Genomic DNA, 144,179 nt, shown 5'->3' with positions numbered 1-144,179 from the left:
TATTGTACATTCCCTAATATATTTCTCTTTCATCATTCCTGTCCAGTCTCTCCTAGTTCCCCCCACTAAACCTTTAGTATTCACTGCATCCTTTGGCAGGCAGTGTCACTGACATATCACCTACTGCATGAAGAATAACCTACTTCTGCTTGTTTTGAAGCTTGTTCCTACTATCTGACTTTGATGATCCCTAGTACTTGTAGTGGAAGAGACAGTGAACCATCAACTCCCATCCATCCTCTCCACCACACTCCTGATTTTATGGCCTTCTAGTATGTCCCCTGTAATTTGTCTCTTTTCCAGAAAGAAAAATCTTAGCTTACTTAGCTATTCCTTGCACAGCACATGTCCCATATATTGATAGCCCTTGACAATCAAGGACAATTGAACCTTTTTCCAGTTCTACCTATATTCTTTCTGAGATGAAAAGATCAGAACAGTATAAAGACACAGACATGCCATGCATTTATATAAAGGCATAATGAACTCTGATTTGTTCTCTATTGCTTTACCAATAGTTCCTAACGTTTGTAGTTTGTTGTTGTTGTTGTTGTTGTTGTTCAGTGCTGAGCACTGGGCTGTCATTTTCATGGAATTATCAATTATTACTCCAAAGTCTCTCTCAAAACTGGCAAAGGCTAGGTCAGAACCCCTCATTTTACAAATGAAATTTGGGTGATGGCTTTCCTACATGCATCACTTTACTTTGACATGCATTTAATTTCACTGTCTATCCCAGCTGTGCAAAGTCACATTTTCATTCTGAGCTGTCTTTTCAGCGATGTTCCATTCTTAGCAATGTTTCAATAGCTGCCAGGAGCACAATGCACCAGAGCCTGCACATGGAAGCTGGAGTCTCCCATCCTCCATTCAACAGGACACCTCCAAATTGAGGTGTCTTACTGAAACAGCAGTGTGAGGAAAGGTGAGACATGGAATCCCAGAAAAAAAAAATTAGACAGAGAAATACAGGAATGAAGCTGAAAACTTTCTGTCTGTCAGTAATTATTAATGGGGCTTTAAGCTGGAACTTGTTCAGTTGTTTTATAAAGAAGGTGAAATTCAGCATGTGTGTGTGCATGTGGAAGTCTTGTCTAAGGTCTGGAAATCAAAAAGAGGGGAAAAAAGTAAAGGCTTACAGAGAAGTTTCCTCTGGACATATCTAGCACATGCCACTGCTTTCCTTGTAAAATTTGATAGTGTTTTTTATTGAGATTAGAGGAAGCGTTTATTACACAATTCTAAATTGAGGGTTTTTTTCAGCCACAATAAAGAAAGCCTAGAAGAGTGCTAAGGAATACACAGAACAGAGAACTTGGACTTGTTTAGTCAGATTTTAGTGAACAGACAATGTCACATGCAATTTTATAAGTTTGTGCAAACTCAAAGAAATTTTGATCACACAGACCTATTCTATCATCCAAACTATGTTTGAAAGCATAATCTGATTTCTGATCCTGATTTTATGTGTTGCATGGAAGGATATTACCACTTACCATTTTTTGGTTGTTTTTTTTTTCTTTTTTTGTTTGTAAACATTCGATGTCTCACCCAAAATACCTGGGAAGGATATGTTGGAGGTTTATTTCCCACTGTTGTGTACATACTTATTTTCCCTATATTTTGGCTCCAGATAAAGTACTTCCACTATAAAATTCCAGCAGCTTTGTGACAGACTTTAAATGTGACAGCACAGACAAAGAGAAATACTTTGCAACAACTGTTGCAAAACATTTTTTTTTTACCCAGCATGGCTATTTTAGCCAAATTCCACTGGGCCTTTCTAAACACCTTTTCCCCTCTGTCCCATCACCCACATAGTTCACAGGGCCACTTCACATTTCGTTTGTCTTGAGTTATTGTAGTGGCACTACCCACTGTCACAGTTATTGCATTTCATCTTTTTTTGCAGCTTTGCTGAAGTCTCTTTTATTAACACAAGTAGCAACATTTGCAAAGTGCTTAGGAATCCATTTGCTTAGGTAGGGTAGACATGCAGGATCACTACCACCATTAATAAATAACATTCTGATTCCTCCCAGAAGTAACTATATTTATTTTGCCTAGAGCCCATCTTCAGAAAATAAGATGGCACAACTTGCAAAGATACAAGCGTGCATTGTGTTCTTAGGTCAGTGAAAATGTGAAGGAGTCTGGGAAGTCATCCCAGGGGCTTCCTGTACACAAATGGTGGCAGGGCAGGGCTTTGCCAGCTGCAGTCCATCCCAGAGCCCCAGCAGGGACAGGGCAGCCGGAGTGGCCATGGGAAAGCCCAGCCCAGGAATCAGACACGTCCCTGGGGCAGGGTTGAGGGCTGGATGGGTTGCTTGGTTGAGGGCCAGTTGAACTGAAATGTGGTCCTGGGCCATGAGCAGGGTTGGAAACGCCCCAGGAGGTGCTGGCAGGAACAGTTCATCACATTAATGGCAGTGTGCCCTTGGGTGAACTCCAGCTACATTCATCCTCTGCTGTCTTCATCCTCCATCCCCCCCTCCACCCCCCATCTTTTAAAACTCTTGGGAACTGGTACCAACAGGTTGTAGCATATTAATATACCTCCTGGGGTGTGGGCAGGCCAAGCTTTAACTGGTGCATGACTGAGTGTTTCTGAGTCCTGGCTGCATGTTCTGATATTAACTGTGTTTGTCATGCTACGTAAGGGCCATGATCAGCAACTGGCCTCAGGCAAAGGGAAAGTAATCAGTCTTTTGGAGAACTTTTCCAGTGGCTGCCAAGAATTTTCTGCATGAAGAAGCCTATTAATGAGCATCATGTGAAAGAGTGTTTACAGAAAGTCAGAAAATGCTGACCCAGGATGAGGAAAATGTCTCCTCTGTGTAGTTTCACAGCTGAATAACTCTCTGATATTTCATTGAAGGGATTTCTAGATAAGATTTACAAAATAACTGTACAAAAATACTTTTAAAACATGTTTATACCAACTACAGCCTGGCCCTGTATGGTAATTTGAGCAGAGATTACATTGCAAGGGACAAAAGAATGTTCCTGGAGTTAATATCTGTGCAAAGTAGAGTCTCAAAGGTCACGTTCAGCATCTGACCCCCAAAGCTCCTTACTCACCACCTCACCTTGTGACTGAGCCAGTACAATGACAAGCTTGCAAAAGTCTTGTGCACAAGTTAACTTAATATGCTCCTAAAGGAAACTCAAAACCTCCAGTCATGTAATGAAAATAAACTACACCATTATGAATGGTAGATATTATTTATTACGCAGAAGGAAAAGGTAATTTTGAAGTTCCTTTCCAGCAGCTTTGTCAGAAAAGCAAATATTCCCATAAACGATGTCTTTTAATTCTGTTGCAATTTTGGGAGGTTTTTTTGCTATAAATCAATGTTCAGAGCTGAAACATGGGATGTAAGTACATAGGCTGACAAAGTCCTTTCCCTGACAAAAATATATATCAGAGAATTTTTCTCAAACCAAAAAGTCACTAATGACATCAGTTCTATTTTCTTGTGCTGGCCTCTGGACTTTCAAATGACTGAAGCACTGCAGCTTCTCAGGTGATTGCGAGTTGGCTGCCCTCAGCCTGTCACCAGGGATTTACAAAACCCATGGTGGAGCAGTGAGGATGATCTGTCATATTGTACTGCAGCGTTTCTGTCACCTGTGTGATCCCTCTCTTGTCACTGAGCTAGGGCAGGCACAGGCTTCCTGCCCCATCTGCTGCTACTTGTGCCCAACTCCTGAGAATTTTTAAATTCATTTTATTTAAACACAAAATAAATTTTAAAAAGGAGGAACTGTACCCACTGTGATAGAAGAGATTAGTCCAACTTGTTGCCAGATGACATGCCTGAAGTTAATACTCAGCGTTGCTGCTTTGAAATAGTGACATTTCCATTAAAAAAGCTAGTAATCAAATCATCCTGAACCAAACTGTCTGTCTTTGTAACTGAGATTCTATCTACAGTGGCATTTAACATAAACTGTAAACACAGAAAATTAATTTTTCTTTTATGTATTACCTTGTGCTCTAAGCAGATAAATTTCAAAAGGTTGTATATTTAATCTCTCTTTCAAACTTCTTCACCTTGTGCCTGTCTGTGCCTATGGAGACTTACACATATATGCTTGGGTAAGTACGTGCTCTATGTACCCATAGAGTGGTGATATTGTAAAAGAAGTTTCAAAGCAATTTAATCTGCAGTCTTTACCATTGCAGGTGAGCTCTGCCAGCTAGTTGTGCCTGCATGATCTCCTAATATACCCAGTTTTCATTCCAAAATATCAGAAAAAAAGGAAAATGCCTGACAAATGTTCCTGCTTCTCTCAAAAATGATGAATCTGAAATTTTATGCAAAAATTATACCAGACTGAATTTTTCTTCAGTTTTGTTCTTTGATTTAGATAAAAAAAAGATATCAAATTAAATATTTTATGGAAAGAGGAATAAACTAAATAATAAAACTACACAGATGTGTGTTTTCATGACCTTTCTTATGCATCTACTGATGGAAAACAGTATAGATTACTTATACCCCACACTGGCCATGCAGACAGTGAGTAGTGTTTTGGTAGGGAAGCAGCCACAAGCTCCCCCAACTCCTCCCAGAGTTGTGAGAGCAGAGATGACAGAGTCAATGGCTCATGGGAACAGGTCCCATGGAAGATTAATCCTTTACCAGCTCCTGAAGAAAGGTGTCCACCAAGCACCAGGCTGTGTCCCTGCTCTCCTGGTGGCTGCACACCCCAGGGTTGTTCTGCTTAGAGTCAGGCAAAGCTGAACTCAGAATTACAGTGTTGGCTGTGGATTGACCCACCTGGATCTCAAATATCTATAGTGGAGACTGCAGAGCTTCTCTGTCCCACTGCTTGCTTGTACACATGGAGAAAAAGAGTCTAAAGCACAGAGGCTTGTGGCAATGGTTTCCCCTCAGAAGCACCTTTATAAATGTTGTCAGAAGCTGAGCTCCCTTTTCCATCCGAAAGTCACATTCTAAAAGTCCTCAAAAGTCACATTCTAACCAACCCATTTGGCATGTTATGGACTGAGCCCCCAGCCCTGGTACCCCTGTGTGGCAGCTTTTGGAGATCTGTGGCCAACAGCTGAGCTGTGACAAAAGCTCTGCACACCCTGCATGGTGGTTCTGCTACCTGAAACCCAAACATGTCCATTTTAGAACACAAAACTTTCTGTGTCTTCTGCTGTCACCATTTCTCTTCCTTGCTAAGAGAACAGTGTCAGTGGTCATCATATCTGAAAAAAACTCTGAGATTTTGGTGTTGAAGCAGTTAAATGAGCAAGGCCAAGATCCTTCCCAGGTGAAGTTCGGTTGGTTAGAGCATGGTGCCAACACTGCCAAGGTCGTGGGTTTGTTCCCAGTATGGGCCATTCACTCAAGAGACGAATTCAATGATCCTTGTGGGTCCCTACCAGCTCAGAATATTCTGTGATTCTGTGAGCCTTGGCCAAATTCTGAGCAGCTAATGAGATTTTTAAAGGTGTTAAAGTTCTGCTGAAAACGCACATCTAGCACAGAGGTGATATTTAAGGACATAGGCTATGAGAGTGATAGAAACTTGCAGGCTACAAGGCTCAGTGCAGTAGGTGTATTTTCTTTGCTTTGGAACAATAGCTGAGCACTGTAAGACAGACTCCCTACAATTATTTGTTACAATCTTGGCAAGACACAACTGAAGGAGATGCACAAGAATCTGTCTGACCTTTTGCAGCTAAGACAACACAAATGCATGCAATGCAATTACCTTGTGTTATAGTGACAAAAAAAATTCCATTTCAGCTCTGGATGCAGATGGCAAGTGTTCCAATACTTAATTTTTTTTGCAGTAGTGATGTCTGAGGAACACTCTGAGTCATCCAGACAGAAAAGAGATTAATAATATCCTTGAACTCTGGACAGAGATGCAAGCTTTCCAACCTGATGTTGGGAAGCAAAAGTCTGTTTGCTTCCTGTTAAAGTAGGGTGGTATTTTGCAGGAAAAACTGGAATGTGGTGTACAGAAGCCATCCCCAACCCACTTCACTTCTCAGTGCACAGCTGTATCTTCCAGAGCAACTAGTTTCAATCATTGTCAGAATATCAGAATAGTAAATCTTCAGCTTGATTCAGTGTGGCATCTCCCTTACATTTGAGACACACTGCAGGGCAGGCAGATCCATGTGAATGTTGCTAACAGCAATCTTTTGCTCTGTACACACTCTGTCACAGGGGCTTGAAAGAGAACCACAAAGCAGAACCCTGATGGATCTGTTGGCCAATATGAGAGTGATTCTGCAGGCAGCTTTGCTCCTACTGATCAAGAGAACTGCTATCAGGCACGCATGGTGCAGCATGTATGGGTTTGAGATGAGCACTTGCATAGGCCTTTTTGCTATTTGGTTTCCTTCTGATTCTTAAAATTAAGATAAAATTCAGAACGGTGATTGACATAGTTGTTAGAGCACAGAGCAAACCAAGTTTTCCCAAGGTCAGTTCCCACAACCTGTGCCTTCCAGTGAATGCCAGACAGTCACCAGTGAAACAGTTGAATGTGTTCCATTTTTTAAAGGATTGAGGACAGGTTTTTCAGCATAGAGAGATTGATTTGCCAGTGAGAACAACCCTTGCAGCATCCCACATTAACTGGTGCTCTTGTATGCGTGCAGAAGATATGAGAATGTACAGCAATCATTTTCTGGAAGGCTTGGATTTCCAAATGCAGAAGTAGCAAGTCTGAGAATAGCACAGGTCCAACAAACTATTGACCTAAAAGTCTGAGATGTTTGTGGTATTCAAAAGGAAAAGAAAAGCAAAGAAGCTTGAATTAGAATTCCTAGACTACTTCTGTAAGTCATGTCCAACTGAGTGCTGAATCAGAAATGCCAAATGGTCTCATGGTTCTCATGATTCTCTCATTTCAGGTTTAGAAAATCAAACTCAACCTGTGGAAGAGAGTCTAGCGAGCCTCCCAGGGTGAAAGGGATACCCAGCACTGGGGCTGAGCCTGAGCTTTGTGGCTATCATACTCCTTTCACATCCCAAGAAAAGGAAGGATTGTAGCAAAAAAGAGAAGTTACCAGAAAACCTGCATCTGGAAGCTCTCACTCTGTTAACCAGCCTAATCCCTGCAGGATCAGCGAGAACAGTTAAATAGTCTTCAGGACATGCTCAAGGCCTGATCTGGGGCTGTCTGTAATTCCTGCCCATTAGCACTCACAAACTCCACTGAGGTATGATCTGTCTCATTTGGGTAAGTGCTAACTGCTGCCCCTGGGTCACATCATCTGTTACTCCAATGCACACTGCAATCTCGAGCCTTATTTGAGATATTTAGGGGTGGCTGCAATCCATATATGACTCACTGATTATGTGAAAGCATCAGTCTACCCTGTATGGTCTCTGGGTTAAACTGATCCAATCCAAATTACATTTAAACAGATTCAAATGCACAGCTCTTGGCTCCAGTACAAATGAATAAAATTGAAATAGTGCCTACCATAAAGAAACTGCTCTTGCCAGATTCTTTAAAAAGGCCATGCTTGATGCTGATTTTACCTCAAATGTCACACTAAGAAGCATCTAAAGGGAATCCAATTTTAAAAAATGCTCTGAGTTTTGAATGTATTGAAATACATTGCACTTATACCACCACAGTCCAGAAACAAGGAATGACCCAAACCATCTTGAAGAGTTTGAAATCTTCATGAATTCAGCAAGCTGGACTAGGAGCATTTTAGACTAGAAATGCCTCCAAGAGAGGCAGTACTGGAGTCTGCATGGCCAGGAAAGCAGAAAACTGGAGCTGCATGACCAAGATGGGCAGTGCTAGAGCAGAGAGGAAAAATTACTCCCTCCTTCCACCCCAACTGCTCCTTGCTCCTTGTAGAGACCAAGTCATGGTATTTGCCATACTAAGAGTTATTACTCTGCCTGTGGACAGACAAGCTAGACACAGTCAAAATTCGATAACTCTATTCATTTTGTCTTTGTCTTTGTAAACCTTTTCCTTGAAAAACAATTCAATAGAATTTACCCCTTGGCAGACATAAAACAAAACCATTTCCAAATCATAGGAAGGCTGCAAAACTTTTCTACAGGCTTTGTAGAGCAAAAGTAGAAAACCAAGGGGTGGAAAAGGTTTGCATATTGCTGAACACAGGGCAGAATTAAACTGAATGAAGAAAATTCCTGGAAGAGTCAATACACTCTCTCTGAATTGTCTAATATTTTGGTTCACTTAAGCTGTATGTTTATGTTACTATTATTTCCTAAGTTCACCTTGGTAAAAACTAACTGACTCTGTCTTGATACAATGAGAAACAATTGAGCAGGATAAAGTGAAAGAGAATGAACAATGACCTTTCCTTCTGCAGAGCCCGTTGCTGAGAGAGGCAGGAAGAGATCTATCTGGTAATGTTTATCTGACTAAGGCAATTTACTGGATGATAGCTTTCCCCATAAGATCTAAGGACAAAAATGGCATAATATCAACTCACAAGGGACACACTAATATGAGCCCTAAAATGAAGCCCTCTGTGCTGAACCAACTGTATATTTCACATGTAAGCCATGCCATTGAGATGTTTAATGTTCCTCCGGAGAGCAATAGACCAGTGACAAGAAAAATAAACAAGAGCTAAAGATGAAGATGTCCTTGAACCGAAAGTGCTTCACTTTAGGAAACACAGTAAAGTGAGCAAGAAACTGTGAAGCATAGTTGCATTAACACTGGCAATATTTTTTGTGTCTTCAGTGGGATGACTTGAGTATTTTATACCATGCAATTATGAAGATAGTAGTTTTAGCTCAGTCTATCCTACTGAAAGGTAGAACTCCATCTCCTGATGAGAAAAAATCCTTTTGGTGGGAGTGGAGGTTTAACCTGTGACCTTGTGTATCTGTTCAGATATCCTCACCACTGGGCTGCAGTGCCCCTCTCTCCTTTCCCCCTCATGCATTTGTTCCCTGACATTTCAACATGCCAATAAAAGTGTTGAATCTTTTTCCTTTAGAACATTTGATTTTTAACCAACAATTGCTTTGTGAGAAAAGTCCCTGCAAGCATCACATGAAATGTACTAACAATCAGGTTAATCTAATAAATACTTTTATTCTCATGCAGTTCATGGTCACAAAATCCCAAGCCAAACAATCTAAAAATACGCCCAAAGGTTTGTTGACTTTGTCTTCAAATCACTGCCTAAATGCATCAAGCCACTGGATCTGGAGTAAATATAATTAAGTGAGCAGAAGTGCAAGGGTATGGCTGGTTTCATAAGCATGTGCACAAATAAACACATATAATGGCATCTAACCTCTAACTGAGGTGAAATGGGAAGCACAAAGTGTCCAGAGGCATAAAATGATACAGTTTATGTAACAGCAAGGTCTTCAGTGAAACTAGTTTCTTTGAAGTTGTGGAGTGAAAATGCATTTCTAAATATTAAAAATTAGCTAGGAAAGTAACTTCTAGGAAAGTAAATTTTGAGATTTCCATAAGTATTTCAGCATAGCTGATCCAAATTTATTAGAGCTTCCCATTCTGTGAGGTAAAATATATCGCCATTTCTCCTCTATACTTAGAAGTTAAACAGAAGTCAAAGTGTCAAGAGTAGCTTGAGTAGTAGAAAATTCATTTTTTTTCCTGCTCTGATTTTAAACTTGGAACTTGTGGCTATTCTTAAAATTAAGATATTGATCATTATTTCCAATCAGTCATGCTATAGTCCTTATTTTCTTGCCAAGGTCTTTTTTTAAGTGTGTCGAAAGGTAGTCTGCACTATTACTTTCAATTACAGTTTAATAATTTATGAAATTACTTAGTATCATACCTGCAATATGTCAGACAGGCTTCATTACATTGCAATGAGGTCTGATTTAACACAGTCATTATCGTTGCTGTTAAGGGTTTGTGGAAGAAAGATTTCTGCAAGTGTATTACTTTTAGCCATTTTAGACTAAAATAAGCAGCTACAGATAAATACAATATACAGGGAAGTATTTAAGTATACCTAAGACTATGCTGTCTCCTAATTGCAAATACTTTCCTCTTGGAATAGCTCCATGTTTTGCACTCAGTTAGGGAAATATTCCCCTAATTTTTTACAGCAAATTGCTTTACAAGCAAGGATGAGCTGTGAAAACTCATGAGGCAGGTAAGGACTTGCATAACATTCCCTGGCAGCCAGGATGTGGGCAGCTTAACTAGCACAGAAACTCCTTGGAAGTGTTGATAAGGACAGGTCTAGCCCGTGTTGTGGTTACACTGACATGTGAGTTTATGCCCCTGATGTATGAGACTATCAGTGGCACAAGGTGAAGCAACGTGCCAAGTAACAAGGAAAAAAAATTATTCAGCTCAATTAAAGTTTGAACAAGACAGCATTTGGGAAGAAAGTACATAAGATCTTTTCTTTGGCACTAGTTCTCAAGCTTGCCTTTAGGTAGCCATTACTGAGGGTTTGCCAACTTTGGGATCAGGAGTTATCGCAGATTTTGAAATTAACTCAATAGAACAGGTACCTGGGTTTCTCAGGGCATGTCCTATTTTGTAATGAAGCATGAAAACCTGCAAACACGTAGTTCAACCTAAACATTACATAAGGTTTATAAATTTGCATTTGGTTTTCACTGCTGATATGAAAAGCTACTTTTTCAGGTCTCAGTCTGCCCACAAAAATCCATCTATTTTTCTTAATCCTGTGTGTAATGCTAGGCCAAGGAAAGGACCACTTTCTTTCCTGCAAGTATTTTGGGCAGAGATAAAGTAACAGAAACAAAGCAAAACAAAACTTTACTTCATTTACCTGAGATTTCACAGGAACAGAATTAAACCAAAATTTAACCCTCCCAAACAATTGAAAACAGTCTTTACTCCAAGGTTAATACTTCTGACTGCAAGACCATGGGGTCTTCTTTTTAGTTTGTATTTGATACAGCTCCAATTGCAACACATTGAAGAAATAATCAGTATAATTTTTTGTTGTTGCTTTCAGCTCATTAGGAGTTTTTTCCTGACTCAAATGCCTGTGGCTGAAGATGATTTGAGGCTTCAGTCCAAAAGGCCATTCAGATGCTGTGCTCTTCAGGAGCCACAACAGCCTGCAAGAAGGGAAAGGTTAACTGAGGCTTCTGCTGGGGAGGGAGATGAGAGACTGGTGTGTAGAATTAGAGTAGGAGCAAATGTAAGGGGAAAAATGAATCACAGTATTGATGTCTGGAAAGAACAATATTATGACTATATGGATTTAATGACTGCTGATATCTAGTTCAGTGACAGGTAGTCTCATCTACAGGGACAAAAGTACACAGCATGCTTCGAGGAGACCTGGAGGCAATCCTTCAATTCAAATCCCATGATAGGATAATATGCTATGGCTTCTTTTATGCTGGAGGTGGCATCCTTTCTAGGTCCCTTCTGAGTATGTCAGTCGATGATAACAGCATAATTTGCCTTAGAAATTTTAATTCCCCACACACACACCCTTTTCCTTACAAAGAAGAAAAGCGTGAACAATTCCTTTGAGCTGTCCTGAATAAATACTGTAAGAATATTAAAAATGAGAAGTGGATTAAAGCTTTCGGAGTGAATTCCAAACCATGTAGGGTACATTGCTAATTTTAAAAGGAGGGATGTTATAACCTTCACTGTTCACAGTGTGTGATAGACATGCATCACCACTATTAAAAACAGGCAGAGTATATCTTTGGCTGAAGCCAAATGTGTAATCTCTTCTGGAACAACATCTGCCTGTCCTTCCTTTTTCATAGAGAAAATTTAGTGAGGAGCAGGTAAGGCAGTTCTGTGACATCACAGTTGTTCTACAGGAACTCCTGGATGTCATTAGCTGTTGCACTTTGTTTCCCTGTATTTTATATTCAGCGTGCATTAGCACTTGCTTGTTTTGAAGTTCTCCAGGGTATTCTACATCGAAGTTGCCTGGTAGCAGAACAATCTGTGTTCCTCAGATATGCAAGTGACTAATTTTCCATCAATCAGAGATGAGACTTAAATAAATAAAGGTACTTCATGGGGCTGCTGTGCCTAATGATAAGCAATTATATAAAGTCAAATTAAGGCAGTTCTTTGTGAAGGTCCTGTGAAATTGGTTAAGCAAAAAGAATAACTGCACCATTTCAGTGATTCATCCTATTGCTCATTTCAGTGGGAGCATTATCTCAGTTAACTGATGCAATTAATATGAAAATGAGGAAATCATTGTTTAAGGAGATGAGGAGAAAGAGGGGGTCTTAATGCAGCAGCGGTGGAAAAAAGAGTCACAGAGATGGAAATTTGCATAGGTCAATGGTAATGTAATGCATTTAGCACATATTCAAAGCTTAACTTGCATAGTAATACAGATCCATTAAATTCTCATTATGATGACCTGTGTCCAACACAATTCAATTTTTCTGAATCCTAATGATAAAAAGTTAATTATATAAGGTGAAAACCTTTTGTACTTGGTCTTAAAATAAAGAATGGAAAGGGCATTGAGACTATCTTTTAGATATGGCAGGTAGTTCCACTTCTGCTTAATTCAATATTTTATTAACCATGACAAAATCTGAAGTTTGGCTTCCCTGTGCACCACAAATATTTTATGTAGTCAGTGCAATAAATAAGCCTTTGTCTGTAAAACCACAATTTAGTGCTAGCCATTCTCTACTTACAAGCTCCAGTTACAGATTGCATTTCCAGTTTATCCTGGTTTTCCTATTTTTAGTAACCAAAAAGCCTATCCAAATTTGGGAAAGAGAGAAAAGACATCCTTTCCCTCTCAGCACTGTATACACATTCCACCTTTTGTTTGCTGGACATGTCTGAGCCAATGATGTGGTAGAGTGTGAGATCTCCAGCAGCTGTTTCTTCTCATTACCTGATTTGGCTTCCCACCACAGCTACAGGTGGAAGATAAGAGTCTGAGTGCTGCTCAGCCTCACACCATTTCCTTGCACTTACACCACATTCACAGATAATGGTCATCCTTTGACTTACTCACCCGAGACAGGGAGCAAATGTGCCAGCCTCTTGGTGCACTGAATCACACTTTGTATTAAGTGGAAGGTGTGGAGATATGCTAAAATCAGATCCAACAAGGCAGGCTGCCATGTGAACAGACTGTTCTTCTGAAAAAACAAGCATGCCAGAGTGGCTCCTTCCTGACTCCTTCTTATTAAAGCCACCATATATCACTCAGGCCATGTCAGATTGTTTTAAATTGTGATTAATTTGCATTTAATAGATGTGTAAGGCACCTTTATTAACATCTGTGCAATGTAAGTCAGGCTAAGTGCAAATCAAAGCCAAGTCCTGTGCATATTATTCTCCTTGTCAGGTTCTTTTATCCTGAAATTTGCATTATACTTAAGTACATGACTGGTGTTTGTGGAGGTGATCCAAATCATGACTTTAGCTGCCTAACACCAAGCCAGAACTCAGGATTCATTTGACAAAATGCAGACACCTGCAAAGCAGATGCCTGTACCTGAGCTAGTCACACAGGGCTCTCCCTGCAGGCAGTGAAGACACCCAGACTCAACACTTCACAGAGCAGATGGCTGCATGTGGTCCTGGGCATGAGCCTGGCCCCAGAGATACAAAGCTACATGAAAAAACCAATAACCCTAATTCTCTAAACCCAAGCCAAGATCCAACCTTCATAGTCTAAATTCACAGTAGTTTAAATTGTCATACACAGTCTCCTTGAGCATGCCTAAGTTCTATTTTTTTTATCTCCTTTAGTGCTTGTCTGCATCCCTGTGGAGGTATGGACCTTCCAGGGAACTAGTTAAGCTCTCCCAGACAGCACAAGACTAATTCAGCCCCTGCTCCTGCATATACAAATGTTTGACAATGGATTTTCTCTACACACAGAATGGGCATCTGTCAGAGTAGGACCAGTGCTGGAGCAAGGCAGGGCTCAGGCTCATCTTTCCCAAGATTTGGCTATCATATACCATGATTCAATTTCATGCAGGAGCTGCACTTCTAAAGCTATTTGAATGCCTTTAAATGCAGATAACAAGGGAAAGTGCCAGATTCTGCACCTGGAACAGGGCAACCCTGGATGTATGGACAGAATGGGAATGAGATGCTGGAAAGCAGCACTGCAGAAAGGGACCTGGGGGTCCTGGTTGATGACAAGTTGGACATGAATCATCAGTGCCCTGGCAGCCAGGAGGGCCAACCCTGTCCTGGAGGGCATCAGGCACAGCATGGCCAGCCAGGCCAGGGGGGGATTGACCTGTTCTGCTCTGCACTGGGGCAGCCTCACCTTGAGTGCTGGGGGCAGTTTTGGGCACTACAGTATAAAAAGATGGTGAAAGACCTTGAGGAGAAGACATACCAGGAGCAGCTGGCGTCACTTGGTCTGTTCAGCCTGGAGCAGAGACTGACAGGAGACCTCAACCCAGTCTACAACTTCCTTGTGTGAGGAAGAGGAGAGGCAGGCATTGCTCTCTTCTCTCTGACCAGGAGATTTAAGGGATTGGCCTGGAATTGTGTCAGGGGAGGTTTAGGCTGGATATCAGGAAAAAGTTCTTCACCTGGAGGGTGGCTGGGCACTGGAACAGGCTCCCCAGGGAAAGGTCACAGCTCAAATCCTGACCGAGTATTTGGACAACGCTCTCAGGCACACGGTGTGACTCCAGGGGATGGTGCTGTGCAGTTCTGGGAGATGCACTTGATGATCCTTGTGGGTGTCTTCCAACTCAGGATATTCTGTGATCTAAAAGTAAGCAAGAATTAGGTGGCTAAATGTTCTGTTGGGCCAGAATCCTATTAGACAATAATTGATCTCAGTAAAATATCTATTGCAGTCCAGTCTTAGGCGTCTAAATACTTTTGCAGATTTAAGCATCTGTGTTTCAAAGGTCTAAATCTTTATGGACATTTTTCATTTTACAGTGTTATGTTTTACAAGAGGTAAAAGATAGATATGGTAGAAAAGCTCAAAGGTCATTCTTCTGGCTGCTCTGGCTGTTTCCATCAGTCTCCTTTCTGGTAAGACATTCACTTGCTGATCCTCATGAGGGTGCTTCATGTGTTGCTGGTGAGCAAACAAAATCTAGTTGAAAAATAATTCAGAAAAAAGAAAACAACATTCATTAATACCTTGGGTTTAATCTTTTCTGGGTTGGCATTTCCCAGCATGAGAAAATTTAGAAGTTCTGGGTGAAACCATGTGATCAGCCTATGAATGTGTAGAGAATTATAAGAAATGGTTATATATAATTAATTGTGATTAAACCTAGTAGAAAAATAACTTGTAGATCACACTAATCTTGCTTAAGGGCAGCTACTTCACAAGTACCACTCTAATTAATAAGCTTCAGTTGAAGAAGAATCAATAAATACAGCTATCCATAGAAAATGGATATTATGTGAGGAGAAAGATTGGATTTTAAAATAGGTTGATTTCCTCCAAGCACAAATTAAGATTCTTTTAGGGAAAAGAGAAATACCAGGTAATGACAAATTGAGGAATAATCCAATTAAAATTTTATTGGTTTCATTGTTTATGAAGATCTGACAAAAGCATTTTATCTCAAGCACTGATATTTACCAAAAGAGGAATTCTGCTTCTAGAAATAGAGGAAATCTACTTTTCAACACAAACACTAATATGTACTGCTAAAAGAACCTCTAATATGCCGTATGAACAAAGCAACAAGCAAAAACAATGCTAGGAAACCCTGGTGACTAAATCTGGCTAGCAAGGAATTCACAAAATCTCTGTGATTAGATTAATTTTCTTTATTGTCACTACCTAACATTAAAAATCCAAGATATTTCCGAATCAGAACAGACCATAGTAGAGATTTCCCTTTCTTTGCAACAAACACAGCAATATTTTGCCAACAAAAGAGAATACTTGAAACCTGTTCTGGGATTCCCTGCAAAAAGCTGTCCAAATGAGATATTTTTAATAAACCATCAAAATGCTTTTTCTTGTATCATGCTCCTGGGAGCTGCTGGTGTTGTGTGACAGCATTGTGACACATTGATGTCCAATTTCACTTGCAACCTTGTTGGAGAGGGAGAGTCTGAAGCCAAATGCTTTGTTGGTATAGGTGACCCACCAGCCATAAGAATCTATAAGAATATGGGAAGAGTCTTACAGCTGGAAAGGGAAAGCTCAGCTGTTTCAATATCCTGATTGTAATCACAGACTGTGGTCAGGGCAGGCAGTTTGAAAAGAAAAATAATTCAATTCACTTTACAGATTTAGAGGTTTCAGGGCCTTTTTGAGCTGAATCTGGGCACTGGCCTTCCAGAACACTCAGTTCTGTGCATGAGTTGCTTGAATCTCCAGGAATTGGTCTAAGCTCTCGCTGAAACACTTCTAGCCCTTGGAAGACCTGGTAGCAAGGAGTTCCTCAGCTTGTGTGTTTCAGGCTCTGTGAAGATGTCTCTTTCCACCATTGTTTTCCAGTTTCTTCTGCATCAAAAAGCTAGCCAGGTATCCTTTCTCTAATCACTTTATGATATACAGGCCAGTCAAGGACAATAGACTATTCCAACATGCCAAAGCCTTGAGGAAGCTTTTCATAGTGTGCCCACAGCACATTGGTTCTTTAGTACTCACCACCTTGCACTGCAATCTGCAGTTTTTCTTTCACAGAATAACATTCAGGTGCATCTTTATTTTCCACATGTGTTAAACATTTGTCTCCCCTAATTTAATGGGTCTGAAATTATTTTTCTATACTCTTTATCTGTGCTCTTTTGTCAGCTAGATTCCTCCTCTAGAGTGGTATTCAGATCACTTATCTCAGGCCCCCAATTTAGAATAATTGCTGCCTGTGAATGCCCTTCCTCTTCATTGATGAGGTGACTGGCTTAGACCAGATACACAGATTTTAATAGCTAAACTAGGTGACATGACTCACATGCTGTGTGCCTTACAAAAGGCAACGACAACAGCAAAATCCAAAAACCAACCTTACCTTGCACTTCCATATTGCTATGCATTTCTAAAATATTAGAAAATTATGTAAAACCTTGGCATGAGCCCACCTTCCCATGTTTCCGTAGCTCCTGATTCTGCTGTAATGAAACCCATGCAGGCTCCATGCAGAATTTTCTAGTGCAAAAGAGGAAATCTTATTATTTATATTTCAGGACCAATAGGACAGACAGACCCCTAGTGTCTAAGCAAATCCTGTGGAACTGCTCTTCTGCCAGTTCCTTCAACCTGTAGCCCTAACCCCAGACAGTTTGCCCTGCCTGTAGACACAAAGAGTTGGATTAAGCTATTACAACCACAACTGGACTTCAAACCTCCTCAGAGGTGAGGTGACAGGTGCACAGACTTAGATCAGACCCCCTTCTGTTTCTAATGCCATCAGTGAAATGGAGCTGAAAGATGCTGTCTCCCAGTCACTGCCTCTTGGGCAGCTCTGCAACCTCTCCCTGCTACCTGCCAATACTCACCCTAGGAAATCAAAGCCCTTGCAACCAATGATTTTCAGGGCAGCATCTTGTATGTCGTAAACAGGGTATCAAGGTTGCTAAAAAATATCCCAGGTTGCCTCACTGGTGGAGTCCTAGAAAATCAGGGAAGACAAAAATGGCATCTTGCCAGACTGTCAGTTCCCTTCTCTGTTTGTTCCCAAGCTTTTGCTGTTGGCAAGAACACATCCCTCTGCTGCAGTGCTCCCTGCATAAAATTTAAGTAATCATCCTGATAGTTTGCTAGACTAAATTTTCCTGGACATTCATACAAGAATGTGAAAAGCTATTTTTGTGCAACAATCTTGATCAGTTCTAACTCAACAGAGATGAGGCTAGAGAAATGGAGGAAAAGTTGCTGCTGTGGGAGAGGCAGGAGGTCTTAATATTTCCCTTACACCAGTACAATGCAGCTGCTTCTTTTGATAGCTTTAATGCAGCTCTTTCTAATTTACATTGGTGTAAGTGAAATCAAATAAAACCCATTACGTCTCTGAACCCAGTAGACGATCAATGTAATGCAGACTTTTACAACCCCAATTTCTTTCTGTAATAGCAAAGAAACAACATGGGTTTACAGAAGGGCCAGGCTAAAGATAAACCTCCCCTGCCTTCTCTTTCTCAGGCTGCAATCATAAGAATCTAAATAGCCATTTGATTGTGAAGACTGAGGTCAAGAAGGACAACAAAAGATCAAGTGAGAGCCTGGGAGCTCAACCTGGAGATAATCTTGAAATTGAAAAATGCTCAGTGCACAGAAGATCATCTACCAATTATCCAAAGATATAGAAAATCCGAACATTAATTAAGATTATTTTATTACTTTATTAATAATGAAGTCAAATTGAATTATAATAAGTTAGAATGTGAAGACGATTTCTTTGTATTGTTAAATGACTTGTTTCAATTTTACTGCTTCAGAATTGCAGTAAAAATGTATTTCAAAAAGAATAGATACATTTGTATTAATTATATGATAGGGGCACACTCAAAGAACTGCACTCTAGACTTGCTTCAGACTCTTCCCTCTTGTTTCAGACTCTTCTCCCTGCTCTTTTTTCTTTACTTCTCCTTTCCTGTCACTGTCATCTTCCTTGTGAGTTGGCAAAACCCTCACCATTTCTGGTGCCAAAACATCATCTGCAGCTCTGCAAGTTAAAACAGTCTGTCTGTAATTCCCTATTTCAGCACTTTTCTGATCTTCTCTGAAAATAATTAGGATGGATTCTTGTCTGGAGAATCTGCAGCAGAACTCAGGGTACCTCCACTGGATTCAGTGCAACTGTTAATTTACCCCAGATGAAAATTGCCATTACCCGTTCTCTTTGTTTAAATTCTTTGGTAATTTTTCACTCTGCCGCTCTATTTAAGGCAAGAAGCATTGTAGGGACACTGCTTGTATAAAATATGTGATGTGAAACAAACTATATCCTAAACAGTCAAGATAGTGATGATCCTTCCTTCGACACATATACCCCTGAGTCAGAGGAAGTGGTTGTGGTAGAGACAGAGAGAAGTCAGCTTTCTGATGAAATAGCTGTTCACTTGTGTTTACAGAGATCCAGTTTTCTGGGGCTGCCAGTGATTTGTCTTAGAGTATGAATTGGCATGAGATGAAGGCATCTTAAAAGCTGTGACTTTCACAGATGGCTTGGAGTGTCCTTTTTGACTATGCAGCACAGGAGCATCCTAGATGAAGGGGTTTTCCCTAACACTACAGCCTGGAAGACAAGTAAGAGAAGAAGGTACCTCAGAGAGGGAGGTAGCATTGTGCATGGTCCCCTCAGGCCACAATTTTACCTGTGCAAATGGAGAGAGAGGAAAATTCAGCTCCCCAGTGATGAGACCCAAGCACTCTGAGGAAAGAGATTTCCTGATTCCCAGACTTGAATTTCTTCTGAAATTAAATGCTGTCTACACTCACAGACTCCTGCTTCTACCTCTGCATTTCACTGCACATGTTGAAATCACCATTCTGTTTTCACACTCAAAGGTGCTCTAATCAATATCACTGGAAATGTCATTCAGCCTTTCATTTGGGTGAAAGGTGATGCTGACATTCTACTTTTCCTGAGTTTCCCAAGAGAACATTTAATCTCTATGACCTTGCAGATATTTAAGGAACCCTTCACAAGATAACACTGTATTGTGACAGACAGCAGGGACTTTCTCACAGACAGCATTTTGCCAACAGGGACCACAGAAAACATCTGGATTCAGACAGGAAATAGTAATTTAAAAGGAACACGTTGTTCATCAGTATCACTCAGTGATATATTATTATTTCTGCCTATTGGAAACAACATTGTTGTATTTCTTAAGCAAAAAGACCATGACCTATGAATCTGACAGTGGGAAACTGGGGTGGTAAAAGCATCTAAAATTTACATATTGCTGAGTGAAGACCAGACCCTGCCATCCATCATTACTATTTTCCTCTTCATAGTTCTTGTCCTTCTGGAAGGAATATGAGTGCACTTTATGGATGTGCTATCACGTTCAGGGATCAACAAGGATGGCAGTCACTGAAGCTGTATCTAAAGATCTGTGGCACACATCTCCAAGGAAAGCTGCTTTGCAAAGCAAGAAGAAGAGATACGGGGGTTAAATAGTAGAGATCAGAGGGACCCTCCTGAAGCTGCTTTGGTCGGTCAGGTGTGGGCACAGCAGAAAGCAAAATAAATTAAACTCCTCCAGCTGGAAAATAAATATGAAACAGCAAGTGAATTTGTGCACTTCATGACTGAGTGAGCAAAGCTTAATTTTCTAATTATTACCTCTATTCTACCCACTGAGATAAAGAGCAAGTTAGGAGAGATAATCAGGTTCTAAAACACTGTGCCCTCTTGAATCCAGCCCAAATGTAACAGTTAGCAATCATTCCAATACTGATGCACTCTCTTGAAAGATCTATAATAATGCAATATTTGCTATTTTGCAATTTTATATGTCCATATCAGGTGAAGAGATGCTTCATTCTTAGTTATTTTTTAACTCACTTTTCTTTGCTTATTCAAATGGTTCAACTGCAGAAACATGTATCTATTGCACAAAAGTTTGGTTAAGTATTCTACATTATATTATTCTAAATATTCATATTGTTTAAATTAAATATAAATTCTGCTAATACAACCCAGATGTCAACTTGAATTCACAGTCTTAGTTACATCAATGGCAGATCACATTAAGATTGATCATAAAATTCCCTGGTTCCACAAAAGCACTCTGTACTTGTAGCTACTCTACAACACAAAGGAAGGGGGGCAGGGAGGTCCTTTTTAGTTTTTTCAATATGAAATGAATAAAAAATGTCAATACAATAACTCTAAATGCGACTTGCAGTCAGATTATGCGTTAATTATCCCATGACCCCTAAGAGTGCCTGATAACTAAATAACATTCTAATCGTTTGTTTCAGCACTTCAAGATTAAATTTTATTCATTCAATACCTCCACTAGATAAAAGCAAAAAAAAAAAAAAAGGAAGATATTTGATTTGGGTTCATACAATTAAGAAGGATATCAAGGAAGCTGATCTATTCCTCCTTCTTATCTTGTGCCTTTTTTCATTAAAAAGAAAAGAGCAGCTAAGAAATGAAAGTCTGACTGAAGAGCATCCAAACACAAAGAGGAAAATTGTCAAGTTCACACAGGAGGTTGTCAGCCAGCAGTGTGGTACTGCAGCAGCCGGGCAGCAAGTCAGCTGGCACAGCTGAATTTTTGGAGAGGTGATGCAATTCTGGGCATGAACAAACTTGTTGCCACAGCAGACATACTTCCAAAAAATTGTTGTTACAGTGTGCTGTGTGCAAGGAAGGGGAAGAAGGGAGGAAAGCATCTCACCTCAATTGGCATAAGTGACTGAAGAATGATCAGCACTTCCAGGAAATGGCCATACAAAGGGTCAGGGTCCCCCTGCCAATTAATGGTGCTCAGAGCAGCTTCTTGGTGAGCTGGCTATAGCAGGAACGAGTCTGAAATGGCTTTATGAGCACACCAGAAATGGATCTGGAGATCAGTGCTGCACAACGCACATCCCAGTGCTCCCCAAGCTTTCCCCACTTGTTGCCTAGGGCCTCCAGCTGTGGAGATACAGACTTTTTTAGAGCAATCCACAACACAAGGAGTCAGGAGTAGAATAGAGCTAAAACCAACACAGTGCTGACCATCAGCTCACCCAGTCATAGTGAGGGTTGTGAAGGTTTCTCCTGCTGTCTGGGATTACAGCCCACAAGCTTGGAATTTCTACCCCATTTGGAAAGAGATAAAAGCAAGGGAGGTTCCACCTCACAGGATCTAATAATCCAATTAGAGTATCCCTGCAATGTCAAAGAGCCAAGTTCAAACCACTCTTCTGGATGATTTCATTTTTGCCTCTTCTATGCTGGGGATTCCTCTTGTGGGAGCTATTCTTTGTGCACACAGCATTAAACATTTAGCAGGGACTGAGACCTCAGCTTCCCAGATCTCTGCTGAGTACGCTTACCAGGGGGGTATAGACTCAGCTGGACCAATTATTATTTAACTTAGAATTAACCTGAATCAAAGCTAGCTGAGCAGCTCCAACAGGAGGGATACCCATGGAGAATGGCTGATAGCCATTTTCCTGGCAAGTGAGACATCAAAGCCTGCTTAGAAAATAGAAATTTGGGTCAGGACTTCCCTATTCTCAGAAAGCATTGTGTCATTTTGGGAGGCAAGGACTGCAAGCCACAGGTCACAGGTGATTTTGTATCCCTAATGCCTCAGGAAACATTGTCTAAAAGTGTGTGGGAATGGCTGTTCTGAGAAAAGAGCTGTGGGCCTCCATGTACAAAGGATGTGTTCCAGGTTATGGAGTGTCTGTGCCCAGGTGCACTCTCCCACATTTTGGGTGAATCTAGACTCCAATCCAGACTAGTCTGCTGCTCAGCAAATAAACAGAGCAAACAAATTCGACAGAAATCAAATCCTTGCCTCAGTAATGATACAATTCCCCAAGGTTTCTGGGTTTCTGGTGCTGTCAGTCATTTCGAGATTACAGCTTTTCAGGACAAAGCAGGTGGACAAAAATGACATCAGTGTAAAACCATCAGTACCTGCTCCCTGCTGTATTGTTGCAGTGACAGATATGCATTTCTGTCATAAGAAGAGTTGCAGAAACAGACAGGTCATGCTGACAGGACAATATGTATATTTTGTGGGAGAACATAACAGTGCCAAAAGCATGGTCCTGCTATTTCTTTACATTTGAGTGATTACAGAGATAATCTGATGTCTTTTTGAATCACAGTTTACAGATCCTCACATCATTAGATGATAGCAAGCACTGTGTAGTTCTAGCATCCTGGTAGGCATTTTTTCACTGGCATATGTTGAAATTCAGATTCAGTCCCTGCCCTGTGCAAAAAAAAAAAAAATCTATATTATGAACCAGAGCTATTTATTTGCCATTATCAGCTGACATTGAAGACAAGTTAGGAATTTTCAATGCATGGAACATAACTAATGTACTCCCATGTCAGCTCTGCAGTGAAGACAAAACCATTCTGAAAAAGTGCAAGCTCTCCAATGACTTCCTGTTTAATTTATACTTTGTTACTTAAAAATTTTTATGTATTTCCATTTCACTTCTAATTTTCAACAGAAAATTATGAGATCCCAGAAGGCTGCTGCTTCAGAAATCAGGAAATCTCAGCAGCTGAAATAAAGAGCTTTGCTGTGTGATGTATTCAGCTTCACTTTCAGACCCAGAAGTCTGAAACAGCATGGGATGTCTTTGGACTTCTTAGTGCTGCTCATTAATACTCAAAATAAACTTTATCTCATTTTGAGATTCTTCTGTATTTTGGCTGACTGAGCTATTAGGCAGCTATAAAATCTGCCGTATAAAATATCAAGTAATATAAACTACTAGCATATAAAAACTTGCATTAATGTAACCAAGGTTACAAATGATAATGCTTAAAAATCAGGAAATAGCAAACTTATAGCAAACTCAGACATTAATTCTCTTCAATTTGCTCATTATATGGATTAGAGCACAGGATTTTTCAGCTTGTTATTCCATCTTTATTCCCAATGATTGCTATAAATTAAGAGCATTACAGCAAATTATCTGTAATCATAAGACTACCTATTTTTCCCCTCAAATAAAATAGTATAATCCCATAAATACAGCTGGGCATGCAGGCATGCACTTGATTTCTCTTGTACAGAAAACTCTTTAATTAAAAAAATCCTAATCCAAGAGAGAATGAAAACCAAAATGATAAGGGAAATTAAATTCTGAAAGAAAATCAAATTGCATGAGTCTTTTAGCATTAAAATTAAACCATTTTATCTGGAGTTTGACTTCCTGCAGGATGTTGCAGTTGCTAGAAGTTAGTGAACAATGCATTTCAATACACTTAAAGAAGAATCTGTTGAGATGCATTCAACACAAAGATACCTGCTATGTCTGATGAAGTTTCTGAGTGGAAAACTGTGAAAGGCTGCTAAAATGTTCTGTGAAAGCACACCAAAGCGTTTCCTGTAAGTAAACAGTTAAATTTCCCCCCAGATATGTGATGTCACAATTGCCAGAGACAAGGCAGAAAGCTCCAGTATCCCTGGGTGGCCTTGGTGTGCTGTTCTCATGGAACCAGGAATGCTGGTCTACCATAACTTTCTGGTACTTGACATTTCATTAAATTAAAGCAATTAGGGGCAAAAAGCAATCAAAACACCAGAGTTGTTCTGTGCTGAGAAGACCGGAACACTCCCTTCTCAATTAGCTTTCCACAGCAGAATGGCAAAGCACTTTCCAAAGTTAAAGTGTTACACCAGGAAGCATCTTATATCCAATTCTCTCAATCAATCAGCTTTGGTTCATAAACCCAGCAATTAGCAATACAAAAACTCTTGGAGTGAGACAAAAATTAACAACATTTTTGTTTGTATAGGACTGGATTTCCTTTGATCAACGTTTGTAAATGACTGGAAATGACATAAAGAGGAGAGCAAGCTGTAAAACTTCACAAATAAATTTTACATGCTAAGGCCAAAATTAAAAGTAATCTTATGTGTTTACGATATAAACAAGAGTACCCATATTTAAAACTGCTTTCATATTCTCTCAAAGACAAGGGCTGGATTTGCTAAGGGTCTGTAGCTGCCTTTCATCTGCACATCCATTCTGAAAGATGAAACTACAGACTATGGATAGATGGCAATGTGCATGCACTAAATTGTGCTGATTTTGCAGTAGTTGTTTCAACTGCAGTTACTGTATATTAGGACAAAAAAATGTGCTCAACACGTTAAAAGAAATGGAGACGAGACTTAACCTAAACTTCTTAGAGTCTCAAAACTAGGATGAACTATGTATTCTAAATGGAGAAGCAGTTTGGAATGTTTTCATTTAATTCTTACTACTTTTGGTCTTGTGGGCTCTGTAGAAGATGTGAATGTTTAGGGATGTCTAGCTTTGGTCATTATTGATGAGTGTTTACAATTCTCCAGGTAGAAATAAAATGGTAGACAACAGTCAGTGTCACATCACTGGATAAGGTACTTTCCATCTCCAAAATTCAAGTGTTACAAATGGATAACAGCCCAATTTTCCATAGGCAAAGATTTAAGAACTTGCAAAATATATAGGATTCTCTTATTGAACAGTAATAGCATCACAGCTAGTGGAGAATCACAGTGTTCTGTTAGAGCCATTGAGAAAATGATTCCAGCAATAAATGTTGAAGGGAGAGAACATGAACTAATGAATGTAAAACTTTCCAGGCAACTATAGAGTTGTACCTCATAGTGCTATTGCACCAGTAAATGCCATCTTCAAGAGAAATTTATACTCAGTTGCCTAAATATTTTTCTCCAGCAGATGATGATGATGATGATGAAATAATTAAAATGTATCAAGTTGCAGTGAAAATATTACTCAGATGCCCACCTTAAAGGGTGCACAATAAAAGAACAAAAGCAAGAAGCAAAATGAAGTGGTTTTTCACTTCAACCCTAGCTGCCAGACTGATTCTGAGCTTGTTCTACCCACTGCTTCAGATGAAACGTGTTTTTAAAAGCCTTTGAAAGAGGAACAAGTATACAGCTTTCTTTGGCTTGGAGACCAGTGGCATTCCTCAGGTCTGGTTTGGGGTCTGGCACTGTTTATTTGATGGTGACATGGACAGTGGGACTGAGTGCACCCTCAGCAAGTTTACCAATGACAGTTGTGAAGACAATGCTTTTTCAGGCTTAAAAAAAACAAATGATACTCTAAAGAGGGGGCAAAATCCTTCATTAATGCAGCCAAATCTTACACATCAAGAAAATAAATAAGCAGTTGACATTTTACACTTTTCTGGGTGAATCCCCATGTATAAAGTACCCACAAATAAATTTTTCACATCCATTTTACCTTCACTTTTTTAGGTTCTGAAACTTACTGAAGCAAAAATAAAGCAATGAACTAAAGTAGAAGTAAGCAGACTGAAGTTGTTAACAGCTAACAGCATGGGTGTTGCCTAAGGCCAGAAATAGCTGATGGATGATACAACAACAGTCAGCAGACAAATCCTCATTACAATTGTAAATTTTGTGTCCCAAACAATTTACTCTCTTCACTGTCATCCCTACACTCACTTTTTGCAGCAGCTGCACTATAACTTTCCAGTGCTGGCATGGCTCTCTTACTCTGTATCCCTGGCACAGAGAATAATCTCTGAGATTGCCACTGTCAAAGTAAAATGATGGGTTTGGAGGAACATTGTGGCAGAGGGACCAGAGGTAGTGTCCAGGTGTGTACTGGCCAACCTACAGCACGCTGGCAAGGAAGGCTGCCCAGTGCAGGATTTCCTGGGGAAAATAAAAAGGGGCAGGGAGCACCTGCCCGTGGGCAGATGCAGCACACATTCCATATTGCATGGAAGAGAGAGGATGCACAACCACATAGTATCTGGCTGAACTTCACTCTCTTGTCCTTAGTTCAGAGAAAAAAGTCCCAATAGTGCTTGAGCAGAAAACATGAAAATATCTGGCACTCAGAAAAAGTCACAAATAAGTTTGACCCAAAAACCATCCTCTTGACTGTCGATGCATATAAATAAATATCATGTGCACGTGCTCTTCTCCATCCAGCACATTTTTACATTTAATCACATAATTATAAACTATATCATAAAGGATAGAAGCAAAGATGCCTGAGCAACATTTACTTCTCCTTTCCTAAGAATCTGGTGTGTTTATTTGCAGCTTAAAAAATGTTTTTTATATGTAGGATTGGTGTTGCTCACATTACAAATAGGTGAAACACAATGCAACATGAAGAGCCAACTTCCAGCCCGCTGTAAACTCACTGGAGCCACTAGACTAACACAAGTTGCAAACGTGGTCTGCATATAAACAAAGAATGTTTTTTTCTTGACTCATGTATATTCTGGCCGGGCACTGAGACAGAAGCAGCTCTACAGGAGAAACTTAACTGCCCTTCCTTTAAAAGTAAAATAGTGAGGGTAACTATCTAGCTGCTTGATTAATGGAAATAGTCTTCAGCATGAAACCTATGACTAACATGTTCAATAGGTCTCTCTTTATTGATAAATTACCATATATCTCCAAGCATGCTATAATTAGGTAATAGGGCAGAGTTGTAAATCTAATTCAATTTTTATTGATGTATATCAGCTTTGTATCCCATCCTGTGGGACCAAACCAGTGGGCTGGTTTTATTCCTTTCTAATTTTAGAGAAATACATCCACTGCACTCAGAAATCTTCTGTCTACAAGCTATTGCTGAGTGCATTAAACAGGGAGCTCATTACTCTTCTACCTTTTTTTGTTACTTTTTCACTTCTTTCTGTTTGTTCCTGTCTTCTAAGCTTACATGAAACAGAAACAAAATAGGAAGGTACTTTCCCACTGCTTAGATGTTGCTGTCTGAACTTCTATTTCCCATTTTATTTGAGCTTGGATTCAGCTACCTATGAATATGTTGAATCTATCTGACACACAGAGAACTGCCTCTGAAAGAATGGGCCTCTCACCTTATTAAGGTCCTAAACAAAAATGTATCAACCTCACTGCTCCAGCTGGGAGGATTGAGTCTCCTTTGTTGTTTTGGGTTATTAACCTTTGATTTATATGAAGTGCTACCATTTTATCATGTGCTCAGCAAGGTAACTCAAAAAGAATTAAAATTCACTAGTGGGATCTAATTATCTCATCCTGCATGTTATTTTGCACAGTTCAGGGGGAGAAAAAAAAAATAAAATAAAATAAAATAAAATAAAATAAAATAAAATAAAATAAAATAAAATAAAATAAAATAAAATAAAATAAAATATAAAATTTGCACATTTGAATAGAAAAGTTACTGATCCACATATCCCTCAATTTATTTCATAGGAAAGAAGTAATGACCTGAATAACTTTAAAGGTGAAATTCAAAGCTGAAGCTAACTTTGGTTTATGGGTTGGGGCAATCTGTAAACAAGGATTAGACAAAAGTGTATTTCTCACTCTGGTTCCTTCTCCCCATGGTTCAGCTAACAAACATTTTCTTCATTACTATCCATGGTTCTTTTGCCTTTTTCTGTGCTTGTCTCTGCCCACAGCCTAATTATCTCCCGAAGTTGCTCTGTGGTTAATTAGGGTCAGACACTTTGGCAGTGTAAAGTGATTTATTCTGTGGACTTGAAAGAAGCCAAGGCAATGTCATACACACCTACCAGCTGAGAACCAAGAACTCTGTCTGTCTCTATTTCTCAAGCACTGGGCTCCCATAGAACACAAGGATTCTTGCGCCTTAATTTTCAAGAGAAACATCAAAAAGGCAGCTGGACTGAATTAGCTTCTCAAACGTTACAATATATTGATATTTCCTTACAAAGGCAGATTCCAAAATTTAATTTCAGAATGTCTAAGTTCCCTCTGAGAACTGGATGGAAATTATTTTCATCTCTTGCATGAGTGTAAAGAGGTCATTTCAGCAAAGTTTGTAATACTGAATATTTAACTATTTTATCATATAACAATGAGCAAGATGGAGACTAGTCAATAAAACTGGATTTCTTCAGAAATCTATAGATATTCTGGTACTATTTCACTTCAAATATTTATTTATTTGTTTGTTTGTTTCTCTGAGTTGCCCGTTGCCTTTCCATTATTCCTTGCTACTTCTCTTTGGGAGTCTTGTGTCTTTTTCCACCAATCAGTTAAGTTTAAGGGTTGATTCACAGATAAGTCAGACTTTTCAAAAGCTGGGGCTATTAGCCATCAAATTGTCAGAGCCACTAAAACTGTGTTTCCTTTTGCTACTGTGTCTAACTGCTTGTGCACAGAAATGTACACTCCTTAAGTTATGAGATGTCTGAACGCATTGAAGAAAAGGATTATAGCTATTAATGAGAAGCTGCTGACAAGATGGCCATTGGCAGAAAACAAAAATCACCCTTTCACATATAAGACACAGGCAGCTGGGATTTTACTTGCCAGATAGAAAGATATATTAAAGATAAGAAATAATTTTTATATGCCATTTTATGATCCAGAGTCTATTTTTTCAAGACTTGTACACTGATAAACAATAGTAATACTAGAGGACTGGGCATTTAGAATATTACTGCATGGCTTATGTGATTACTTTCTTAGTTTGCAGGAGTGTATGTTATGCTTTCATGGTGAGGTAAATCTCAGCCTTTGCCTAATTTATGGAAAGATAAAAACATCACTGGTTAGAACTAGCAAGCTTTTTCAGAGGACAACACTATAAATCCACAAAACTGCATACTTTTCAACTGACAATGCTAGATCATGTGAAAAAAAAAATGGCTGTTTCCATCTGGTCAGCATCTGTTAAACTCCATGTCACTATAGGGTGCATAAGATTTTTTTGCTCTAGCTTTTGCTAAGTTTGACCCAATTTAATTTCAAAAAGCAAGCAGATGCACAAATTAGAGAGATGAGAGTAAGAGAGGACAATCTTCTTTTTACCTAACCTCAGAGATACCTGTATATCTCTTGTATGAAATACAGATTTACTTGGCCCTTCTGCATGCTGATCCCAATTCTCTTTCTTTCACTTCTCGAGAATCCTGTCCTTTGATGAAAACCACTATGGAATAGAAGACATTTTGTAGCCTTTACTTATTATTAGCTGATTTCATTGGCCAATGACTATGTAAAATGCTTTAAAATTCCTTTAGTCAAGGACAGCTTTCTCAGCTTGTGAGACAAACAAGAGATGACATGAGAAAACTGTCATGCCCAGGATCCCATGCTAGGTGAGGAGCAGTCCATATGTCCCAGCTCAGTCCCCTGTCCCCTCACCCAGGATTTCTGTTCATGGTGACATACAACCAAGTGGCCAGTTTAGAAGCCCCTGTTACTGATCTTGTAACTGTTTCAACAACCACAAAATAATTACAGCAGTAAGCAATGCCAGTTCTACTTGCTAGCATCATCTGATTTCCATTGTTACACATCCAACTTTAGTTTTGTCACTTCAAATATTGTAAAATTTACTCTTAAATAAAATACAGGTGACAGAAATAGATGTGAAATACGTCTGCTGTATTAGCAAAGGTATCAGTGGGCTCTCATCATGGCAAAGCACTAAATCCTTTGCTTGTATGAAATGCATTTTTATCCAAAATGCCTCATTATCCTGTTTATTGGGTCACTTTCACCTATTTCATACCATTGTTACTCTGCTTTCTCTGGGGAATCACTACTGATTTGAAGCAGTATTAGATAAAGATGAGGCCATACCATATCTCAGAATGACTTGAAGTTTCCTTTATTTTGTGAAAGGTTGATTTAACATTAGATCAAGCATTTCTTGAAATCTTTTCATAAAATGGAAGTTCCACTGAAATATCACGTTTAGAGATAATCGCATGCCTTAGAAGTCACGGATTATGTGTATCATGTAAGATATTAAACCTGTCAAGATGTTGTTTTTAATACGTCTTTTAGTTAAGACCATGTCTTGACATGAATTATTCCTAGCATAGTTTCTCACACACTGGTTCAGCAAGCAATCATCCACTACATCCATCATTTCTGTTGCTGTCTCACCATATGTCTCAGAGGGGGTAGGGGGGAAGTTTCCAGTTAATCATTTTTTTTGCATTTGGTATGCAAATCACTTAAAATTGAATGATGTGGCAATTTCAAGAAGTATTGTCTTAAGAAACACTGGAGTTTCAGTACTGAGCTAAGTTTGATAGGTTTAGTGGATAGTTTGTTTTCCTTTTTGCTTGCATCTTAACAAAATTTTACAGCTAGAAAAAAATTCTCATTATAATCTCCAGCCTATTTCCTCCTCAGAGATATGCTTGCAAAAATTGGCTTTATATTATCTTAGGGAAAGGCTTCTGCTTGTAATATTTCAAACCTTCATCTGTCCTTGGCTGACATGACATTCATCCATCTGACAAAATGAGGGGGTAAAAAAAATGCCAGCCTCTGAGTGAATGCTCCTTTAAGTGAATTTGTTAGGCAGGCATAAAGGATGCTGTGCTCACTGAGGATAGCTGGGGGCTGCAGCCACACAGGGCAGTGAGGCTGGGGCTGCCTTCCATCCATCCACAGCACTTCTGCTCCAAACAGCAACCTGGGAATTAAAACACACAGCAGTGGCACTGTGAAGGCTGCTCTTGGCTCTCTGAAGATGCACATAATGAGATAAACAATGGTTTGTTAAGTTTCAGATTCATTTCCTAACCTCACAAAAAGCTCTGCATAATGCTGCTCAATACTGGGAATTGTCCAGCCGTAGATGCATGCCAGTAAAGCACAGAAAGCTCAAATCTAGGAAATGAAGGAGAGCTTGAAGAAAACCTTTGCACAAAATCAGCAAGGCACTGAGACCTGAATTTCTCAGCGGTATAAGCAGTCAGGCCAAAGCTGGACAAAGAACAAGACAGAGATGGGAAGAAGGAACATTATTAATTTCTATCTGAAGTTTTTTTCTGAAAGGGTTGTGCTGTGTATAGACTACCAGGAAGTCTCTCAGGCTGCCTGCACTTTGTTTCTCTGTAGGGAATACCAGGGATGTGCAGACGTTATTGCCACCAACAACTAGTTTTGATTTCATACTTTGCAATTGTGACATATTTTAAAAGCAGCTCTTTGTTTTGTAGGTTCAAAGGTCGACTTGGAGCTTAGCTTATGAGACATGAGCACCTTATTGAGCATCTTTCCATTCAGCAGGAAAAGCTTCACACTTCTGACAAGGGTTTCTCCTATGCAAAGCACTTACATACAATCCAATTAAATAAAAAGTGGATCCAATTAAATAAAAAGTGGAAAGAAAGATCAGAGGGTCATATTTTTTTATATGCTTTCCAGTAATTTTTTCACATAAAGTCATGCAGAAAGAGCCTGATGGAGGGGTGCTATGTAGATTTCCTTCTGCCAGGTGGCTGTTCAAATTGCTAGATAATACAGTCATATATTTCTCTTGGTGCCTGATTGATCTTTTTACTTGTGAAGGTGTTTCTGCACAGTGGAACAGCTTCAGTCAGAGAAACAAGAGATGCTTTCTTCCCCCTCACACCCCACTCCAGCTCTTGTACCAGCATTGTAGCTGTTGGGCCTCTCCCTTGGGGGAAAGGTGTGGAATTTAGGATTGAACCTTTCTGGCCAGGAAGGTGAGATGGAGTCTTCTAAGAGTCTTCACAAGTGATCCAATTTTCACTGTAAATAAATAGATTAATTAATTAATTAAAGGAGAAAAAAACCCACATCCTTACACTGTGTCCTGGAAAGCAGTCCCATTCATTCCTGAACAGAAGAGCTTCAAATGCTACATTCCCTGCTATTCACAGAGAAGTGGCTGTTTCTCAAGCTGCCAGGATACTCTCCGTGACCAAATTTCTCAGCTGAGAATATTTCTGTTATTCAGAAACAGGAAGTCTTGTGATTGAGTGCCTGTGAGAGCCATTTTGCCCAGCATAAAGTAGTTCTTTGGAGCTAAGCTGTGCCACTTCATCCAGCAATTATTAAGGTATTTCCCTTGCACACTGATATTTTGAAGCTAGGCCTGAATGCTCCTGAATTACAGTATGGAAATCCAAACCTCGGTGTCTTCATTAAAACATTACCTTCTCTTTCACACAAAAAATATTTGATTCTTGAACAGCCACTCTCCACATGCACCTGCTTGGGCTCCCCCTCCCACTGTGGTCACTGGGCCACTGATATTCCTGTTAGGGAATTGTAGCCCAAAAACTGCTGACTCCAACCCCTGTGGGCCATGCTGGTATTTAGGTCTCTAAGTATTTGCCTTGCTGATGTAAGACAGGCAGGTACAGAGCAGCCTGAGGCAGTGGTGTTCTCTCCCATGGCACCCCATGCTAGATGCAGGAGAAGGTTGTACCATAGAGTCAGAGAATCACAGATTTGTTTAGGTTGGAAAAGTTCTTTAAGATCAACAGGTCCAACCACTAACCTATTACTGCCATTTTCACCACTAAACCACAGTCTCACAGAATCACAGAATTGTTGAGGTTGGAAAAGACCTCTGAGATCATCAAGTGCAACCATTAACTCACCACTGCCAAGTCCATCACTTACCCATGTCCCCAAATGTGGGAGTGTGCTGGCCTTTGCACCACTAATTAGTGGTTTGTCATCAATCTCCTCTGTTTCTGTTCACAGCCAGGATTATCAGAAAGGCAATCGAGACAGATTCTCATGTTCAGACTTGGATGTTTATTATATCTTATCAAAAATTACAGAAAGCTCCTCTAGCTCCTTGCTAGAAGTAGGAAAAATGGCTACAGCTGAGATTGCTTCAAGGCCTTTTGAAGCTAAACAAACCAATAAAAGTTTTACACTTTATTATTTATACTTTAGACCCAATAATAGATTCCCATGACCCTTAGAGTGACTTTAGATTGACCAATCCAGAGGTTACTGCGTAAGTTCCATGAAGAAGAAGGAAGAGAAGAAGATGAACAAGAAGAAAAGACACCACCCAAAATTCTCCATCTTGTCTCATAACTACCACTATACTGTAAAAACCTCAGATTTAAAACCCATCACCCAGTGAAAACACACACATCTAACCCACCACACATTTGTGATTTCTAACTTATTAGTTATATTTACAAACCTTCTCCAAGGTTTCAGGTCCAGTGCAGTGTTTTCCAGGGTGTCTGTGCCTGGAAGCACAGAAAGCTCAAAAACTCCAGATTCCTGAGATTCAACACCCAAACTCCACATACATACCTTTTTTGAACACTTTTAGGGATGGTGATTCCATCACTGCCCTGGGCAGCCTGTTTCATTGCTTGGCCACCCTTTAAGTGAAGAAATGTTTTCTAATATCCAGTCTAAACCTGACACAATTCCAGGCCATTTCCTCTTGTCCTATTGCTTGTTACATGGGAGAAAATACCAACCCCCACCTGTCTACAATATTCTTTCAGGTAGTGGTGGAGAGCAACAAGTCCCTCCTGAGTCTCCATTTCTCCAGGCTAAACAACCCCCATCTTGGTCTTGGATCAGTTGGAAAATTACTTTCTCCCATAAAAAAATATGGTTCTTTTTATTTTACTGTTATAATAGGGCCTGCAGATGTGACCCAAACCTTGATTCACCTCTTTCAAAAGGAACAAAGAACCAGATGTGCATGGAAAAGGTAGAATAGTCTTTGGCCAGGAATCTAGCTGAGGAAGACCTACAGAGGGCTCCATTTCACACTGCTCCCAAGGGGAAAGGACATTTCTTATTTAGCTGAAAAATAATGACCACTCTCTGGAAACCATATATTTTATTTTCTCTGGGTAACTCACAGACATTTTACAATGGCAATAAAGTTTTAATTTAAAGCATCAATGATGCAATCTTTCAAGAGGTAATGGTTGGTTTAGTCTCTGGCAGCTCTTTGGTCCAAATATCTTGGTCTTCACTTTTCATGGGCCATTAATGAGGAGATGAACTGCAGAAGAGAAACTTGATCCATTAAATCCATGCCATTAGTTCTTTTGTCTTCTTTGCCAATTGTATCCAGATCCAGGTAGTGACTGGAATTTTCCACAAACATCTATTGTTTGTTCCATTTTCCTCTGCTCTTTGGATAGTTTTTATTTTGGTCTAAGTATAACTTTTGCCTACAACATCTCTTGCAAGGAAAGAAAACTTGCTATGAATACTGATATTTTATTGAATCATTTTATTCCTCAAAAAGTGCTATGTCTTTGCATAACTCTTGATCTGGAATGTATTGTTTTGTTGCCTAAAGAAACACTAATCATAAATTCAAGAAAGACAGGGGAACAGAAATAACAGAGATAAAACTGAAACAAGAAATGAATAAAACATTGGAAAAATGTAAATAAATTCACCAAATATGCCTGTTAAATCCTAAGAATATGAATGATTTTATAGAAATAATGGCTTACATGCTGAAGCAAAATGTTTCTGATCATGACTGGTGTAGTCTGTTTTGATAGCCCAAGATATTCCACTGTCTGACACATCTGCATCAATGACGTAATTTTCCTTTCAAAGTAAAAAGAAGTATCAGATACCTAAATAGAACAAAAAATAAAGTTTTTCTACACAAAACTCAGCTCAAATTGTGAGTAATTGTTCTTAAATAAAGATAATGAAACCAGATTTTCTTTCATTCTAAAAATGCTATGAACATATTCAGCATAAACAGATATAATTTTTCAATCTCTTTGCTTGGCAAGTTGTTTTTTTCTTTGAAATATGAATGCAGAAAATTCTCAACCATTTAAGTATCTGAGAGCCTAAAAGGCAATAACTGGCAATAACTTTTGCTTGGTGCCAATTATTCTGTGATAGATACTGCATCATGTATAATATTATGTGTGTTCCTTATGCTTACTTATCACCTTAGAATTGTAAAGTTAATTAAAAATATTTAGAAAAGTTAAAAATTGTCCTCCAAATACAATGGGAAGCACTAAAAGAGGCAGACATGGCCAAACCAAAGATGCAGAAAGTCTACTGTAAGGCAGGGAAGGGACAACAGCACGCATTTTCTCTTCTGGTGCCTCTTCTGTATTTACACATGGGGGAGAGTTTTGGCATCAGATCCTTAAGTCTGTCAGGTTTGTCACTTAAATCTAAGAGATCTAGCACTGTTACTCAGCATGGAGGAGTTCAGAAAATGTCCACCAGAAAAAATATGCTTCCAAAGTTAAGAAAAAGAAAGAGAAGGGAGCTACAAAAGCAGTGAAAATGGGATACAAAGGATTTACCTACTCATTACCTGTGTCACTTGTAGAGGATTTGGATGGATTTTAGCTACAGGGAGTCAACTCTTCTGGCTTTGTATACAGCAAGGACTGCACAAACAGGCACAATCTCTGTTCAGATAACACAATGAACCTCTTATTTTCTTACATTACACGGCAGCACCAGAGGCACAGGATGTCTCAGTTTGCTGCACAGCCTGCCTGCTTCCATGCTACATCCAGCACTCTTCCTCTGCAGGAAACTGAGCCCTCAGTCTTCTTCAGCATATGAGCTTCTCCTTAGGGGCTGTTAACATATCCTCGGTTAAGGCAGGGTGCCACCCAAAAAAGCAATACATATTTTTTGAAACTAAAAGAAAAAAAAAAAAAACAGCTTAAATAAATCCTAAATCATGCATTTTTCCTGTCTATTAGGTGCTAAATTTCATGTAAAGAGCTTCTAGTGTTCATTGCTCTCTGTCTTTTCTTTCTTCTGTGCAAAGACATGAGTAACTCACATCCTTTGTAATGTGGCACTGACCTGTAAAAAACACAAAGAGAACGTCTTTAACAGAAAGGAGAGAAACACTAAATAAATGTATAATTATTTTGTTTGTCTCTCAGAATATGCACATACACAAATAAACACCCACACAGCTTTCCATGCTGTTTTACTAAAACAAATCTTCAGACCCCCAGCAACAAACAGCCAGTCACTTATTAGTAAGAATCCAAATAGATATTACAGAGCCTGACTACTTGTGCTTTTCAGATGTAAATATCAAAATTGCTTTTTGAAGAAGTAAAATGCAAAAGCAGTTAAAGTTCAGGATTCAATTTTTTCCTCTTCTTTTGATAAATGCATTTACATTTTAATTTTCTGTGTTTTCAATTTTCATCAGTGAAAAGCTGTATCCCTGGATGAAAAGCACAATAATAAAATGTTCTCTACTCCATAATTTTCTTGTAATTCACAGAAATGATCTGAGGGCATATAGCTCATGACAATATATATTATAGCATTCAGTGCAGAGAACTCAATTGTTAGGGCTGCAATTTCAAACATATGTATATTAATGAACTGGCTATGGCTTCATTTTAAATTCCTAAAGACTTTTTTGCTGACATAGAATCATCATGGCTGTAATCTTAGAAATCTGCAAAGATTGTCAGAACTGTGCATGTTATTTCATTTATTCAATCAATACAAGTGTCAATGCCAATTATGCTGCAGAAATCCATATAATAGTCCTATTTTTTTAGGTCCATATGGCACCATAGATCATGAGAGGAACAGAACAATGTGACATGCCACATCTTACATAATTTGGCAGAGCAGTGTGCCTGTGATTTATAAGAACATGCTATAAATCTTGTTCTGCTTTTATTGCAATCAGTTCCCTTTCTACCCTCAAAATGATAAAGCAGATTTTGCTAATCTAAAACAAAACAAATCAAAAGTCCAAACAAACATTGGAAACATTGTTGGCCTTCATTTATAGCTTGGGGCAGTTTTTAGTTACACATCTTAACCACTCTGGCTATTAGAAAATGCAGAAAAAATTGTAACTTGCTGAACAGACAACAGCATCTACAGTTAACAACTGCTCACTGCAGTACCCATTATAAAATGCAAGATTGGTGTGCAGAGCTATAAAAAACATACAGACTTTATTCTCAAAAAAAACCCTGGTACATCAATAATAACATCAGTTGAGAAACCAGAGGATAACGCGAAATATGTAGGAGGTCAGCAAAAGCCTGGGAGATAAAGCTCAGAAGCGAGGCTGAAAAGCAGCACAGAACAGAGACTGCATTCAGCCCAGTGCCAGAGAATAGAGATGGGCTGAAATCTATGACTGGGGAGCCTGTGATTCCATCTCTGCAGGGACAGATTGCTGCCACAGGGAAGTGTCCCTCTGCCCAAGCTAAGGGAGCCCAGGGAGCTGTCTGGAGGCTTGTTCTTTGGGGAAACTGCACTCTCCTTCACTGCTGATACTGAAACAGGTTTTCTTCTGCTTGCAGCAGACACCTTCTCTCTGGTCACATTCAGTTCTTTTTCCCTTCTAAAGCTTTATTTCTCTCTGTCTAGGTTTGTGGAAGCTCCCACCAGCTCTCCTTGCACCTAATTTATTTATGCTTTCTGATCAAGTTTAATCTCTCAGGTTTGGTTAGCATTGTCTCCACATGGCTGTCAGGTTTTTATCCTCCTCCAGTGCCGACTAAGACTGACCCATAGCCCTCCCTCTTTCAGCTCTGGTACTGCTGAAGGCACTTCCCATAGGCATCCTCCACAGCTCCCCATCATCCCATCTGGGCAGCAGAGTCTCTTTTAGAGTAGGAGGTGAACAAGCCTGGCCTAAGCAAGCCGGTGACTGGGAGCTAGCTGCTTTCTGGAAACACTGCTAAGGATAAGCATCAGGAAGATCTATTTAAGCTATAAGTTAGAATTGGTATTAATGTCATGGTTGTAAGGGAGGCACAAACCACATCATACTAACACAATAAAAACCTAAAAAGGTTTAGGAATCTAACTTCTTTTAAGAGAAATGTCAATAAACATGAGAATAATATTATGTAACATAATGCTTGCTTGCTCAAATCTGGAGTATCTCCTGATACAACAGTTATAATTTCAAACATGAAAAATACATAAAGTACTTTAAAAATAGGAGGGGGCATATTCATTTTCACCATAATTATTCCTCATTATGTTGACATAATTATATGCATTATTCTCATTATATGTGAATTTATTGGCATAGTGATGTTGTCAATAAATTTTTCTTGTGAAAGGGTCTAATGAACCAGTTCAAATCTGGGTATTTTAGTGCAATTGAATACACTACACTTGTTCGACTCACAAGATCATGTCCTTCACATTTTAGAAACTTAGTCAAGACTGTTGTGTTCACTCATCCTAAATTTATTTGACCTTAATCCATGCTTGATGATGCAGTGAGAAAGCCGAAAGGGACATAGGAGACATAATAAGAGATGTGCCTCACGGCAGGGAGCATTTTATTCTAATGATTATTTATAAACCCCTTTAGTTCCCCAAGACGTGCTTTAGCAGTTGATTATAGTTTTCTTCAGCATTTTAGCTGCTGTTCTTAATAATGTGGCAGATTTTTCTAGCTATTAAAATTGTGCTTCTGATTAATTTTGCATCATTTGTGATATTAAAAGGAATTACTTGCCCTTAGTCACAGCCTCTATAGCTAAAGAAAGGGACCTTTGCTGCTGAAACCTACCCTAGAACAAACAAGTAGTAGAGTGGCTTTCTAAGTTAAAACTTCCTTTGATTTCTCCAGATAATTTTTTTCCCCAAGTTAAGGCCGCAGGGCTTGGCTGTGAGTTTGCAAGTGCCAAGGAGCTGAACTGAGTTTTACTACTCCATTACTCATGTGTCTCTATTTTTCCCAAAACTCTTTATATAGCTGCCACAGTTCCTCTGCACCTTGCAAGAGATGGATGAGCCAAGAAACACCTTTTTAGCGGTATCTGTAGCACTTGCCAAGTGCCAAGTCATCTATTTTACCTAGGATATAAGCAGGAGCTCTGTGTGCTAGACTGCAGGCCAACTGTCCTGTAAATAAATCCTGGTCTTTCCAAGTTGACCCTCTGTGCACATTTAAACACTTCATCCTTCAGAACTTGAGGCTGCTCTGGGATGCACAGCAGCTACTGAAGGAGTCTGTAGCCACAGAGAGTCCTGCAGTAATCTGGGGACATCAGCACAGACGGCTTCCCAAAAGAATTTCTTACCAAAGTAAAGGTTAGAATCTGACCACTTCAGCCTGTGACCTGCTGCTCTCTCCTCCTGCCCAGGTTTGACTCTGGGATTACAGAATTTGAAGTTTCCCTCAGCATCCTTCTCAGCAGGTATCCACAGTGGACAAGGAGCTCAGAGTAAAGTAGAGAGAACAAGACAAATAAAGACTGAGATAAATCAGGGCTTGCTGTTATCTGTATATTGCATTCCCCACTACAAATACTTGGCAGAGATGTTTGTTTCTTAGGAACCACTAAAGTTATTTGCAAGCTGCTTCCACCATAAAATGGCTGATTATTCCTATACATAGGAAGGGCTAATGTATCTTTCTGCTGAAGCAACTGGAAAACAGAGTTTTAGACAAGTGAAAAAATACCTTCTTTACAGAAAGAAACAACCAACAGTAGCCTCCCTAACTCTAGTGAAGAACTGTAGATTTTAGGCAGGAGCCTAAAAAAATCTGTGGGTAAGGAGAGGGAAATAACTGCATCATTTCAGGATTACTTTTTGCTGTTGCAGCACCTACTTCTCCAATGGGCTGGATCCTGCAGGATGACAGAGGCAGCTGTGGATTCTGTCCATCCAGCAAGGTGACATAAACTGTGTCATGCTGAAAAGTGATCCCACACGAGTGCTGTAACCACTACACACACAAAGAGACTCCAACTTGAAAAATCCTAAAAAAACAATGGGGCATTTTATAGTATTGTTTCATTGGTGGCCATACAGTGTCAGGGGGATTAAGCCCACTCCTTCTTCTGCAGCTATCCCTGTATCCCCTCTCTCAGCTAAAGGCAGGCTCCTCAGCCCACAGCCTGCACAGGACACCCCAGCACACCCAAGCTGTGAGTGCCTGCCCTCCCCATGAATTTCTGCAGCTGGAAATACCATGCCCTGGCTTACCTCAGGTACAAAGTACAAAATAAAATACTTAGAGTGTGCTTTAGTTTTCTTAGTCTGTAGCTTCTGGATTTGGTGGGCTTTTCTGCTTGCAGCTGAGCTGACTTCCACAGCAAATAGCATAGATTAAGTTCTGTGCTCTGAGCAGGGATTTCTCATTTCATACATCATTTATAACTTTCTGCAGTGATTCTACAAAGTCAGTTTTTCTCCACAACACAAAGATGAGAAGGATGGAAAATACGGCTAAAAAAGTGACAAACCTGCAAATTGCATTTATGTAGAATTCTGTTGCCACAAAGCTTCTACAGCAATTTTATGGAAACCTAGCAAATTCAGTATAACTAAATTTGCCATTCAGGAAAGTTATGCATTTATAGATTTCTGCATAGTGTCATATTACAGCTTAGCAGAGATGCTAAATATGTCTCACACAAAATGGAAATTAAATCTGCTCTTCTATTTTGTCAGATCAGGTCTTTGCCTATGGTACATTGGGCATAGATTTCACTGCTCCCTCCTCACAGAAGTGAAAAATCACACAAACAAAACCCACTTTTGCAAAGGTTGCAAACAGTAATTACATCAGGTTGCCCTATAACTGGCAAGATGTCTTTTTTCATTTTTTATTTCACTGGGGTATTTCATCCATCATTCATAACCAGAATATGAACAGAGGCGACTACAGAAGATCACATTTTGGTGACATCCAGATTTCAGTGAGGTAAACGGCAAAAATCCCACAGGTTTTATTAGAGCCACAAACTGCTCCTTTGTACTGAGTTCTTGTTTTTATAGTCAGAGCCATTTGCCAAAATGCTGGTCCTGATCCCACTTTCATAGCTGGATAATCAGGATTTACTACGACCTAAATCAGTGAAGTCAGAATGGTGCAAATGAGAGAACTGGGGCCATCTGCTGTGAATTTCCAGATACCAAAAAGGAGCTGAAGAAGGGAGAGATTTTCTTACCAGCCCTCAATTCCTAATGGGCAAAGGTTTACAAAGAAAGTCCTATCGTGCCTGTAACCCATATTTAACTGTATCTTAAGTCAATAGGAAATAACGTCAGTAGGATACACACACTCACAAACACATACGTATGAAAACACAAAATTGAATTCAGGTTGAAATGCTTTTCATTTCGGTACAGCATATTGCCATCAGATAAAGAAAAAATACATATTATTCTCTGTCTAGTTCTTCCAAAGGAAATAATACCAAAGGTTTAAGAACATGCATTGGCTTCCTTCCTGATAGGATTTAAAATGTTCTTTTCCAATGTAAGTGCAAAACCAAACATTAAGGCTGAAAATCAAGCACACTAGACACGCACATTCAAAACTGCTGTGAAAAGACTGGACCTGCTGCAGCCAGTGGCACAACTCCCACTGACTTCCATGGGGCCAAAATTCCACCCAGTTCCTAGGAGAACATTGAATTGGCCACACTATGCATCACATTTAATGGACTACATTAGCAGGCATGATTTATAAAGATTCACATTCAAGAAAGAAATCAACTGCATTGTGGAAAGTATTTAAATTAATGTATCTGTTACAGCATACGTCTAAATTAAGGTAGAGTTCAAAATCCTACTTTTGGTACTGCCTGACTTCTTGCTTTCCAGAGAAGTATTGCAGTAAGGGAATTTTGAACTCCATTTCCCATTTTTCCCACTGCAGAACAAGGGTGTCACCTACCATATGAGCTTTATCAAAACATCTTTAAAAAAGAAGAAAAAAAACCTTTAAATCAGACTATGTTATGGCACAAAATGTACATAGGCATGAGTAAATGATTTATTTCTTTTTTCTTTTTTTTTTTTTTCCAAACTAATTCCCTGCTTATTTTTAACCCAATTACAAGTCTGTTGGCTGCCAGTAAAATTTGGATCCAAATATTTCTGCTAACCAAGTGAAATTGTTTGGATAGTACAGTCAAAATTTCTAACATCTTAATCTGGTTGTTTTCTGACTTTTTCAATAACAAAATTAATTGGGTACATTAAAACTGCAATTCTTGAAAGTCCAAGACAAACATCATAATAAAATACCAATTTCTTTAGGGAAAATTCTAGTATAATAAAGAAACCAAGAGGATTTTATTGAAATTACTTCCAAAGCCTATAAAAGTTAACAGATTTATCTTCTTTCCATAAGTTTTGCTGCATCTTGGGTAGATTTATAGGAGAACCAGAATTACATATTCTGTTATGCCACCATGACACCTTTTAAAATGTTATGAATATCTTGTCACTTCATTGTGGCCAGAACAGACAAACATAATTCCCTTATTTTGCTTTGTCCAGTTCCTTCATTTGGCCTCAAGGACCCCAGTGACTGAGGCCACGTCCTGCAGGTCAGTGCTCTGTGACCCTGCAGGGGCAGAGAATGGACTGGATGATACCAGCAGCCCTTGTGCTACCAACACTGGGAGAACACAGGTGAAGCAGAGCACCAGGGCAACACTTCAGGTGCATTCAGGGGCTCTCACAGGACATGCACAGCACAGGACTTGAGCACAAGGCACCCTCTCTGCCCCAAAAATGGCAAACCCTGGGCAAGTGGAAAGCATGCACAGAACAACCATAAAGAATTATACTAACTTTCAAGAGCAAATAATTGCCACCCCCAAACAGTCCCAAACTAAATATTTCCAGGAAAATCTGTACTGAAAGTGAATAAAGCCTGACCACTGCAGGCAACTGTCAGAAACTCTAAATAATGAGATTTTGTTATAGGCATTTCTTAATGCAGAACAGCAGTAGCAATGAATATGCTGGGACAATGCAGGGGTTTTTATTCTCTTTCTGTGAAAGAAAATAAATGGGGAACTTCATATAGTCATTGGCTCCGAAACCAAAGAAAAATAATCACAACCACACAACAAAACCCGTTGCACAAGCAAGTTGTATAACTTATTTTGAGTGCTTGACTAAATATTCTCCTAAAAGATGTATTTTACTTTTGCCATAAACACATCAAGACATGCCAAATTTACCACATTCCTTGATAAATTATTCGTTTTCTCCCTGCTAAAACACCACATCTTCTTTCAGGATTCATTTTATGTAACGTCAGTTAGCAGCCATCTTGCTATGCCTTTGTCAGCAAGGCTGGAAAAACCTCAGCAAGAGCCTTGGTGAAGACTCGTGTGGCATCTTTGTTGTGCCTTAAGCATCAGAACTGAACATATTTGCAGTCCTTCTCTGCTTCCCAGCCCTTGTGGTCCTGCCCTTTACATCATATTCCTCTCGTATATATCCCCTCTTATTTGTGCTGCAAACTTCATGAACCAGGAGCCTCCCAAACACACCATCAGTATCCTTTGTCTTGGTGTCTGCTCTTCCTCTCACATGCTCTCTCTCCTCTTTTCTCTGGCTGCAATTACTTCTGCAGAATAACTGTATTTTCTTCTTAAAATGTTATCCCAGAGGGGCTATCCCCATCTTTGACTGGCTTGGCCTCGGGCAGTGGTGGGTCCATCTTAGAGCCAGCTGGCATCAGCTCTGTTGGACATGGGGAAATCTTACAGCAGCTTCACATCCCCCCCCTTCCATTACCAGAAACTTGCCCCACAAACCCAATATATGCATGTATATTAGTGAAGGTTATAGGATATATGCAATTTTTTACAAAACCACACAATTTATTTTTTTATTTGTTGCTTAACAAATGGGGACTATGATAACTGTCATTCTTCTTACTTCTAACATAAACAAAACCAGTAATATTAAAATACAAAAAGCATTAAAACTGGTTTTGTGTGCCAAAGAAGTGACTGCTCATTTTTAATAAGCCATCTGTTTCATTTAGAAATTGGCTGTTTATAAATTTCCTTTAGTCAGCAAAATATTGGCTTCTCCCAGTAATATTGAGAAAGCCCCACAGGATCCAACTAATAAACTGTATTCTCTTTTCACTGTGAAAAAAAGAACAAAACAACATAGATTTTAAAAGAAGTTATAGTGTGAGGCACAGTATTTGTGGCCAGATGAAGCTGTTGGGAATTGGAGGGAGGTGGGAGAGGAAGGGCAGTACCTGTCCAGCCTCATGGAAAAACCTCACTGGCACCAAGCTGGTGAGAAGCATGGCTGGGAAAAGGAAAGGAGGAGGGAATCTAACTAGTTACAGTGATGGTTTGTATCTCCCAGGATACTTCAAGGGGAGTTCCAGGATCCCAAGAGCTCACAGAATGAGGTTTAAAACAATACAATACCCAGTACTGAAATTGCTGCAGAAGATTCTTGTTCCCATACCATTTTGGAGGGCAGGGAAGACACAGCAGAAGATGGTATTTCAGTGGTTAACAGCTGAGTTTCCATGAGAGTGCAAGAGGAGAGGCAGGAGGTGCTCCAGGTGCCAGAGCAAAGGTTCCCCTGCAGCCCCTGGTGCAGCCCATGGGGAGCAGCTGTGCCCCCGCAGCCCAGGGAGGTGATGGTGATTGGTGAATGATCTCTCCCTGCCCTTATCTCAACTTCTGAACCTTTCACTATATATTCTCTCCCCTGTCCACTTGAGGAGGGCAGTGGTAGAGTGGCTTTGGTGGGCATCCAGCATCCAGCCAGGGTCAAATCACCACAATGTAACAGAACTAAGTACTAGCTGGTACTCAATTTAAGATCAACTGGGTTTATTTATTGTCAAACATCCCCAAACTTGATTCAGACCTGCAAGACAAAATTCACTGTCGTGGACTTCTGAATTGTCTGTTCATGCAACGGTGCTGCTTCTTCATCTAGTTCAGGGTTCAATCTCTCACACACATTGTGGATAATCTAAGTTAGATTTTTTTCTTCTTAGAAAGTGAAAAAAAATCACATATGACACAGTCCTAACTTTTCAAGTACAAAAGTAAATAAAGACACATTTTCTTGAAGTGCTGGACAAAAATCTGGAGGAATTTCTTGTACTCTTGCATCAAAACTCTCCAAGAAAAGCTTCATACAAACTTCATCATATCTACATGGGCATATGTTATCTTATTAGAAGACTGGAAAAGTCACACCAGTCTGAGTCACATGCCCAATGTTTCCTATAGAGATGAAAACAAATTAAAAGAAGACAAGCTTTCCTACTCTTCCTGCAAAGACTGTGGCTGTTCATGTGAACCGAACTTCTCAGCTAAATCCTGAAACTAGTGATATTTCCTTTTCCAATCAGTGTGCTGTATGAAACAAGCAGCTTTGAATATATTTGTTTGAACCTGAAGAATATTACTCTCTGAGGATACTAATAAACCTAAAGAATATTAATACATTTATATCTAGATGAAAGCTATAATAATTCATCATTTGAAATCACTATTTGGGTTTTCTTCACAGATACAAAGTAATTAAGCTCTAGAATTACGTTCAGCAGAAAAAGAGGCTCACTGCAAAACCTGCGTACACACCATTTTTTATGGCCAAGGATTTGCATGTTTGTTGATTATCTAGTCTGCACAGCTTCCAGAAACTTTAATCAAGAACTAACCATGGCAAAGGAAAGTTATTAGCTTAGTCACAAATACACACCCATAATAGTTAGTATCTCAACCTTCCCAAGTTAGCCCACACTGTACTCTGCTAAAACAAAGTTGCTGACACTATCATGAAATATTGGTATATATAAGCTAAGTCTGAGGCTTTCAAAAGATTTTCAAAGAAAGTAATCTCCTGACTTTCTACAACTGGGTCTCTGTGCCTTGATTCTATGAATAATGAACTTGCAGTAATTTCATTCAGAAAGAAGCAGAGGAAAAGGTCACTTCAAACATGGGAAATTAGGCAATGTGATTCTATCAGAAATCATACTGAAAGGATTTGTTTCTTTAAAAAACAAATACGAAGAGCAGCTAAATATATTAATCTTGTTCAACAAATGTTTGATAGAAAAAAATGCAGGAAAGAAGCCCCCAGCCCCTACCAGAAGCACTGCTCCATCCAGGCTGTGACTCAGTTGGATAAACATAACACACGTACATAGGCTGCACTCTTCTTCTGTGTTGCCCCCCTTCCATTGGATATATTACACGTTGGAAGCAGAGCAGCTGCTCAGTGCCACACTGAGAGATGCAGCATGGGCTCTCACTGCTGCAGGATGTGGTCCAGAATAGCTGAAGACATCACGGCTTTTTCTTGCCACCTTTCCCAAGCATTAGCAAAACAGCACAAGGAAACAGAGTACCAGAAGTCCTGACACATCACAAGTACAGTGATTAGGTTTTTGAAATGCCTTTACCCAGCAGGACAGGAACTGAGGGCATTTTTAATATCCATGTTTTATCAGATCATCCTCTGTAACCAACAGTAGTTTTAGACACTGATGTGTGTCTGCACATCCTTTAGTAGCTGGCCTCTCCTGTGATAAAACATACTATTTTCTGTCTTGTAGCTTCTCTCCAGCCTAAAAGGTTGTCATTCGTGCATTGGTCATACTGGGTAACATTTATCTGCAGTAACAGTGATTGATATTATAAGTCTTAAATTATTGGCAGTGCAGCAAGCATCTAATTGCTGTACTTGGTCTAAAACCAGAAATAATATCCAGCCTGAGCTGAATTAAAAGCCAGACAGTGACAAAACCAAGAGGATTTGTGTGTGTGACAGTGTACTTGATTTATTGCTTCAGATTGCAAGCAGTGAAAGGCAGTGTCAGTACTCATTTTCAGGTGACAAAAAGATATAAAGAGGTTATTATAAGGACTCCAACAAGTTTCTGCAGGTCTGATCTGGGAGAAGATAATAATGCCAGGTACTACACAGGGATGGAGCAGGAACACAAGAGACTGAGAATAACTGCCCTTGCAGAAGCTTCCCAGAAAGCACCTGAGGGCTTCAGCCCCTGAGAACTGTACACATCCAAAATACAGATTTTCAAAGCTTTTATCTAGTCCTGAGGCATTTCAGCTGCAAACAAATAGTAAAGTCTCCAGGGCATACTATATTTTGCTACTAGGTGAAAAGCTATGCTCAGAAATGAAGAGCTCAGCACTGAGCTCATGCCTAATTCCCAGCAGGACTGGCACAGTGAGGTCCCTTGCATGTCTCTGTGGTTCAGCCCCACAAGACCACACATCCTGGCAATGTGTATCCCAAACACAGCAGACAGCACACCCCTTGGATCATTCACCGCGGCTGTCAAGAGAAATGCACTCAAATCCCTGACACTTCCACAGCCCATTTCTCAGAGCAGGACCATCCAGCCCCTGGATACCCAGAGGTGGGTCACTGGCAATAAAAATAAAACCGTAGCAGAGTCACATATTTCACACTTGTTTCTTTCATGCTTTCAGTGGGCCACTGAACAAACACAGTTAGTCAGTCAGGGTGGGCTTCACCTTCTCTAATTTCAACTGCCTGAAAGTTAAATGCCTATTCCAGGAGATGTTGCTAACACAAGGAGAGACACTTGCAAGGAACAATTTATCCCATGCTTCTCAGACACACACCTTAGGTCAGACAGGTCACTGTCTGGAGGAGTCTCTCCTAGGGATTTGGGATATGTCTGTTCAGCAGCACAGTGCATTCCATGGTGTCCTCTACTGCAGGTCACTCTGTCATCAGCCCAGAGAAATCCTGGGGCTCTCCCTTCCTGAACGTGGGCTGAGAATTTCCTGCAGAAACAGCCAGGGCATGCAGGGCAGGGAGAGCTCTGGGTTTCCCTCAGATGCAGCTGGATTGCAGCTGGAGTCGACATCTGAGGATGAGCAACATGGAGTGTATTGCAGTACTACATATTGTAATATAAACACAGCCTGTACATGCATAGCTTAGGTGAAGACCCTTTTAGCCAGACAATTAGGAGGCATAAATCCAGCATTTAATGATACATACATTCATGATACTTTTAATGGCCCTTATGAAACAATAACACCAGAATGAAACATGAATACATTCTCTCTCACTGTCTTTCAGACTGGATACCAATGTCAAATATATTTTAATGCTGATTACATCTTTCTTTAATATATTACAGTAGATTTTGTACAAATATGGGGCTGGGTTTGAAATAACTGTGTCAAAAATAAATATTCATTGAAATTTCACTTAGATGAAATAAATAAATAAATAAAATCTGGTCATATTCGGTCAAACTTTTCTCTTTTTTCTTCAACTAAAATTGGCCAGGTCACCAATTAAAAGAAGCTTCCTTCTCATTCTGTTTTACTCTCTTCTAAGATAAGGTCTTAACTGGGGTTACTTTTCAGAACAGTGACATGAAATTATGCTCAAACTAAAAGCATAAGATGCCTTTGACTACATACCATGGTAAAACGTTAGCATTTAATATTACAGTGTTGAGATGCCTTTTAACAGCACTTAGCCATGATTAAGTCTTCAACACTGGACTACACTGATGCTTTGGGGAGCCTGCACAAAAGGAATAGTATTTTGCATATTATATTTTTACTGAGCATATAGGTGGACTAGATGAAGACTAGGTTGTTAATCAAGGGCACTTACTCTCTGGTTGTCACAGGTCTTTTTTGAATAGTCTCAAGTTTCTGAGGGGTTTATGAGCTTAGGCGTGGAGCTACCTGCATAACACAGAGTAGATGAGAGAGGAGACATGCACTACCAAAAAGCATTATTTTCACTTAGAAATTCTTGCTAAAGAAAATGCTACTGGAATAGATATATCGTTGCTGGTATTTAACTAACCTGCTTTGTTTTATAAGCATGTAAGATGAAACTAAGGGATGTCTGACATAAAAGAAACATTGAAATATAGGCTGAAAAACAGTCTATAGCAAGCAAATTTTAAAAAAATCTCCTGCAACTGTCTTCTGTGATCCAAATTAATCTTAGTAAAACAAGTTAGGACTTTCATGGCCTCTTAGAGAGCTGAAGTATTTGTGGAACTCTGTAATTCAGCCAATTTCATAAGTACAGTGAATTCATCTCAGATAACCTCCACGTCAGTGTCAACCAAAACACTTTCCTAGCAGACTTTTACCTAACAGAACCAATAGGAATTTCATACCAGGTTAGTCAAGAGAATGAGTTTCTTAGTTACTACCAATGTTTGCCTTTTGAGGAAAATTAGGCACCAGTGGGGGTCTCTCTCCCTTATTTCTGCTCTTTTCTTGATTATTTGGGGAGGCTGGTGACACCTTTGGGCTGGATGGTCTCCTCCAGAGGTGCCTAGCCATTAGTGAATAGAAGTGCCACTCGACTTTAGGGAAAAAAAAAAAAAAAGAAAAATAATCATTTTGACAAAGTGCCTAGGAAATTCAGCCCGAAGTGGTAGTTGTAGCTAAGTGGAAATCCTGGATGAATGCAAATTTCTGCTGCATGGATTGACTCTGCAGTGTCTGCACATCTGCACAGAGAGCTCAACACTTTTTGGCTTTGTTGCTTATATCCACTGTCTTTGCTGGACATTCTGCACACAGAGCTGGATCATCACCTGTTACTGTGCTCAACATGGAGGTGTAAAACCTCTCTTATTAGCAATAATCATTGTGTGCCTGATACATGGCACATACACACACAGCCTTGCCCAGGAGAAAGAGAGAATCCCAGCTGCTATGGAAGTGAGCCCCTTAGAAAATACTGACTTTGAAACAATCAGATAGGAATACAATTGGTTCTAAGGCTTAAGAAAATAAACAAAATAGGTTTATCTGCTGCCATTGTATTTTTAAGATAACATTTTCTCTTCTGGGGAGGCAACCAGGAAAGAGTGCTGTAGGCCAGCACCTGACTGGCCCCGATATCAGTTCATCTCTTGGAACCTTTGTCTGGCAGATGCTGCATGAAAAAATATAGTTTTGTACCATCTACCTGCAGCATAAGCTGGTGTGGGTTCAGTGGAGTGGTTCTGATTTACTGTGTCTGGCCAGTGAACAGTACACTGAGCTGGGCAAGTCTCTGCAGCCAGGCGAGAAGCAGGACAGACAGGAACCTGGTGAGGCAGATCATCCTCAACAATAGTCTCTAATGCAGAATGAAGTGGCAGAAACAGTACATTATGGACATTATCATCATTATCTCTTGCTACCTTTAATAGGTTCTTATATCATTTTGCTCATTTTTATAGCTTGCTGGCTCAGAACTGACATTTTTCCTAATTCACTGGAAGAAATGCTGGATTTCAGCTCCTCTTGTTCTAACCATACACCAAATGGATGAAATAGGGATGTGACTGCTGGAGTAGATCAACCCTTTCTTGTATAATTCAAACTAAGAAATTTCTAAAGTATGGTATTTTTTACACAAAAAGGGATAAAAGAATATTCCTTTTACATTTATTTTGGGCTAAACTTTTTTTTTTTTTAAACTTCTTTCTTTTGATTAAAAAAACAACAGAAAGGAGAAAACTAGGCAAAGCATGGTCCTCATGAAGCTGCAAGGCAGGATTCAGCAGAAAAAAATCTCAGAAGACTTTGTAAAATGGTTACACAAATTCCTGAACTATTATCTGTAGGATTTTCCCAGAAGATAACTGATAGTCTGCATTTTTCAAACTGCCTTAGGACGTGAAACAGAACGATACCTCATTATAGAAATGTCATCAATTGTTCCAGCATTTTTATCATCTGAATATGAAAGCTTTTCTGTGAGATGGCTAACAACAGGTTAGCCAACTGTGTTATGATAGAAACTCCTTTGGAAGTACAAAATAATTTAAAATAACCACTATCCCGTGGTTGTGCCAAGACCTGCATGGGGTAGCTCTGGAGAGCAGGGGTAATATGTGCTACTTTCTACCTCCTTCTTCTGCAGTTTATAGTTTTTCCCATGTACCTGCTGACACAAGCAGTGCCCTGGGTTTCTGCATGATCTGCATGGCTGCACACCCCATGAAGGAGGCTCAGGGAAAGCAGGGAAAGCTTGGGGATAGAGGGAATGAGGGGGAAAGGGGGATTGTAGAGCATTGGGTGAGGAAAAGCAGAAGCACTGGGGTTGCAGAGTGGGAGCCAGGCTGGAAAGTGCATGAGAGCAGAGAGGGATGTGTGTGTGGTCTTGAGCGACAAAAGCCAAGTCTGGAAACCTGGAGCAAACACAGGAGCTCAGTGGGAAAACAGGATTGTGCATGAAGAGTCTGAGAGGTAGGAGGTCTGAGATGAAAGAGAAGGAATCTGCTATTCATACAGGAGAAAGCAGGGATACTGCCACCAGCAACACTCTGCCATGCAAAATAAAACAAAATTTACCTACTGAGTGTCATTACTGAAAGAGGCAGTTTCGGGTGTCACATCCACTGATATCTCACACTGTTCAGTCTTTATTAGCTTGCCCACACTTATTTCTTTTTATACCCCAGTCATACTGGTACTTCTGAGCGTTCTGTTGGACCTATCTTTATTATACTCAATAAGTATTCTTCAAAAGGATTGTTTGCTCTGCTGTGGGACAAGAAACAACTAGCTGAGGAATGGAGCTGAGTTTTCTGCCTCGTTTGCTCTATATTCCTTTCTAGGCTGCATCACTCTCTTATTTTCTTTTTTTAGGTAAAGCAAATTCCTTACAGTCTCTCTTCCTTAGCAATTTTTCTTATGCTGTGTACTACTGACAGTGCTCTTTGCTATGTCCCTCTAGTCATGCTTTACAGGTGGGCTGAGCCAGTGTTGTTCCAGCTGTTCTAGCTGAGGTCCTGAGTGACATGACACTAAGTCACATCCCCTGAAATACACACATACAGGTATATGTGCTCAGTGTTCAGTTTTGGTAGGCATTTTTACATCATCTGCACATTTAATTATGCCTCTTAGACAAGTACAAAGACTTGCACTTGGGAAGGAAGATAGTAGATTCAGGATTATCCTCATCTTCTGTGGGTGCTTGATCTAATCTTAGACAGGCTGCCAAGAAACCTCTATTCTCAACACAGTCAACATGACCTTTATCTGTAGGAAGTTCTGTTTTGCTGGAGGCATAGAAACCTTGTGTGCAGTCCTTATCACAAAGCTTTTGTTAGCACTGTGTGTAAACTGAACCCCAGCCATCAGAGGTCAAAAGCATGAGGTCCAAAGCCTTGAATTTTATTTGGACTTCTGCAGGTTTGGGGAAGAGAAAAGATATTATGCTGTGCAGGCTCATGTTGTTTTCTGGAATGTGCTGGAATGGTCAGAGTGCCAACCTTCTCCCTGCTTCCTATATATTTATCAGAGATAACATCCTGCTATACAGTGCTTCTTTTATTCTGGTGTTCCTGTATGCAATGAAACAAACAGCAGCAAGGAAGCACAGATATATCTGCCAAATACTCTTTTCTCCTTCAAGTTCTGGAAAAGTTGTATTTGATGAACAAATATAGATGTGATTATTACTTTAAGATCTTTTATTCAATTTAAGAGCTGTAAGTTTATGTAAGAATGTATTTAAGACCTGTAGTTGACTCTTTTTTTTCTGCATGTTCTGCAAAAAGAGGCAGTCAAAACCTCATCTTTTCCTTTTCAGTTCTCCCTGTTAAAGTGGATGTTGAAAGTTTGGTTTTATGTCTTGTTATTGACAATACGTTAAGGCCACACACCATTGGTAGTTTGCTCATGAATACCCAAAACCAGTAGAAGGACATTTTTAAACTGGTGGCCTCTCACACCACTGAATTTCTCTTCTAACACTGGAACGAACTCCTGATGAAAGGGAGGCACTTATGTAGCTGCTAGCCAAGAGCTTGCACCAGTACAAAGCAATGGAGCTGTGTCCATAGATTTCTTCCAGATGCAAGTAAATGCACCAGTCCCTGAGTATTTTTCTTGGAGTTACTGGTATACTGTTTTTCATAAATGAAAATATCTATGAATCCTGTCTGTAAATCAATCAGCTATAATTTTAAGCTTCAATAGCAGTACAATGTGATAGATAAAATCCCTTGCCAATCCAATTTCTTGATCACAGCTGACTGTCTTGGACAATGCTGTGAGGAGTAAGAAAACAAAACATTCCTATTTCATAGTAATGCCATGGTTCTTTAATGACAGTGAAGATTGTTGCTGAGAATCTTCTTTATAACACTGACTTCATACAGCTCTATCTTAGGAGATATTTTTGAAGTAATGATTGAAAATCATGCATTCATTCAACATGAACTTTGTCTTCACATGAAAAGATATAATATTATAGTTTTAAATAAAACGTGGAACTGCAACCATGTATTTTGCTTGCAATGCCAGAATTCACAGTCATGCTAGCATTTCAGAGGAAGCACAGATTAAAAATGCATATTATGAAATGCACTTCATGTGAACAAATGTCAAAATGGCACACAGTTTCACCACATGACTAATATAAATAATTAAGTTAATATATTAAAATGAAAGTACATAAATTACAACAGAGAAAATATTGGCAGAGTAGCAAATTCAGATTATTATTACCTGCTGTCCTACAGAGATTGCCTAAAAATGAAGGATTCTATATTCTTGCTTTTCTACTTCAACTCACCATCCACCCCACTCATGGCTAGAAATCACTTTTAGTTTAAGAAAGATATACTGGGGTGGCAGATAAAGTTCACACAAGCCTATGGGTGAGCTGTAATGCAGAGTTGTTAAATCTTAGGAGCAACACTGCGCATTAAAACCTCTGCACCACACAGCCCAGCACCGAGACTGCAGGGATGCTGCAGGGTGAGAGCACGCCAAAGGTACAGCCCTGTTTAAAAGCCCTTCACAGTACTTCACTAGTACAGATTACAGTGAGACAGGAAAGAAAAGATAACATAAATTACCCTGTGCCACATTAACAAAATTTCCTACAGCCGTGTTTTTTTTTAAAAGAGTAAGCAGAATCTGAAATGTTGTGCTTTTAAAAGATGACAAAGGGCTAAGGCATCTGCACACATACAGCAGGTAGCTAATTTCAGTCCTTTTCCCTCCATATATTTGGGAAAATATAACATAAGTATTAGTAGCAGAATCCCCATTTTGGAAGCCTTTCCCACCACAGTGAAGTGTGCAATAACACTGTCTCATGGCCACTAAATGCACATGAACATGTGAAGAAACTAGAGAAAATAGTTCAAGTAGGAAAGCACACTGAGTTTAGCAGTTGTTTTCCTGACCCTGGATCCCATTCAATTCATTAAGTAAGGGCATAAATAGTTTAATAATAGCCCCTTCTGAAGCCTCAGGGGCTCAGCTTGCTCCGAGGTGACCCAGCACAAGCTATCTAGTCAATAGCCATTTCCACCTTCCTCCTGATCTGTTTACTGAAATCTTTTTCCCCACTGATAAAGGCAGTTAAACATGATTTTCCATGCACCTGCTTTAGGGACTTGCACCTCTCTATAACCAGTTCAGCTACATAGGGGGAGGGCTATAAGAAACTTGGATTTCATAGTTCAAATTTTTTAAGCATTCATTGGGGTCAGGTGAGATCAGATCTCATCCTGAGAGAGAACGAGAGTGAACAATGGTAAGACTGAACAAGATATGAGTATTTAGGAAGAATAGATTTCATACTTACAAAGAGGAAATTATAGAGACAGAAATTGCTTTCTGCTGGAAAAAAAAATGCACTGCATATGCAAAACTGGAAGATGCCTAGGGGAAAAGACAAAGTTGATATCAATGTGAGTGGCATCTTGGGGAAAACCCCAGCTGACAGAAGGAGGCTGCATAGAGGGAAGAGTGCTGGGAACTACTAGACGACCGACTGGCACATATGTGCTTTCTGGTGATTAAAATAAGCCATTTAAAAACAGACCTGCCTGAAAAGCAAAAAAGTAAATTACATTATACTGGATGGAACAGCTACCAGATGGTCCAGTTACCAGCAGCTACTAGATTTTGTTTTTGTTTTTTTAAATACACACATGCACTCACACGAGCAAACGCTCATGGGCCAAACTGGACTGTAAAAGCCATCTGGCACTGCCTGTGTAAGTTTACTACACTGTGAAACCTCATTCTCTCTGACATTATTTGTGGTTAGAAGACTAATTCCAGTTTCAGCCAGGCAACTAGACTGCAATCTGGAGCATGAGAATCAGAGGGCAACAGAAACAAAGAGGAAGCCATAGGGTGGATTTTCAGCTGTGAAGAAGCAACTTCCAAAAGGAAAATGAACTTCATTTCCTCAGTTCCTAAAATGAGTAATAGATGGTTAAGATTTCCTCCATTCTTTGCAATAAATCAAATAGTGTAAAACACACATGTACCCCTCTACACATAGCAGAGCCCCACAGTTCTTTTCTAAATAGGACTTGTATTTTTTTACAGTCACATACTGCTTTATTCTGTCTTCTCCAACTCCTGTCCATTAGGACATCACAGTACTAGATGAGTTTCTATTTCTGTTCATTCATCTATACTTCCAGTTCAATTCCCATTCCCTGCTCTGGCATATTAAGGGGTCTTTGATCAACTCCAGGTATATCCTAGAAATAAAGAAGTATCTGCCATCACGTACAGATGACATTTGATATGTCATCAAAAATCATTTCTAAAATATGCTCATATCACTCATCATGTTAACATTTCCTATGCACCTTTTTCCTAACTTTCAAAGAAGATGTTTTATAATGAGTATTCTTAAAGAATTTCATTCTGGTAGTAACTAGGAATTATTTTATAAAACAATCAAGGCAATAAGAAAAAGTTGAACATGTACCTATCATTGCACAGAGACAATATCCTTGCCCTGAGATCTAATCTGGCAAATTACTCAACACAGTCAGAATTCAGCTTAGTTTCATTCAATACTGTCCTTTGCTATAATTGTTTTTTGTTGCAAAGAAGGAAGAAGAAACAAAATGCAAACAAAAATTTTCAGATCTACAAATATGCACCAACAATCAGTACAGAGCTAGTTTTCTACCATATTAAAAGCTACATCTGCATCATATGTGTTATAGGTACCTGCTCCCTCCCAGCTGAGGAGGCAATACCAGTGCTTCAATACTGGTGCTAGACCAAGTCCAGAGCCCAAACTGAGGTTCAACATACAGTACAAACACAGCCCAAAGTAAATGCTTAGCCCATGTTTACCTTCCAGTCCCCCAAATTCACTCCCAAAGCTGTGAATTGTGTGAACAGGAACTATCTCTGATCTTCAGAGCATCCTAACAAAGCTTAAAGCTCTGCAACCAGTGGCCAAGCTACTCCCATTGCCATATGGCCAACCTGTGAGGGCAGAGAGGCTCAGGTTTATTGAATTCATCTATGAATTCAGACTTGCCTTTGCTGTACTTCACAAAGAAAATTCAAATAACCTAAATTGTGGCTGAGCACATTTACACAGGCAGTGGACGTGGTTCAGTTTGTTTCCAGTATTCTGAGATGGTAGTTTAGAACTCGGAATTAGGGGGTTATAAAATTTATGAGGCTTCAATAGAACAAGAAAAATGCTTGTGAAGGAGATATGGAAGCTTCAAGCTCCCCCTTGTAAGGCTACTAACTCTTTGCAACCAATTCAGCCCAAAATGTTCCTAGGAGAGTAGCAAGTCAGATAAAATGTTATAAAAGGCCAATTATCACTATATAACTCGTTCTTAAATGAATTCAAGTTACAGATAATGCTCTGGTCACAAAAGATCACACCTGCAATGCTTCTTAGCCATTTTCTCCTCAGAAACACTCTAGAAAAGTAAAGCAAATAACTAATGTGAAAGCTAGGATAGCTCACTGGTATTTCCATAATTCCCCTTCCTCTCCTTCCCATCTTAAAAGCATTGTTTTCATGCATGAAAACATCTTGAGGAGCCTGATCCACAGAGCTTTAACCCAGTTCTCTCCAGAGGTAAGGGTGGGCTCGGTCCGACTTCATATTATTGTCTATATTTTAGAACTGAGATATCAGCTATATATAATAGACTAACTTAAAAAGCAGAAATATCAATATTTTGATTACAGTGATTTGATTATAATCAGGCTGTAGGTATTTCATTTTACAGCAGTGGAAATACTAAGCTTTCATTATGATAATTCTGTGAAATTTAGAAAGATCCATTCCCCAAGGACCTGTGAATCTCTTCAACAAATGTTAGAGCAGGCCTCTGAACTCTAAAACCTGAAACCCAGCAAGTCTTCACATGTACTTATGATGCCTTTAATGGAATTTCACTGATGGAGAATAGCTCTTCAAAACTTCTTGTTGTAGGACCAGAAGATGACAAAGGTATTTTTTTGTTTGAACTCCTGGGAAGCTGTATGCAAAAATGTTCATGACTCAGACTGGAATTTCTCAGCCCTTTCCCAGTCCTGTCAACAAAGAAGAAGTGGGCTGGAGGTCTCACTTCTTCAACTTGTAATAACCTCTCTCATTTAGAAAATACACTTTGCAGCAGATTTTGTGTATTTTAATGATTTCTGGTTTGTCTGTGCTCTATTTTCCTATCACACAAACTAAGAGATATTCCTTTGGATTTTTAAGTTTTTGACAAAACTAAACCTTGGGGTGCACTGACAGACACATACAACTGATAAGTCCTGAAAGATGAAACCTGAGCACATTTTCTCAAGGAGGACATCATCAGATGCACAGAATGCTCTGTTCCCATGGTCCTGGAATCCCAGTTACTCGATACACGACCCCCTATTTAAAAGCAAGTGTTCCCAGTAAAAGAAAATACATACATCCAGTTAACCTACCCTTCTGCAGGCATCTGCCTCGTCTTTTCTACTTGCAGATACATGCGTTTTCTGGAGGTAAAAGAAAGAGTTAAAAGAAAAACAGCCTAATCTCCACTCACACATTTGTCAACTTCCCCAAAATAGCTGCAGAATTTAAGCATAGTATGCCATTTTCCTCCCTGACAGGTTAATCCGTTTATTATTCATCCGTTTAATGAAAATACCATGTCTCCATGCTAAGAACAAAACAAAACCTCCAACAACACTGGTTCTCTTTAAATCATATTAATAATCTTGCAAGATTTGATTTGTCTTTGAATTCAGCTGCATTTTTAATCCAAGTTAGAAGCAGGAAACCTATTTCTTCAGCTTTCATATTGCTGCCTCTAGCCACATTTATGGAATGTTTTCTGCAAAATTATCAGCATTTCATTACCTGCTTCTGCAACAGCCATGTATCTACTGTGAAAAGGTCACGCAAAAGTTAATGAACCTCATGCTTAGCCAAGCTGCTCTTCTCCGGTGGGACAGAAATTTTCATGAAACTCTGCAAGGCTCATCTTGCAAAGTTTCCTAAATATGCTCTAAAAAAAAGAATTGTTACTAAGTCATGGAGCAAATCTCTCTCCTTTTCACAGCAAATCCATTAAGCTTTCTGCAAAAACATGGGGGTTGAATTCTCAATGGCATTACTTCTAAAGAGAAGCTACAGCAGTGTTTTGAACCAGTCATAGAACTATTATGACCATGTAGCTATACAGAACAATCATGCTCCTTTTCGGGATTTAATTCTTCTGCAGGATTACCTGTCTTGCCTGGAAGCACCACTTTTAATACAAAACAGGTGGGTTTTTTTACAGATTAACCATATTAGAAAACTGGATTCATGATCCATTCAGGTAGTATGCCTAGATCTTTCTCTCCCTCAGGCATTTCCTCATGATAACTGCTTCAGGTACAGTAGAATTTAATAATATTTCATTTTGAACTAATGAATGCCATCTCCTTTTACTCCAGTCATCATTTCCATTCTGTATCTCAGCCTTTTCCTGTATGAACAGTGTTGCCCAACTCCAGCCACCCAGCATGGGTCCCTGTTTCAAAGAAAGCATTAATGAAGGGAAGAAATAGGAATGGCCCCATGAACAATATTTTATTATCTCTCTGGTACCTCTTTCTCCTGCACTGATAACTGTTGCCATGGTCTCTGCCTTCCAGTTCCTTCAGGTAGCCTTTACTCCAGCAGCTTTCATTTCAAGACCATACCAAAAGTTTGCTTTTGTCAATGGGTGATATTAGAATCTATTCTTTATGAGCCTCTTTTATTATACCTTTCTAAACTTTCTGAGGTCCCAATACCAGAGAAAAACCTGTGGCCATTTATTGCACATTTAGTTGGAGATCACAACACTCTGAAACATCTTTGTGGAGCCTGACACTGTCTCAAAAATGAAACACTGCTGTGACTTAGATTTTGAATCCGATCTACTGCTTGGACAGAATATGTGCTTGAAAAAATTGCTGGGAAAAACAGACAATGACAGGATGATGAGGATGAGGATGAGGATTATTAAATTTTTGAAGACAATTTCTTGTACCAAGGGTGACATTTAAAAGGAAAATACAGAATTAAGAAGAAAAAATAAAGCATAGAAGTCAAAGACAGTTGTTTTGGGATAGTTCTGCTTTGCATTACAGGCAAATTGCTCCAATAAGAAGAAGGATGTTTTGTCTTTTACTCTCAGAGGAAATGATTACAGCACTAAATGTCTGTAAGCAACTACAAATAGAACAAGACTTGAGTTTAAGGACTGTTAACTCAACTGAATGCAAATTCAGCTACACTCTGCAGAGTCTGGATTTCATTCACTAATAACCAGAGCTCCTAGTTCAAGTCAACTGTGATTTCCACCTGCATCAGCCACTGAGTTCAAACAATGTCATCTGCAAAAGAGACTATGCTGTCTAATGCTTTCAGCTCATAATTAGGAGCTGGTGTTTCCCAGCTCTAGATGAGGTTATGGAATTGAACAAAAGATATGTTTGATAAAAAGCCAGATTAGCAGCAAGGGAAAATGTAATAGGACTAGATAGATAGATAGATAGATATTTTTTTAAAGAGGGAGGATGGAGAAAGCCAAGTTAAGTTTGTAGAAGTTGTAAAAGCTTCTGGTGACCACTAGAAAAAGAGTAGGCAAATCCAGAATATCTATAGGTCAAAAAAATCCATGGTGTTTCTCACTGGCCCAGAGATGGTACCCTTGTCTATTATATGTCCTGTCAGTGCACCTCTCAGTTATTGGTTATTTTGGATCGTAATAAAAAAAAAAAAAAAAAGCCTTTCTCTATCTTTTTGAAATGTCCAGATTTCAGCCTAATACAAAACAAGAAATTAATTTTTAGTGGAAAAATGGTTCCTTCTCCAGCTGCATTACCAAATCCCAATCTCAGCTCTCATGGAGGCCTCCCTGGGGCTTCAGTCAGGGTCACCTATTTCATGGTTTTCCCAACAGCAGTATAAGATAACAGCTCACAGAGCGACTGAAGGTTGTGTTGTCTGAAGCACAGTTTGGAAATGGCTAGCACTTGCTGACATGTTAGGGCCAGGACTCATAGAGGCACAATAGGGCTTGGCCAGGGTCAAGGCTTGAGGTATTGCAGAGGTCTGTGTGCATGACCATAACAACTCAGGCTGGAAGGGACCTCCAGCAGGCTCCAGACCAACCTCCTTATCAAAGCTGGGTCAGCTGTGAGATCAGACTAGGTTGCTCAGGGATTCAGCTGCTTGGGTCTTGAAAAACCTCCAAGGACAGAGACTGTAGAATCTCTCTAGCCAAAATGAGTATTTAAAACATCTGTTGTTGAAGTGCTGCCTCAGAACAGCAGTTATGCCAGGGCTGAATATCCCACTGGTTTTAAGTCAGCAACCCTTCCTACTTATCTGTCTTGACAGGAGTCGTCACCATGGCATCCAAGCACCTGAAACAACTACCTAAGGAACAATACTGAAATTGCAAGGCAGCTCCCAGCCCAGCTATGAGAATTCAAGGACAACACAATACCCAGTGCATTTGCAGGCTGCCAAGGGCTAACAGGATGCTCTTACTTCTCTCTAAACATGGGTGACCCCTCTCCTGCATGAAACCTCCAGCTGCCTGTCTGTGGTGAAAGCCAGCAGTGCTTCCCAGGCTGCCAGCAGATGCTCATTCATGGTCACAAGCAGCACAGAGATACACCCAAGTGTAGGTGGAACAGTCAGCCAGGTCATAAACAAAGCAGGTGAGGTTTTAAAAAAAGCAACTTTCTTTGAGAAGTTACTCTAGAAAATGTCATGATCTGCACTTTTTCCTTATCTGCTGCTGTAACTACAAACTGCATAAAGCTCTCACCATATGTCTTTAACTGAACAAAAATAATGTTTCATATTCTGCTTTTGACCACCAGACAGAACAAATCTGTGCAGGTTCATTTGTTCGGGTGGACTGCATGCCCTCAGTAATTATTTAACTTAACTGTAACTTAATTTCCTAATAATCCTCATCAAATTTCCTCAAGCTGCCAGAACACAGACTGTATTTAAATAGCAAATTCTAGGTATTAATAGTCCAGAGCAAATGGCAGTTAAACAATGAAAAACCTATTTTTTCTTGACACTGCCAATAGACAAGCAATTGTGCTATTTTAGCTTGCTTATGTGTCTCAAAAAGAAAGGCTAAGACCAAAATACCTGTTGTGAAAAGACTTATACATATATCTCTCTCAATTTTAAAGAGAAATTCAAATATTCCACAAATCTATGGCAAAAAAAAATCGTATTCATGCATTTTCATATGAAACTATGACTGCTGTAACATTTTGGTATGCAAAAGAGTCTCAGAATGGGGCAGGGAGAGGGAATGTCAGTATTGAAAGAACCTTAGAGCTGCTTTGCAGCACTGCACTTACACAGCAGAGAGCTCAAGGACTTGCTGACCTTGGGTACAGTTACTGGCCAATTGTTCCTCAAGGAAAGGACATTACATTGCTTGGACCTAATAAGTGAAGCAAACACTTAACAACAGGCATGGAAAATACCTGCTTCTTTTTTTCTCGTTCCATTACCTGTTTACAAGATTAATTTAAAATATTAATAAGTACCATTAAGTCTGGATGTTTGAACGTGAAGTTTATGAGGTCTGAGTGCTGGCATATTAATTAATGTCTGTGGTTTACAGCAAAAGACACGACATACACAACTTGATTTATACGGCTGAGTTTTGAATTGTGGGAGTTTCTTTCTGTAATTGAGAGTTGGGAATGGGAAAGGAACAACTATGACTTATAAAGCAACAGGCTTTCTAAGTTCTGCTTTTAGAAATACTTTGATGACTAAGTAAGCGTTCAAATGTTAAGAGAGATTTGGAAAGAGATGTCGCCCGGCTGCCAGTCAGAAGGCGAGGCGCAGAGCAGAGGCAGCTCTTTGAACACAGGGCTGATGCTGTGGGGGCACAACTTCCCCAAAGTTCGCACAGAAAGTAGAGATTGCCACCTCCTGGCCGAAGCCAGGGCAGCGCCGGGGACTCCCAGAAACAGCCAGGCTCGGTCGAAATTATGTATGGGGATCTTATAAATGCTTCAATCACAAGCTTCAAACCAGAGCACCTAAATACCAAAGCTAATCAGTGATGGATAATCTGGAGGAAATCAGAGCAGTGTCTCATACTTCAACAGGGAGACCAGGCAGCATTATATTGTGCTGCTAATTCCTTTCCATACTGTCAAGAGAGAATAAATACTCAAGGAAATACTTGCTTTGTTTTCTTTCTGAAACAACACCGTCCATTCCAACAAGACATGCATTGTGCACACTACTAGAAACGTAAAAATAAAAAACCTGAAATATAAATTTTGGTATTCTCTTTTCTATTTTCCTTTTTTTTTTTTTTTTTAATCCCCAGTTTTGGATTTTTTCATTCGGAGTTGAATTGAAAGCAAAATGTCACATTTTTCCAAGCTGAAAATGCAGCCTAATGTGCTCAGGAGCAATCGCAAGAGGCCACTGGACACTGGACCTGGCCTCATTTGGCTGTGAGAACACAGTCAAACCACATAAAGAAAGTTAAAGCACATCTGGAGAGAGATTACTTTCGTATTGCCCCACAAGACCTTGTGTGGACTAGCACGATGTCATCAGCACCCAATCTCTCAGTGCAGGAACCATGCTGCATTCCCAGCTGTCCTAAGGAGTCCTTCCCTTTCTCCCACAACTCAGGAGCAGCTGGAGACCAGCCCTGCAGGAAGGGTCTGGGGGTGCTGTGTGGCCACAGCATCTCAGTGTGAGCCAGCAGGGTGCCCTGGCAGCCCCGAGGGCAAACCCCAGCCTGGGGCAGATCAAACACAGCACAGCCAGCCGGGCAGAGCAGGTGACTGCCCTGCTGTGCTCAGGGCTGGGGTGGCCTCACCTGCAGTGCTGCCTGCTGAGCAATGTGAGAAGGGTGTGCAGGTCTCTGAATGCATCCCGAGGAGGGTAACAGAGCTGGTGGAAGGGCTGGAAGGAATGTCCTGTGAGGAGTGGCTGAGGACTCAGGGCTTGTCTGGTTTGAAGAAAAGGACACTGAGGGGTGACCTCATTGCTCTCTGCAGCTTCCTGGGGAGGGGAGATGGAGAGGGAGTTGCTGATCTATTCTCCCTGGGATCCAGTGACAGGACATGTGGAATGGCTCAAAGCTGAGCCAGGGGAGGTTCAGACTGGACATTTGCCAGCATTTCTTTACCAAGAGGGTGACCAAACACTGGAACAGGCTTCCCAGAGTGCTAGTCAATGCCAGAAGCCTGTCAGGGTTTAAATGGCCTTTGGACTGTGCCCTAAACAACATGTTTAAAAACTTTTGTTCAGCCCTGAACTGGTAAGACAGTTGGAGAACAGGTTTTTTGTTGGTCCCTTCTAACTGCAATATTCTAGTCTAGTCTAGTCTGTTTTATTCAAAACTGTACATTAAGCAAAACCAGGAGTTCCCAAATTGTCAGAAAATAATTTATATTGTGAAAAATAGGTTGCTGCAATAATGCTCAAAGTGAAAAGAACTTTTCTGTGCCGGAGGCACAAGCATACATACTGAACCTGCTGGTCTCTCACTGCTAACTTGTATTCATGATTTCTAAGCAAGTTGCTTATTTTGTAAGTACATTATTTCCTACAGGTACGTACTGGCCATTCACTCAACTACTCTCTTGCACCCTCCTGCCCTATTTCCTAGCCAGCAGACTTATCACTCACTAAAGAAGCTGTTGATGTTTGTCTCAGAGTTGCCATTTTGGAGCAAGTGACACACAAATCCCAGACTGGTTCTTATATGTGTTGGTGATGAGGGCACAAGAATTCTGCCTGCTTTAGATTCTTGCCAAAATGTGTAAGTCACACACCAAAACAAAAAGTGATGTGTTTTAACTGTTAATATAGGGCTGAGGAAAGTTAGATGAGCTCAGTGGGTTACTGCCTATCTCTTCTTACAGAGAATGTGGGAACACTTTCCTCAACAACAAATTTAAGTTGTCTGGATATTGGAGGGAAAGTGTCCCTTTGTATAAATGTTGGAGAGTTTCTTTCACTTAAGACGAAGTTCAAATATATGCAGCTCTTGAGTTACACAGGTGTCCTCAATGGAAGACTTTGACACAGCATCTTGGAGAAAACTCAAGGAGAAAAATCTAACAGAACTGTCATCCTGCAAAAACAACCAAAAAGTGGAGACCATTGTTACAGACTGGAAGAAATGGAATTATATGGTCCTTGTTTAGGAAATAAAGACACTAGATTGAAAAAAAAATCAACAGAACTAAGCCTATACATCAGCAAAATAAATAAATATTGGCAATAAATAGACCTGCTTTTGGTAGAGAAAGTAGTATGCCTGAACTGTTAAAAGTTTGTTACTTTATGTCAAACTGCAGGAAATGTGAAAAGAGGGTTAAATGAGAAAGCACAAGGAAATAAACAATTGGAAAATTTTAATGAGTTTTGCAGTCCTTTAAAAAACATGAAAGACTGCTGGAGATTTACAAATGAACAAAGGCAAGATAGAAAAGGAAATCAGGTGCATGTTAGCGGAGATAAGAGCAGCATGCAGCCAAATAGCAAATACTTAACGAAAATTTTCACCTCATTATGTTGAAACCTCGAAGAGAAACTTTGCTCTTTTACACTATCACAATATGAAGGCTAAAAGTAAATTGTGCTTTGAGACTTTAAATAGATCATGACTCCCTAGCAATTTTAATTAGGATGCTTCTGTTTATACAAATGTGTCTTTGGGGAGCTCATATGAAGAATAGAATAAGCCTAGCTGAATATATGGAATAATTTTGGTATCCATAACTTAACTTTCCTTTGCCCAGGAGCAAAAGGACCCAAAAATGAATAAAATTAATATTTTAAAATTACCAAAATTCCTGTTAATTTAATACACTATTTGCATTTTCCTAGCTTGCTCATATGCTAGTGCAAATAGCCATCTTAAATAGCACATCGAGCAGTATCTCAGCAGAATGTAATTGTGAGAAGCAAATTCCAGCTGCACTTAAACTGGAGTTTAAAAAGATAGGGGGGGTGGAGAGAGAAAAATGGAGAAGGAAGGAAGGAAGGAAGGAAGGAAGGAAGGAAGGAAGGAAGGAAGGAAGGAAGGAAGGAAGGAAGGAAGGAAGGAAGGAAGGAAGGAAGGAAGGAAGGAAGGAAGGAAGGAAGGAAGGAAGGAAGGAAGGAAGGAAGGAAGGAAGGAAGGAAGGAAGGAAGGAAGGAAGGAAGGAAGGAAGGAAGGAAGGAAGGAAGGAAGGAAGGAAGGAAGGAAGGAAGGAAGGAAGGAAGGAAGGAAGGAAGGAAGGAAGGAAGGAAGGAAGGAAGGAAGGAAGGAAGGAAGGAAGGAAGGAAGGTTGGTTTAATGAAATTCTTAGCAGGCTCTCTGCAATTTTGTGACAGGATGAGAATCTGAGATTAGCTTTATAGAGGAAACAGATATTGCAGGCCCCCCCTTCCCTATTCACTCTGCCTGGTTTAATAGAAGAGTAATTGTAATATACAATCTCAGGAGAATCTAGAAATACCTTCACCTGTCCCAGAGTTTTGGATTACTTGTCTAATAAATTATTTTAATCCTTCCCTCAGGCAAAGCAAGAAATTTGGCATATGGCAACTCTGTCTTTCCCTCCTCTACTACATTAAGGTAAAATCTCACTCTGATTTACATGCAGTACTCTACCACCACAACTAATGAAACTGTGTCAGGAAAAGTCAAGGCATAATGTAGTGCTACAGATGTTTTTCAGGAATGGTAGATTTCACAAACTTTCACTATTACCAGCTTTTATTGAGTTCTGAAAGTTCATGTATCTTTCTCCTGACTCCCCTTCTCTCTCGAGATACTTTATTGCAAGCTTGTAAAGAAAGTTCTGTTATGCTGCATAGGATTTTAGTTTATGGGGAGTGATCATATTTTTTTATAGTCTTGTCTCTTCAGACTCTTCAACAAGAGGTAAATCACAAATTTGGCTAAAACAAGCAAGTACAGAAGGACATTTTAAATAGCAAAAAGAAAAAAAATCCAAATTTTGCAAGGGAGATCTTTTTATCAGTTCTTCTATAAAACTGATATTAACAATCACTCAGTTGAAAAAAATACCTCCCAAGCTCATTCCAGGAGAGGCACAAAACCAGGATATAAAGAGTTGTTCTATTCATATGATTAGGCTAATTTTGGGGCAATCTAACAGACTGATTTGGAGGCAGTCCTGAGAAGCTCCTTTCCTCTTTAGCTTTCTCACTGGCTACACAGCTTCATGTTCTTGCTCCTTTCTACTTTAGAAACCAAGATAGGAAGACTATCCTTGTCTAATGTAGGCAATTGCTCATTCTGTCTCTGTGGAGGAAGAATTGGGAGCTAGTGCTTTTTTCATTAATGGACAAAAGTAAATACAATCAAAACTCTGGAAAATTTCAGACTGTTTTCTCACAAGAGAAATCAAACAGTCCTGGGAAAGGAATTCAGACTTATGGAGAGTCAAAGAAACAATTTTTCATCTATTCTCAACACCCAGAATGAGAAAACTGTCACCACTTTAGATCATTTCCTTTGATGCCAGCAGCCCTGGCAGGACAAGATTATTTTGTTATCAGTGATAAACACTGCAAAACACCCCACTGTGTGTATCACCTGAGGGTAGCAGAGCAGTCTGAGGTCCAATGAGAGTTGTCCTCTTTTCTCAGGTTGGACACCTCAGCTACCAGCCTCTGAACCAGACACATGTTTTCAGCAAGCCAAAAAACACCTTGTCCCCCTGCAGCAGCAGAATGCAGAAGCATTCCCTTCCCTCTACCTACATTTTTAACTGCAAAATAAATCCACTGAACTGCAATGCTGCTCTCTTTAAGAATGCCTTTTACTAAACAAGCTCTGTGACACTAACAAAGCCAGTCAGGTGATGACCACTAACACACAGCAACAAAGACGATGGCACAAAATATATAAAGGATTGTTTGTGATACCCAAGGCACAGAAGAGGCTGCACACAGAGCAGTCCTGCCCTCTCCTCTCAGAAGGGGCTACAGCCAAGCCAGCTGGATCCAGCAGCGCTGTTTCAGCCACCCATCTTCCCTCCAGCCAGCATATCCTTAAAACAGGGAAAAAAGGCTCTTGCAAAGTTATCTTCTTCCTGTAAAGCCTCACTAGCTCCTTTTTACTGAGCACAAATGCGTTTTTACTAATTCCGTTGCTGAAACTAACATGACAGTTCTCCATTTCAGGAAGGTTTAAAACCTTGCTAAGAGCAAATAAAAGCTAACTAAAACCTCAAGACATTCATGAGAATGAATTTTAAAAATGCTCTCTTCCTACTGTAGGATCAAAATTGGGAAGCGTGAATGTTGGGGCTTAGCATTGGTAATGCTGTTAATACTTTTTCTTGACTTTCTATTCTCCTCTGGTTAAACAAATTAAATAGAAAACCTTGCATTTCTCACACTCCCCAGCGTGAGTCTGGGATTGTTTCCCCTTGCCTGACTCCTATATCAGTTCCTATTCAGAAAGCAGCCAGTCTCTGAATAGATTCAGAGCTGGTTATCTCCACACACAATATATCATAGTCGATCCAGGCTTCAATTATTTTTTTTCCCCAGGAAACAATTATTTCACTATTTGTCAGTCTTTCTCCAACCTCTGCCCCATAACTTTTGAAACGGTTGGCCAATTTTAATGAAATCTGGCAAAAAAGCACAAATCTTAAAGACATTAAATTCATATCATCTTTGTGCAAATCAATAGGTGAGGAGGAAAGATTTTGAGCAAGCATTATTATTTCTGCTGCTTCACTGAAGATTTTTTTTCCTCACATTTCCACATTCTTCAGAACAAGTCCCAGGGGCTGTCCTTGAAGTGCAATAGCTTGGGGATACTCCCCTAGGTAGGGAGTAAATCTCAACTCCCATTCAGATACTCCAGCTGAATTTACAGTGGTTCCAGCCTCAGGTGGGCAGCACACTCCTTCCTCTCTGCCCCTTTGACAGAGACAGGCAGGGATGCCAGGCATGCTGCTGAGGTATCCAGTGGGATCTGCAAATGACTGGCAATGGGTGCACCTTGACTGCACCTGAGCCACTGCCTCAATTTGCAGCCAGACCCAGGAGGGTGGGGTTTCACCAACAACACCTTCACACAGCCCCTTCTACACAGCCCCACTTTAGCAGTGACCTCAGACTGTGTTCTCTTAATGCCCAGCAGTGCCAGGAACCAAGCAGAGAAGGTAGGTCAACAGCAATAAAATGACCCGACTCCTTCCCTCCCTCCACCCCACCTTTCCTAAAAGAATGCTGTGGAAATGGGACTCACCATTGCTATTCCTCCAGACCTTCGGCACCCCCAACACAAGAGAACAAGACAAAAGCCCAAATTATCATTTTTTATTTTTGTTGTTTTCCTAAATAACACTTTAAAAATTTTCCACAGAAAATACTACTTTTGCACTAGATACAATAACTCTCATTTTTACTTCAGAACTATAACCAAGGTTGCAGAAATGATGGTATGAGCAATTTTGAGCACCCTATTATTTAGTAGCAAAGTCCTGCTTTGATCCATCTCCCTGCTGACTTCAATGGAACTACACTAGGTATAAATTAAAGCAAAATTCAGTCCATCAGCTGTACTTTAAGCTTCATGCATTCCATTTAAGCAATGCCTCCACCTTGATTTCACCTTGCTGTAGTCAGCAAAGAGTGCTGATATAAAATGTGTTATGCTTTTGTGTACCCACTCACTCTGCTTTCATGTTTAAGCTGTACCATTTTACCTTACCATTAAAATTACATTTAGGCAAAAGTGAAAGAGTGTAGAAAGAATGTATAATCTCTTGTGCTCTCTCTGGAGAACAAGCTTCCATTAAGTTTTTCTGTCTACCTGTACACAAATAGTAAAAACATATATTTTCACGTCAAAAACAAACACCAAAGTAAAAACCCTATTAAAAGGAGCACAGTAACTCATTCTAACATTTTTCACCAGAATGAAGAAGTAAAATGGTGTTTCTCCAGCATGCAGGAACCTACATTCCAAAAAAAAAGGAAGAAAAAAAAAAGGCAAGGAAAAAAGAAAGATATGCTGAGATCATCAATCACATTAGCAGGAATTAGATGTCCAACTCCCTAGATGCCAATAACAATCCCAACAATATTACATTCATTAGTCATTGTTTGCTTGTGAAGAGGTGAAGAGGTAAGAAAGCTGTAGTGTGCCTGTCCCCTCTCTCGTTGCCATGAAAGGGAACAGCACAAATGTTGCATCAGCAGGCACAGCCACGGCCACACAGATGGGTTTTCCTCTCACGGGCAGGTTAGGGCTCCATCTGCCCTTGAAGATTCCTTTCGTGGTTACAACAAAAAAAAAAGCCCCAACAAAACCGTGTATTAAAGTTATTTGTGACAGTAATCTTTTTTTGCTCTCAAATGTCACCCTCTAAACAGGCTCTATTCATCTCACAAAACTTGGGCATCCAGAAACTCAATTTCTTGGCCTTGACAGAGACATAAAATTTTAAAAAAAGGGAGAAGAGGCATAGTTGTACCTTCAAATTAATGTACTTTTACAAGCATTATGTGCGAGTTTGGTGGCACACTGAAGTTCTGAAATTGGAATAAATAATCCTAACCTTTCAGATAAAGTTATACTCAGATCTGTAAGTTTAAATGCTTAAGATACATGAAATAAAATGATTTAATGTCTCTGCATATCAATAAAAAAGTATTAAAAATGCAGGTTGGTGAAATGTGACTTAGAAGACTTCACAACTTTTTCTCAAACTTTAATCAGACAATCTTCCCAAATACAGCAAATACAACTAGCGATATTAGCTACTGAACATGAAAACTTTAGTATTTTTACAAAGCACTTCAGTCTATCTATTTAAATGGCTAACTTGAGGATCCACCAAATGTCCATCTCTACTGAAGTTAAGCATCATTGACAATTATCCTGCTCAGTTCCAGTGGGAGAACCAGGGTCTTATGGTAGTTTTAGTTTTGCTCAAGGAATGTCTTCAGAAGTGACCAAAAAGTTTTAGAGGTGTCAGTGCAAGGTCACGACAGCCTACTCCAAATAAAAGCTTTCCTTTCATCACTTTAAACTGTGTTGTCTGTTCTCTATTTTTATTTCTGCACTTGCCAAAGGCTTGCCTGTAGAAAAGACTTAGGACAGGCAGCCTCCCATTGATGCAAAATACATTAGCTGTTCTACAGATAATTCACTTAAGCCACCAAGCTTCACATTTTACATAGGGCCTACCTGCCAGCCAGGTAAAAAATATAAATACATGTACATACCTGTTTGAACAAATAAAAACACGACCAACACCTGAAAGGAAACATGGTTACAAAGCCAGAAAGAGCACTTCAAGCATGCACTATTAAACAACAGTTTATCCAAATGCTCTTATTTACATACCAAAATAAAGGATGACAGAATCATATCCTCCATTTATGCCAGTCCAATAACATTTTATCTACTGCAACTATTCCCATGTAAGGATATGGACATCACTCCAATCACATCACAGCTGAAGGTACAGTCCGTGCCTTGGCTACATTTTGGTCTTGCAACTACAGCATTTCATGTTGCAGCTTAGCTGAAGCCACATGTGCTGTTACTGATGAAGCATAAAACCTCAGCAGTGCTGGCACCATTTCTCTGCTGCTCCGAAAGAGAGTGGACTAGATTGTGATTACTAGTGCTGCTCCTAGGCATAATAATTTTGCCTTTTTTAGAAAAATCCCATAATGGTAAGCACCAGAAAATCTGAGGCTTTCTCCAGCTAGAGACAATAAAAATATACTGTTTATGCACAGGGAGAAACAAAAATGAAATATGCATCAGGCAATGCACATTCATACAACAAATCAATTCAGCATCCACAGTTCTGGGCTTTATTGTGCCATAATAAACAACATACCAATAAGCTACACACTAAAAGATAATAAACCTCAGAGAATGAAGCCACAGCAGTAACACAGATGGTGCAAGGCACAGACATGTTAACACATATGTAGAGGAACAAGTAAGCAATTCATCCAGGACAAATCTCTTGTTGGTGTTGGGCAGCTTTAGAGCTTTACTATCCAAGAATCTGCTCAGGCATTTCAGTTATTCCTGTTATAAAGTCTTTATTTTTACTAGAAAACTCAAAATGTAACTAAAGAGCTCCCCTTTCTGTGTACCCTTGTCTGTAAAAGACTACAGAGGTTAAAAAGGAATGTCACCTTTGTAAGCTCAAATCTTTGAGAGCACAGAATTTTGCAACAGAGTTCAACACAAAGGAAGGGCATCTCCTATCACTACCAAACTTGTTCAGATTAATCCTAGACTCCCATGCAAAGGACTTTTACCTTCTTTTTCACTTTCTTAATCCAGCTGTCACCTGGATTTCAGATACTTCATAAATTCAGATTCATTATCAGCATACATAGCATGAACAAAGTTTTTGAGGAAAAAACTACACAGAGTTTCACTGAAAAAGAAAAGCCAGAAAACATCAACTAACCTGTCAAGTTCAGTTACCATTTTTATCAATTATGGTATGAACTGACCTCAAGAGAGTTTAAGTCTATGAACACTCATAGAATCAGTCGGGCATGTTGGCCATTCTGAATTTGATGTCTGTGCTAGGCATCCATAGAATAAGATTTCTGAAACACTGTCTAAAAAAGAAAGAGTAAGCTATTGCCAGTGCTTTATTTTTAATTATGTTACTACTAGTAACAGAATTTCCAAATACATCATAGTATTTTATTCCTATTAAGGAACAGAATTTCTGCTTCAGGTGTGGCATAATCATGCCATTTATGGCCCCAGTTAGTCAAAAATGAGACAAAACCTGAGACAAAAGTACGTTAATCTGAAATCACAAGTTGCATAGCTTGCTGATGTGACGGCAATGGCTGAAATGGGTCTGCAAAGCCTTAAGTCGTTCTCATATTCAGGGACAAAAAGCAAGTCTAGAGCTAGAAAAAAAATACCTTCCCAGTTCCCAGTAGCCCACAGAGCACCCACATTCTGGGCCTCAAGCACCTTTCCTGAATTCTGTGACTTGTACTTTCATGTATTTGTGCAGCCTGCAGCCATGTAACAATTTGTTCTCACAATATCATATACATCTCATTTGTGTTTGTCTCATACCTTAGTATTTCCTCAGCAATTTAAATACTGCTGGAAGTTTAGGAACTGCAGCTGAAACGACATCCGTTATCTATTTTATTTAGAAGATACTAGGAAACTTGTTGAGACTTCTTGTATTAAATATGTGTCAAAAATATTTAAAAGTTAGACTATCCTAAAAGAGAATGCAAAAGCAACTGTAGTCATAACCAGTTTGCAAACACATACAGCGGTGGCTGCAGCTTAAATTGTTATCACACCGCACCAGGTCCAGACACGTCAAACAGCTACAGGGAGGGTGACTCCACCACTTTGCTGGGCAATGCCTGACCACTCAAACAGTGAAAAATATATTTTCTAACAGCTAATCTGAATCGTCCTTGCCTCAGCACGTTGGACAGTTGTGATCGCCAACACTGACACAGGAAAAAAAACCGGCTCACAAGGTAACCAGGAAACAAGATATGAGTTGAAAACATTCCTTTTACAAGAGCACGTGAGAATGCACTGATATGTAAAGCTGGCAAGCTGAAATTCAAGTAATTTAATTATCATCTGCCAGCCGCCTCCTCCAGGAGTGCGGCGGCAGCGGCCTCTGAGGCCGGACAGGGCGGGAGGGGAGGCAGTGCTCGTTATCAGCCAGGGACAGTGCACGGCTGTCCCGAGCAGCGCCCTCCCCCTCCCCCTCCCGATCCCGATCCCGATCCCGATCCCGATCCCGATCCCGATCCCGATCCCGATCCCGATCCCGATCCCGATCCCGATCCCGGTGACCCCGCGCGGCCCCGCCCCGCGCTGGCCCCGCCCCGCCCCGCGCCTGAAGGAGGAAGCGCGCGGCGCCGCCCGCGCCGTGATGGCGGCGGGCGCAGGAAGGGGCGGGCCGCAGGGCGGGGCCGCGGGTCGCCGCCGGGAGCGCAGCAGCGGCGCGGGGCGGCCGGGGACAGGGGCGCGCCCGCGGTGCCCGCAGCGCCCAGCGGCGGCCGCGCCGCGCGAGGGGACGTGGGCGCGGCGGGCGGGGGCCGAGCGCCGCCGTGGCCGCTCCTTTCACCCCTCGGCCCAGCGGATCGGGGCCGCACCGGCCCGGGGGCCGCGAGCGGCTCCGCCCCCTCCGCCCCTGTGCAGGGCCCGCGGCGGCTGCGCGCGGTCCCGCCAGTGCTCGTCCCGCGCCGATGGCGCCGCTCTCGGCGGCGGCGCCTCCGCCTCCCCCCGCGCCGCGCGCCGCTTCCTCCCGCCGTCCCCTTCCGCTTCCGGGGTCAGCGCCGCCGCTGCTCGCTGAGCAGCCCCGTCCCGGGGCCCGGCCGGCACCGCCGGCAGCAGCCGCCGCCCCGCCGCCCCCATGGCCACCAACCCCCAGCCCCCGCCTCCCCCGCCGCCGCCCCCTCAGCAGCCGCCGCCGCTGCCGGGGGCCGGAGCCGGCGTGGGGGGCGGCGCGGCCGAGCCCGAGCTGGTCTCCATGATCGTTAACCACCTCAAGAGCCAGGGGCTCTTCGACCAGTTCCGCCGCGACTGCCTGGCCGACGTGGACACCAAGGTGCGGGCGGGCGGGACCGGCGGCTCGGGGGGGTCCCAGCGCCCCGGACTGTGGCGGGTCGAGGACGGGCCCGGCCCGGGGCAGCGCGCTCAGCGGAGAGGAGCGGCCGCTGGGCCCGCGCGGGGCTCGGCTCCGCTCGCAGCCGCGGGGGCGAAGCCGGAGCCCCGTGCTCGGCGGGGAGCGCGGGCTGGCGGGCCGAGCACGCACCGTCATAACACCCGGTTCGCGCAGGGTCTGGCGGGGCAGCGTTTATCGCGCTGCCATCGGCGCAGGACAGCGGCTGCGGGGCACCGGGGGGTCCGACGGGGCTGTACGAGCCTGGCCTCTGGGAGGAGAACCAACCACTTACACCCTCCTTCCAGTCCAACCTCTCTGCTGTTGCTTTCTAGCCTGCCTACCAGAACTTGAGACAGCGCGTTGACAACTTTGTTTCCAATCATTTGGCCACTCATACCTGGAGTCCTCATCTCAACAAGAACCAGCTGAGAAATAACATTAGACAGCAGGTTCTCAAGTAAGTGATAGCTCTGGGTTTTCTCTGAACATGCTTGTGTGCTGATAGGTGACAAAGGCTCTGGGTCAATGTAAAGTGGGCTGCTTTCTTCAAAGAAACCTCTGAAGAAGCTGGGTTGTTTTCTCCTGTCATTATTTAAAATGTGCTATTACTTGAAGTAGTAACTCGCCATCAGTATTAGTCAAAATTAGACTGCAGATGTTCTTTGTTCTGATCCAGGTTTATGCAGGGGTGGAAACCTTGACTTTTGACTTAAAATGTAACCCCCTAGCTAAAGGCTACCTTTACCTTTTCTTTTAAGGGAGGTATTAATAAAGTTGCAATTATCATTTTTAGAGCTAAGAAGAAGCATTTTGCAAACTAAACTCTGCAGAGTATAAAGCTAAAGTCACTAAATAGAGAAATGGATTTAAATCTAGTTGGACAGAAAAAGAGGTTTTTAAGAACTACTGTTATGTTAAAATTACGTCAGAAACTTTAACCTAATATTACATTATTTCATGAAGGTTCCTTCAGTCTTTCTTCTCAAATCTTAGGCTCATAAGAAACATTAAGAAATTTCTTCGAAGTACCATGAGTTTGGCCATTAAATTGGGTCAAACCATGGATTTGGGAACAAACTTAAGCAGTTGTGCTATGGTGGTACCATTGATAGTTTGTACTGAGGACTGTTTGGTTTGTAGGGAGGGGTGCAGTTCTTTCTTGTTAAAGAAGCAATGAGGACAAGAGATAGAATATGTCCAGCAAAAGACTACACGGGTCTAAAGAGATAAGCTTTATAGCTGTGGGTTTTCTCTTTTACTTTACTGAAGATTAAGAGTGTTCTATAAAGCTGCACCTTATACGGGGCAGAAGGTAACTTAGGGTAGTGATAAGTGGTTTAGTAGTTATTCATTCCTCATGCCTTCTATAATTTATCTCTTTTTTTCTATAGTAATTGACAGTACTAGCTTTCTTCTAAATTTTTTCCAAATATGGTTTTTGCAGGTAGATAACACTTGTAAGTGTAAACACTAACAATGTAACAACAGGTTGGTTGTATTAATTCCATGTGCTTGGATTGTTTTGTTTCTCTAGCACATTTTTTCTTAAGCGTGAGGCACAGGGTAAATGCATCGCTGTGGGAAACGCTCAGAAAACACTGGTGCTTCCTTGGAGTGCATCTAAGTGATCATATTTCATTAATGCGTTCTTGAAAACTGATTTTTCATACTAATTCGTGTAACTTTGTTCCAGGTCTGGAATGTTGGAATCGGGAATTGATAGAATTATTTCTCAGGTTGTGGACCCAAAGATCAACCACACATTCAGACCTCAGGTGGAAAAAGCTGTCCATGAGTTTTTAGCCACATTGAATCACAAAGAGGAGGCAGGCCCCAGTACATCTCCAAGTGAGGAGAAAGCAGATGCTTCTGTTACAGTACAAGGTATTCTACCATTTCTCTGAGCATTCTTTTAACAAAAGAATGGGGTTTGAAAGAGCAGAATCATTGACTAGGTCTTCTGCTACCATAACACTGTTAATATCAAAATTAGCAAGCTCCAGGCAGCATGCTAGAACACTTGTCTCTTATTCTAGATATAAAGGTAGAAAGCAAAAGAGATGTCATGCGGTTATGACCATGTCACTCTTTCACTTCTGCTTGTGATTATGAGGGATCAGTTTACTGTTGGGAGAAAAGCTGGTTTCAGTATTATGGAATCAGATAAGCTATAGCTGTAAGGGAAGAATGATGCAACTTTTTTGTCCATCACTAGAGACGAAAAAATTGCTTAAGAGACAGTTCTCTGTGCAGTTGCTGTGTGCCATAAAATTTGGATGGCCAAGGTCCTGATATTGCCTGTATTAACTTCTAAACACTCCTGCAGGTAATTGTCCATTCTTTCCTGTTCTAAGATCTCCACAGCCATCCATCTGTTTGTAACCTTTATTTAAATCCAGGCCTTTTTCCTATGAGGCCCAGTTCCTTAAAGATGGGTTAACAAGCCAGCTGCAGTTCTTAGTGCTAGTCCAGTTAACTCTTAGTCGTTCATCTTCAGAGCTGGTTCTAAAATGATGGAAAAGTGACAAGGTATTTCTGATACTCCTGTTATATAGTCAATATGCTGAGTCGATTTTCCATGCCATTTATGGAGATACTAGAGGTGTGAGCTACAAACTTTCTCCTGCAGTTGGTCGGTTTGTCTGTCCATATATCAAAAATATATGTGTACATGTTTTATCCAGAGTTGTCACTCTACTTATGGTGTTGGTAAAGTTGAACAAGGACTGTGTTCAGATATCCTTCCCATTGGCAATCCTCAGTTTCTCTAGGCAGATCTTAGGAACAGTGGTATGTCACAGACCAAAATGAATCTCTTCATTTGCTTGCTGCAGGAAGGCAATGTCTTACAGATTTTTGTTCAGATTTTTTTTTAATCAAAATCTCATAAGGCAAAGTTAGTCAAATATTTTAATTAACTATACATATTTTGAAGAGAGTGCTTATTCTGTTTCTTTGCACTTGTTTAACCTTCTGTCTGAACAGAATTATAGAACTAGGGTGAAGTAAAACTCTGTTCTTTCTTACTCTTCAAGGTGTCTCTGCTACAACTCCAAGTGCTAATGTAGCTAGTGATGCAATGTCCATTTTGGAAACAATAACTTCTCTTAACCAAGAAGCAAGTGCTGCCAGGGCTTCAACGGAGACCTCAAATCCCAGGAACAATGACAAAGTTGGGAAAAAACTCTCATCTCAGCAGAGTGTGGATGGTAGCACTGATAAAGAGAGAAATGCAGAGGACTTGCCAGATAGAGAGAAAGCAGTTTGTGACCTTTCTGGAGAAGGGGCTGAAACACTTGCAAAGTGTGAAGATTTAAATGAGCTTCCCTGCCAGACTGAAGAAATGAAAAATTCAGCAAGGGATACTAATACTTTGACTTTTACAAGTAAAGATAGTCAACAGGAAAGTGAAGATGTAAAGAGTAAATTATTGGATAAATCTGACAAGAAACCAGAGAGCAGTGAAAAAAGTGAAAGAAGAAAAGAAAAGAAGGAAAAACTTGACAAGAAGTCTGATCATTCAAAGAAAAGTGAAGATACTACAAAGTCAAAAGAAGAAAAGCAAGCAAAAGAGTCGGAACCAACGAAACAGTCAGTTCCAGAAAAAAATAGCAATAAACATAAAACAGCAGAAAGCACTAAAGAAGGTATGGTGTGGGCAATGCTTTTCCTCAAAACACGCATAAGGAGTGAGGTTTTAAAATTTATTTAGGAGTTGAATCACTATATTTGGAATGTAAGTTTTCTGTTAGTTTGGGCAGACTGGTCTGCTAGTGACAATTTGACTTGATCCATCTCTCTTAATTGAGGTACCTGAATTAGGAGTCAGAAGACCTTTTGGTTCCTCAAGTGTGTGATGGGTCATCTTAATCTGGCAAGTTCTCTCAACAATTTCAGTCCTCATTTAATGTTTATAGCTCTACCTCAGAGTGACTTTTCTTTTGAATAAACCAGAGTTAGCCTGGTTATTTAATTATGGTATTATAATTTTGTTTTCTTACTTCTAATTCTTAACATAATTTTGTTCTCTGTGACAAAATTGATGTATTGGTAGGAAAAGTTTCACAAACTCAGTGTGCTGCCTTACAGCTCATTGTTTTTACTTTTTCCTTTGCAAGAAAATATGTTCATAGATTCCGATATGGATGTGCTCAGTGACATCACAGTCAGCTCTGTCCATACCAGTGACCTTTCTTCCTTTGAAGAGGAAAGTGAAGAGGAGCCTGTAATTTCTGACAGTACTGAAGAGGGGGAGATCACATCAGGTGGTAAAATAATTACATTGTTAATTGGCAATAAGGAGTATGTAATGCTTTTGTTGAGTGTAGCGTGTCATAAATTTGAGGGATTGCAATACTGTACCTACCTATGAGAGAAACTTTGAATGTGAACTGGATAGTATTTGTCCAGTTGCAAAAGATGAGTATATATGTATATGATGGATATACTTTTTGAATATTTTTATTCATATGATATAGTTTGTTATGTTCTAAACATTGTAAATCTTTTTTACACTGTGGTATTACATAGATGACAAAAGCACTTAATGGTGAATGTCACTGTCCTGCAGGGTTTCTTCCTCTCCTATCTGCCATGAACTTGGTATAACACTGGAGTGTTTGTGCTTCCAGGGTAGTGGTTGCAGCTGACTTTTTAGATCAGATTGGGTTTAGAGTTTTAGGATTCAGGAATTTGTCCACAGTAGAAAGAATAGCAATGGATCTAGCTTTAAAAGTTCAGGAACACCAAGTCTTTTCATTTTGTGTTGCCTTTTTGTGTTCTCCCTGTCTAGTACAGACTTCTGCAGTTAGTAAAACTTTCCACTTTATAATGCAGAATGCCTTAGTACCTGAATGAGTTCTCTCTAGTATGCTCACAGCTTACCTTTTCTGTTCTAAAAATATAATTTAGAAGCACTGAATCACTTGTGTATTCTCTGACTTTCATCTTAACTTTGAAACATGACAGATTGTGTTCAGTTATGACTAAGTATTTATGAAATGAAAGCAGGCCTTCAGTATGTTTCAGTAATATAAATAATTTCTACAGTATTGCACTATTTTTCGTAATCCTGATAAAACTGAAATAGCTTTATTTATTTTATATTATTTAAATATGTGTAACTAAGAGTGTGTTTTGTGTATATATTTCAGTAAGCCAACTAGTTTTTATGTACTCAAATACTGTGTCTATCTTTGGTATGCGGAGAATTATAATTTAATACATAGCAGAAATTATATTGACTTCTCATGCATGGCTAACTACTAAATACTCTATGTAAAGGGGAAATGGGATTACAGGCAAGAGGGGTAAGCCCAGTTGTTGTGTCCTGGTTTATTACCTGGTTTTGTGTCATGCAAGTTCTTGGCTCAGTGATGTACACAGACACGTCAATGCACTTACGATTTTTTTCATAATCTAGCGATATTTTGATGCTAAAAGGGTGTAATTTTTTTAACTGTTTACGGTTTTAGAGTGGATACATTCATAATACATAATTGTTGATACGTTTTTAGTAGCTTTGTCTTCTCAAGAGTTATGATGAAAGCGCTGCCCTAGTTTATCACTATCTCTCTACACTCACCAACCTTTGTGTAGATGAAGAGGAGAGAAGCAGTCAGAGTAAGACGAAGCCCCATGCGAGCGAGCTGAGCGATGGCAGAGCCAAGCCCGTTCGCCATGCTTACGTCCGCAAGCCTTTCCTGTACTCCAAATACTTCAGCGATTCTGACGACGAGCGAACCGTAGAGCAGCGCCGTCAGTCCATTGTAAGTGCGGGTTTTGCTACTGCTCACCTTCTGGCCCCAAAACTTTCTAGAGCAGAAATTCCACTTCTGATTTGGTGGTGGTTTGGCAAGGGAGAGTCTTCAGTTTCTGCTCCCTTCAGAGCTTTTTTCCCCTTGTACTACAGCTGCCCTTTCTGCAGGTTTTCATCAGTATCAGCATTTCACACAGCGGTCTGCTCTGCTGGTTATAGTTTGAGGGCTTCTGTGAGTGAAAGCAATGACAGAGTTTTCTATCTCGTTCCCCTCCCCCTAAAATACAGTGACAATTTGGATGAAAAAAGCAGCCAATGTCTACCTGCAGCTTGACTGCAGTGGGGTTTTCTAGTAGATCAGCCTTGTGTTCAGTACCACAGGCTACTTCATTACCCCAACTCTTTACAAATGTAGTCCTTGCTGACCATGAGATCAGCAGTTTGTAGCAAGTTTGCAGCCACTGAGAATGGAAACAGAGATTTAAACATGTACACTGTTCTGTGGCAGAAGGGCCAGCACAGAGAAGAGGGGGCAGCAGTTCTTCTAGATTTTCTCTGTTGGCCAGATATAAATATTTATAGTGATGCATATAATAAATATGTATATATTGTATATACATACAAATAAAACTTACATTCTTTGAGGAGGTTGCATAGCTTCTATCTGCAGTGTTGAGCAGCAAGGACATTCTGGAACTCAGCTAATTTAACTTCACAAAAATATTAGAGGATTCCATTAACTTTTATGATTTCTAAGGTGTATTTATATTTTAGTTTGCCTTAAGCTACAGTGTTCTGTTTTTTAGGGGGTTTAGACTTATAGTCAAAGAATGCTCTTTGACCTAATGATAAATTGTTTTCCTTGGTTTTGTATCTCTAGGCCAAAGAAAAAGAAGAGAGACTCCTTAGAAGACGAATTAACAGAGAGAGACTTGAAGAAAAACGTAAACAGAAGGCTGCAGAAAAGACAAAATCTCTAAAAACTGGAAATCAGAATGCTAAAGGTATGAGAAGAAAAGCTGAGTAGCCCACACCACCCTGCTCTCATTTACTCTCCATAGAATAACGTATTCAGCTTTGAATAATGGTTTTATAGGTCTGTAGTTGTTTCCTTCCCTAAATAACCCAACATCTCAACAGTGATGTAACAGAAAAAAATATAATGCAATGTATTAGAGAATTTCTTCTTCACTTTTTTCTATATCCATTACACTATTTAAGCTCAATTAATACCTAACTGCTGTTCTCTGCTACATCTTAGTATTCTCTGTACTGCTTTCTGTCATGTTTATAGCAGAAACACTTATGTAATAATGTGTATGTGTTTCACCATTTGTGTATTATTTTAGGAAAAAGTGGCTTGCAATTAGAAGAATCTTCATCAAAAAGTCTAGAGTCAAAAACTACTGGTACTAGCATTAAGGATGTGCTTAAAGAACAGAAATTTTTGGAAAAAAAAGTGGCCCTGAGCAGAAAAAGAAAAAGAGATTCAAGGTATTTATGTATTTGCTCAAAAGGACTTAATGTTTTGAATATTCATTTTTGCAGATTGGAGAGGTTCTTTCCAACTTTGTACGTAGCCTTATCCATTTAAACAGTTTTTGTCTTAAAATATTTGCAGAATATTATTACTAAAATATGAAATTCAGGCAGAAAAATCACAGCTGATTAGATTAAATGTTGCAGCTCAGACTGCAGTAGCAGTATTCGTGTTTTTTTTACAGAATGGTAATAAAGGCATAAGAATGGAGAGCTTTTACATGTTTGTGCATCTAATAGGCAAGTCAAGTTGGCTTCATCTTTAAATAGATGTTTCATGTAGATATATACCTGTGGACGTAACTGTCTACATGTAAGTAAAAATGGGGGAAAGAAAACTCTTACCCATTTTACAGGGAAAACAACAGTACTAATGTCATACTAATACTGCTTAAAAGCACTGGTATTCACAGTATTTTTGAAGCTGATGTATATAATTTTACAAGAGAAAAAGCTAGGGTGAATTGGTTAGTCGGAAGTTTGGTGATCATGTTCTCATTCTGTATTTTTAGTGGGCATTTCTTTCTTGCATTCAGCTTTGAAAGCAGAAAGTTTACAAAGTAATGTTAGGCTGGTACTGAGTGTTCTTTGTTAAATTGTCCAAATACCTGTTTCAGGCATGCTGAAGATAGTGGCAGAAAGAAAAATGATCCATCTGAAGAAGATTCTAAAGAAATGCAAAAGACAAATGAGGTAGGTGTCTCAAGTATAACTCTTAGGATCTTTTTAATTCTGATAGTACTCTCTCATATGTCCACACCAAACTGCATATAATTGAATTCGTTCTCACTCATAAGCTTTTCCTTGCCTGTTCTTTCAGTTGTATTAGTGATCAGACATCACTGTAGTAATGTTTTCTGAATTCTAATGCCCACTGAAATGTGGTCTGTGTATTCAGTGCTGATGCATGTTGTAGTAGAACCCGAGATGCAGTTTGAGCAGTAATCTGCGAAGCATGCTGGGTTTTTAAAAAGAGCATTTTCTTGTATATGTAAAGACTTGAGCTTGATCTGTTTAAACTTCTTACTGGAAAGTTAAAGGAAAACTGACTGTGCTCCAAACAAAAAAGTAAAGAAAATTTTTATGGTGAGAATTTTATGAATAACACTGTTTAAATTTTTAAATTTAAGTGGGAGTGGAAGTTTAAGTAGATGTCTAGATGTATCTTTTTTAGGTTTTGGTGTGTTGTTTAGTTTTGGATTTTTAGTTACAGTTTTGTTTTACCAGACAGTATAATAGCTATTTAAAGTAGCTTACAGAGTACTTGAAATTGTGATTGTCTATTCAAAAACCTTTTAAAATCATTTTAGAAAAACTGGCTTATGAAGGAAAGATAATGAAGTTCAGACAGCTTAAGGATAACGTCTGCTTTAGATTTTTCCACTACAGCAGATGGCTGAAATGAAAATGGCAATTTTAATTTCCTGACTGACTGTATTTTAGATGAATTTTTATTACAATGTTAAGTGTATTCCCTAGTGTATTGGTGGTCCTTTTTAAAGAATTTGTGCTTGCCGGTTCTATTCAGACACATAAGTGAAGGAACTGTGTAATAATGTACTTACATGTATTAAAAAAATCTCTTTTGTAGACTTCTGACAAAAATTCTTCCAAAGAATTGAAGCACAATCATGGAAAAAATGAAATCTCTAAACACCTTAAAAGACTTTCAGAATGGGGACATTCAGCTGAGGAAAGCAAAAGTGATTCTAAAGCAGAAAAAGAACATAAAAGAAAAACCTCAACTTCTCTTCAGGCTGAAGGAGCTCAGCAGGACAGTGAAACAAGGGATCCAAAAAAACAACTAGATAAAGGAGAAGTCAATGCTGAAGAAGCACAGAAGCAGAAATCCATATCTAGGAACGAAAAACACCTGAAAAAAGATACTGACACAGAAATTCAACATATGAGAAATTCTGCCAAAAAAGAAGCCAAGTCTTACAGGGATAAAAATGAAAAGGAAAGAACTGCTTTAGAAGATAAAATTTCATTAAAGCACAAATATAAAGGAGATAGTATTCACAAGTCAGGTGAAGATACTGAACTTCATTCATTTGAGCGAAGTTTGAAAGGAGAGGATGGTGGCCAGAAACATAATCAACAAATAAAGGTTTCCTCAGATGACAAATGTGAAAGAAAAAGTAAACACCGAAGTGAACGGAAAGTATCAGTAACAGGAAAAGATGGGAAAAACCCTTCTGAGTCAACCTTAAAAGCTGAAGAATTGCTGCGGAAAGAAAACAAAAAAGAGAGACATCTCTCAACAGACAAACCAAGAGCAGAATGTAAGACCAAAAGGTCCTTGAGTGATTCTAAGCCACAGAAGGATTCCCTAAGTGCCTCAAAGCAGCCTGGTTCAGCATCACACAGGAGGAGTGAAAGCTACTCAGAAGATAAACATGAAATAGAATCAACTAATTCTGATAGTAATGTGAAACTTGAAGATGGTGTTCATAAAGATAGACGAAGATCTAAGAGCCTTGCAGAGGACAAGATTTCGTTAAAGTCCAAGTCAAAGAGTCATAGTAAGCAGTTCAAAGCATCTGAAGCAGAATTACAGGAATTAACAAAACAAGACACTGGACAGAAACTAGACAAAGATAAGAGCCTGGAAGAGAATGATTCGGATAAACAACACAAATCCAGGAACGAAGATAAAGGTTTGGAGGAAAGTGGTGCTGAGTTTCAGCTTGCAAGTGGCCCACAGTCAGCTCAGGGATCACAAAAAGACTTCAGTCACAGAGTTAAGCTACATTCTGGAGAAAAAGGGACTGTAAAAGAGAAACACAAAGGTGATAAAGATTTAAATAATTCCAAACTAGAAAGAAGGTTCTCTGCTGAAGGTCATAAAAGCAGAAACTTAAAGCACAGCAACAAGGAAATGAAGAAGAAGGAGGAGAGCATCAAACTGGAAGACAAAGATACTAAAGAAGTTAATAGTGGGCATGAAAGATTATCTAATGTCTCAATGGCAGTGGATAAAAAACAAAGCAAGAAGGTATCCTGTGAAAATAGAAAAGGCAGTATATCAAACCATGATTTACTTAAGGAGGAAAAGCAATCAGCTAGCACAACTGAAAGCAGCCAGGTTCCAGCCCCTCAAAAGGCAACTGTGAATAATGACTTGTGTGCTGGTCATGAGGAAGAGCTGATGGAACTTGATTTGAAAAAAACAAAAGCACAGGAAGCATCTAATATTGATGGAAAAAATACTCAAAACTCTCTCCAAGCCACAGATGCCAAGTGTACAGTAAAACATAAAGCATCTCGTTCTGTTTCAAGTAAGGAGTTAAAACACAGCTTGGCAGATCCTGAAGACAGTGAAAAAACTGTTGAACAAGAAGATACTTCTAATAAACAAGTTGGTGCCTTAGATACTTTGTCCAAAAAAGCTTCCGTGGCTCAAGGACCCAGTAAACAAGGGACTTATAAAACGAGTTCTGTGTATGAAACAAGTGGTAAAACCATAAAGAATGTGTCCAGTAAGGATCAGGCCTCAAAAGATAGCAGAAGACCAAAGAATTTTAAAACTGTGATAAATTCTAATTCAGATGATGTTCCTTTAGCAATTAATTCTTCAAGAGAAGGTGCTGCTGATGCAAAGTCCATGGATATGGATATCTCGGATTTTACAGATTCTTTAGGTACCATGTCTAAAGAATGCCACAATTCAAATGCTTTCCTTTTGAATAATGATGCAGCACAGGTTGTATACATGGAGCAAGATAGTGCAGTGCCAAGTTCTGTCATGAAAGATGATGGTGACATCACCATCATGGCAAACAGTATGGGAAAAGTTAATGAAGTGTCCCGGCCTGATGAACAGGCAGTGGAAGACACTACAGCTGGGTTATGTAGGCGAGAAGATTATAATGAAGCAGCTAAGTCAGAAAGCTCTCAAGATAGGGAGTTAGAAAGAAAAGAGGAAAACTTGATGTCTGACATAACTGAAGATCGTGGAGATGTAACATCAAAAGAAGTTAGCCGAAGAAGAAAAAGAAGAGAGTGCTTGAATATAGATCCTTCCACAAAGGGAGAAAGAAGCACAATGATGGATAGTATGGAAAGCAACAAGGTGCATGACACTGATGATATGATCCAGTCTTCCTCTGTTTTAGTGCCCGAAGGAGTTCCTGAGGAAGGTGTCAAAGGCTCTGTTATAGCTAATGGGCAAGAAGGGACTGATGTGGTTAGCATGGAAGACAAAAATGGAAGTAATGCTGTAGGTACCAGTGCAGGAAGTAGTAAACTTAGTTCATTGTACAGCAGTCTACAAAAAACTCCGGCCAGTGTGATAGGAACTAGCACAGAAAAGATCATTGAGAGCACTGCAATGGCAACTAGTACAGGAGGAGAAAGAGCTGAGGGTGCATCACATTCTGGAAAGGACAGTGATGCTACAACCACTTGCTCAGAAGAAGAAAGTGAGGTGACAGTAATCTGCACAAGCATAGAAGCTGATGAAGGTTTCACCACAGGCATATGGGTAAAGCGTAGTGAGGACTGCAGTTTTGTCACAGGAGCAGATATTGGTGACTGTACTGTTGCAGCAGCTGAAGAAGGTGGTGGCAGTGTTGTCACTGAAGGATTGGCAGAAAGTGAAAGCTTCCTAACAAGTACAGAAGGAGAAGAAAATGGTGACTGTACCATGGTTGATGCAGAAGAAGGTGGTAAGGATTCTGTGAACCCAAGTGGAGTAGAAATTGAAGACAGTGTGAATAGTGCTGGGACAGAAGAAAAAGATGATGCTGTGACTAGTGCAGGCTCCGAAGAAAAGCAAAAGACCTCAACTTGTGTAGATACAGGCAAATTTGAAAGTTCTGTGTCCTGCTTAGGTGAAATGGAGAGCGATGGAGCTGTAACTAGTGCAGGGACAGAAACAGGTGAAGGATCAACCAGTGGTGATAATTCAGGTGAATTTAGGGGCAATGTGACAGCTGGCCAAGTAAAAGAACACGAAGGTACTGTGACTTGCACAGGTGCAAAAGAAAGAGGTCATAACTTCATCATCTGCTCTGTGACTGGTACAGATACCCAAGGAGAAAACACTGTAACTGGTGCATGTATTGCAGTGGTCACAAACAACAGTGCCACAGCTGGAACTAGTGGTGACAAGTCTGAGGATACTGTCAATGGTGAAAGTGCAGTGACCAGCACAGGCATAACCCCAGAAGATGATGCTGAAATTTCAGCAGTCTGTACAGGCCTAGAAGACAGCAATGAGGGATTTGTAGTTTGTTTAGAAACTGAAAAATGTGAAAGTCTAATGGACAGTACAAGAGCAAAGGAAGAAGCCAGTATCACTACAGTCAGTGTAGGTCTGTGTGATGATGAAGGTTTTGTGACTAGTACAGGCTCAAAAGAAGAGGATGAAGAAGGTGAGGACATTGTAACCAGTACAGGAAGAGGAAATGAAGAAAATGAGCATGCTTCTACTTGTACAGGAGTGGAAAGTGAAAGTGCACTAATTTGTATAGGTGCAGAAGAAGGTGAAAGTTCCGTTATCTGCATAGTTGCTGAACAAATGGAAGCTGAGTCAGGAATGGCTGGCACAGATACAAATAAGCTTACTGTTGACAGCATGACAAGTGCAGAGAAAGAAGCTAATTGTGGCACAGACTGCAAAAATGATAAGGGCATTGTTGAAAGCAGTGTGACCAGTGCAAGTGCTGCAGATGAGGGTGCCTCAGCTGCCCAGACAGGAAAGCATGAAGGTACCTTGCTTCCCTCAGATGCTGAGGAATGTGAGGGTCCCATGACTAGTGCTATGGCAGTGCAAGATAAGACACAGTTTGGTGCTGAAGACAAACCTGAGAATGCCATGACTTCCTTTAACAGGGGAGAACTTGATGCCTCTATAAGTAGTGCAGTTTCAAAGAAGGATGAGACTTCTCTTACCCCTGCTGACAGAGAAGTAAAAGTTGATGTCATCTCTACTAGCACAGTGGAAGATGCTCCTTTACATTCAGCTGCAGATGCTGAAGAAGGTCCACTTGCTGTTGCAAGAGTAAATGAAAGTGGGGAAAGATCTATGATCTTAATAGATGCTGAAGACACAGTGCCTATGCCCAGCACAGCTACAGAGTTTAAGGAGTGTGTGAATACTTCTAGCAGTAAGCAGGAGAAAGATGAGTGCTCTATGATCTCCACCAGTATTGTGGAGGAATTTGAGGCTCCTATGTCAAGTGCAGCTATTGAATGTGATGGTCAGCTCCCCTCTGTGAAAACCGAAGATATAAATGAGAATGCTATGGTTTCTGTAGATATGGAGGTATATGAGGTTCCCATGCCTAGTGAATCCAGCGCAGGAGGAGATGATAATGGTGATGGTGGAAGTCACCCAACTGCTAGTGGTAAGGAAGAGAAGGATGAGTGTGCTATGATATCCACAAGTGTTGTGGAAGAACAAGTAATCCTAATGTCAAGTGAAGCCACAGAAGAGGTGATACAACATATCTCAGACACGGAGTCAAAGAATGAAACGCTAATGATCTCTACAAGTACAGCAGAATGTTTTGAAGCTCCTATGTCTAGTGTAGCTATGCAAGATGAAAACAAACTCACTGCTTCAGAAACAGAAGGAAAATATGAAGCTGCTATGATCACTACAAGCATGACAGAAGAATGCGAGATAGTCCTGATCAGTGCAGCACCACAGGCTGAAAGTCAGCTCATTGTAGCAGGAGATGAAGGTGCCGTTCTCTCTCCAGATGCAGTAGAAGAATGTAGGGTGGTGGAGACGACTGCAACTGTAGATGAGCAGTTTGGACTAACTGCTTTCAATGCAGATGGGAAAAACAAAGGTTCTGTAATTTTTGTGGGAGAATGTGGAGCTCCTGTGCTAAGAGTTGCAACTGACAATGAAGATCAACACACTGCTTCAAATGTAGAAGATAAGGAGGAGGAGGCGGTGATCACTCTGAGCACGATGGAAGAATGTGATAGTCTCTTCACCTTTACAGTCATAGAAGAAAGTCAGCTTGCTGCTGAGAGTACAGAAGTAAAAGACAAAAGTGAAGAAATGTTTAATCCTGCTAACCAGATTGAATGCATCCTTTCAACTACAGGCCCAGAAAAAAGCGGGAATTCTTTGCTTGTTATTGGTAGAGAGAATGAGACACATGAGAGTGGGGTGAGGACAGAATCAGCAGCATCTCAGGCCACAGTAGACAGTGAAATCACAGAAACAGATGAAAATGCAGTGAACCTCATGAGTGTAGATGAAGCCCTTTGTGTGGAGATTAGTACGGAGGCTGCTGAGAGTCCTTCCCCAGAGGCAGGTGAGGACGAGGAGCAAGCTGAAGATGTTTTACAGGAGGATGTTACATCGGAACTCTCTAGTACGGTTTCAGAAGCAGTGAGAGAGAGTGAAGCTGTAAAGAATGTAAACTGTAAATTAAATTCAAACATGCTTTTAGAAAGTGACTTTTCTAAAATAAGGACTCCCCTGCCTAAGACTCAGGCTCTTTCCTTGGTTTCTGCAAATGAAGTGACTGTAAACACCAACCATGGTGAAGTAACAATAGAAGCAGAACTAGGGAAAAAAAGGGACTTCGCTTTGTTGCATGTAGAAAAGCTATATGACAGTGATGACAAAACCAACTTGGTCAAAGCAGATGATACTGGCATTGAAGTTACTTTTCAGAAAAGTAATGCAACCTTTAATTCAGGTGAGGATTTTTTTTTTTTTTTTAATTCTTCAGTTTATAAGTTGTCATAAACAGATGCCTTTTACCATTATCGTTAGAAATAACTTGTATTGTGCAAATATTCCTCACTTCTTTTGTTGCAAAATGGCTATTAAAACACTTAAAAATTGGTGGCAAATAAATAAACATAAAATTCTGGGTGAACAAGACCAACTCAGCACAATTACCTGAGCTGTGTTGGAAAACAAATATCAGAGTGCAAAAAATTGCTAAAATGCATTGACTTATTTAACTAATATATAAAGTTATTTCCAAGGTAATTATTGTGGAGGTACACAAGGATTTTGTTATTAATATGTTACAAAATTCAAAAAGGTTTTTTATTATATAGGATGCATTTCATTTTGACATATGTTCATCATTTTAGAAAGGTAACTTCATAGTAATTTTGAAGGTTAAGACTGACTATCTTTAATCATAAATGCAGATTTTTTTTCTGGATCATTGTTTAGTAGTCATGTTCAGATTCACTGTATTGCACTTATTTTGTCTTGTGAATACACTTGAAATGGTTCTGCTTTGTGTTATAAAGGAATCAGCCAGTTATCCTAAAAAAGTATTTTATGTGAGAGGTAGATGTCTATTTTAAATAGCAGATGATAGTATATGGCATTAAGGAAACCATACTTTCTATCTGTTTTTCTACGCTAACATTTGAAGTGAATATACATGGATGCTGGTTCCTAAAATACAGTGTAATAAACATCCTACTGTTTTTGACCTTGCATCTCTTTGACCCACTGATGTAGCTGAAGCACCAATGTTTTTGAAAATTAAGACGTCGAGATTGTGACTTCACCATAAATTTTAGATAATTTAAACTGTAGAAAAATCTGTTTATGCCACAGGAAGTGGAATGATGCTGATCAAATACTATTTTTTAAATCTTTTCCTTCTCATGTCTTTGCTATAATGTGGGTTTAGGTCCGGTTTCTCCAAGACTGGCTTTATTCTCTAGTTTTATTGATATTTGGATTGAGAAGCCGTCTCTGCAGATTTTAGGATTTTTGGAATTTTTCTAGGAAAGATGCTGGTTTAGTAAGCTTGAAAAATGTTATTTGCAGTTTATACAAGAGGCAAATGAGCCATGAAAGTGTAAAATGCTACACAGTAAAGTATTCCTATCTCAGTGGTTGCCTCAATCCTTGTCCATTGATATAGCTTTTGTAAATGATAATGGTGCTTATTCTGTGAACTGCAGCCGTAATTTAATCACTTCACATACATCATTGGTGAATTATCATATTGTAACTATTTTTGTTTCAAAAAAGCTGTCTAAACCGGCTTCTGAAATAGGTTTCCAAAAATGCTGTAGAATTCACATGACAATGCTGTTGCCATGGCCTGTTTTTAAGATGTTATAAATATAAACATAAGTTGTTCCCCTGGGGAATGAAATGGGAAGGGGTTTATGATTTTCTGAAACCACATTGGTACTAGCAGGAACTACTGAGTTTTCAGTCGCTGTAGAAATTGGACATTTTCAGTGGTTATGGTTCTAGAGCTGGCAGATTTAGACCTAATTATCACTTAAAGCAAAATATATCCTTTAGTATTAACTATTAGCTCTGCATTTATTAATACAGAGGTAGTTTGCTGTTTGGAATTTGGTCTAAAAAAAATCTCTTGATGGTTTCTTTTTGAAGGAAAAGCAAGAAGAAAAAACCAAAGTTAGAATTCATAAACAAGCAAGAAAAAAGTCAGAATTCATAAGTAAGCTGTGGTAAATCATGATACCCCCTATTTTCCAAGCCTTCTGTATATAAGGAAAATGTGACAGTACCTGGGCTCTTGCAGATGCCAAGTTGGGGTTTTATTGAGCTGGTTTCCTGTAAACAGACTGGCTATGGTTGGTTTCTGTTGTCCACAAGAAGGGTTTACATTCATGTGCTATATTCATGAGGTATTACTAAGAAATAGCATTCTGCTCTAGCATGAGATAAATGCATAATGTAATCTGGTAATTTCAATGTATTTGTGTTTCATTAGGCAATAATGCAACCTTACCAAAGTTGGCAGAAGAACTAGAAAGTACTTTGAGAACTGACAAGGTATTTATGTTATTTTGAAAATTTTTGCTGCACTATTTCTTGCTTACTCATACATCTTGCTAGGATTTCTTCCTGTGCCTTTTGATTTTTATGCATCAAAAATAGAGCTTTAAAAGTTTAAACTGGAGAACTTTGAAAGAGTAATTTTTCAGATTATTCAGCTGTAGTTTTCTAAGCCTCTGACTTTTAAATTGTGGGCTGTCCATGTTATTCTGTGTTAGAAATAATTCCCTCCTTCAGCCATACTCCTTCTGTGACTGAGGCATTGGAAGTCCATTTTTTTTTAAATGGTCATACTGTGTGCATGTTGCTTGATAATGCTTGTAAAAAAACACCCCAGCCCTTAGAGCTGGAGCCAGTAAACAAACCGACACTGCTGTTGATTGCATTGCATCGCTTCCTGGCCAGTCTTCAGACCCGCACATGCTGCTGTTGGGTTTTGATAACCACAGCCCAATATCTGCTGACACAGGAGAGAGGAGCAGCCTGGATAATCCAGGGTGTTTGGGCTCATGGTCACCTATAGCTTGTGTTAAGACCAAAGCTGAGTCTGTGTCTGGGCTGTGTTCCATAGTAGGCAGGATTCTGCATGGTTTAATTCTTCCTTCAGGTGCAGGAGTGATTCATGTATCTTGCCAAGCTTTGAGAATAAGTTTTTGAGGGATAACATGGTTCAGATATTGAAACATCTATGAAAGGGTGGACTTCAGGAAAGAGGAAGTCAGCTTCAGTCTGGTGAGAATTATTGATAATTCCACCTGCAAATAGCTGCACTCTTTACCAGCATGAGATGGTTCTAGAGCCAGTATAGCCATACAGTGAAACTGCAGCTGAGTTTACAATGTCCCGATCAGACTTAATACACTTGATAGCTCCATATAGCATTATTTATGCAATGGTAACTTTAAGCTGCTCGACAACTTCTTCTTTTTTTTTTTTTTTTTTTTTTTTTTTAATGCAAGCAAACCTAAAAAATTCACCCAAAACACAAATTCAAGGGAGATAATTGTACCTCATTATACATTGCAGATCCTGTTTTTCCTTATATAGATGAACATTTCTAGGCTATTGCTTCTATTTGGAACTCAGAAACGTTGCACCTTGAATTCCTGAAATCTGCTTCTTTAAGCTAATCTCTAGTACTAATGTTAACTAATGCTAAGGTCAAATCTAAATACTAGACTGTTGAACTTAGCTTTGACTGTTCCTTCTTAATAGATGTACCAATAAGAAAGCTTTTGAACACTTTCATAGTTTGTGATAAGACAATGTTCATCATAATGCAAAGGAGCCATGCTTGTTTGTTCTGAATATCTGCAATATTTGTTTCCTTTGTTTTTGTGTTTAGTCACAACAGCCTGAAAGTGTAAAAAGTGAAGAGGAATGTGTGGACCTTCAGACTAAAGAATTGCAAAAAGGTGATTTTTATAATGAAAGCAACTTTTTCATGCTGAAGGGACTGTTACTTATGATGGGAGGGTTGCAGATTTGTTTTATATGACGTATAAAGGAATTGAAGAAAGCCTTCAGAAATCTTTAAATGTATCTAGGCGTTTGGGAGACTCTGAATTTGGTTTGTGGGAAAGGAGGGTCAGACTTTTCTTCCAACATGGTATGCTCAAACTAGGAAAAGATTTTTTTTAAAAAGTAGACTGCTAATATTTTACTTAAAATCAGTAAATAAAGAAAAAGTTTGTCCAGGAATGATACAGAAACTTCCTCAGGAATGGCTTTCTTCCTTATAGATTTAGAACATCTTAGTTTTAGGGTGCTGTGACAGGCCTTGTGAGGATATGAAAATAGTATGTACTATATGACAAGTCACAGAGACTTTACAGACAATTTCTAGGTTTTTTTGTTTTTTTTTCTTCTTACTCTCCAAAAGATTAAAATAATTGTGGCTGTCCACTCAAATTTATAAGAGCAGTTATAAGTAGGTAATCATCTAGTTAGAAACCTCAATTAGTCAATTTGGATCTGTGCTCAGTAATTCCTTTTCCATGTGCTTAAACTAATCTTCAGTCGGACCAAAACTAAAAAAGAATCCATTCTTCCCAAACCCAAATTGTGCATTGCAATTGTTTGGCTTTCCTGTTAAAGCAGAAACAAATGCCTCCTTTGTGCTCATCTTGATGGATTTTGTGCTCCAGATGCGTTACAAAGATGTTTACAGCACTACCAGATGAGAGCTAATCCTCAGTTATTGGAATAACAAGTAGAACTAAAATGAATCCCGAGAGGTACAGAGTTACTGCTGCTTATATTGTCCAGGGAGGTTAATGATGCATTTCCTCTAACAGAAAGTTGCAGCTGAAAGCCTACATGCAATGAAGGGACACACTGTTAAGCTCACTTTCAATTTTTTGACATACCAAATAGAAAACAAAAACAGCAGTAAGGTGAGATTATGAGCATTGGTATAAAACTTGAGAATTCTTTTTTTTATTCTCAGGGTAGGTCAGATTCATTTACCTGGTTATAGGGTGGTGTGTATTCAGCTGAGTGGTAAGAGACATGCTCTGCTCACAAGAAAGTAAATGTAAACCCTGAGAATTGGTTAGAAGAATGTAGACTTCAGAATGGCAGGTCTCAAATTTGAGCAGGTTTTTCTGTACTGTGAGGTTTCTTTGAAGTGCCTTTAAAACTCTGTCACTTCCATCACTCAGTCACCCAGACAGACAGTACTTAAAATTTTAAATGTGCAGATTGAACTAGCTGAGATAATCTTGTTTCTTCTGAAATGTTTAACAAAAGTCCATTTGTTGTGTAAATCATGTTGGATATGACATACTGAAGACTAATGCTTTGTAGATCTTGGTTGGGAGGTTTTTTTCTCCCCCACAGTAATCTCTCTTGTATGTATATATGCATGCATGTATACATACAGCTCAACATACGTAAAAGGAAGTTGTTTAAAAGACAAATGTGTGTCCTGTCATGAATATGAACAGCAGACACAGTAGTTTAGTAGTCCAAGATTCTTTGGAATGTAAACAAATCATTGCTGTTTGAGTGGGTAGGAACTAGCTCTTCATTTGACACTGCTTTAAAAATTGAAAGATGTACAACTCAGCAGTACAGCTGTGGAAGAGTCATTGCTAAAACATGGAGATTTAGGAAAGGAGCTACAAAATACATAAAACTCTATGTAAAAAAAAGTGGTTTTATTTGATTTTAGGTTTGTTTTTACTGTAGCTGGAGGGAAAGTTGCTTGGAATATTTTAAGCAGTTTTTTTAATCAAGGTATTAATTTGGTGCTTTTATGAATCAGATCTTAAGATCACTTGATAAGGCAGCTTCTTTGTAATTCTCTTTATGTATTGAAAGTTGTGGAATTCTTTCAAAACTCCAGACCACTCATCAACTCATAATTGTTTTCCCTATTTTTGTGATATGGAAAGCTGAGGCTCTACTTCTTCAGAGTTACAGTAGAGTTTAGCCAACTGGACAATTTCCTTACATGCATTTTATCAGCTACAGGTCTCAGTAGTACAATTAGGCAAACTTTAATTTTCTGGAAGCATAATGTAGCTTAATTATATTTTACTTCATTCCATGATCCAATATCTAAGATTGTGATGCAGGAAATTCTGATTCAATAGCAGAACTATATTTGAAATGTCAAAATTACCATTAATTTCAACTATGACAGCCTCTTAATTGCCTGTATTTCAACCATAAAGTGACTCTCAGCTATCCTGAAATTCATATTCTTGTTTTGTTTTGTGGGTATATTGTTCAAGAGAAAGTTGGATGTCTCTTACTTCCGACATTAGAAGTAAGTTTTACGTAGTTTCAGGTTTTCTGGAATCCTTTCAGGAAGGTGAAATAGAGGAGACTGATGCTTTGTGCTTGCTTAGCTTTTCTGATTGTGTTAAAATTATTTTAACAGATATGCTGCAGAGGACTATTCCTTTAGAAAGAGAAGCTTCTCATGTAAGTACTTATTTTTTAAGTTTATTCTGTAAATCCATGCTGCTTTTCTCATACTTGAAATTACTTCTATTTATATTAAATATTCTCTAAAGGAAAATATTATTTTTATATATGCAGAGCATATATTTATTGAGACTCTGCAGCTGTGTAGGTTGATGTCTAATTATTCTTTTAAATCTGCCAGTAAATAAATCTTGCACTGTTGTTCCATAGTCTTTGACTGTTTCAAGATTGTTAACTGGTAGAAAAGAGAAGCTTGATCCTCCATGAGAGTAGAGGAAGAAAAATATGGATTATTCTTGGGGGTTTTGATCACAATTACAAACCTCTTTTAATGCAGTCTGCTGTCTTTCACAAGAACTTATAAGAGGGATAACTGGGAAACTTGCAAATGTAAAGTGTAGCATCTTATGAAGCTAAAAAACAAGACATTTAATACGGGTAGCAGGCTGAAATGGTGTTTGTGGTTGCTTAGACTTGGGTAGTAAATTTATTACTATACTGAATTGCTGGTTGGCCACTTTTGTGATGGTAATGAGATATTTCTATTGTTCCTGCATGTATGAGAATGTCACAGAAATATTCTGTGTGATTTACTGTGATGAACTACTTTTAAAACATCTAGTAGGGCGCTTAATTCTGAGACTTTCTTCAAAAAAAAATCTGAGTTAAAAATCCTGAAAATACTGCAAGTTTGAAGTTTTTTGATTGTGCTGTTCTGTAGTAAGAATGTTTCTTGAATTCTAGGAATAAATTCCTTTTGTAACGGCTGCTTTTCATTTTAATGTATGTTGTACTTGGAAGTAGCAAGTAGGGAAAAGTTTCTCCCTTCTGTGTTTATAAACTTCACGGAAAAAAAGAAGTTATCTTTGTGTTTTATGTGTAGGTGGAAAACTTGGCTACCCAAATAACTGAAGAACACAGATCTAGAGGAATACAAAGTAAATCTTCAGAAACAATGGATAAAGAAAAATGTAAGATACAGAAGTACTGGAATATCTGCAAAGCTTTTCTGTAGCAAAACTGTGTTCTACTGTGGTGAGGCCATAAAATGGTATTTTTGAGAAAAGAATGGAATAGGGGAAATTCCAAACTCCTAAGCAATTTATAGTCCTGAAACTACTTCTAATATTACAGTTAATATATTTGATAAAAATATTATAAGAAATTTAATTACTGCACGAAAGCGCATTATAGTAGTTTTTTCAATCATAAGTGAAGAAACATTTTTTTAGTCTGTAAAATAATTACTAATTCTGTCCTTTTATTTTAAAAGATGAGGAGGCTGATCATCGGGAAAATCTAAACATTCAATAGACTTTGTGGAGATGGATGCTTCCTTTTCTTAGGTTGGAGAGAAATAAATTTTAGTGTAGCCTTTTACTTGTCTGGAAGCAAAAAACGAGAAGGAATTTAGTGCATTGAATGGCATAAACATTTCTAAATTAAATTTAGATGCAGTAAACATCTAAACAAGTTGGGCATTTTGTTGATGCAGTAATTACAAGACTGACAGTGCAGTATATCTCTTCAAGCTTTGGATTCAATTTCTTTTGTCTTTTCAGCATCAGAACAATTTAGGAAAAAAGTATCATTAATAATAGCATTTTTATAAGAGCTTTTATTCCTCTGCTAAGAATTTTGATTGATTAAGAGAGTGATGAAAAGTCCTATGTTCATTAGTGTCCCACATAGCATTAACTGCTTTCCCTGTCTCAGGGTAAGTTGAAGTTGAGGTGGATGTTCTATTTCTTGATGTGTTAAGCTCAAAATTGAAATTTGGTAGGTATCGTTAAAAACAAACAAGCAAACAAAACAAACCACATGTGTAATGTACAAGAAATATGTAATTCTCTTTTGTTATCGTGTTGTCTTCTGTTTTCAGAAAGTGGTTAGAATAACTTTCTGTTCCTGTTTTTGAAAGTAAGAGACTGCTTTTCAGACTTTTGAATCTCAGTGGGGTGATATAAAAGTGACATGAAAATATGACAAATGTAAAATACACTTCTTTCACACTTCGATTGTCACTTGCTTTTGCAGGCAGCCAGCTGACTGCTCAGGATGTGCTAAAAGATGATGAACAAAGTCAGTGTTCCAAAATGAAATCTGGTTACGTCAAGGTATTTTCAAGAACTCCTATTCTTATGTTCTGCAATTGTAAATAAGATTCAAATCTTAGTCATTATTTCTTCAGCAGTTTATTCGGGAGGTGTTTCCATAATTAAGCTACTTTTGCCTTTTCTTGACTACAAAGGAACTGACTATCAGATGATACTTCTCAGTGGGGGAGACAGAAAAAAAGGCAGGAGTCTGTGTTGAATCTCTTTGAGGTGTGGAAGACTGAGAGGACTGAGTTGCATAATAATTAGGAGCTTGGGATCTCATGGAGCATTGTTGGATGCCAGCTTTCCAGTCAGTTCAGTGTCTACTAGCACATACTGATCTGACATCTTCAAGAGGGTGTATTGTGCTTTACCTGAGTTCTGACTTTGTACTGATTCCTGCTAAATCAAAATAGGAATTAGGAAAAAACAGATATTCTTTTTGGAGTACATGCAATATATTTGGGACTATCTCACCCACTGATTTGTGATGAAGCTTCTCAGTATCAAAGTTTTTAAGAGACAGTACAAAATCTTGATGAGTAAAATAACTACTCATGTGTCAGGGTGGGGTGTTTTTTTAGTGTAACTGGAAATTATTTTTAATGTGTACTAAAGCATCTTTCTTCTCTTGTCTCAAAATAATGTAGGAAGATATTTCAGGTGATGCAACAGAAGTGTCCAAAGAAACTGATGTAACACAAACACCTCCCAGAAGTACTGTGGAAGAAAAAGGTAATTAAAGTGGCAGATTTTATCAACCCATACTGAATATTCATTTCTTTTCATTTGAATGTTTTTTGAGAGAAATTGGGAACTTGATCCCAGCAAATATACTTACGTGTATTCTCTAGTTGATTTCTGCTGTATTACTGCTATCAAATAATGCATTAATCTTAGTTTCTTTAATGTTGAGAAAAGCTTTGATGTTTTTGCTGATACCACCCATTTGCTCCATTATTGCTTCAGCATGTATCTTGGGTAAGAAAGCTAATGGGAAATAGGAAGGTGGGGAAAATAGAATGATCAGCATTATGTGATAAGAACATGGCCTAACTCTGACCACAAGCAAGAGCTGTCCAATGTAGAAGTCCATGACATAACCATCAAATCAGTTTTGTTTGTTTCTGTAGAGTAACCAACCAGAAAAGAGTGCAAGTTGCACTATTGTAATTGACTTTATTGCACTGAAATAAATAATAAAAGATGGTGTGTCCACATTATTAATGTGGCTTTGATGTTACTTCAGTCTGTCTTTGTGGGAACAGTCTGAGAATGTTCCCTGATATTACTTCGACCTATTAATGGTTTTGTTTCTCATGCAAGCATATTGACAAGTCTGAATCTATTCTGCAGTGTGCTTGTATCCTCAGCTTCCTGTTTCATGGAACATGTGAGAAGAGAGAATAGGGGCTTGTATTTGTCCTACCATGTTATAAGCTCATAATTGTGACATACTATGTTTTTACCTTAAAATAGAAGACCTCCCTAACTCATCTGGTGTTTGGGGGAAGCATTTTGGAAGGCCAATACCCTGTTGCTACAAGGCAAACAGCATTGATTTCTGATTGGTATTTTTAGGGTATTTTGGGCTAAAGAATGAAGTAATATTTTCAGTGTGGAGGTTGTGGCTTTTGCTATTTCTTTTGCCAAATAAAACAAAGGTATACAATTTCTTTTTTTTTCCTCTTTTTTTCTTTTGTATGTGTGCAGATGAATTTGACATTGAACAGGAAATGTCTGAAAAGAAAAACCACAGTCTAGAATCAAATGAAAATTCTCCAGAGGTGAGTGGTCTTAATCATGTTAACTCACTGAGATAGTGCAGGTTCACAGTACTGTCTTTGCAGTACATAACTATTTGTATTTTGCTGACAGCAATATTAAAATTGTCTTCACCTACTAAGAAATAGTTGTGAAGATTTGTTCAGTACTGTAAAGTACCAAGGACTTATGTAGCTCTGTCACAGAGTATGAACTCACAGACAATAAGACATCAATAGCTCGTTATCAAAGTAGGACTAACTCCCTTCCTAGGCTTAATAGTGCTTACAAAACATCTAGAAAGCAATTATATAGAGTTACGTTGCATAGAAATCATGTTTTCTGTAAATTTGGTAATTGATGTGAACAATTTAGTCATTAACAAATACAACTTGTTTTTAAAAAATACTATCTTTCAACATTTTTTAAAGTCTTTATATTAACTCCTAGTATGTACTTGTGATATTCTACAGTATGGGTTGTAAACAAATGTTGGAACTCGGAGATTAAAATCGATGCTGGCCTCTAGAAATAGACACTCATCTCAGAAAGGTGTTGGATTTCATCATTTGGGGTTTTTTTGCCTCAAATTTGGAAGTAGAAGAAAATTTATTTTTATATTTGTTCACTCAACACTGGAGTCTTTAAGGACCATTCTGGGGGAGATAGTGCTAAACTTCAGTAAATGCTGGATGAGGCATTTAATATTTCCTTGTATATAAGAGAAAGCCTGTTATTAGGGGTTTTGCAATCTGAGCATCTGACCATATTTGTTACTTAAAAGTTCTCTTACAAAGCTTAAAACTTCAAAGGACGAGGCCTTTATTTGCTAAAGGTCCTGTTTATATAAAGAATATCAGTAATCTGTGTATTGGGATAATTAGGATATTCACTATTTGAAGCATTTCCTCAGGCTACAGGATGTAGCCTGTGCTATATGGCACTAGGAGAAGAACCTCATGGGATGTCAAGTTGGGAACTCTTGTATGGGGTAAGCCAGCAGCATTTGTGAGACTAAGGGATAGAGATTTTGGGGCTAAGGGAGCAGAAGGCACTGCGTTCTCAGACATGCTTTGTGCCCGAGTCAAACCACCAAGAATTTTGTGTAATTGGGAGTTGTCTTGTTTCATTTCACCTATATTAGTTGATTTCATAACAGGCAGTGTCTCTTGCTATTAAACTTTCTTCATCTGTTTTTTAACTGAAAAGTTCTACTTCTGCCACTGTCACATTATGAATTCAGTTAGCAGTCTTTGTATTGTATTGCTGAAATGCCAAATGTCAGTTACAGTAAGTAAAGTATTTTTGTCCCTCATTTTTAATAGGACAGTCAGCCTGTGGTAGTGAAACGTAAAAGGGGACGGCCTCGTAAATACCCTCTTGAAGCAGTACAGCCTGGTGGTAAGTAGTTCATAATACCTGTGTGGAAAAACAAGGATAATAGTGACATTCAAGTTCTGAACTCATATTTCTTCCCTCAGGTGGGGAGTCAAAAGCTGATATGAGCACTGGGAATGTAAGTGCCTTTATTTTGTTTGGGTGCATTTAAACACAGTATTTCAAGAGCCATTTATCTGTTTAACAATTGACAGCATTTCAGAAGCATCTTATGGAAAACTTGATAATTGAGTTCACTCTAAACAAAGAAAAATTATTAATAGTATCTCTTAATGTAGCTCAACTTTTTAAGCAAAATACAGTGTTAAGTCAGAACATAATTGCCTATCAGCTTCACACTTACTTCACTTAATACAAATCTAAGTGTTATGCTAGCTAGCAATATATACCTGTGTGAATTTTTGGTGGTGTGCATGTATGTCTTTTAGTTTGTGCTGAGAGAAATTTTGGCCTGAAGAGCAGGAGTGACTTCATTTCAAAAACTATTTTTTTCCCCTTCTAATGAATATATCATAATAATAGCACATAGTATCTTTTCATAGCTGTAAAATAAAATATTATGTAAAGCAGTTGTATTACATATATATTGCAACATTACAGTTCATGCAAGAGATAGAGGCATACTGGTGAGTAACCTAGGAGTTCATGAAACATATCTGTCCTTTAAAGCTCAGTGGTAGCTTTATTTCCTAACCCCTGTGAAGGATATTCACAGCTAAGAAGGTGGTCTGTTGGTATTGTTTCTGCAATCCAGTTGGATTACAGCACAGAGCAATGATGGGTCAGACATGTTTGTGGAGTATAGGCAGTTGGATTTATTCTGGTTAAAGGCTTCTCTCTAGAGAATTCCTCTATTTCAGAATCAACACTATTGCATAGAAAAGGGGAGATTTTAAAAGTTGTGTTGAAACACAGGTTTTCTTCCTGCTTGCCTGGTGATGCACCAGCTGGCATGGCTGTTGGAAATCTTGGGACTTTACCTAGTTTATGGATAAAAGGAATTACTGTCTCTGCTTGTTCTGTCCTCATATTTCAGGCAGCCCTTTGAGTCCTGTCCCTTCTTACAGGTTCGCTGGAATTCTCTTTCAGAATTCCTAGTCTTTCCGAATTGATTTTTTTTTCGATATTAATTTAATGAAATGTAATTTGAACTGGTATGGGTTTTGGTATTTGGTTTTTCTCTTTTGGTGTTGTGGGTTAGTTTTTGTTTAGTAGTTTTTTGGAGTGGTTTTTTTTTGTCCAGTTATGGATTAAAATTAATTTTAAAACCCCCTCAGAAACAGATGTACCTTAGCCTCCTCAGTACTGGAACAGAATTATCTTGTTCTGGTTCAAGTGTTTAAAGGTCTTGTAGTGAAGAGTGAGTGCTTGGTGTCAGCTCAGGCTGGCTCAGGGAGGAGTGATACCTGCCCTCCATCTGAGACAGAGGTTCTCTAAGGTGAGATGCCTTTGCATGACAGTTTCCCCAGGGCTGCTTTTGGGAACATGTTCCTCCTTTAGAGGAACCATAGGCATCCTGGTGTTGTCACTCAGTGGTGAAAGCACTGAAGTCTTTGGACAGTCATCAGAGGACATTGTGCAATTATATATAGCTTTTTCTGCATTCTGAGTAAATAAACAACTTCTGGTGACTTGTAGTTTGATAAATCTGTATGTGGGATTATATAAAGTGACTGTACTAAACTTCTTTGTGGATAATTAAATACTCAGAAATGTGTTTGACTGAAACTGCTTTTATCTTTTGTGTCTTTTATTGCAATGACTTTTGTGTCAGTTTACTGAAAGAGCTATGATTTGCTCATGGGCTGATTTGACTTGTTTCAGTTATTATGAAGATGGAAAAAGGTATCCTGCTCTTAAACTCAGTACAAACTTTGTGTGCTCATTAGTGTTCATGTTTTCTAAATTTACAGATTAATTCTATAATGAATGTGAGCAAGTTTGTGTTTATATAACACAATGCTGAAATTTTCTGATTTTCTTTACATTAAAAAACTCTCTTTTTTTTAATTTCAGCTGCAGTCTCCTACCTTTTCAAGTAGAGGGAAAACACCTCAAACAGGTAAGCAAATGATACCTGCCTCAACATATAAAATGAAAGATGGAAGAGGGTTTTCACAAAAATCACATGGGTCCTTCTTCATCCTGACATCATTTCTGGCAGTCAGTGTTATTCATGATGAAAACATCTGAAGAAAGAGATGAAGATTTGTTCCTAATTGCTACCAAACTTTTCTTTTCAAAAAAGAGCAGTTTAGTTCAAAGATGCAGCAGCACTGCTCAGTGCTGAATAATGCATTGCAGAATATACCAAATAATTGAGTGGGCTAGCAGAGCTTCAGAGGAAGGTAGGTACCCCATGAGACTTGTTCTTTGTGACTTTTTTCCATTTCTGCGTGTTTTCTTTCATACAGTGTCTGTCAATCACTCTACATTACGTTTCAAATTTTGGTCAGTTAATTGTTTTATCTGTGGATATGTATCTAAAGATCTTAGGGGTTTCTTGAGGGGATATTTTTTCCTTTTTCACAACTGCTGTAAGATCTTTGGAACATGGTTGCTTAGTTTGACTCAAAAACGTACTTTAAGTGCTTCAAACTAAAATAGAATTAAGTGAAATACTGAAATACCTTTTTGTTTCTCTTTCCTAATTTTTCTTGTGTATAGAGTGTGAACTGCACTGGTTGTTTAAATGCGTCTTTTTAATTATGGCCATTCAAAAAAGAACTTTAAAAACCCATTGTAGGAAGCGGGTGAACTGAAAAATAGGTTAAAAAATGGTTTGTAACAAATGTAACAAACTGACATGCAAAAAATCTGAGAAACCAAATCTTTAAAACAAATCATCTGGAGTTTCCAAAAGCTTAGGTTTCTACAGATATACTAATCTGGCTGCACTGCACATAGGGACTGTTTCCTATTTTCTCAACATTTGTTAAAATGTCAGCTTTAATCCATATGCTTCGGAATTGTCTCTGGATGGTTAGCTTCTGTGGTACTTGACTTCTGTGAACTGCAAAGAGAACAGACAAGAATGTGAGAATGAAATAGAAGTGCATTCTGCTTTGCTTTTTATTCAGAAGGACAGACACCTGACTGTACTTTGAGTGTGTTATGTAATATTTCTGTTTTCCAGGCAAAAAGCTGTTGATATCACAGCAATGTTAAGAGGAGTGTAAAAAGTGGAAAGTACTGTTAAATTTTCCATCCTGTATTAGTATTCCTGGGCATAAAGGGATTGAGAACTCCTGACAATGAAAAGGAGACAAAGTTGAATCTCTGTGCAGTTCACTTACTCCGGTAGTTTCTGGGTGTTCTGCATAAGGATTTGCAAAAGGAACAGACCTACGTGTGGAGTGGGATGCAGTTTTATTCTTGGTCACTACAGCACATGCAGTTAAGAGATGTGTTTTCTGAAGGTGTTATCCTCCCATAACACTGACACTGAACTTGAAACTAACTTAGCACTAATCAACAGCTGCTGCTCTAAAATTATTACTGTTTTTAAATACTATGTCTTACTATTTTTGTACTTACCTTTAGGCAAAAGTATTATATTTTCATACCTTACAGAGGGTTATCTGTTAAAGGCATGTCATGGATCTAGATGAGATTATTCTTCAGTCAAAAACCCCTTTGCTACAAATTTGCCAAATGTACCAGAATTATGAAGTATATCTTTTGAACACAATAGAGCCAATACATGCTGGTTCTATTATGTATGTGCTTATGTTGTGTGAAAAGCTTAATACAGTGGGCAGTCCTATGTTTTATTTCACTTATTTTTTGAATATTGAAAAATATTTTTATTTTACTTTATTTGCTTTTGTATAAAAGTTTTTCCCCATAACCTTACAAAGGTGTGCCAGAAAGCTTGTGTGTGGGTTTTAGAATATGTTTCTGCTCTATGAGATCTGTTATAGATCTTTTGCAATTACATTCTTTTGTTTGTTCTCTTAGCCTAATTGATGAGGATTTTAGAGTTTGGGTTCTCTTTTATTTAGCTTTCAGAAATTGGCTAGCAATTTTACAGCAGGGGAAATGTTTTTATAAACTTGCTTTTATTTAGGTTGCTTCTATTTTCTATTGCTAAGGATTTTTATCCTGACAGTGTTAAGAGATAATTCTCTTTGACAGAGTTCAAAAGCTTTGTAAAATAATCTCTGTCATCACAGAGTTAGGGTAGAAGTGGTAACCATGGAAAGAAGCCAAGTTGTGACATGGGATGTAGAGTTAAAAATCTGTTTTAACATATAGGCTAGCCTGGAAAAATCACTCAGTTGAAAGTAAGAAGTATTTCAGCAGAGGAAGTCACATAATTCGCATACTAGAAGGTTTTAAATAGTGTCTTTCTGAGCTTCATCTCAGTCATTTTGGTTCTTTAGCATGAGCACAGTTAAGCACTAGAAGAGATCACCTGGAAGGGACCATGTTCTTGGAGATTTTCAAAATTGGACTGAACAAGATCTTGTGCAGTATGTTAATTAATTTAGCCATGCTTTGAACAGGAGATTGGACTAGGTGACCTCCAGAAGCCCTTCTAAGCCAAATTTTTCTGTGATTCTGTAATTGGTTGACAGTAGTTAAAGGGAGTAAGTAACCTCTGCTTTTCCATTAAAACAACAGCATATGCAACAAAGCAATAAATCTGTTGGTCATATAAGGCCTTAGTACTTAAAAAAAAATTTACCATTGTCCCAGTCTCTGTATATAACAGAGCTATATTCTAAATTAGAAATAGACTTGAAATGTTTTTTGAGCTACTGTGATATTTAAGCAAAATTGAGAGAATATAAAATAACTCCTTTTTAGATTGATTGGTGAAAGATTTGAAGTTCAGGATCAAGTTTTGTTCTTTCCTTTCTTTTTAGGTACAGACATATCTAATAAGAAAGAAACAACAAATGTAAGTGCCATTTGTAAATTTACAAGCAGTATGTAATGAAAAATGTCTGTCTTCTATGTAAAGTAAATAGTTCTTGACTTACATGGTTCCATTTTGGTTTTTTTAGGAAGATGAAGCTGAAAAAGCAGAAGTAGTTGTGCGTAAAAGGGGAAGAAAGCCCAGGCGCTCTCTGGTGCAGTCAGACGAAACGGGTAAAAGCATGAGAAACTGTGCTACTCCTAACAGAATAAGAAAATACTGCTGTGCCTTTCTGTTTACTAATAGCAACAAGATAAGCTTTATTCAATTTTCCTTTCTTGAGGAAAAACCATTGAGTTTCAGCTAGTGTAAATATTATGTAAATATGTGTAAATTGCTGTAATCTCATGTCAGAATTGCTACATCCCAGATGCTTTTATAAAGCCTCATGAATTTTCTATGAATTCTGGCTATGAGCTGTGTAAGTAAACTGTGGTGAATGTGTTAGCAAGATTAAGTCAAACAAGTGTGAATTAAAAATGTTGAAGTATGAAGGAAATGGAAAATTACTTACTGAAAATGGGACTTGTGACTAGAATACCTTTTCTAAATTATGTGTTCGTGTCCTTTTGGAGGCCTTTTGGAAAGTTATAGCATATGTGTAAAATTTTAAATGGACAGAAACACTGGAGCCAGAGAAGAAACGTCGGAAATTAACGTCTTCTGAAGATGAACTAAAAGAGCAAGAGGAAGGTGAGGAAGAGGATGGTGAGGAAGATGATGATGCACATTCTGGGGCCACAACTAGATCAGCCACAAGATTAGAGGCTCAAAGGTAACCGTGTAGAGGTTCCAATAACTTTTTTCTACGTTCTTTTCAGTTGTGGGGTTTGTTGCGGAGAAGTTGTTACTTCCTCTTCTGCCTTTTTCTGTTCGTTTGTTTTAAATTGATAAGAGCTTCCCAAATAATTTTGATTCTAGTTCTAGGACCACTCTTCTAGGAATGAAGAGACAAAAGGTGAGGTTAAGGGAAACTGTTAGGGTCTCAAAAGGCATACTTGAATATGTGACAAGGTAAGAATTGATCCTGTTGGCACTCTTCATCCTAGTGATGCCTCAGAATTTGAGTCTAAGGACGCTTGGATGTGATGGGTAAAATGGGACATTGGAGTTGACTGTACAATTGACCATTTGGTATTTGATGTTGGAACAAGATGAAAATATAATTATCCCTGTCTGTTTCTTTAAGTGCTGTCCAAGTTAAATACATTAATCTGCAGTACTGGAGGATTTAATTTCTAGTATGGTGATCTGCAAGCTTGGAGAGCAATCTTGCAGCAAAAGACAAGTGTGGCTAGCAAGAGTTCTGCTTTCAGGAAGTCGTTCTTCATCTGCCTTAGCACTGGTCTGCCTCTTAAGGATATTACATATTATATTGTATATATTATATGTTACCCTTTGGGCAGTATTTGAAGCACAGTTGCCACAGTATTCTTGAACTGATAATTTCAGAACTGAATCTGAAAGTGGTTACATGATTCTTCATTTATATAAAAACTGTGAAGGTTTACCACTGCCACTTAGTAAACAGCAGTTTTGCTTTGGTAAAGGCAAAGGGATTTCCTTTAGTCTCACGTAATTGTTAACTCTAAAATTGTAGTAAAGGTTTAGGTATTTGTGGGTTTATTCTGCTTGCTTTTGGAAACATCTACTTTTTATAGATTTGGGGTTGTGTCTCAGATTTCCAATGCTACCTTTCTAGCTCTGATTACAATAAAGCATCTCCACCTTAAGATGCAGCATACAGTCTGCATTTTATAAGTAGCATTTGGGAATAATTCTGTGGAAGAGGATGCTTCCTCATATTCAGCATTGCTGGATTTCTCTGACTTAAGTCACCTGTTTTCTAAACTGTGAAATTAATCACCAGTAGCCAGTCTTTCATGTTTCTGAACTTGTGGATACCAAAGCTTATATGAGTGAATCCAGACTACAAGACACTTTTTTAAACACTTATGTACAAAAACTATTGCAAGATTTGGAATGGATTGGTTTATTGGGTTTTTTTTTCTATAAACCAGATATTGTTAGTAAAGCAGCCTTTTGATTCTACATTTGATACAAAAATACATGGCTTGGCATCATAGCAGGTCTTGAAGCAGGCAGATAAGTTTTTTCACTGTTTCTTTTGGCAACTTTGATTTACTTGTTGCAAATACCGCGCAGTCTTAATTATCTGCACTTAGAATGCAAGAAGAAATTGACTTGGTAAAAGTATTTTGTTATATATAAATTCATCATTATTTTATATTACAGAAAACAGTCCAGCAAGCCAACCACACGTGCAGCTTCTAAAGGCAGCAGTCCAAGTTCAGTTTCTCCTAGAAAACGACAGAAACTGGCAGCTAAAAAAAGATCTCCAAGTGATACAAAAGTTAATAAATCTCCTCCATTGACACAGTAAGTATTAAAGTTGAATCTACTTTGAGTCTTTGTTTTGGAAGCAACTGCAGTGATCCTTTCCTTATATGTAACATACCACTTGAAAATCTGAACAGCAGACTAGTTTTGTTCTGTTCTTGTGTGATATATAAAAGCTTTCAAAGGATTTTCATCTGTTTACATTTTTTCTTTTTCTTCCTTTATTTGACATTTGGAAGACTAGATTTTTTTTCTTTATATCCTTGGAAACCTCTTGGGAGCATCTGAAAATGCTGTTTATGTAGTATTTTAACTTCAACTGTAATTCTTTCCTGGTTGGGGGGTAAAAGCATCCGTAGTTCAGGTTAAAGCTAAATATGATGACATGATTCTAAGATCAGCTGATGAAAAGAGGAGGAACTCTGAGTGCCCTTGTAACAAGTTTTGAATCTATTTCCCTTTCCCTCTTTTCCTGGTATACTTCTTAATTTGTAAAGCTGAGATCACAGTGCAGAATCCCAAGGGAATAAGTAACAAATGTGATGCACAGTTGATCTGCATCTTGTAGTTTACCTGTAAAATGTGTTGTATGCCAAACATGTCATTCTTTCTAAAATGTGTCAGTTTCTCCAGGCTGAACCTGGAGAGCATGTGCACTGATGGCTGTCACGGTTCACCTCAGCTCCATTATTTTGTGTGGTTATGAATGGCCTAGAGTTTGAGCCTGTTTACAGTTGGTTGCAGCTGAAGTATGGTGAGCACACAGATGGGTGTGTGAGTGCACAGGCTAAGGGTACTTAATGTCTGTCCTGTACTCCCTCTTGTGTATGCAGGGCTTGAGACACTATTGCTGCTCTTCTATGTGAGATGGGGGACAGGGTAATGAAGGGCATTATGTTCTGTTATAAATCCACAAATCTTTCCAGAGAAAGAGAAGGAAGAAGGATAATTCTAGCCCCAAATTCTACACAGGGAGCACTCTCCAACATACAGAATTAGTAGCCCATATTCTATAAAGAAGTGTGCTTTAGTAGTAAGTTTTTATATAATATATCAGAGATGGACAGCTCATCAGAGATGGACAATTTAGTTCAGCCCTCTGAACAGAATTGTGCCTGACCACTCTTTTTTTTCCAAGCTCTACCATTGTGAAAATAATTATTAAAATGCTTTTCAGGTTGAAGGTGCAGTCTGCCAAGCGTAAAAGGGAGGACAGCCCAACAGTGGTACGGAGAAAAGGCCAGCAGAAAACAGAGGAGATGCCATTGAAGAAAGCAAAACGATAATTACCAGCCAGTACTGTTCTTGGAAAAGTCAAAAGGAAAACAAACATCTGTGCTTCTATTTTTTTTAAAGCGAAGGGATTTGCACGTGCTTGTTTCAGAGCTCTAAGTTAAACAATGCAGTACTTTTAAGTTACATTTTAAACAGCTTTATAAACTATTGTTTATACAGAATATTATGTACATTTATTTCAGATGAAAAATAAGTTTACTTTGTATCTGAATGAAAAACAAAGTAGTTATATATTTTATCACTGACTTGGAAAGTTGGAGTTTCCCAGTGTGACATGCTAATGCAGATGCTTCCAACCCATAAGGCACCCGTGTGCCGACTAATACATTTTGTACATAAACTTGTAAAAATAGGTTGTATTTTACTCTGTGTATGAACTTAATCAATTATGGACATTTTATTTATTATATGGAAAGCATTGGTCTGTAAACTTTAGTATATACCTTAGGGTTTTTTAATTATATATTTTACATTCTATGCAGATGTCAGTAGGAAACTTCCCCTCTGCTCCCCCAGGGCTGTCAAAAATCTGAAGTTCTCTAAAATACGCTCAGACAGTTGGTAAAATATTTTTTCTCGCATGCATTGAAGTAGTATAGCATAGTGAAAGGGACTTGGCTCCTTTCTGTTCACATTTGTGACGAAGTATGACATTTAAAATGTAATCTTACTAGATTATATTTTCACTTGTAAATTTACTACCAACTTCAAGAAATATATAGTATTAGGTTAGATTTATTCACAGTCAACTAATACCACCCTAAAATGAAACAGTTTTATTTTGCAACTAAACACTTGTTCTTTCAGTATTTATCTTTTTCAACAAAGAGGGACCCATCGAAATCAAATGTCACTTCTAACTATAGAGCTTCAGCATTTTATGTTACATTTTATACACAGGTATTAAAAATAGAAGCTGGTATTATTGCCAGAATCTTTTTTTAATGTATATTAACTCTGGTAAGAGCAAATGTTCAAGTGAAGTTGTATATAAAGTTAAACTTTTCTTATGATCAAATGTGTCTCTTGTTATGATGTGATGAATTGCCAAACAATCTGAGATTATTTTAAGTGTTTTGTTGATATTCTGGTTTATAATTAAAAAATATTTTGGGGGTTGGAACTTTACTTTTTTTTTTTTCTTTTATTTCTCTTTTTTTTGTGAGGTTTTTTTTGAACTTGTTGTAAGGCAGATGTTTCGGTCAGATATTCTGCTAGGTTTCTTACTGAGATTTTTATATAAAAAATATAAAATGTTTGCCAAAAATCTGAGTTGCCATATTTTATTTTCCTTTAATTGTTTTACTGTGGAACTTGTCTTTACAAATGTGTCTGTTTGGAGTCATGTCTATAAGCTTTACTTGGTCAGTGTCTTTAAAAAATGTTCATAGGTGTTTGTATTTAAGATATGTAAACAGTAGGGCAAGTGTAACTGTTTGCCTGCCTTAATACACTATAAAAGTGCTCACATAATACTTTTCTAGGCAAATTAGTCTGAAAGAAGAAAGTACGTTAGCTCTGAAAATTAATCCGTTTTACTTTCTACCTTAACTCTGCTGCCATATTAATCGATACGTTGCTAGCGTACTGATTGATATATTCCTGTATGTTACTGATGTTTATGCAGAGTTGTAGGAAAAGTTGAATCTTTCATTTTTGCCATTTTTTTCCCTTTACCCCCTGCAGTATGCATAGGCCAAAGTTGTATATTTTGTCTCAGCCTTTGTTCTGTAAGGCTAAACAAGCTGAAGTGCATGTTTTTCCATGGGTGCTTTCCAGGCTGTAGGTGGGATTTGGATTCCTTCCCTGCACCTGCTCCATTTGTTCCCTTACACCTGAATTCAGTAGTGAGGTTGCTCAGGAGGTTCTTAATGTACAGTGCAGTGGAAAGGCTTCCTTATTCTTATTTACTCTCTGCTGGTAGTACCTGTCCTGCCCTGGGGCAGCTCATATTTGCCTGTTTCACAGGCAGAGCTCTTTTGATGGATTATAATGATTGGCCAAGCTCTGACTTGTGTCAGATCCTTTTGACTGACTCTTATCTGATATTTCAGTAGATAAACAGGGCTCTGAGCATCAGTGTCAGCCCCTCGAAGCTCCTAGGATGTGGCCTAACATTTGGGAATATCTTGTCTATGAGAAGTATCTTTGATCACTGATTACATTATTCTGTAATATGAAAGTATTAAAAGAATTACGTTTCTTCAGGACAGCTACTTAAAGTGGCACTTTGTGCCAATTCCACAGGCTTTAGCTTGTGCATATTTAATTGCTGCCAGCTTCTTTCTTGTCAACAAAATAGACATCTATGCAAAGCCACATCACTGTCAATCCATATTGGGAATTTTTTTTCATTTTTTTGCTTAGTATTTCAAAATGTCATTAAATTGCTATTGCACTTCACAGGGACAGTACTGGGCTGCTGTAAACAAAATTTTAGAGGTTCAGACTGGACATAAGGAAGAGTTTCTTCACCAAAAGGGTTGGTTAAGCATTAGAGCAGGCTGCCCAGGAAGGTGATGGAGTCACCATCCCTGGAACTGCTCCAGGAATGACTGGACAGGGCACTGTGCTATGGTTGAGTTCACATGGCAGTGTTTGATCACAGGTTAGACTTAATGATCTTGGAGATCTTTTCCAGCCTTCATGATTCTATGATTGAATGTTCCAACAGCTTCCAATTCTTTTGTACCTTCTGTCTCCTAGAGCCCTTCTGGGCACAAGACAGGGAGGGGAAGAAGAATCAGTTTTCTTTGAGTGCAACAGGAGTCAGTAAGGCAGGGTAGTACAGAGAAGACTCAGGCACAAGAAATCTGACGCTGGTTATATGGATGGTTATGACTGGATTTATTGCTGATACAATATCTAAATATTACCAATGCTAGACAAACAGGTCTAAAGAGTTTATGTTTAAGCAGGAAAAGATAGAAGAGCTGTTTATAGTCTTTGGCTTTGCAGAATGCATAATTACAATACAATAGGCATCTCTGGAGCTACTTTAGGATTTTATCTCCTTATGTGCCAGTTCCTCCTGCAATTCTCACCTGGTTTTCATCTTAGGACAAATACAGCCCATCAAAGACAGTTGTAGAGTGGGAGAGGGAGGAAGTGAGGAAGGCTATCTTTTGCCTCAGTCGTACACACCCATCTTCAGAAGTTAGGTTTGTATTCCAGCTTGAATCTTGACATATGTATAAAGCAATGATACCTTCCTAGCCCATGAAGATTTTGAGAGGTCAGGAGAAAAACGCTCTCCTGCACTGTGATGAAACAGAATGTCCTGGAAGTGTTTTGTGGTGAGATTTTCTCAGGGCCATTTGGTGCAATAACATGGCTAGGCTTCAATCCCAGTAAATTTCTAAACCACTTGGCTGGTTTTTATGTTTTAGTGGCTGTTTGTTCTTCCAGTTCCTTCTCTTGGAACAACTTCATTTCTCTGAATATTAAAATACTGAGTGTGCAGAGATGTGCTGGTGGAAGACTGAGCTCAACTCCTCTGAGAGTTTTACAGAGCAGGACTTTGAGTCCTGCTTGCCATACCTCAGCTGCTTGTGTTACCAGCTGGCTGTTGGCTAGTTCTCAGGATCTCTTCATATTTCTAATTCATTCTACTTAAAGGCTATTGACACCTCTTAACTGTCTTCAACTTGAGATACTATGAGGTTAAGTACTGTATCGATTTTAAATCACACAAATGGATTTTTTTCAGTTGTTTTTCTTTGTGGTGGGTTTTTAAACCAGCTAGAGGCTCACCAGTTACAAGTTTGCAGTTTTCAGGTGGGGTCTGGCAAGCTTGTAAGTCTTTAACTGGTGAAATTTCCCTCTAGAGCCTGATCCAAAGTCAGTAGGTGCACTCAGCAACTGGGGCAAGTTTTTGCTGATGTTGGCAGATCTCCGAGTACCTCAAGTTTTCTATTCCAACAGCTTCTCTAGTAACACATCTACTTCTCTCCTCAGGGAGGTGGGGGTTAATCTGTGACATCCATCCCAAATATACATCTACTGTTTCTTCTCTCTCAACCAACGTTCCAAGACAGAACAATCTCTGGCCCCAATCCCTCAGAGGCTGTGTAATGTCCTGAGCTGCTTTAGTCTCTCCAGCATCTCAGTAAAAATTTGTCACATAACATTTGGCAACCAAGAGCTGCAGGTGCTCTTGGTCCTAGTGACAATCAGCAGGCGTCCACTGTGATGCAGGTCCAACACCAGCTTGGGTGTCTACACCTAAAAGTGGCCTAAGTCTGATACCTGCATCAGGTTCTGCATTAGGAAAAAATCATTTGCCACCACAGACTTTTGGTTCTCCCTTCCTTTTGGAAGAGGTAGTGGCACCTCTGCAACGCTGAGTGTCGCTGGTCTGAAGAGAGAGAGTTGCTGCCCCGAGTCTGGGATGCACTGAGTGCCTTTACAGATCCTTCCAAAGCAGCATGTGATTTCCTTGAAGCTGTACCTGTTTATATTGTAAAGAGTGAAAGTAACTGGTATACTTTTATTCTCTTCCCATTAAAATGTTCAATTTTAAGGTTTAATGGGACCGTCTTGACAAAGGTGACTGCACATTCATACAGCATATACCTACTCCAAACTCTTGATAGCTCTGTATCCTCGTAATTGCCTACTCATTCATTTTGTATAGAGTTAGAACACTCATACCTTCAATTTCAACAACCTTCCATCTATTTCATTCGCTTGTAGCTTCAGTTTGGAGGAAATTGCCCATGTCAGCCTTCTGCAGGTCTTGGCAACTTCTTTAAGATACTGTGCTCGCTTCTTTCAGTATATTCCTTGTCCCAGCTATGTATGTCACACTCCATTTCTTCCATCACCTCCTCAAAAATCTGGGGCCTGTTTCAAACAGGGTGGGGTTTTTTCTACTAAAACACGAAAGTTTAAACACCAAGGAAATTCTATCTCCATTCTAGTCACTGTTTCAAGATGTTTCACCAAAATTCCTTGAAAGGGTATTTGTCATTTAAACCCCCTTCCTCTTTCAAATCTCAGCTTTTTAGTTATCCTTGCTTGCTTTATGAATAAAGTCCAAAAGAAAAACATAATGAAAATAAATGTCTTGCTGGGAGTCCCTGGATAGCTGTATTTAAAACTAGGAACATAACACTCTTGCCAAACAACCGGGGAAGAAAAATATGATTTGAAATGGCTGTAACTTAGTAGGGCAGCAATAGATTTTTGGCACTGACTGTCAAAAGGGTGGGGTTGCATGGTCAGGCTGTGACTGCAAGGCACTTTCCACCTTCCCTTTTCTGCCCCTTGGCCAGTGCCTTTCTCCATGCCATTGTTGAGTTGTACAGTCACAGACTGCTGCATCAGGGAGCTTGAAATTACCTCTACAAAAACAAAACTGCAGATTGGTTTTTAATGTGATCATTTTATTAAACCAGCTGTTGAGGAAACTGGGCAAATACTGCTGCCTGCACAAAGAAAATGTCCATTTGGCAAAGGGAGGCTGTGAAATCACCTTCCCATCGTACCATGGATTTGAGTGCCCTTGCTCATCCAGGTGCACCATTACCTCTCCCATGCATTTGTGGTCCCTCTCTATCAATTATTGGTGTATAAGTGAACAGTGAGGTAATTTGTGGGGTTTATCCTTTCTAGTGACAAAACAAAGAGGCTTCTTGAAGGAAGGATGGATTATCTGTCACCAAGGATGAAGTTTTATTTTTTTTTATTTTGTATATTTGTTTAGGGTTGACAACAAATTATACTGGAAATTGAAAGGCGTGCATCTCTGCCCTCAGCATCAACATCTCTCATCAGCAAGCTCAGGTCCCCTGAAATGTAAGAAAGCTGTCTCAGAGCCCTGGTCCCTGATGTCACCAAATACACTGAAAATAGCTGTGCTTTCCACTGAGGAAACATAAATCTTTCTGTCAGTTCAGTTTGGAGATCAAGTACCTGCTGCAGTCCTGGTGAGCTCCATTTGGGGCTTTTCCTTGTAGAAGGACAATGTTCACATGTGGCTCCAGCTAAGCCATACACAAAGTGCAGCTCTTATCCAGCCTAAATAGTACAAAAATCTGTATAACATATTTCAGAATAATTTGGACCCTTGCAAACCACATGAACAGACCAAAATTGAGCTGTATTTTTAGACACAGCTCCTTTGCTGATCACACAGCCCAGACAGCACAGGCACTGGCTGTACCTCTGTATGTGTACTGAGGATGTGACTGAGGATGAATAACAGAGGAGTATCCAAGCTATCAGTCCCGCTGTCAGCCGGAGAACTCAGCCCTCCAATGATATCTTTTTCTTTTCTAGATTTCATTATAACATGTCACACATGCTGTGCAATGATTTATATAAGTCAACATACATTAAAATGAATGAATAAAGAGGAATACATGAAAGAAAAATGCTCTGTGATCACATTCATGATACTCCAGCATCAGTTCCAGTATATAAACTTGAAAATATTAAAATTAAATAGTCATTCCCGCTTTGGTGCCCAAAGCAAGCAGAGATTTGGAATGTGACTTTCCTTTCAGACAATGATAGGTTCACTCTGCTCTTTTTATATAAACAAGAACTAAGAATTGCTCAGTAATATAGTGCTTATTTAATTCTATTTATTCAGGGTTTTTCAGGCTAAGTAAATAGGCAATATAAGGACACTTAAAAAAAAAAAAAAAGGTTATGATAAAACTTCTTTCAACTAATTTTGAACTTAGAACTCTCTGTGGCCCATCATTCACTCTCACCTCCTTTTCTGGATCAGAGAAGGGCCTGGGGACAGAGACTGCCATGAAAGTGGGGAAGAGGAGCCACCAGATATAAGCATGAAGAGCCACTGAGCCCAGGGATGCCCTGGAGGTTGTGCCCTTTCCACAGCCAGCTGCCAACAGTGCTGGGTGGAACAGGACCACCAGAGAGGGGCTGGAGGCCGTGAGAACTTGGTCCATTTCTTTATGGACGTTTGGCACCAAGGCCTCTGGAATAGGATAGCCACTCTCATGGCTGCTCCAGGTTGTTCCAAGTTTGTGATGCCTGACCAGAGCCCACAGATACCCAGTGATGGCAAAACACACATCACCCCCATGTCACTCAACCCTTGCTGCTGATTAGATTTAAAGAATTTTTTTCTAACCTGAAATTCTCTGTTCCAATTTTGGCTTTTATCCCTGTATGACCATATCTCTTTATACTAGGATCCACCCCCTTAAGACCTGCATTTTGCTTGATCTAGTTTTGTTACTTTTCTGTTTTCAAAAATCAAATCTGTATTTGTTCTCAGCTTTCAGTGGCTCATATATTTTCCTTACCTCTTCTCCACTGGGGAAAAAAAAAAAAAAAGAAAAGGCAAGACAGCATGAAACCTTCAATTTAGGCAGAGCATAAAGCAAAGGTTTCTTCTGTTTTGAAATAAACATATAAAAGGACAGAGTTCTGCATTAAAAAAAAAAAAAGTTGGGAGTTTTTTTCATTATAAAACATCTATGGTTGGGAGGTTTTCATACAACAGCTTCAGATTTTTGCCCTGCAGTGATGCTTTGCAGGAATACATTGGTTTGCTTAGCCTGGAGCTAGCAGACACGAGGATGCTCTTCAAGTGCATCTGAGAAAGAAGAAAGGCAGCTGTGCCATGTAACACATGCTCAAAGCTCTGCTGCTACAGACATATTGTGAGCTTCATTTTTCTTGCAGGAACAAAATACTGTCCAGTTATGGCTATCACCTCATGATGGATGTTCATACAGTTTTGTTGTATTTCCAGAACTGGGGAAGTTTTTTCTTCTGGAAACAACAATAGGCTCAGTGTGTAAGTGATAAGTACTTAAAGTACAATTGGTAATTTGATGATTATACACTACGGTGGCAATGATCCAAAACTGAATAATCCACCACAAGTGAACACAAAGACAAGTAGATGCTACCACAGAAAAGGATGTGGGGATGTTCTGTATTGATGCACTCTATGAGACAAAGAAGGAAAATACTTCCACTCCTTCATAGTGGTCTCCCTTTCAAGAAAGTAGTATAATGGGCAAGGGAGGTACTCTTCTTTTCCAAATAAGTTCTCCTAATACTTTTCTTAAGATTTTTCCACTTGATCTCTTAAGATAATGGGATTGTTCAAAGACACTAGTGAATAAAGGGCATGCTTAACAGACCTCATTCCTCCCCTCTTTTCTCACCTTTCTCAAATTTTCCCAGCTTTTATCATCCCTCTTCTTCAGGGAAAAAAATGGAAAGTGACTGGCAGCTCTAAAAGGAAAAGGAGTCCAATTACTTTCATTTTCACTCAAGGGTATCAGTCTTTTAAACTGTCCATCTGCACCATGTCTTCAATTCTCAGGGACCAGGGGAGAGGAATGGTCTGGAGCCAGTGCAACATACCCATTGGACCCATATTTGCTCTGTGCTGGCCCAACAGCTAGAGAATTTTGTCTTGGTCAGTTGGGATCTAGCAAGGGTGAAAATACTAAAATATACTGACAAAAAACTTCCAGCCTATTCCAATAATCTGTCCAGAATCATCAAAAGTGAGATGAAGATCCTGGTGCTGCTGAGCTCCCATTTGCCAGTAAGAGAGCCAGCCCAGCAGGGCTGAGGTCTCATTCAGCTGCTTTTGAGATTTTCCCAACTTTCTCCTTCTGTAAAATGCCCACCTAGAAAGCAGGTGAATAACCAGTCTAATTGCAAAGGCCAAACTCTGGGTACTACAGAAAGGGACGCCCACTCTCCACTCCAAGCATCAGACTCTGTGCTTCTGAGCAAGTCACTCAGGAGCTTTTGGGGGCAAATCGTGCAAATCTTCTCTAGAAAAGCAATTTCTGGGTCGCAATTTGGTTGGAAAAAAGACACAGAGAGTCCTTCAATAGCCACTAGATGGCAACGGGTGCCTGCCAGGTACACGGCGGGCACGGTGCACACAGACAGGCACAGAGCATCCCTCATCCCTCATCCCTCATCCCTCATCCCTCATCCCTCATCCCTCTCCTGCCACTGCAGCGCCCAGAGCCTGGGCAGGTTAGACAAGACCCACGAGTGCCCGAGAGAGGAGCAAGGCAGGGCTGGTGTGCCATGGTCCTGGGGCCACCACTCCTGAATATCCTGAGCCACCCATCCACAGCTCCTCCTGAGCTGCTGCTCTGCACAGCACAGGCAGGATTCACCACTTTGAGCAGAAACACCTTTCTTCAACTCTGCATCCAGGAGAATGCTGTGCAGCATATCATGCATAAATCCAAATCCACCAAGTGTTTTGTTTCCAGATGCAATATTAAATTCCATATAGTTTGGGTCTATCTCTATAGACACACCAAACTTCTTCAGGAACAGTGCATTTAACATTTTTTTCCTCAAGTGTAATGAGTTAGATTTGGTGGTTTAATAAAAGCCATCCATTCCATTCTGTTTGCTTGCTTAGGTCCTCCTCATTTCTCTCATTTTCCAGCACCCTCTTCCTAGCACTTTTCCAGTCTAATTCCCACCATCCTCACTTCTCATTTGACTTGTCTTTCACGGGTCAATGTCCATTTGTTCCCATCCATGCACTTCAATTCTCTCACAGGATCCCTCTCAAACCTCAGCTTTCCCTTACTTTCCACTTGTCCTTTTCCTTTCCCTTCCCCTCATCAGTTTGTTGCAAACCCTGGAATGACATATAATGTGACCTCTCCCTTTGCCATTGTCCACCTTTTATTTCTTAAAAAGTCCTTTCTTCAGCTCCATTCTTCCCTCCTTTCAGCCTTCTTTGCATGACTAAGAACTTTTGTGGATGAAAAAAGTACATGGATGTACTGACATTGAACCAGCTTTTACCTAGGGGAACTTTACCTTACTTATTCTAGCTTCTGCGAGTCAATATAATGAGAGAAATTGTTCAAATATCAAGTAAAGCTATCATAATCCCCTTTTCCTTAGCCAACCTTATTCCTCATTTCTTTCAGTTAACTCTCATGTGACTGGAATCACCTTTGGGGCTTCCAGGATGAAGAAAAAAAGAACTGGGACAGACTCAACATCAAAAAGCAGCTGAACCAGAACTTGAGAAAATAAAGCCTGTTCTTCAAGGAAATTATTGAACACTCTCTGCCTCTTGGAGAAAATGCGCAGGGGATTTTTCTGTCAGCTGGGGCCCAGATGCTGAGGCACATAACAAGAGATATGTATCTAAGTGAGCTACAGCCAGTAACAACCCAATATATTCATCAGTTGGTCTTATCATGAGTCTCAGAATCAACACTCTCTGAAAAGCAGTTCATTAAATGCGAGAGTATGGCACTACAATGCTCCCAATACCACTACCACGTACCATGTCCAAAGGGCTGGGGCTATTGGAACAAAACAATGCCCAGATCCCTGCCATGACATTGATTTGTCTTTCCTGCTCCACAGCTGCTGGACTTGCCTCCTCCTCACTGAAAGGATCTCGCTATCTCATTATCCAGGTGCTCTGACATTCAATATATCCTCTTTAAAAGCAGCTGGTACCTCATACCAAAGCAGGTACCTGAGCTGCTTCTGAAGTCACCATGAAGAAAGCAGCCCAGGTGCACCTGGCTATGCAGGACAAAGAACAAGGCACTTGGGGTTGGAAGGTGGAAGCTCCTCCACAGTCTGCAGGATTTCCACTCTTCCCTCCAGCATGCTGCTGCTCTTCCAGAGCCTGCCAACAGCCCACAGGGATTCAGGGTCAGCACTCAGGTCTTATGCTTGCAGAGGTTTGTTACAGTTAGATGTTGAGGAGACACTAAAATAGATAAATTAAACCCTGTGAAAGAAATATTATTGTACATGAAGGTCCTTTGCCTGTGGGAGATTTTTGCTCCCTGCATGATAACTATGGGTAAAGTCAGAGGTATGGATATCCATGACTGATCCATAGACATAAATACTGTCTGTGTTTGGAATGTTCAGTCAGCCAGACCAAATCATCACAACAGTACAAAGATCTTGGACTACAACATTATTGTTGCTTATTTTGCAGAAGACTATACTGCAGACATCTTTTTGGAGCTATGAAGAATAACAGTTCATTTTATTGAGTTGTATTTCCTGATGAGGGAGCATATCTGGTGCAAAAGAGTCTTTGACAGAGAGGTGTTGCACAATGTGAAAGAAATATAGACACATCTGAAGTCCTCCAGAGATATGAAAGGAGAGTTGATAGCAACATTTTTGGCCAAAGCCTGTGTTTAATGCTTCCTACAGGCAGCAGTTTCCTATGGTCCTGTACAGGGTTGGAAACCCAAGAGTACATGGACAAAAGCATAGGGTTGTTAATCAGCTCTTGTAAAATACAGATGATGCTATAAAGCACCAAAAGGTCACACCACAGACTATCCTCCTTCCAAAGCAGGGAGAGCAAAAAGCTCTCATTTGTCCTGCCAAAAATAACCTCATCTAGAGTGCAGGATATCACAATTTGCCATCTTGGAAATATTCCTTCCAGACAGCACTCATCTACTCTGTTTCCCTTGCAGGCATATTTCTGCATCCTTTAGTTGTGAAAAATCTGGAGAAATAAAAGCATTTTCTTGGTTTTCCAAGGAATCCATAACTGATGTTTTGTCCACGTACATTTCTGTTCATCTCCCATCACAAGAGTTTTCCACTAAGTCACAGGAATCCTTTAGTACTGGATACTTCTCCAACCATCTCACACTTGGTCATGTAATGGGTAGGATACAAACTGCTTTTGTCATATTACACGGGAGTTTTTGTCATCTGTCACCCGCCTTAATTTTTTTTATATTAGGTAAATCCTAAAGCATGCCTAGAATAAATTCTAGAAATAGCTACTTCTATGACAGGTATACTGTGAGAACCTATCCAAGAGACAACCTAAAATTCAGAATATCTAAAATTAGGAAAAAAATACTAAGGAAGAAAGAAATCCTGAGAGGATAGAATTTAGCATCATAAGGAAAAGACAGAGTGCTTATTTGCAGTCATTCACAACAATATGCTCAAAGTTTCTTTCCTTTAAGAAACACTCAGAAAATACAAACAACACCTGTATTGCCTGCAGATAACTTGTGTCATATTTGATTTTTTGATTTGTAATTTTCAGTTAGCCAATTAAATCTGCAGGTGTACTGAACAAAACAGGGTCACTAATTTATTTGTGAAGTTTATGTAAGTATTTGTATTCTCACTGAGCAAGCCAAAAGAATTAGTGATTCAATGTGGAGGCTGTGCTCAGATGAAATGTACAGTCACTGTACATACAAAACCATTGCCAGTGGAAACAACTCACACAGTGAACCTGCTAATTGCCCTAAATTCATAAACTCAGCCCTAGGTCCAAGCTCTCCATGCTCAAATTGCTTGGCTTGGCTGCTCCACCACAGGTTATTGGGCAAGGCCAACACTGAGAGCTTGCAAGGCAGCTGCAGGCAGGGACCCCCATCACACACATGTAGAGCTGGGCCCTTCTCTCCACCAGAGGTGTCACAATGCTCTCAAAGAGGCAGGGGTCCCTTCAAAGAACAGATTTCACATGGAGTGAGACTCTTGGTCTAAACTGCCTGGCTTCCTTCACTGCTGGACAGCACAATGGGCACTCCTGGGACCAGACCCAGCACTGCCTGGGTCCAAAACAGGAGAGATATTCCACAATTCTCATCTCCACAACACACTGTTTGAGACATTTGAGTCAGTACAGGAGATCCTGAGTCAGTCTTGCTCCTCAAAGCAGCATCCCAATGGCAGCACTGCATGCAGGAGATTGCCCAAAACACACAGAAAGGCCACATCCTATCTCCATAGTTTAGGGTTCCTATTCAGTGTGAGGAGGATGGGAAACAAACCAGTCCTTGATCTCAAATTCTGAAATTTTCTAGTAATAGGTGATCTGTATAAATTTATAACTGATAAGATCCAAAGGCTCCCAGATTTTACCTTTGATGGTGTCTACTCCTGATTCATATAAAATGACTATTGACTTGCTATCAATAAAGAGGTGACTCTTAGACAAAGAGATAAAATCACTTTAGAAATTCAAATAGTAGCAGTATCCTGAGAGGCTCACTTGATTTACCTAAGCTTCAGAAACAATAAAAATATTTAAATGTTGCCCCAATGCAGCCATTGATTTAGTTACCAAATTAATCCATCATATGTGAAAAGTGAGCTCAACTACTTCAAACAAAAAGTAGGAAAGCTTATTATTTCTATATAGGTGGAAGAGCAGTGGTAAAGGAAACCTGGATTTCATATGATGTTGTACCAAATAAACACCAAACGATTAATCTGTGCTAGGACTGTTCTTAAAAGCCTAGAGACTTACACACAGCAAATGCTCACCGGAGAGCCCCGCTCGCGGTCCCGGCCACCGGCAGCGCTGCGAGCGGAGGGAGAGCGGAGCGAGCCGGGCCCGGGACCGCGAGCGGGGCTCTCCGGTGAGCTCGGGGAGAGGCAGCGGTGGGGCACGGCGGGTTCGGGCTTTACCCCGCTGAGATGTAACACACGTCTGTGAACGACGGATCCGTGTGTTATGGCATATCACGGTGTATTAAGGCTTGCGGCCGCTTCCAGACGGCGAGGAATGGGAGGTGCTGAGCCCTTGCCAAGGATGGTGGCAAGGTGGCAATCGTGTCCTCTCAGACATCGCCATTTCAGGCTGCCCTGCCTCTCGACTGCGTCCATCATGTCCACTCCGAGCCTTTTTCAGCGAGGACAGTTTCTCCCTGGCACACTCGGAGGGGCCCTGCGCCCCCCGCTCGCCGTGGCCGGGCAGTCCGTGCTCTCCGTGCCGCCCCGGCGGGGCACAGCCGGGCCGCTGCTCTCCCCCATCCATCCCTCCCTCCCTCCCTCCCTCCCTCCCTCCCGCTGCCCGTCTCCTCGGCAGGGTTGGGGGCCGGGCGAGCCAGGACCACCCAGCTGGCCCCCGGCAGCCACGGCCCCGGCACGCCGGCCCTGCCCGGCCTCCCTCGGCCGCTCCTCTGCGCCTTACCCCCGCTGCCGCTCGCTCTCCTCCCGGCCCCTTCCCCAGGCATTTCCTCCCCCAAACAGAGGTTGTCTGATCAGAAAGAGGGTGCAGAGATCGGCCGAGTAGGAGGAGGAGAAAAAAAAAAAAAAAAAAAAAAAAAAAAACTTAAGAAAGAAAAGGAGAAAAGGAGGTATGTGTTGGGTGGGGTGGGGGGAAGAGCTGAGTAAATTAGCAAAGAATTACAGCCACTGTAAACCATATGCAACAGCTTGGGCACGAAACTTTGTAAATCAGGGTCTTCGTCGGCTGGAACTCCCTGTGCCGGAGCACAGAGGGAGGCTGCACCGGGACAGGCTCGTCCTCCTCCCCGGCGCTCGCCAGCCCCCGGCAGCCGCCCGCTTTGCCTCGCTCTGTCGCACCTGAGCAGAGCCCGACAAAAGAGATCCCTGTCCCGAGCTCCCCGTCTCCGCCGTGCCCCGAGCCCCTTTCCGGCCGTCAACCCAAACCACGACTCCCACGACCCGCACCTCCAGCCTTTCCGCTTGGAAGAGCGGAGCCCTTCCTTTGTCCCCGCGTCTGAGGCCGCTCATCTCTTCTGACATCCCAAATTTCATCTCTTGGCTGTTAAGGAGCCTTTGAAATACTCGTGCAGGGCACATTTCCTAGTCCCCTACGTATCTTCTCGTTAGTGGATTTCTCGCAGCTTCCCTAGATGCTTCTTGATTACCTCCAGCTATTAAAAATTCCCCTTTGGATATTTTCATAGTGTATCGTGACACCGAAGTCTTCGGTGGCAAAGCGATGGCTTTCTTGGGGAAAACTTAGGTAGAAGGTGAGTCCAAGCAAGGTTATTAAAATGGTCAGGGTTTGTTCAGAAAGATAAAGACAGGTCCCGCTTAGTCATGCAGAGGTGCTCTCCAGCTTCGTGCTGTGTATTAAAGTGGGATTATTCATTTTATTGATTTCTTTTTGGGGTAAAAATTATGATTGAAAACATTTAATTCGTGCCAGAGTCGTTGACAATCAATTATCGTCGCTTCGTAGTCTACTGCAAACAGACGTTCATCTCTGTGAGATCGAATAGGGAGGTGTTGGCGGTGGCCAGACGCCTATGGAGAAGCCCGATGACACCCTGGGAATTCAGTTCATGGAGCAAAGCGAGTTTGCGGGTATCTTTTTAAAATACTTTATCTCCTTATGTTGCCGCGTTCTCCCATCACCAAACACCCATGTTAGCGAAGCACAGGCGTTTCATTTCTCACGTACCTTCTTGATACCCTTGCCGGTATTTTTATTAGCTCCAAGAATGCCGGTAATATTTGAAAAAGAGAAAAGCATGATGCTTGGGGACATACTGTTGTTTCTGCAACATTTATACAATTCACGTGCGTGTAATAGTTTCCAAAGTCTTCCTGTATAGGGCTGTTTTCTTTAAGGGAAAGCACAGTTTGGGGAAAAGAGTTTAATCTGCGAGAAATTGCTTTCCTAATACGGGCTTTATAAGCCCCCTGGACAGAAGGCAGTACTTAATATAAACCCGACCATGTTTTTAAACAAACGCAATGGTGAAAAGCGCATTTTTCAAAACCGTCCGAGGCTGATTTGCGTTTACCCCGACAGCGCGGGGCTTGGGCGCTCACCCCGCCTCACATACGGCCCCGCACCAGCACGGTCGACTCGGCCCCCGACAGACTCAAAAAAGGCGAGTTCCGATGCTCTTCCCTAGCGGCACGCAGCAGCGTACGCCAGACTGCGGCGTTGGTCCCATCCCCGCGACTTTTCCCGTCGGGACCGGACCTTTCCCCGGCGCCAGGCTGCAGCGCTGTGCTGAGGCGCGGCGAGGGGGGAAACACCCTAAACACCTCTGAACACACTCTCCAGGTGGAAGCCGCCGCTTTCCGCCACGGAGAGGGACCGTCCCTTCGAGGGTCTCCTCGACCGCGGGCGGCGGGGGCGCCCCGCGGGCCGCAAGGGGTTAAGAGGCGGCGCGCCCCGGCGCGCGCCCCGCGGAGCCGCAGCGGCCCGCGGCGGGAGCCAATGGGCGGGCGGGCCGCGCGGGGGCTGCCCAATGGGAAGGCGCGGGGCCGGCGCTGTCAGGCGGCCGTGAGGGATGGCAGCGCCGCCGGCAGAAAAAGCGGAGGGCGGGCGGGGGCGGGACAGAGCGGGGCGGAGGCAGCGCCCGTGCCGCCAGGGACCCGCGGCGGCGCCCGGCGCAGCGCGGTGGCCCCGGTGGCCCCGGCCCTATGGGCGGGCGGGCCGGCAGTGGCGCAGAGAGGCTGCTCCCGCTGGCGCCCGCCCTCCCGGCGGCAGAACAGGGCCCGGCACCGGCGCGGCGGCGGCCGGCGATGCGGTCGCCCAGCTGAAGGCGCGGCGCGGTCCGCTGCTCGTCCGCGGGGCTTGCCCGTCGCCGGGCCATGTCCGTCCGCGGCGGCAACGCCCTGACGCCTTTTTCCATCCAAGCCATCCTCAACAAGAAGGAGGAGCGCGCCCGCCACGCGGCGGGGCGGCCGCCGCCCCCGGGGGCTGCCGGCGGCTGGCGGCTGTGCGGCGCCGCCGAGGACCCGCCGCTCCCCGCGCCCGCCGCCCGCGCCCCGGCCCTGCGGACGCCGGCGGGCTGGGACTCGGACTCCGCGCTCAGCGAGGACCCCGAGGGCGAGCGGCGCTCCGAGGAGGAGGGCGCCGGTGGCAGCGCCCGCGCCGCAGAAGCCACGGGCGGGGGGCGGCCGGCGGAGGAGGAGGCGCAGCCCCCGGAGGCGGCGGAGCGGGACACCGCCGGCCTGAGCGACAGCGAGATGTCGGCCGCCGTCTCAGGTAGGGGCAGCCCCGATGGCGGCTCCTCCGCACCCGCGCGAGGAGAGCGGGAGGGTCCCGGCGGGCTGGGAACGGGAGGTGATCGTGGCTTTCCGCCGGCTCCCCGGGGTTGTGCGACAGGCTCGGTTGAGCCGGGAGGGGGAGAAAAAGCCCGAAATGCATCCCGCGGGGCGAGGGAGGGCGGATCGGGGAGGGCTTTTGGCCAGGCTGAGCCCGCAGCCCGCCAGGGCGCCCGGCGCTTAAAGGAGAGCGAGAAGCCCCGGCTGGCGGCGGCGGCGGCGGCTGTCCCGGCGACGGGGCGGGCAGCGGCTTGGCGGGCTCTCCGCTCGCCCCGTCGCTGCGGACCGGCCGCAGGGAGCGCGCCTGGCCGCCCATGCGCGGGTGCGGGCCCCTCGAAGAGCGGGGATGCCGCTGTCCCGGTGCCAGCCGGCCCTGACCGCCGTGTTTTCGCTCTGCTTGCAGATCGCAGCCCTCCGGAGGAAGAGGACGGAGCGGGCAAGTGCGGGAATCTGCTGCCGGGGGAGGAGGAGGCGGCGGCGGCTCCGAAACCGCGGAAGAAGCGCTCTCGCGCAGCCTTTTCCCACGCGCAGGTCTTCGAGCTGGAGCGGCGCTTCAACCACCAGCGCTACTTGTCGGGGCCCGAGCGGGCAGACCTGGCGGCCTCGCTGAAGCTCACCGAGACGCAGGTGAAGATCTGGTTTCAGAACCGGCGCTACAAGACCAAGCGGCGGCAGATGGCCGCCGACCTCCTGGCTGCCGCCCCCGCCGCCAAGAAGGTGGCCGTCAAGGTGCTGGTGCGCGACGACCAGAGACAGTACCACCCTGGCGAGGTGCTGCGGCCGCCCTCGCTGCTCTCCCTCCAGCCATCCTACTACTACCCCTACTACTGCCTTCCCGGGTGGGCTCTGTCCACCTGCGCCGCAGCCGCTGGCACCCAGTGAGAGGCACACATACACATCCCCCCGGCCCCGACACCCCCACCACACACACTGGCAGCCAGGAAACCCGTCTTCCCTCTGCCACCCCGTCATCCATCAATCCATCAGTTCAGCTTCTCAAGTCCAGAGCCCCAGCTGCAGCCCTCAGTGCCTCGGACAGTATTTATTATTATTTTATTGTTATTTTTATTATTAATATTTTTGGATGGTTCCTCACCCTCTTCTTTTTCAACGTAGGACTTCTTGGCCACCCCCACCCTGACCCTCACCCTGTCCCCATCCCGCTAGCCGAGGACTCTCGCGATTCGGCACAACTTGTTCATGGTATCCATGTTGTCAGTGTATTTGGTGTAGAGTTTTTGTTTGTTTTATTTTGCTTTGGATCGGTAGAGACTCGATCTTGTGTGGAGAAAAAGAGAGTGAAAACAAAGGAGAGGGAAAAAAAGTACAACCCGCAAAACCAAATGCAGCTCAAAAGAGGAGATCAAGGACTCCCTCAGTGGATTGTAAGGAAGATTATTTTTGTCGTCTGAGTCCTTGGTCTTCCAACTTGTTGCAAACTGAGTGTGCCTTGTATGGTGCTGAATGTATGGAAGCCTCTTTCAGGTCCCCCTGCTCTTGTTGCCCATGTTATTCCTGTACTCCATGATCCCTGGCAAAGGATAAATATGTCACAAAAGGGTGAGACTTATATTGAAACTCCTGACTTCTTGTGTTCCTTTTCTTCCTGAGATCTTTCCGTGTTCGGGGAGGGAGGAGTTATGGATTTTTCGCACTTTCCAGATGTATTAAAGTTGTTGTTATTTTTATATTCAATGTGAATATTTCTAGTCAGGCTTTTTAAGAAATCGATGTAACAGGAAACTTTAATACCATCAGTGCCTTTTACAATTCTTCTGCAGAGCTCTCCTCCAGGGGTGGGGATTTCTGATCTGCTCAGCAATGTAATTACAGTCTCTTTCTTCCAAGGTAAATTGTTGCTTTTTTCTTTTCCCTTCTTCTCCCCCCCTCCATTTCTCTTTTAATGGCACTGTGCACTCAACTAGATTATTTACTTCAAATGAATTGTGAATGTTTGTAAGCTACCCGCTGTATTTGTTTAATTGTTTTGTTTTGTTTTTTGGTTTTTGTTTTTTTTTTTTAATTTATAAACTTTAGTTTAACACTTACCTCTGCTGCTTGTGTCGTTCCTGAGAGCGGACACGGGTTTCCCCAGTGATATATTTTCCCTGCAGCAGAGCTCAGGTCGTAGCTCAGACCGCATCCGTCCTTTTCCCATTTGCACGGTGAGGATCGTGGGGCCTGGTGGAGATCTGGGCCGCCTTGTCTGGCTGCGCTGGTCAGCGCTGATGCCCTTTCCCTCCATGGGAGGCGGAGGGGACCCGGGAGCTCTGACCGGGTGCCTTAATCGCTTCTTTGGTAACGCCTGTCCCGGATGGAGCGATCCCCCATCTGCCGGAGAGCCGGGATCGCTGGCTGAATTTACGGGTGCTGAGAACGCGGTGCAGTCGGAGGAGCCACTGGGACCTAGAACTGCTTTTCCCGGTCGATGGCGGCCTCACCATGCAGGCTGCCGCCCCTCTACCGCGGGCCGTGCCCGTTTAAAACCTTGGCGGATCCTGGGGAAGTGCGTGGGTCGGTGGATTGTTTTCTCTGCTGGAGCCTGGCAGAGACAGGGAGCTTCGGCGCCCCGACGAAACTGCTCAGGGCTCAGGATTGGGATGCAAGAGGGGGCTTTGGCGACCTCGACGAAACTGCCCAGGCCGTCAATATCCCGACACAGCCGCGATACTCGCTTGGGGTAGCCTCCTGCCTCGGACTGTATCTCCTCCAATCCTCTGCTGCGAGCCCAGGCCCTCGGCGCGGTGCTAGCAGCTCTTCCCCGCTATCGGCTGCTGTTCTCGGGCGTCTCCGCCGAGGCCAGCGCTGCCCGAAGGGGAGGGCAGGCTGACCGGGGGTGGGCAGCTTTCGCCGGGGGGCTGGGGCCGGGCAGTGGCGCTCGGGGGGACCGACCCGGTGATGGCTGCAGTTCTCTGCCGACAGAGTCCCGCCCGGACCACGCTCACAGGCGGTCGCGTTGCCGTGGCGCCGCTGATTCTTCATCACCGCCAGCTTATTTCCTTTCCCGCTGGTTCTCACAGGCTTTCGCTGCGCCTCTCGGGCACGGAGTGGGTTGCAGGAAGCCCCTGCTGCCCCATTTCTTCCCGGCCGCTATGCTTGCAAGCCGCCCCAAGATGCAGCTGGGCTGTTTTCCCTTTCAGCCCCTCGCTCCGGCCCTCCCTTGCAGTCATTTCGCTTTCCCCAGGTTTTTCCTCCGCTTTTCCTCCGCAGGTTAGATGTCCCCGGGCTGGCACCTCCAGCGGCTCTCGGCGGCAGTGCCAGCTCGGACTGGGGACGAGCCCTCTGTTCCCAAAGCTGACAGCCGTCGTGACACCGGGGGAAATGCTCTGGGTTTGGTTTTGCTCTGCCGAGCGAGTCGGCGGTCCTGCTGCCGAAAGGAGTGCTCCAGATGTAGCAGTCCCTTGGCAGATACGGGAGCACTGACATTTATTTGGCCCCATACCGAAACTCCTGTCTCTTTCTTCTTTTTTTTGTAACTATTTCCTTCCGACATTCCCAACACTTTCCTTCCTGAAAGAATGAAACTCTTGGACGGTAGAATCTGGACCCCCGTGCACTTAGGGAGGTAAAGAGGTGCCACAGCTGCCCCGCAGCTTGCTTTTTCCTGGCTCTTGGGGACGCTTCTTTGCCTGCAGTCCCGTACAAGACAGTGAGCAGCTGACTCCCATCTCAGGTTCGATGGCACAGTTCATACCAGCAGAGGTTTTGTCCCTGGCGGGGGTGGCTTTTGGCAAAGCCGGCTGTAGTTCCTATCGGGCTCCCTGTTCGAGGGAGCGGGCTATTTCTAAGCCTATTTTTTTTTTCCCTTAGGTCACCGTGTTGTATTATTTTGATGCGTGCTTGCTAACGGATGTAGTTCTCTAGGGAACCTCCTGATATCAAAGGGAAGCGATGAGATTCCTTCGGTTGTGACACTGAGTAACAGACTCAGAATATAGAGTCAAACTATTTCCCTATGAACTAGGTAAAATTAACGTGCATTTATTCTAGATCGAAGTTGCTAGAAAAGCTGATCCGAGTGAAGCTGCCGGGAATTTTATTACTGGTGTTTTAATATCGAACATTTATGCATCGACAGTGTCTTCTTTTGACGTTGACAAAATCCGATATTTGAGAAACGTCAGTATTCGATATTGGGAAAATTTAATGGATAATTTAATGGATTTGTTATGGAATTTGAGGCGTTTTCTATTCCTGTTTTTCTTTATAATAAAGCAAACTCTATCTGTGTTTTATATTTTCTTAATGGCAAAATCCCCAGTAAGCGTGTAACTGTATAGGGGCCAAAGGAATTACTCTGTATTTTCGGCGTTGAAATTATCAGCAAAACCTGGGCTCTAACATGCTCTCTTCACACACCCTCAAACACACATTCACCTCATCAGCACATACGCGGCTGCTACGTAAAAATAATCTCCCTAACGGTGTGTCCCAATTTCGGCCTCTCTCACAAAACCCGAATCGTACACGGGCCGTGGGAATAATTTTCCATCTGACCATGGGCAAGCTCCAGTCTTAAAAAAAAATCCTGCAAAGACAGCGGGGAGAGGAGGAAAATACCGCAGCTCCAAGAAATTCGATTGTTGAAATGTAATGTAAATTGTGTATATCTTTGCATATGTCTCCATTGGCGCTTGTGTTTGTGTATTAAACAGTCGCACAGGCGCAGAGTCCAACTCTGCAGCCGGGAGGCTGCCTATATTTAGCTACCTCCCGCTCGCTCGCAGGCTAATAAAACAGGAAACCACGTTGATTTGCCCCCCTCCGCACGTACACACAAAAACACACTCAGGTAGAAATCAGCGACACTTTGCCGGGAGGAAGAGAAGCAGCAGAAGATAGCAGGGCACAGGCAGCCCCCCGGTGGTGCAGCACCTGCCCAGCCTCCCAGGGGCTCCCGGGAGCAGGGGCCAAAGGTGGCCCGAGGTTAAGGGCCTCTCCCCGGCAGGCCCTGGCAGGCTTTTTTCCGCTCCGCTTCTCCTGTCAGTGGGACGGCGACGCGCCCCGAGCGCAGGGAATCCCGGCCGCCTTTCCAGCGGCTCTCCCGGGTCTGCAGCACCAAACCATCGGGGCAGCCGCTCCTCTGGGACGGCTCCGAAGACAAGGACAGGGGTGCTTCCCCGGACGGCCGGAAAGCCAGACCCCGTGGCCTCTGGAGATCCAGGGCACTGCCAGTAGTGTGTGTATCCACCGAGCAGCCTGGCTTTGCATGAGGTGATGGGAAAAATAAAAGGCAGGTCTTTTTGTCCCGGCCACATAATCGGGGATATTACCTCTCCCAACCTTTCCGAAAGCCCCAAGAAAGTGGACTGTTCCTTCGCGTTGTCCGCTGCTGTGGGGAACAACGTGATTAACCGGGGAGCAAGGCGAAACAGGGAGCAAATATCGCGTTTCCAACCGGGTGTCACTGCGGCCAGTGCCGGGACACCGCACCGCACCGGGACAGGCAGCGCTCACTCCTCCGGGGGCGAGCAGAGACGCCGGTGGGCCAGCAGGGAGCTTCCTGGTCCCCTGGGGCTGCCGCCGGTGGGACCTTCGCCCCGCTCTGTGCCCGGGCAGTCGCCCTGACCCGCACCGGGGCGGCTCCGCACCGCTCCTGGCCGGTTTCTTGCCGAGGGACCGCGGGAGAGGGCGGACTCTTACCCGCAGGTGGGGCTTGCCATTTTCCTAGAACACGTTTAATATTTGTGGTGTTGGTTTTTCGTTTTGTTTTGGGTTTTGTTCGTTGCTTTTTTTAAGGGAGGGATGGAGCGGAGAGAGGGCGAGTTCACGCCCGGGCCGGGCCGGGAGGGGCTATCGGGGTGACTGGGGCGGGCCACAGACGAGGGCTGCCTCCTCCACCCCCTACCGCAGACACCTCCCTGGCTCCCTCCTCGACAGGTTCTATGGCCCACAGAGGGAAACCCTGGCAGAGGATGAGGGGTTTGGCTCCTTGGTCCGAGGCCCTTGGGGTGGCTGAAGAACCATCCCCGGCTTTCACTCCGGTGTTTCTCCAGGCCTGTTGCCCCATTCCAGAGCCGCTAGAGGTGTTCGGCATCCTAAAAGATGCTGGCGATAGTCAGGGTGACCCTCGAAAAAAAAATTAGAGTGGGGAGTGGTGGCTGCAGAGGTGCAGGTTAAGCCATTTTGTGGTTCTCAGGTGCGCCTGTGGCTTCTTGCCTAAAATCTGACTCGGCAGTAAAGAGGCCACAGCTTGGACTCCCAAAGGACACGGATGGCAGCCAGCAACACATCCGCTGCTGGAAAAGAAACTAGCCAGGGAAGGCTCTCCCTCAGCAGCACATCGGCGCTGGAAGAGACAGAAAGGGGCGCAGAAGGCGACCTGCAGGAACTACCTGATGTCTACAGAGGGGTGCAAGTTCACCAGAACTGGCGAACGATGTCCTTCCCATCAGAGCAGGGACACAGATAATAATAATAATAATAATAATAATAATAATAATAATAATAATAATAATAATAATAATAATAATAATAATAATAATAGTAGTCGTAGGTATTTTAAACGTTTTTTCTTTATTTAAAAAAAAAAAGGGGAAGGAAAAAAGAAAAGCATGGGAGCTAGGAAGGCCACACGCAGCCTTTTCATGCACGGCCGATTGACAAGTAAAAGTGTTTCCACACCGAGCAAGAATGGTAGAAAACCATAAAACGGGTGGAAAGGAAAAGACGGGTCTGATTTTCAGCCCTGATTTTCAGGGTCTGGAGGGTATCAGCGTGCGAGCAGGGGCGCCGGCGGCCGGGCAGAGGGGCCGGCGCTGGGGTGAGCACTCACGGGACAGGAGCCGCTGCTCGGGGCGGGGGCGCGGGTTATGGCGTTGTTTCCTAAATTGCTCTGTGGGGAAAGCAAATCCTGCAGGCGGTGACGGCTCTGAAAAATACCTCTGCCCGCTGCTTCAGAGCCCGACTTTGCCTGTCGTCTCCGGCGGTCTGAAGACCCCGCTCGGCACCGGTGATCCGCTCTCCCCTAAACTCGCCCGACGAAAACCCCGCTGCTTGTCTCCCGGGTCGGGGTAAATCACTTTGCCCACGGTTCTGCGCCGCGCTTAAAGTGGCCGGAGAAACGCTTTGTGTAGCAAAGGACTCGAGTGATAATTAGGGATGAAATGCGCGTGGAAAGGACTAATATTATTTTTGGCTTGTGCGGGAATAATACAGATTTGCAAACTGTACGAATAAAGCTGGGTAGGCTGGAAGGGGAGGGAGGAAGGCGGTTCTGCCGGCTGTCGGCAGAGCTAAGACTCGGTGGCGGGGTTTGTGCCGGACTCCTCTGCTCAGGAGGCGAAAGCGAGGGACAGGTCGTGTTTGGGACTTGCCTTTAGGCGCTCGACTTTAGGCGATACCAGGCGGCGGCAGGGGCTGGCGGGGTGCGCAGCCCTGAAGGCACCCCCGAGAAGCCACGGGGACGTTTTCCTTCGTGTCGTGCGCAGATTTACCGAGGAGGAGGCATTGCCACTCTATTCTGCACGGTGGCACAGTACTTCACAATGAACACATGAGACAAATAGCTTTTACTTGTCTTATTATTAAAAATAATAATAAAAAAAATAATAATAGATGATTCGCGGTTCTCTTTATTTTGAGAGTTAACAATAAAAAATGGTGGCAAAGGGGGAACTTCTATGGACGTACTACATTTTCCCAGCGACCAGAAAAAGAAAAGAACACACGTGCTCATTTGCTGGTTATAAACCCCACTCTGCAGGGGTGCAGACTGTGATTTTGTCGAGCAACTGTGAAGGTTCCTTTAATTTGTCTGAAATTCTACTAACTTCCCGGATTAAAAAAAACAATGTCTGGAAGAAGCAGACGGGTTTCCTCGGTCTTCGAGGAGAGATTTTGCTTTTTGCTGTGCGTATTTGCGGCCACTGGTGTCCGTGTCAGGTCATGGCTCGTGGGAACACAATAGCATACCTTTACCCAAAATACCTCCAAAAGATACGGAAATAACCACTTCGTTTTTGCGAACAAATTATTTCACTAAAAAGGAACAGAAACGAAGGTGCAAGGAAAAATTCTATCGCAAGCCCTCTGTACGGGGCGAACTTTAAAAAAAGAAAACCCTGGCATTTTTATCTTGGAAAATAATATATACAAGATTGCAACATGGAAACTACTTGTAAACAGATCTCCCCTCGGGAAGAATGTTATTTTCAGTAGGGTGGCAATGCCCGCGGCCAGGCAGGCGTGGAGGGGATTAACCAGGGCTGGAGAACGCGGAGGGGCCGGGACCGCTGCGTCCCGTGGCACCGGGGGAGCGGGTCCCCGGACATCCCCTTATACCAAGGACAGGAGCAGCTGCGAGGGATGCAGCGTGTGCAAGGCAGAAGGCATTTTCCAGATCTCTCCCCATTTTTTCTCTCCTGTACCTCCGGGAGGTGCCTGCTGGCTGCTCGGGACAACTTCCCATCGCTGCCGCATCCCGGCCGGCTCTTTGCTTCTTGCCTCCCACTCCCTGCAAAATCTTCTCTGACTGGGCGAGCGCCTGTCCCCTGTCCCCTGGCCATGAGCAGGGCCGTGCAATCTCGCGGCAGAGCTCTCGTCACCGGCCGTAGCGGGCAGCGGGGCGGGAGCTGCCGGCGGCCCGGCCCCGGCAGTGCAGAAGTCCCAGCGCCTCTCCCGGGCCCGGCCAGAGCCCCGCGGGGCTGCTCCCGGCCTCCTGCGGCCCGGCAGGGAGGGTCTTCTCAATGCCAAGCCTGTGTATTTGTAGTTTGATTTCGCACGTCAAGGATAATTTCTTCATACAACTTAATGGACGCGGCTTGACATCCATAATGATCGCTAATCATTCAAATTATTTTTGCTAGCGCCCAGACATGTTCCAGTTGTTGTGATAGATCGCGTTTCACCCATAATGACGGACAATTACCATTTCTAATTCCCCGGCTTTTGACACCTAAATCCACCCACCATATGTGGCTGAAACGCGCCGGGCTCGGCGGCAAGGTCCTGATGACATTTGCAGCGAGTCCTTCTCCTCTGAGGGGGGCACCTGAGATGCCACCCACCCCCTGGCACCCCTGGCCCTTCCCCAGGCCGCCGGAGCCCCCTGCTCGCCATCGCAAGCCCCCGGACGGCAGCTCCCCGGCCGTGGGTGTGCGTGAGCCGGGCCGGCGGGGACCCAGCCGGGCTCTCCTCTCCCCGCTCCGGCATCCTTCGGGACAGCAGGGCTGTGCTCGCCCCCGAGGCGCTTACACACCTCAGAGGAATCCCAGATGGAAAGCGGCTTGATCCGGGAGACAGGGCAGTTCCCGCGGGCTGCTCCATTCCCGCCGCTCTTATCACCATCGCGGCCAGAGAAACCCGCGTGTATTCGTGCTTCGATCCTCCACGACCCACGGCCTCGAACTGTCCTCTGTGGGAGAGACAGCAAAGCGTGACGGGGAGGTTGAGCTGCAAACACGGAGTGTAGTGCCTTTCCATTGCTTCTACCACGTTTTCTGGGGTATTTACCCCCGCAGCTCCCCTAGAACTAGATGCACACTATGTAGAGTGTCACTGTGGGACCCAGTGCAGCCAGTGGAAGCAGAGTGGGCAGCTCCGCGCCTCCGTCCCAGTCCCAGCACCAGTCGCCCGGCACGGCCGGGCCGTCGGGGCACCCACACGCTCTGCGGACACATGAATCCCTGTACTGGGTCTCGTTTGACAAAAAGAAAATCACCCTGGGTGATTTCTTCGGGGTTATTTGGTTTTATTTGCCTTATGTTTGTTCGTTTAATTGTGTTTGGTTTTGGTTTTGTTATTGTGAATAAACAAATTAAGCCGCCGTTGTTTGACTTTAATCCCAGACGGAAGCGCCACCGCAATGTCGATGGCACAAAGTTCCTGCCCAAGTGCTGCAAGGCAGAAACTCCACGTTTCTACAGAGCGGCAGGCATCGTCTGCTTTTTAAACCCTGGGTATTTCAGCTGCATCAACTTTTGAAGAGTCACATGAAACATTTCCTTCGTCAGGAATAACTGACTGTGGATCCCCAGTCACAGTTGCAAGGGCTGGCAGAGGGAGTCAAATCAGATCCTGAGGTTGTGCCACTCCGCCCCGCATTGCAATGTTCCCTGGCGCACCCACGGGCAGTCAGAGTGACAGAAAAGCTCAGACGGGGCCACGCAGGCCTTCGTGTTTCCAGCGGAATAGACAGGGGGCTAGCGATTACCGGGGTGAAGATCACATATCGGAACATGCCAGTACCCCTGGTGACATGAGTCCCCAGGCTGTCCCCCCGCGAGTGCTTGTACAAAACCTGCCATGAGCTCTTTTTTCCGCGGGGCACTGACACAGCGCCTGCCGGCCGCGGCGGGGCAAGAGAACCGACGGGCGGGACCGGGATGGGGACGGGGACACCGCCGGGCGAGAGGGAACTGTCATCGTGGGGAAAGTGCTGAATCCGGCCTGGCCGCCGCCCGGCACCACCCCGGCCCTGCTGCACCTTCCAGGGCTGCAGAACGGCCCCGCAAAGGGCAAACACACCTACCCCCGGTTTGGACAGCTGAAGTGCAGGAAATAGGTTCTCACTGCCTTTTTAACCCAGCAAGTGCAAGGATTTAGTCGTCCATATACTTTAAAATAAAGACTAGAGGGATTGCCTGTCTGAGGTTTCTCAGCTCCAGAGAAGGCATTTTGATGAGGAGGTTTATTTCTAGTTAAACTTTCAAAGTAAGTCGGAGGTGTTATTGCACTTTTCCCAAGAATTAAACAAAATACTTTTTCATCCCTCGAATTCGAGCTAAAGATGATGGAAAAAAAAATCACCAGCCCAGTACATACTAAAAAACCAGATCAACTGCGTGTCAGCCGATACCGGCTGACTGCCGGGAGCGGGGCTCCTTCCCTGGGCAAGGCAGGCTGGGCTGAAATGGCCAAACACACCCCTGGTTCCGAGACTGGGGGTCCGAACTGCATCATGCAAAGGAATATTCCCACGTCCCTCAGTGGGAGCGAGACTATGGCTCAGGTGCTCGGTAGTACTAAGGAAGTCACGAAGGACACACCAGTAAGAATCCCGCAAATTCAGCAGAACAGCAATTGCGAATGACCTTCCCTCACTTTGGACATACAGGTTTATTCCAGGGTCTTTAAAATTATTTTCCCCTAAAGTTTCTGCGAGGCGTCTGGACTCAGCTCCACTTCGGGCAGGTTCGGTCTGAGGTTTTTGCCACAGTTTGGACCCTGTTCGCACCTTCTCCACTCTGACCTTCTCACGCACACCCTCACTGATTATAGTGAGCTTCCTAAAACCAGGGAAAACACCATGGCATTCAAGAGCTAGTAAATAAATTTTCCTACATGTTTTTGACAAAGATTATCCTCTTACTATATGTATTGATTGAATGGTGATATATATAAATCACCCCCAAGGGGAAATAAAGAAAAAAGAGAACCTATATGTTCATTCTCTGCTAGGATAAGGAAAGAAAAGCAATGTTCCAGAGACAGATAACTTGTCCTTGATAACTTTGTAAGATACATATTACTTTAGGTCTCAACACACCACCTTAGATCTGGAGATCTCAGTGAACTGTGTGGAGCAAAACCTATTCTGCAGAGTGTACTGTACCTTTATTCCTTCTGCAGAGTATTTTCTAGGTATTGTTGGAACAGAATGGTCTCCTCCTCGCTTCCTAGCAATTGTTCCACAGTGGTATTAAAGAAAGGACGAGGACCTCAGCGCTTCTTGCTGGTCTCCTCACTCAGGAGATCCCGCTGGACCGTCCCACAGCCCCGGCTGGTACGTGGCGTCTGACACTGCCATCTTGTGTTCTAGTTCCAGCTGTTATTTACGAAACCAATTTCACCGAAAACGTGTAGTTGTGAACATAAAACACATGCTCTCAAAGGGAGGTGCCAAGTTCCTGTTTTATTTAAAAGGCTAAATTTCAACATTTTAGCTTCTAGCTAAAGAGCAAAGTTTAAACATTTTTGAGCCTGTGAGATCCTCATGAAGATGAGCAGGTTTCTCTGTCTCTGTCACGGTACAGCTATCTGGTACTCTCAGGTCTCTCCAGTGTCGCTTTTCTTCTAGCTACGTTTACCATTTTCTAGGAAGAAAGTAGTAGAATTTATTTATCCTGTGCAGACACAAACATGAAGATCATGTCAATACTCCATGGCATATTTTCTGCCTTTGCCACCAATGCTGTAACCTAAGACAAATCTCTGCAGACTCACCATGCAGTTTTGGCTTCAATAGCTAAAACTGCACGAAAGAGAAAAGCTAAGGAAAATCATTCAAATGAGGAAAGACAAAGACATTTTACCCTGTCCTAATCATTTGAACTGATAGGCACAGACATCAGGTCAGTGAGGACAGATGGAGGTGAAGTGAAATTGATAGACAGGTTTAATATCCAGTAATAAATGTCAAAACATTTTGGGCAGCTGAAAAGAGAAGAGCAAAATGGCAACAAAATGGGCATCTCTGGAAATACAAGTGCTGTCAAATTGTACCTTTATTTTTTACTTATTTTTTTCTTACAGAGAAGGCCTAATGGCATGCCAAAGTTTATTTTATGTTTCTTGACTTCTTTTTTAGTGTTTTGACCTTGATTACTTAAACACTGTTTTCTTTCTTCATTAAAATAGGTATAGATTCCAAATCACTGTAACCCTGTAAAAGTACTAAAATCATGTAAGAATGGTTTTATTAGAGTAAGTGATGAAAACTTTCTGGTCAAGACTTCAAAACATGTCAAATTAATAATGAACAACTTGTGCAAGGTGTTGCAAATAATGTTAATTAAAAATGTCCATGCGCAGTCCCTTTGAGGGCATGTGAATAAATATCTAACAGTTTCTATTGGGGTTTTAGTTCATACTGAAAATGAGGAAGTCTTTATAATTCATAACTATTACAGAGTCTTTATGAATGCTCTTTCTCATATTTCCCACTGGAAACCATTAGATAATCTGTTTTTATTATATAGAGCCAAACATTTGGCTTAATATTTTTGTTTCAGAACAGACCACAGGATCATGGGGATATTAGCCATCCCATAATTTTTAGGGGTGCCTTAAAGTCATGTACATTTATTCCTGTCTTGAGAGTTTCTTTAAATTACAATCTTTGATCCTTGTTCTTCTAAAAATGTTACCCAAGATACATATAAAACAGAAGTTTCCTACTCTGTGTTTTTTCATTAACCTTCCCACCCACTAATGCTGTGAATTTAAGAGTCTACATAATTGAGTCTGTAAATTAACAAAAAAAATCCAGACAGCCAGAGCAACCAAGCTGTAGATGGTATATTGGCCTTAAAGTTCTTATATTAGCACATTAAGCAAGCAGAAAGGGAGCTTTTCATTATGCCTAGGGGGTTTTTTTGTTGGTTTTTTGTTTGGTTTTTTTTTGTTTTTTTTGTTTGTTTGTTTTTGGTTTTGGTTTTTGTGTTTTTTTATGGCAGCAAGATGCATTTCTTTCTCTGACCTTCCTTCAGAGCCATGATACTTTAGGGGCCAAAGGTGAATTAAGAGAGATAGGAAAAGTATGTGATGGACGGATTATGCGAGTAGGAAGCAATGGACTGCAAGAGTAATTCAAACTAGTTTTCAGTGTTCTAAACTATGACTTATTCAGCATTTCAAACTGACAGCTTGTAAATGTAAATTTTATTTAATGCAGAGCAATAAAATTTTGTAAGTTTCTGTCATTTTGAATTTTAGTGGTTCGAACTGAAGCCTCCAGCCTTTTAAATCACAACTTGTAGGAGCACAGCTCTAAAGCATCCATTACTCTTAAATGTGTGCTTTTCAAAACCTCATTATTGCCTTTGCTCACAAAATATTCTTGTCAAGATCCAGGTCTGCATGTCTCGTGTCAATGACAGGCTGACAGGCTCATGCCCTCTGTTATGTTTACAGTGTATATTGTATAAAGTTTTCTGCTCTTTATTCTCACTAGGCAGAAAATAAAACAGGATTAGCAGTGATATCACCCTGCAGACCAGCCAGATTCTCTCCTTTGATCTCAAAAAAATTTCTTTGCATGTGCAGTGCAAGAGTCTGGCTCAAGGATCCTTGTTTTGCTCTTGAGACAGACATTGCCTGATTCAGGAAAATGAAAACATACTAACGCCTACCAGTTAAAGCTGAAATCTAGCAGGCAATATCTTGGAAAAGTTCTTGCCTGACAGAGTGAGATCAGTGGAGAACTTTTGTAATATTTTACTGGATAACAAAGCTCAAGTAGAAGGCAGTTTTGCATAGGCATAGGATTGCAGGAACTTAGCCAAACAGCTCAGAAATTTATGAGACCAATTTTTTTTTTCATAAGATTACAACTGCCATCGAAGAAACAAAGTGAAGTGACAGAATTGCACAGCATCCAACAGGTTTGTGTTTGCCAGCAGGGATCTAAAATCCAGCCACTTCACTTGATGTGCTCCAGCAGTCACAGATACATACTGTCTGTGTCTCTGTCTGTATCTGTGGGTGCACATTTGTCCATTTGAAAGGAACACTAGCAACTCAAATATCATATTTCCTTTGAAAAACATGTATTCTAGTTACAAGTAAGAATAGGAAATCACTCCAAACATTTCAAATTGTCTTGAATGATGAGAAGGATTAAAGAGACACCACATCTAATTTTAAGTCTGAATCTCAATTCTCATAGCAGTCTAGATATTTTTATAATATTTCATTAAGTCTATGTAATAAGCTGAGTAAGCTCTCAATTCATTGAATATATCATCAAACCGAACATGAGTTTGAGTGTGTTATTAAGTGGCAAGAATTTTACCTAAATAAAGTAAGGTAAAAATAACAGAAAATGATCCATTACAAGATGTTCAAAGTATATGTGGTGAAATTCTCAGGAAACAGAAAATCATACCTAATCTTTCACTAATAATAATTGCATATTCTCAAAACCTTAATTGCAACGTTTCTTCTTGGTCTACTTGAGTACAGTATTAGATATGCAAATTCTGTCACAGTTTTCTTTCAGCTTTTCCTAGTGTGCTTCTCTAACTCTCTCTTCCTTAGTATTTTCTATATTTATCATGTTGCTAATACATCTCTATGGTTTGGCTCGATGTAGATCTGAGATAATCATACCATAAAGCACTTCATCTCCATCAGAAACACCTACAGTCTTGGCAGCAGTAATAGAATTGCCCTCAAGATGTAAAGTTTCCTGGGAAGAAATTAGTTTGGAAGCACATAAGCTAGCATTGAGGAAAAACACTTTGAGTGAGTCACAACTTTTGATACCACATCAGAAGAAAATGGATACAAAATAGAGGTTTGAAAACCAGTTATCCCAGAGATGTAATTCTGCTAAGGATCATAGTCCCTTATGGAAAATTGGGAAATAGTTCTAATTTTAGTTTGTCATGTGCAATAAGAAAGACTAACAGAAAAACTATCAGAAATGTAAGTTCTCTGTCATTCCAGCTGAGACACATTGACACTGAGCTGTGAACTTTATTGTGCTAAATGATATAAATAGTGTCTAAGAAAGCAGGTTTATTGGAGCTGTGACAGGCCAGCTAATGAATTGGCACCCAGATCTCAGCCAGGATCTCTCCAGTTTGTGGGATGTCACAGCAGCTGAAGCAGCTGGAGGGACTTGTGTCCACCCTGATTGCTCATGTCATGGCTTAGGTGGTGATGAAGACGAGCTCAGGTGAGGCTGAGCTGTGGGTGAGGTGCAGGTGCACACCCATTGCTGCCAATGGTGGCAGCAAACCATGGAGAGGGTGTGGATGGTGACACCCTGAACTGCTGCAGCCCTCTGCCACAGCAGGCAGTGACACACACAGAAGACATTTCAAAGCTGATTAAGATATTACATTAAGCTATTCAGATGGGGATCATTTTCTGGCAAAGCACACTAGGATAGTTAGAGCTTTGCCTTCATTTGCTGATGTGGCAACGAAATGGCACAGCTGATGGCTGACTGGATGGTTTGTGGAGGAAATACTAGGCTTCATTCTCTGGAATACTCTATCTTATATAGAGTAACAGGTCATAGCTGAGTTGGAGGATACTAAATGACACTTTACAGATACTTCAAATTAATTTTGGACTGAAATAGTTGTCTGCTCAAGAAAATCAGTCTTGGGTGTCTGCAGCCAGTGCAAACTTACCTTTCCCATTAAATTTTTGCAGGAAAACGGGCATCCAATAACTCCAGACTGAGCTATACACCTGACTGCATTGCTTGAATATTCACAGCAGCTAAAATCTGTAGTCAGACATGAGGATCTCAGCTCACTCGGTGATGTACAAAGGTATAGCCAATAGATCATATTTGTTCCTTAAAAACTGCAAATTGCCATCTAGGAAAAAAGAAAAAAAATTGCCACAGTCATGGGGGACAATCGAAGAACAATGAGACAATTTTATACACTACGACAGACAACTGTACTGGATCATTAGTACCTTCCAGCTGACAAGTACTTATAGATGAGGTTGCACAGGGAAGGAGCCGAGGAGTAGAGGCTCTACAGGGACCAGTATAATGAAGTCTAGGAGTCTGGGGAACTAATTAGCTTTGAGCACTCTGAAAGCATGGTTGGCATGTGCTGCAGTGAACACAGAGCTGCACTGTCGTGACTGTGACATCTGTAGTTTAATGCCGGAGATAAATGCATATTTGGAGACGTCAAAGTAGGAAACCCTGAGCTCTTTTCTTGCCTTTGAGGATAACAACATATATGACTTTGAGCAGGTTGTCTAGACTTGCAGAAAGGAGATTGCAGAGGATTTCCAGTGTCAAGATTCATTCAACTCATATGTGTGCTGTTCCTTGGATGAAGATCAATAGTGAATAATCATTGCTGTGAAAGCTGATCATAAAAGTGCTGAGAGGGATATATTCACTATCATATTAATATCAAATGATATTTTAAAATAATTTTCAATTAATAATGTATTCAGAAAATTGAGTTTGTCTTCTGAATTGTTCACACTGTCTTCACAGACTGATAGATTATATAAAGGCTTTAACTGACATATTTTCAAGGGATTTCTTTTGACATATAGTTCAGAGTGAAAAAGAACGTTAATAAGGACCTCCAGGCAAGTGAAAAATAGGATACATTGCAACACAGGTTTACTTCACATGTCATATTAATGTGAGAGTTGATTTGCTGAAAGATTTTTTAGATTTAAACATGACAGTGTTTTGGCAGCAGGGGGTGGGGGTGGACATATAGGGGTGGCTTCTGTGAGAAGCTGCCAGAAGCTTCCCTCATGTCCAGCAGAGCCAATACCAGCTGGCTGCAAGATGGACTTGCCACTGGCCAAGGTCAAGCCAACAGCAACTGTGGCAGCACCTCCAGGAGTTAAGGAGAGGGGGGAAAAAACCTGCACAAGTGCACCTGAAGAGAGAATTGAGAGTATGTGAGAAGAACAAATGTGCAGACAGCAAGATCATTGAAGAAGGAGGTGAAGGAGGTGCTTCAGGCAGCAGAGCAGAGATTTATGCCCCTGCAGACCTTTATCTGTAGTGCAGACCTTGGAGAGGCAGGTGCTCTGTTGAGCTCCATGGTGGAGCAGAGATCCACCAGCAGCCCCTAGAGGACCCCATCCTGGAACAGGCAGATCCCTGAAGGAGGTTGTGATCCTTGGGAAACCCACGGTGAAACAGGGAAAGAGTGTGAGGAGTCCTCCCTGCAGAGGAAGGAGAGGTAGAAACTATGTGTGTTGAGCTGACCACAGCCCCTATTCCTTATCCTCCTGCACCTCTTGCGGGAAGGAGCTAGAGAATTTGGGAGTAAAGATGAGCCTGGGAAAAAGGTAGGGGTGACAGAAAGGTGTTTTAAGTTTTAGGTTTATTTCTCTTTTTTCTACTCTGATTTGATTGGTAATAAACAAAACTAATTTTCCCAAGTCAAGTTGATCTTGCCCATGATGATAGTTGGTGAGAGATCTCTCCCTGCCCTTTTCTCAACCCATGAACCTTACATAGTATTTTCTCTGCCCTGTGCAGCTGAGGAAGGGAGTGATAGAGTGGCTTTGGTGGGCACCTGGTACTCAGCCAAGGTCAATCCACCTCAGGAAGATAACATCTATGTCGATTTTCACAGAGAGTAGCTACACATTAAGGCAGAAAAGTGGAAATCAGTAGGTAAGGTGAAGATGGGAGAATTATATACAGAGAAAATTATGATGGATATTACTGAAAGAAGTATCAGGTTGCAGGGGGTGGGCTACCTGAGCAATAAGTTTCAGGTGCAGCACTGTGTAATGCATTTCTTAAAGAGATGCCCACAAAATGCAGGATCAGGCTGATTAACTGGTAGGGGGATTTTGGGAAGCTACAGCAGAGGCTCAAGATACTGGGCTAAGAGAACTGGATAACTGTGGCCTGAAACCCTTGATGTGGGGTAAGATTCAGCCATATAGAGTGCAAAGTCATACACTTGGAAACTAGTAACTAAATCTTCAGGAGAAGATGAGATTTAATAGCTAATAATTTAAGAGAAGAATGAGATGGCTACTAGATCTACTGGAAATGTGATTTCTGTGTGAAAAAAATCAAATGTAACTATTGTGCACAATACAAAATCTGGGGGAAAGGGGGAGA

General features: G+C 41.2%; 2 protein-coding genes and 1 long non-coding RNA gene across 4 annotated transcripts; 2 read left to right on the top strand and 1 right to left on the bottom strand.

Moving 5' to 3' along the window:
- Positions 1-32,998: 32,998 nt before the first annotated feature.
- On the bottom strand, positions 32,999-54,735 carry LOC106857253 (uncharacterized). Of its 2 annotated transcripts, none has more exons than XR_015803027.1 (3): positions 54,682-54,735; positions 39,375-39,512; positions 32,999-36,147 (listed from the first exon to the last, which is right to left on the bottom strand). It is a non-coding gene; the product is annotated as an uncharacterized LOC106857253 (long non-coding RNA). The 2 variants fall into 2 exon arrangements; XR_015803028.1 differs by lacking the exon at positions 54,682-54,735 and having other exon boundaries at positions 32,999-34,339; positions 34,803-36,147; positions 39,375-45,549.
- An 18,669-nt stretch (positions 54,736-73,404) lies between these two features.
- Positions 73,405-110,147, top strand: BOD1L1 (biorientation of chromosomes in cell division 1 like 1). The gene is made up of 25 exons (XM_088163159.1): positions 73,405-73,985; positions 74,375-74,499; positions 75,736-75,926; positions 77,078-77,689; positions 78,161-78,307; positions 79,641-79,810; positions 80,681-80,804; positions 81,150-81,294; positions 81,957-82,032; positions 82,931-89,009; positions 91,038-91,099; positions 92,448-92,517; positions 94,992-95,035; positions 95,922-96,009; positions 97,076-97,155; positions 97,788-97,872; positions 98,851-98,924; positions 100,227-100,302; positions 100,383-100,417; positions 102,316-102,361; positions 105,171-105,205; positions 105,312-105,396; positions 105,845-105,998; positions 107,480-107,623; positions 108,762-110,147. The coding sequence occupies exons 1-25, from the start codon at positions 73,791-73,793 to the stop codon at positions 108,868-108,870; spliced, it is 9,051 nt and encodes a 3,016-aa protein (XP_088019285.1). The 5' UTR covers positions 73,405-73,790; the 3' UTR covers positions 108,871-110,147.
- A 15,047-nt stretch (positions 110,148-125,194) lies between these two features.
- Positions 125,195-127,647, top strand: NKX3-2 (NK3 homeobox 2). The gene is made up of 2 exons (XM_088164436.1): positions 125,195-125,591; positions 126,054-127,647. Exons 1-2 carry the CDS (start codon positions 125,195-125,197, stop codon positions 126,530-126,532), a joined length of 876 nt encoding a protein of 291 aa, XP_088020562.1. The 3' UTR covers positions 126,533-127,647.
- Positions 127,648-144,179: the final 16,532 nt, after the last annotated feature.

The sequence above is a fragment of the Sturnus vulgaris genome, chromosome 4 (assembly GCF_052056855.1).
Source record: "Sturnus vulgaris isolate bStuVul1 chromosome 4, bStuVul1.hap1, whole genome shotgun sequence".
NCBI lineage: Eukaryota > Metazoa > Chordata > Aves > Passeriformes > Sturnidae > Sturnus > Sturnus vulgaris.
This window is presented reverse-complemented; position numbering and strand designations above follow the sequence as displayed.

Bases quoted from the DNA above. Each gene is read 5' to 3' on its own strand.
- BOD1L1 (XM_088163159.1), top strand. From the start codon at position 73,791: ATGGCCACCAACCCCCAGCCCCCGCCTCCCCCGCCGCCGCCCCCTCAG. The intron at 89,010-91,037 runs GTGAGGATTTTT...GTGTTTCATTAG, and splicing joins TAATGCAACCTTTAATTCAG to GCAATAATGCAACCTTACCA. The intron at 100,303-100,382 runs GTAAGTAGTTCA...TTCTTCCCTCAG, and splicing joins TGAAGCAGTACAGCCTGGTG to GTGGGGAGTCAAAAGCTGAT.
- NKX3-2 (XM_088164436.1), top strand. From the start codon at position 125,195: ATGTCCGTCCGCGGCGGCAACGCCCTGACGCCTTTTTCCATCCAAGCC. The intron at 125,592-126,053 runs GTAGGGGCAGCC...CTCTGCTTGCAG, and splicing joins GATGTCGGCCGCCGTCTCAG to ATCGCAGCCCTCCGGAGGAA.